The sequence below is a fragment of the Leptinotarsa decemlineata genome, unplaced genomic scaffold (assembly GCF_025532065.1).
Source record: "Leptinotarsa decemlineata unplaced genomic scaffold, Ldec_3_MD MMD2_tig00001064_RagTag_RagTag, whole genome shotgun sequence".
NCBI lineage: Eukaryota > Metazoa > Arthropoda > Insecta > Coleoptera > Chrysomelidae > Leptinotarsa > Leptinotarsa decemlineata.
This window is the reverse complement of record NW_027412558.1, coordinates 14,102,685-14,224,580: the sequence shown is the minus strand read 5'-3', so window position 1 is coordinate 14,224,580 and position 121,896 is coordinate 14,102,685. Positions and strand designations below refer to the sequence as shown.

General features: G+C 35.5%; 5 protein-coding genes across 10 annotated transcripts; 1 reads left to right on the top strand and 4 right to left on the bottom strand.

Moving 5' to 3' along the window:
• Positions 1–244: 244 nt before the first annotated feature.
• On the bottom strand, positions 245–24,070 carry yellow-c. Its single transcript, XM_074175723.1, has 6 exons — positions 23,787–24,070; positions 15,837–16,176; positions 11,173–11,399; positions 4,235–4,349; positions 555–746; positions 245–499 (listed from the first exon to the last, which is right to left on the bottom strand). Exons 1-6 carry the CDS (start codon positions 23,996–23,998, stop codon positions 356–358), a joined length of 1,230 nt encoding a protein of 409 aa, XP_074031824.1. The 5' UTR covers positions 23,999–24,070; the 3' UTR covers positions 245–355.
• On the top strand, positions 20,728–77,083 carry LOC111510234 (ionotropic receptor 75a). 2 transcript variants are annotated; one of them, XM_023166135.2, is made up of 7 exons: positions 48,238–48,496; positions 48,553–48,707; positions 66,122–66,459; positions 68,680–68,858; positions 69,179–69,717; positions 74,007–74,281; positions 76,656–77,083. In XM_023166135.2, the coding sequence occupies exons 1-7, from the start codon at positions 48,343–48,345 to the stop codon at positions 77,017–77,019; spliced, it is 2,004 nt and encodes a 667-aa protein (XP_023021903.2). In that variant the 5' UTR covers positions 48,238–48,342; the 3' UTR covers positions 77,020–77,083. The 2 variants fall into 2 exon arrangements, with proteins under 2 accessions (XP_074031823.1, XP_023021903.2); XM_074175722.1 differs by lacking the exons at positions 48,238–48,496; positions 48,553–48,707 and adding an exon at positions 20,728–20,886.
• A 4,597-nt stretch (positions 77,084–81,680) lies between these two features.
• Positions 81,681–91,672, bottom strand: LOC111510233 (protein yellow). Of its 4 annotated transcripts, XM_023166132.2 has the most exons (7): positions 91,370–91,669; positions 85,700–86,039; positions 85,069–85,295; positions 83,943–84,002; positions 83,774–83,888; positions 83,148–83,339; positions 81,681–81,959 (listed from the first exon to the last, which is right to left on the bottom strand). In XM_023166132.2, the coding sequence occupies exons 1-7, from the start codon at positions 91,630–91,632 to the stop codon at positions 81,819–81,821; spliced, it is 1,338 nt and encodes a 445-aa protein (XP_023021900.2). In that variant the 5' UTR covers positions 91,633–91,669; the 3' UTR covers positions 81,681–81,818. The 4 variants fall into 4 exon arrangements, with proteins under 4 accessions (XP_023021900.2, XP_023021902.2, XP_023021901.2 ...); XM_023166134.2 differs by lacking the exon at positions 83,148–83,339 and having other exon boundaries at positions 91,370–91,672; XM_023166133.2 differs by lacking the exon at positions 83,943–84,002 and having other exon boundaries at positions 91,370–91,668.
• Positions 91,673–108,519: 16,847 nt separating this feature from the next.
• Positions 108,520–111,679, bottom strand: LOC111505778 (uncharacterized). Of its 2 annotated transcripts, none has more exons than XM_074175719.1 (5): positions 111,338–111,679; positions 110,741–110,812; positions 110,176–110,247; positions 109,211–109,796; positions 108,520–109,150 (listed from the first exon to the last, which is right to left on the bottom strand). In XM_074175719.1, the coding sequence occupies exons 4-5, from the start codon at positions 109,790–109,792 to the stop codon at positions 108,815–108,817; spliced, it is 918 nt and encodes a 305-aa protein (XP_074031820.1). In that variant the 5' UTR covers positions 109,793–109,796; positions 110,176–110,247; positions 110,741–110,812; positions 111,338–111,679; the 3' UTR covers positions 108,520–108,814. The 2 variants fall into 2 exon arrangements, with proteins under 2 accessions (XP_074031820.1, XP_074031821.1); XM_074175720.1 differs by having other exon boundaries at positions 110,176–110,230; positions 110,796–110,812.
• A 5-nt stretch (positions 111,680–111,684) lies between these two features.
• On the bottom strand, positions 111,685–116,896 carry LOC141482439 (uncharacterized). The gene is made up of 2 exons (XM_074175718.1): positions 115,871–116,896; positions 111,685–115,813 (listed from the first exon to the last, which is right to left on the bottom strand). Exons 1-2 carry the CDS (start codon positions 116,451–116,453, stop codon positions 112,533–112,535), a joined length of 3,864 nt encoding a protein of 1,287 aa, XP_074031819.1. The 5' UTR covers positions 116,454–116,896; the 3' UTR covers positions 111,685–112,532.
• Between the last annotated feature and the right edge of the window lie 5,000 nt (positions 116,897–121,896).

The window sequence follows — 121,896 nt, the reverse complement described above, 5'->3', positions numbered from 1 at the left end:
TTAACAAATTATTCGTCAGGGCTCTGTAAAAATGAATTTTATGAAATATACCCACCACAAACTTTATTGCTGTTGTCGTTTCTCAATGTTGTAATCGAAGTCGATATTTCGAATTTTAAACTTGGAATTTCAATGAAACAAATAATAAACATATGTGGCCATTCTGCACTTCCCTAGAAGTCTGAACTATTCTCTCCAAACTATTTTTCCTGCCATTTAGGCAGCTGGAGGAAAAACAGACGAATGAAAAACACATTTTATTATTATTCCAATCTTTGTACAGGTCGAGGACTAAAAATTATAAAATATCTCAAATTTTCCTACAAAACTGCAAGTATCACAAATCAATTCAAATTTAGGCAACACATCGAGTTCCATTTATAGCTTCATCTACGCCAATTTTCAAAATTCTGTAGTTAATTTCTAGAGGATCCAGTCCTTTGTAAACGAAAGCAGGCATCTTGTCTGAGAGGATCCACAGATTTCGATCGGAGTCAATCTGGAAGTTATTTAATTTCAATTTCGTTGTTCGTGAATGTTATAAAACAACTTACGGCAATATCATTGGTGAATATGAGGTTTTCTTGGTGGTGAACCGCTATGCCTACATTGGCGGGCTCAAGTTTTCTCCTCGGGTTCCAACATGCTACACCATCTTTCTGAATCTGAGTAAGAAATAGGACGTTTGTTTTCTCATCGAAAACTGAGGCGGTAGACTGTGTATTTTCTCCTTTATTTCCTTCAAGCTAGAAATATTGAAGTTTGATTAAAAAAAATTAATTCGAGAATATGGAAAAACATTTGGACAACTTACGGACCTAAACATAATATTACAAACATCAAATATGGCTCTGCGCTGTTTGTAGAACAGACGGTAATCAGTTGCCCTATCAATGAGTTTTGGAATATTATGAATAAAAATTTGAAAAAACTAGGAAGTTTACAAGGTCATTAGTGTTATCTGTCCTTGTATGAAGAAAAGAAGGAAAAATCTCATTTTCTGAATTTTTGAAGAATCCAGACTGTGGTTAAATTCTTTATCTAATGTTTTATTTCAAAGGATTTCAATAGACAAAACTAAAATTTCTTAGGTTACACGGAGAATTTTCAAGAGACAAATCCATTTAATGACTGATTATGTTCTCAGCAGTTTATAATATCAAATTATAAAAATTAAAATAGATTGTTTTCCAATGAATGTCAGATGCCTAGGAATTCATACAGGGTGAGTTTCAACTCGATTTTATTATGTCATACCTTGACTAGATCCATTTTTCTACATCTACATTTTCTGAGACTTGATAGCTTTCTTTTCTGTCATCAGTCAATAGTGTTTCCGATCTTATCGATTCCATCCTTCCTTCCATATTTATCAATATCAAAGACGTTTTTTATTCTGAAGGTGAATCACTTTGGCATGTCGCAACTAATATTGCTCCTTCTACAGATAAAAAGAAAATACAAAGTGTATGGGACCGACCTCTTCTGAACATTATAACTGATAAACTTCTGGAATCTACAAGTGTATACGATAAGGTTCGTCTGAAAGCAGCAATGATCAAGGAATCGGGTGCTTGGCTGAATGCTTTACCTGTTGCATCTCTTGGAACACTATTAGACGATGAATCTTTCAGAATAGTAGTAGGACTTAACTTAGGATGGGTTCATCTATTTGTGTTTCTGATACTTGTGTTTGCGGTAGTATAGTTGATGAGAAAGGTACACATGGTTTGAGTTGCAGGAGAAGTGCAGGGCGTACATCTCATCACCAAGTGAACGACATATTGAAACGATCTATGTTGTCGGCGGATATTCCTGCAATTCTGGAACCCTTAGGTACCAGTCGAGATGATGGTAAACGACCAGATGGTATGTCTCTCATGCCATGGAAATACGGTAAACCTGTGGTATGGGACTTCACTTGCGTTGACACGGTCGCGGCTTCCCATCCAGCCGAAAGTTCCAAGTCTGCTGGAACTGCAGCATTGTCTGGCGAGAAATTGAAAAGAAAAAAATTCCAAAATCTTGTTTCATCCAGTAGCGGTTGAAACTTTTGGTGTTTATGGCCCGGAGTCTCTGTTATTCGTTCATGAGCTTGGAAGGAGAATAGGCCAAGCAACGAAAAATCACCGTTCTACCTCTTTTTTGATAGAAAGAATTAGTATTGCTATTCAACATGGCAATGCTGCTTCAGTACTTGGAACTATTCCTCCTTCACATAATTTTGATGAGATCATGCATTGCACTAATTTCAGTACGGAACTGAAACCTCTTCGAAACAAGCCGAGATGTGTAGATATTCATCAGTCTCCTATCAAGGTTAATTCACAAGTGATTGATCCACCTTCTTCTTTTTCAGTGCGGTCAGCGGACTCATTCATTCTTGCCCCCCAAATATGAGTTGCAGTCCTCTTAGAACTAGTTCCCTTTTGGTGGAAGAGCTTCATGAAGCAAGAGCCGAACCGATCCCTCTACGAAACCCTTCTTCACTTGGAAGGATCGATCGCAGCTTGGGAAATTGTTCTTATGGAGATTCTGTGAAACATGTTCTTCCTTACTAATCAGTAGATAGTTGTCCTGAAAATCTAGAGAAGAAAATTGGATTGGATTCTTTAGGAAACACTTGCTACATGAATAGCATTTCACAAGTTTTGTTCATGACAAAGAATTTCGAGAACGAAGTTTTAATGATGAACGAGAACGGGAATGTTTCCTACTTATTCATCAAACTCAAACACCTGTTCATGCAGCTGCAGTTTCGTAAAAAGGTATCATCTTTCCCTCCAACCGATTTCCTGGAGTCTTTGAAGTCCACTAGATATTCGTTAGGACAAAAAAGGATTGTTCCGGATTCTTGGGGTTCTTGTTGAATACTGTTCCTGAGCAAAACAATAGCAAAATCAATACTCCTGACCGCTCTGGACTGAATGATTCCGTACAGCCCATCTCGTCTTGTGTTTGTAAATCGTTTGCCTTAAAAATCCTCACTTGTTTACTTTGTGGTAAATGTTCAAGAAGTACCGAAAACTTATGTGAATTTCTGGAACTTCATCTAGCTTTTCCAAAAATGACTAATAACCAGTCCGTGCAAAGCTTATTGTTAAATCATCTGAAAATGGAATTTTTAACATGTGATGATCGACTGTATTGTCAAACATGCGCCAAACTAACTGACTGTTATAAGAAAACAAGTATAGCTGAGGCATCAGTCAATCTAGTAATAACACTGATGATTTTCAAACAAGACTCAACCTCTAACGGAAGCAAGAAACTCTTTGGAATAGATGAACGTTTCAACCTAGCAGACCATTATTATAATATTCATGCATTCATTGTTCAGTGTGGTTCTGACGTTGAATTTGGTCATTATTACGCCTTGGTCAAAGACGAAACGGATTGGTTAAAGTTTGACGATAGTCGTATCACGAAGTGTTCTGGCGATGCATTGAATTTATTGGAGCCTCTGGAGATACCCTACATTTTGTTTTATAAGAGAGACGACATTGTTGGATTAAGATCTTCAGATGATGTGGTGCTGCAGATTTTTCCGGGTTTTCCTGCAGCTGAAAAAGCAAATGAAGTCGCCCGGAGCGCCAATTAATTTTTATTGTTGTTTTTATTTAATTTTTATCGTTGTTATAATGAAATTTTTGAATATAGTATACGAAAAAAAACTATTATTCATTTTCCACTTTTCAGTTTGGCTTGTTATTCCAAGCCCATTTGTTTTAATATAAAATATATACGCATCCTAATATGAGCCTGTTAAAAAAAACAAAGAAAGGTACTCAAAATTCCACTCCAAATATACCATTCCATCTAAAGGTGAATTATTTAGTGTTTTTATGAATTCTTGCAAGTGTCTGTTCCATTTATCATTGTAGATGATTCGAAAGTTTTCAATTTATTGTGAAATTTTCACTAGACATTTTTAGTTAAAATATTTCAATAAGGTATTATTTGAACACATTATGGATTTTTAACAAGTATTGGCCAATTCCATCACGATTTGAAAGTTATCTCTCAAAAAATTGCACATTTATATTGATCTTGTGATATAGACAGAAAGTAAATTTGCGGCCTTGGCAGATGTCACTACTCTAATTTGGAAAATTAATATTAATTACTCTGAATATAGATCTTTTATGGTACAATCCTTTTGAAATTATTCTCGACATCGCATGGTTTCTCAATTTATATCGTTTATTCCATAGATATAGGTACTGAAAATTACCTTGAAAAGTTCGTATGAGTGTGGATCTGTAGCTAAACTTTCGTTCCTCAACACTTGTGTGTTTACTGAAAATTCGTTAGTGCTAGCCAGTGCGTGGAAATATACTGTGCGGAACCTGAAAAAAAAATTAATAAATTTTTGTTTATTTGTTTGACGAAAGTCTACAGTATGCTGTGTAATGTCCTCGTAAGAGCAAGAGCAAAGCAAACATATTTTTATTGAAATAAACTATTTACATGTCTAAATTTCATGAGTACCTCTACCTTAAGAGTAGAGTAGCAAAGTGGCTTCCCCTTCAGACAGGCGCGCCCTCGCGTTCCTGCCGAGAAGAGGCAGTGAGGAACGCCCCCGCGATGTTAGCGGGTTGACCCTCACCCAGAAAATCTCAGAACGGATCGAAGGTCGCCGAGGAATGACCACTAAAATGTTTATACATGACTAATTATGCAGCAGATAACACAGCCCCTTGCCATTATAATCCATATGCACTGTAGAATCATGAAGGAACCTCTCTCTCTAGGTTTTTTTTAGCTTTTGCTTTCGTACGGCGCATTTAGGCATCCAGAGGAACTTCACAGCGGACATTACACAGCTTACTGCAAACATTGATACACTGGTAAGTGGCACGAATATTTCACCAGAATATCTTGTAAGTAGAGAGGTGTATGTCCTCTTCTATACACAGGAAGGAAACAAAATCAGACTTTCATTTGTAATTTGAATTTCTATGTTTGTATATTGTTATGAATGCTCTTCCTCGGCTGAATTCCCGATGTAGGTACGTTAAATTATATAATGTTTCAAGGCATGGTAACAAAAATTATTGATGAAAAGGTATTTTCAGGAGGCTCTTGTTATAAAAACGAAAGTGTGTGATATTTAAATCTATTTTCAGCATGGAGTTTTCGAAATAAGTTGCTTAAAAAGAGTCCGATTCAAATATTCAGTCAGTCATTTGATTTATTATTTTACTTGTCTTAGGTATTATGAAAAAACTAGAAGGTTTTTTATCCTAATTATTTTCGAAACAAACGAAACTGAAGTAGGGAAAGAAGAAAAAATCAACCCAAAAGGTGGATTTTACATCAAAATTGCTTTTCTTCTTTCACAAGCGTTATATTCTAATGAATCTGAAGCCGCCCCTGACCGATATCTCAACGAGCAAACGAATGACTCATCGGGAATGCACTCGATAAGCCACCGCGAATAAGCCAGGTCAGTGCCGAAATCCCTAGAGAGATCCGGAGCGTTCGTTGACGATATAAAAAGGCGCCACTTCTAGTCGGCCAGGCAGTCTGTACTTAGAAAGTGAATCGTGCGTTTGAAGAAAGAAATCTTACTGTGAAGATAAATTAAGCGTTAGTTACTAAGTGTTGTATATAAATTAGTTGTGATAGTGAAATATTGTTAAAAATAAATTTGAATTAGACAGTTAACTCTTTAATTCGTTACAATTGGTGATCAGAAGTGGATTTTTAAAATAAATTTGTGAGCGCTGGACACTCTTTGTATTACGGTGAAATTGACTTATTTGTTCGCGTAGAGACTGGTGATTCATTGTGTTTCGCGAAGCGGACAGTACCGAACTACGGAAACATAAACTGATAGACCTTTCTCGCGAAAAATAGACTTGTGAAAATAAATAAATGTTTCGGATTCGATTAAAATAAGAGGCCTATTCAGTTTTGTGGAAAATAGACAGTAAGAGACAAAATGTGTTCTAGGAAAGTGCGTCTAGTGGACTTGAAAGTCGCCGAATTGAAGCAAGAATTAGAGGAGAGAGAGCTATATTCTTCCGGAAAGAAATCTGTACTCCAGAAGAGACTATGGGATAACATGATTGAATCAGTGGAAGATCCGGAAACATATTTATTCGAAGTTTCTGGGGGTGATTTGAGTTTAATAATGAGCAAACTCGAGGAGAACACCAAATCACTGAAAGATGAACTTCAACAAAATTCGGTAAGTCTGGAGGAGAAGCTTCTGGAAAATTCGAAGAGTTTAAAAGATGAACTTCAACAAAACTCGAAGAGTTTGGAAGATAAATTTCTAGAGAATTCGAATAGCTTGAAGGAAGAACTTCTAGAAAATGCAGAAGGCTTAAAGAAAGAGCTTTGTAGTGTGGCAAGCCTACTCGAAGAAAGGATAGGAACCATCGAGACAGAGATAGACAAAATCAGAGCGGACATCAAAAGGGAGATCAAATATGAAATCGGAGCAGAAATGAAGAAAATGGAAAAAAAGTTAGGCAATGAAATCAAAGGCGGATTCGAGGCAGAAATCAGCAAGATGAAGAAAACAATTAACAAGTTGCAAAACCAAATCATTAATTCTGCCCACACCACAGAAAATGTTTCCGAAAACTCCATTCCGGAACTGGAAGAATTCAAAGCCAGTTCTGAACCAGGAAAGCTCTCCATGAAGCCGCCCCAGTTCGACGGAAAAACTGTTTGGGCAAATTACCGCCGACAATTTGAAGCTGCGGCCAGAGCGAATGGATGGAATGCAGGAGAAAAGGCGGTAGCATCAACATTGGCGTTGCGTGGAGAAGCAACGAATATTTTGCAAACCCTCACGGCCCAGGAACAGGAAGACTATGACCAACTTGTAAAGCATCTTGAGCTGAAGAACCGCTGTCAGAAATCAGGAGAATCCCTACAGGAATTTGAAGCCGACATTGCTCGATTGGTTCGTCTGGCATATCCTGCTACACCGGAAAATGTAATGGAGCGGTTAGCAGTTCAGGCATTCTTGGATTGACTTTGCGACAAAGAAACGAGGCAGGCCTTGACGCTAGCTCGTCCCAAACATCTCGTGGATGCACTGGCAAGAGCTCTGGAGTTTGAGACTGTAAAACAATCCTGCAAGGGCCAGAGCAAAGTTCAAACTATGGAGGAAGATGAACACGGTTTTGTTGATATTGAGGCCACCATTAGAAAGGTGATAAAAGGAGTTTTGTCTGAAAGAAAACAAATAAGATACTGGAACCGTGTGAAAACTGGACATGTACGTAGCAAATGTCCAAGCATTCAAAGAACCAACACCAAATCAAGAAAACTAGAGAGGTTCCATGAGAAGGTGCAATCGTCAGCCTGTATCCAGCAAGCCCCCGTAAAAAACGCAGATGCCTGTCGCGGAGACCATGCCCCGATGACTGCTCACATTGCCGACGAGCTGAGGTGAAGGAAGCAGTCATTTGTAGAACTAGAGCTCTAGACAACAACTGGGAGGATAATAAGATCAAGGAAGATCAAGAGGAAGACCCAGATCTTGGTTTAGTCATCGGATGGAAGAAAAGTAACTAAAGACCATCGTGGCAGGAGGTAGCAGGTTATTCACCAGCGGTTAACTCCTACTGGGCACAATGGAACTCCCTCACCTTGGAAAACGGGGTTCTGAAGCGGGTGTTGGAGTCTGAAGACGGTGCAGAAGAAAGGCGCCAGACAGTGGTACCCAGGAGCAGACGACGGGAGGTGCTCAGAGAAATTCATGACGGAGTCACTGGAGGACATCTGGGAGTAACGAAGACCCTCCAGAAAGTAAGACAACGGTTTTACTGGGTTAATTATCAAGCCGATGTCAAGGACTGTTGCAGAAAATGTGCTGTATGTGCTGCCAGTAACGGACCTCGGTTACGACCAAAAGCTCCAATGCGCCAGTATAACGTGGGTAGTCCTTTTGAGAGAATCGCCATCGACATCGCCGGCCCGTTCCCAGAGTCCGACCATGGGAATGAATACATCCTAGTAGCCATGGAATACTTCAGCAAGTGGGCAGAAGTCTATGCAATGCCCAACCAGGAAGCCTTTACCGTCGCTGACATCATGGTAAAGGAATGGATATGTCGATTCGGTGTCCCATTGGAGCTGCATTCGGACTAGGGCAGACATTTTTCGTCCTACCTGTTCCAAGAAATATGTAAACTGTTGGACATTCGAAAGACTAGAACCACAGCCTTAGATCCACAGTACGATGGAATGATGGAACGAATGAATAAGAACATAAACCGCCACTTGTCCAAGGTAGTCTCTGACCATCAAAGAGACTGGGACCAATACCTCCACCTGATCCTGCTGGCTTATCGTTCGGCAGTGCACGAGGCAACCGGTCAAACCCCTGCCAGTATTATAATGGGACGAGAGTTGCGGCTTCCTTGCGACCTGAAATTTGGGACGCCGCCAGAACAAGACACTGCGGGAGAAGACTATGTCAGTAAGCTTCGGCAGAGAATGGACGACATCCATGAACGGGTCCGTCTGAACATCCGGAGTGCCAGCGATAGGATGAAGACGTCCTATGACATCAAGGCGAATGCTGGATAATTCGAAACTGGTGACCTAGTTTGGCTGTACAACCCTAAGGGACGCTGTGGTTTATCACCGAAGTTGCGGAACTCGTGGGAAGGTCCGTACAAAATCATGAAAAAGATTAATGACCTCGTTTACCGAATCCATAAGACACCTCGAGGAAAGTCTGAGGTCGTTCATTTTAATAGATTGGCTCCTTATGCTGGAAATCACTACCAAGTTCGCGCCCTCAGACCACCAGAGGATGGAATGACGTTCCAGCAATTCATGTCCTTATACTCGAACGGACAGAAGGTCGTACATGGGGTAACTCGAGAAGAGCCACGAGACTTTTTCAAGGTTCCAGTTGATTACGCACTAGCTCACTGCATGGCAGAGGATCTCCAATTGTCCAAGGGTATCGCTGTGGCGACGATGCTCGACCAGAATCTCGTGGACTTGGCAATCCCGACATTGGCCTTTGGGCTCGACAGGCTGGACTAGAGAATTGTGAGAAGCATTTTGGAAACGATCTTCAGATCTAGCGGCATCCAGATTTTAGTGTGCGGTAACCATCTTCCACGACCGAGCATGAAGACTGTGGAGTGTTACTTCCATCGAACTTCACAGTGCAGATATGGGGAATCCTGCAGTATCAACACACGCCAAGGATGACATTTCGGGGCGAAACGTCTTTAAGAAGGGGCAATGTAATGAATCTGAAGCTGGCCCTGACCGATATCTCAGCAAGCAAATGTATGACTCATGGGGAATGCACTCGATAAGCCACCTTGAATAATCCAGGCCAGTGCCGAAATCCCTAGAGAGATCCGGAGCGTTTGTTGACGATATAAAAAGGCGTCACTTCTAGTCGGCCAGGCAGTCGGCCAGAAAGTGAATCGTGCATTTAAAGAAAGAAATCTAACTGTGAAGATAAATTAAGCGTTAGTTACTAGGTGTTGTATATAAATTATTTGTGATAGTGAAATATTGTTGAAAATAAATTTGATTAAGACAGTTAACTCTTTAATTCGTTGCAATATATATTTTTTTCGATGTCCTAATTAGTAATAAAAATATGGAAAAGCTTGAGAAAGCTAATGTGTTGCGATTGTTTGCGGTTTTGTAAACTGTGAAATTCTCATAATAAAGTGTTAACTTGATTATAGTTCGAAAACCTAAAATGAATCCACATTTTCTTTAATAACTACAGTAAACCAGAACGAGGATTTGAGAACCCTGGTGGAGACTGATCCATCACAAACGGTGCATATGGAATGGCGCCAGTTCCCATGTGGTTTTTGATAGTTTAAAACGTATTGGAAAGGTGAAAAAGCTCGTAAAGTGGGTGCCCTACAATTTAGTGATCGACAGAAATTGTCACGCTTCGAGGTCTGTTCTTCTTTGCATTTGCGCAACCGAAACGATCCTTTTTTGGATCCGATCGTCACGTGATGAAAAGTGGATTCTCTATGACAACAAGAGACGTTCAGTGCAGTGGTTGGACATCGATGAGTCACCCAGGTACTTCTCAAAGGCGAAAAACCCACCAAAAGAGACCATAATTACTACATGGTGGTCAGCGACTGGTGTGATTCACTATAATTTTCTGCAACAGTGCTAAACCATCACTGAGAGAAAATTGGTGAAATGTACCGAAAATTGCGTCAGTTGAAGCAGGCAGTGGTCAACAGGAGAGGTCCAATCCAGCTCAACGACAACGCTCGTCCACAAGTTTCACAAATCACCGTGCGGAATTTTAAGGGAATTCAGCGTCGAAGATCTACCCACCCACCATACCCCCCGAGACCTCTCGACAACTGACTATAACTAGTAACTGACAAATAACTAGTAATTAAAACTATACCTGGTTCATGCACATGTTAACATAACCATAATTATTCTTTTTTTGATATATTTACTATACTACCGACAATAATATCATATAAACAAAAAAATGTTGAACACTTTTTCATTCATTTTTGAAATTATTCAAATAAATACAAATTTGAAACTTTTTCTCTGGTCAATAACAGCTGTAAATATTTCAATTTGGCCCAAGCTCACTTTTGTTTCTACTTAAACTCTCAGTCATCAATTAAATGTTGGCCAACTTTATAGACATAGTTCTTAGTCGAGTTTCCATTAACGCTTTCGTTCATTTGTTATGGCCGAACTCTTGGTTCATATAGTGTAGCATAAATCCGGTATTAGTCATTTGATGATTATTATAAAAAGTAAACCGAGTCATCCGTAGATTTAAACTCTCAAACAGTAGATCAAAAGCCAAAATAGGAGATCTAATGCAAAACAGTGAATGTGGTAACACTGAACATGGCGATCCTCTAGTGCGACTTTTTCTTCATCAGCAGTGGGTTCCCAATATTCCTCAGTCTTATTGCATTACGGCTTCGTTGTGCAAGATTCGATCTTGTCGCTCACGGAATTGTGAGTAATACTGTGATGGACATTGCTGACTTTGCTTCTATTATGACAAAATATTCATTCATACGCGCATAATCACAAAAATGTCATGACAACTATCATAACCTAACAAATCGAATGTCTTCAATTTGTTCAATCTTTTCTCACCCAACACGATTTTGCGACTTTGTTTAATATATTAGATTATGGATTAGATATTTTTCTCACCCATTTTCGTTAGGTGGTCCCAGAGCTAAGCCGAATACTCCATCGGTCCATTGGAAGTTGACTCCTCCAACAGTCAAGTCTCCATGAAGGGGATCGAAATAGAAATAGTTGTGTTTGATTCTCCATGAATTATTGTCGGCGAAAGAATAAACAACTAATCCATATCCGCCCAAATCAGGAACGTAGGCGAACGCTTTGTCGCATGTGTCCTTGGTAACATCAACAACCTTCAAAATAATTTTTATCAATATTTTAAATTATCGGATTTCTAAAACACTTCGGTCAATTTTGATGAGAGATATTGAAATTTGTAATTATTATTTTTTCATATCATCATATACCTATTAATCAAAATCAACAACTCTATAATTGAGACACATATGAATTATACAACATTATACATATCTCTTCAGTAACAATTCTATAATTGGTATGGTATATTTCCCCATCTAAATCTTCACCAACTTTATACCAACAAAATATATTTGAATTTCAACTCCATTAAATCAAAATAAAAAACTTTCAAAGAAATAGTGGCATTGAAGAAACAAATTCGAAAGGAAGAGAAAGGAGAAATTGAAAGTTATTATTCAAAATATTAATCTCTTTATATTAATAATAATAATAATATTTATTGATTTCTTTAGGACATCCTAATATACATACATTATTTTAAAAATATATAAATCAATGACATAAATAACAAAAATGATGATATGTTAAAAGAAAAAAAACAATAAAAACCATTTTTCAATGATTCCAAATTTCATACACAAACGTGAATTGAAGTATTTTCATAACAATCGAGTTATTCGTTTTGTAGAAGGATACACATTCCTACATACATACATACACAAATATAATATGTAGATACCATAAAAGTAATCTAGAGTAATAAATTTTTCATAACTCCACCAAAACGTTGGGGGTTAGTAAACTTCATAGAAACATTTTTTTGATAAAAATAATCATTTGTTAAAAAATACATTAATCCTGTTAGGAAATTTATTAAAAAAATGTTATACATTCATATATAATGCATGAGATTCTGAATGTATGAGAAAGAGGTTATGAATAGAAAGGCATGAGAGACAGATGGGAAATGAAAATTTATTCCAGAAAATTGTTCAAGAATTGATTAAAAAAGGGGCGATATGTACGAAAGATCGAAATTAAGTTAAATATACACAAGCTGAAGTGACATTTTGGAAAAAAATTGAAGTAGTTTTGACATCTCAAGGCAAAGCTAGGACGGTCAACGTTTATGCGGTATGCACTCCCTTATGCAGCTTCAAACTACCTTGCTTCAAATGCCTACGCGGGACCTGGTCATTCGATTTTAACAAAGCCCTGCGACAGAAGAATATCTCTAGCTACCAAGCACTCGGTAACAAGTGATCGTTTAGCGTCGGTCTTAAAACGCTCATGAAATTATTATGCTTATACCAAATTAACATTGTCGAGTGGGTGGTGTACTAATAGCTATCAAAAAATCATTTCCTGTCTATCTAATTCAGTCTGATCTTTCGATCGAACAATTGTTTGTTCTCTATTCTATAATTGGTATGGTATATTTCCCATCTAAATCTTCACCAACTTTATACCAATCTTATTTTGATCCGCTAATTACCTTGAACGAGCAATATAGTCGATTTATTGTCGATTTTAATTTTCCATCAGCATTATGGGATGTGGAGGATTATTGCTCTGTTGCTTCTCCTCTGCTTCTACTGAATCTGAGATAGATTCTATTGAAACGATATCCAACATGTGTGCTTTTCTCAATCTTTTTCAGTCCAATGAAATAATTAACGATAGAGAAGTTACTCTTGATCTCATCTTATCACCAGTAGATATTACGGTACTGAAGGCTGTCAATATCTTAATTCCTGAAGGCTCCTATCATCCTCCGCTTGAATATAATTTGCCACTCAGGATTTCAAACGGTTATTCATCTGGTGAGAAGTATTACTATGACTTCCTTCTCGCTGACAATGCATCGATAAACTCGTCCCTTGAAGAAATCGATTGGGATGGTGCATTACATGGAAAGAAGCTTTCTGATATGATTTCAACATTTTACGACATTCTTTATTCTATCATTGGTCAATTCGTTCCTCAAAAAAAATCTGTGAATTGAGATTTCCATGAGCTCCCCCGAGCTGAAGAAACTAATTAATGAGGAGAAATCAGCTCACAAGGTTTTCAAGAGCGCAAGGTGTTCAAAAAGCTACGCAGCATTTAGCAATTTAAGACTTAGATGTAAATCTTTAGCAAGATAATGTTATACAGATTACATTCAACGCAGTGAACATTCTATTATTAATAATGTTAAATGCTTTTGGAAATTTGTAGCAGCAAGAGGGAAAATAACACTATACCTAATACAATGACTTTTGATAATCGTACTGCTACCAATGGGATCGATATTGCCAACCTTTTTGCTAATCAATTTTCTTTCGTCTATACAAGTAAATCTTTACATCCTCATGATACCAATATTACATCCATGCTTAATGTGTCCAATTATCACATTGAAATCTCTAAAATCTACGAAAAACTGTTCAAACTGGTCCTGATGGAATTCCTCCAACTTTTTTTAAATCATTTAGCTTCATTTTAGCTCGACCACTTTTCTATATATTTAATAATTCCCTATCATCTGTCAAATTCCCGGACTATTGGAAAACTTCATATGTCATCCCAATATATAAATCAGGCCGAAAATCCGACGTGTGTAATTATCGTCCCATTTCTATTCTTAGCCCAATCCCTACAGCTTTTGAGAGCATAATTTTTTATTTACTTACTTATGACTGCTCCCGAATTATAGGGACCCAACAATTCGGATTTACAACCAAAAAGTCACCTGAACTGGGTATAATTACCTGCGTTGATTTTTTGTCTGATGATCTGTCTAAGGGTTTGCAAGTTGACTCTGTGTACACTGATTTCTTCAAAGTTTTTGACAAAGTTAATCATGAGCTATTGGCCCATAAACTCTGTTTATATGGTGTTGATGGGAAAATATTGCAGTGGCTCAAGAGGTACCTTACAAAAAGAACGCAAATTGTTACAATTATTCATTACTATTCTCATACCATCGCAGTTACATCGAGTATTCCACAATGTTCACATTTGGGACCACTATTGTTTAACCTTTTTATCAACGATCTAATCAGCTGTTTCCATGAAACCGAAGCTTTACTATTTGCCGACGATTTAAAATGTTTTGAAATAATTAAAAGTGAAGCTGATACATTGTGTCTACAAAACTATATAGATTGCCTATCTAACTGGTGTTCGCAAAACGGTATGTGTTTAAATGCCAAATTCTTCGCTTTCATCGAACACATCACCCAATCACCTTCGAATATAGTATAAATAATTGAATCTTACATTCTGCTATTGAAACCAAAGATCTAGGTGAGATACTAGACTCCACACTTAGCTATAAATCACACTTTTCCTGTAATTCAAAAATCTGTGAAGATGCTGAGCTTCATAAAGAGAACCACCTGTAATTTCACCAACATCACTGTTATTAAATCTCTTTATTTTCCCCTGGTTAGATCTGATCTCGATTATTGTTCCACAGTTTGGTCCCCTCATTACGTTACACAGAAAGATGAACTCGAGGCCATACAGCCCAATTTACTGCGATATATTGCCTTCAAGATGCGTGTATACTATGATTATACTGCATTGGAGTGCATTTTGAACATACCTTTTCTTGAGGCTCGCAGAAAACATAGAGATTTAATACTTCTATTCAAAATTATCAACGGACTGAGTATCAGCTCGGAGCTTCTCCAAAATATCTTTACATGTCCCCAGGCGTTCAACTAGACAGATGCAAACGTTTTATTTTTCTTTTCACAGATTCAATTATTCATACAACAGCTTTATGCCCAGAACTCTTCGATTGGCTAACTCTTTAAATCTCTAATAGGTATATCAGTTTCCGCTTTAAAAACCATATTCTTCACCTAGCCATCTGATACTCTCTTAATTCACTGTATTGCATCATGTACTACATAGCACTGTACTACTTATATCTGAATTGGGCTTGCCCGTGAATATATGTATATATGTAAATAAATAAATAGATATCGGTTTATTACTCGCTCTAGGATTTGAAGCACATCTGCCGATTTTCGACAGTAGCGCGTAACAGCAGCTGCACCAAACTATGAGCTGCTATGTTGTATACAGTGTTAAAATTTCGCCATTATGAATGGACTATTACAATTTGGAAGAATGGAAGAATTCGTAATTATTGGTATTGAATAATTCTGGAGTTTAATCCCAACACCAAACCGTTATTTTCAACACCTCGACAGGTGTTTCAATCACCAAGTGATCATCTTCAAGGAGATGATTAATCACTTGGTGATTGAAACACCTGTCGAGATGTTAAAAATAACGGTTTGGTGTTAGGTTTGAACTCCAGTAATATTTATTAGTACACCAAAGGTTCCAAACAGTGCATCACAAGTATTGGTATCGAAACTTGAATGAATGTTGAGACATAAATAAAAACAGGGAAGTAATCGAGATTATTTTAACTACCGCTACAGGGTTAATACAGTATCATTTCTGCAACTGGGTGGAAACAAGGTTAGGGTTGCGAAGTGAAACAATGTTCAAGTTTTTGTACTCACAATATTGGCGAAAAAGGAATCATCTCCCTTGATGTCAGTTCCTTTCAAATTGTAGCGTCGTATAACTTTATCAGTTTTTAGATCGAAAATAACTATAGCAGGAGGCGAAATCTGAGAAGGTTCTCCAAGGATGTCGGCCAAGCCGGTTTCCATAACCCACAGTCTGTCGCAAGAATCCACTTTCAACCTAAATGTCGAAACAATGTGGTTTTCTTCAGGAGTCTCCCCCTTCTTTGGTAAGATGTTGGCTTTCCAGTCTGGATACGGTACAAGCTTTGGTGATTTGTCAGTTGAGTTGAGTGGAATGTAGTTTAGGGAAGCTGCAACCCCGCTTTTCCATCTGTAAAGACATAATTATATTGGCGATTTTTTTGTATTACAAAGTATATGCTATCAGAACCATTATGAATCAAGTAAACCTCTGAAATTTTTTCGAATTTGTTATTCATTGGCAATCATGTTTTCACCATTCGCGAAGCGGAATCAATTTGTATTTCCAAAAATAATCGAGATACAATTATGAAATAAGATATAGAACAGACATCCATAATTTGAATCTGAAATTCAGATATCAACTAACTACACCCCGCCATAGAACTACTTTATTTCGTGGATCCTTTTCTTATAAAATCACTTTCCGCGCTAGATTATAGAAATAAACTGAATATTTACTTACTGGAACACAAATTGCCTCAACTCTTCTGTCAATGAAATAATTTTGATGTAAATGAACATTTCTATCAGTTTGATTTTCGTTAGTTTTTTTATAATGTTGGTAGTACTAACGGAAATGATTCTGGTGCATTTGGCACTAAATATATCTAGGATTTACATATGTTGTGCATGTACAATATTTTTTATTTATTTTTTTCTCTCGAGGTTGAATGGAAGAGCAACTTCAGATTGAGTCATCTGTGACAAGAAAAGAAATTGAATTCTGCCTTTTGATAGGTACGTGGGTGGATTGTATATATTGTATTCTTTCTTGTCTCTATGAAGAAATAAGACATTGGAAGATGATCATGGACCAATCTTTGCCAAGATTGAAAGCACGTGCTTGAAGATCCGCCAAGACATGGAGACTACCCACAACAGAAAGTGGGGGAAGTTAGTGAGGAAACAATGCCCAAATACAGACCGAAAACAGGACAACTATGAAGTCGTCAACGTCATCAACATGAGTTCCCGCCCGCTCACGGGAATAGAGGAATCCTTGTTGTGGAAAGGCCTAAATTTCGCCATTGCGCCAATATCTGTGACCACTTTGGAGATAATTACTGCAGTGGAATCCACCAGTTCCCTTATTGACCAGACCGAAGCAGAATAATTCAGATGGAAAATCAGAGAACAGCTGGATCGAGAACCAGTTCCAACATCTAACATTAGCAATGAAGAACGTAGAGCTCTGAACGGCCTACGTAGAGACAACACCATCAAGATCCTACCTGCAGATGAAGGAAACGCTACTGTGGTGATGGATACTGTTCTCTACGAACAGAAGATCGAAGAGATTCTTCAGAAGGGACGATGCACAAAGATCTTACGGGAACCTACTGCATCAATTGGAGGGAAGTTGTACCAGATTTTGAAAAAACACCAAGTCTATTTTTCGGACATGGAAAGATCATGGCTAACACCGCACCACAGTAAGCCTCCTCACTTGTATGGACTATCCAAAATCCACAAGAAAGACGTTCCACTTAGACCGATCATCAGCTCCAGAGATTCGGCTACTCAAAACTTATCTAGATTTTTACTTCCCATAATACAACCATTACAAGGAAAAACATCGTCTTTTGTGAAGAATTCAAGGCATTTTGTAGAACTACTATGGTCAATTGAAGTCACATAGGAAAATCAATTAATTACTTTCGACTTAGAAACCCTTTACACCAACGTTCCGGTCGAAGAAGCACTCTAAATCATACAGAGAAAGCTATCCGAAGACGGGAACCTGAAAGAGAGAACGAATCTACCTAAGGAAGTAATTATGGAATTACTAGGATGCTGTGTACGAAACTGTTATTTCCAACTGAAGGACGAATTCTTTACACAAGATGAGGGACTGCCAATGGGATCGCCACTTTCACCAGTCATAGCCAATATATATATGGAGTGGTTTGAAACTTTGGCCATTGAAGAAGCCCACAAGAAACCTCGAGTCTGGTTGAGATTTGCTGACGACACCTTCATAATATGGAACCATGTGAATACTGAACTAGACGCCTTCCTGAAACACATTAACAGCGTGAGACCTTCCATCACTTCCATAATGGAGAAGGAAATCCACAACGAATTGCCATTCTTAGACGTTTTGGTGAAGAAGACCGACACTAGGTGGGAAACATCTGTATACCAAAAACCCACTCACACGGGACAGTATCTGAACCACGAATCCAACCACCATCAATCAACTAAAAGAAGAATCATCAAGACTCTATTAGACCGTGCTTTCGGGCTCTGTAACACGAAGGAAGGTTTCGAAAAGGAACTAGACATCATCAAAAATGATCTTCAACGGAATGGCTACTCCAGAGCGATGGTAGAAAAGATTTTGGCTAAAAGACAGTAGGAGCCTAGCAAGGAAGAGAAGCCGTCACAACCAGTGTTTGCACTTCCCTACATCAGAGGATTATCGGAGAGGTTAAACAGAATTTGTTCCAAGTACAACATCAGAACCTGCTTCAGATCCGGTAACACCATCCGTAGCAGCCTCACGAAAACCAAGCCACCAAACGCGGACTGCGATTCCAAGAATTGCATTTACCGGATACCTTGTGAGTACGGAAAATCCTATATTGGTGAAATTAAGAGGCCATTGAATGTTCGCATTGTCAAGCACAAAAAACACACACAGCGAGAGGAAACCAGCAAATCAGGAATAGCAGACCCATCAACACAACATCGAGTGGTCCCAAGCTGAGATCTTACACAGAGAGAAACATTTCAAGGAAGCCGCATACATGTTGTCCAACAACGTATTCAGCCAAGCCAGCGTAGAAATACGCAACATATGAAAACCCATCATCAAGCGAAAAATGGCCAACTCCCGCCAAACGGTCATCTCCCACGGAATCAACGAAGCGGAAAAAATGGAAAGCGGGGATAAGTGAAAGTACTCGAACGACCCATAAATAGTCATCTCTCGGAGGAATCAGTCCAGTCATCACCCGAAGACGATTGTGGATACTAACAATCGAAACGTCGTGAACTAACTTGGCTTGAAATCTCTTAATTCTATTATTTTTATCTTTATTTTCATTTTGTATTTCTTTATTTTTAATTTTTGTTCAATTGTTTTATTTTCACTTGTATTTTATTACACTATTACTTCATTTCAGGTCTTTTTGGCTTAATATAATTGTTATTTACAGCTATTTATTTTTAATTCTTCTCTTTTTTTTAGTTGTCTCGAGGATTTCAAATCATTTTATATATTAGACACTGGTCCGAACTAGTGAAATACATCAGGCTTATTTGCTTGTATGAGCCTGAGGGTGGGGAACGAATAGTTCCAGTGAATTTAGCACTTCTCATTCCCCTCTTTCGTATTATTATTTTATTTTACCGAAGTATGCGCTGGTCAGGCCCTATCCCCCGAAGCCCAGATACATTCGGGAGACTTGGCCAGCATTATCAACCAACGACCACTCCCCACACCGTGGGGTAAGTGATCATTGGGTCCGAGAATATGTGCCTTGAGCAAGCCCAGTGAGCCAAGAATGACAGCCTTCTGCATCTGTCTGGCTAAGATTTTTTCCTTAGTGCGGCAGGCCGGTATGATTTTAAGATTCGAGAGTAGAGAGGGCATCATTCCACCAAGGACTCCAATAATCAGAACAACCATCTTGACAGAGTCATCTGGATAGAGTCTGCGGAGTTCGAAGAGAAAATCTCTATTTTTTATCCGTTGCTCCTCCTATTTTCGGACGATACTCGTCTCGCCAGGAGCTGAAAACTCCACGACAAATATCGTCTTGCTCTGGTGGTATTATTATAGTAATATGTATATATATATATATATATATATATATATATATATATATATATATATATATATATATATATAAATTTACTTCTGAAATATCGAATTTGTCAATTTGACAGTTGTCCAGGATATGCTTTCAAGAGTGTGCTGCATTGGAATCCTAATTCTCGCTTCACTATTGGTCAAATTTGGAGAAAGTCAAAGATGGAGACACATATCCATCGTTGCAAATTCTATGAATATTCTGTAGTTTTGAATCCGTATTTCTCCCGACCCGACGTGGGACGACCATCGGACGCCCCGCGATCCGATGCAGTCCGTTGTAACTGCCTTCACTGGACTCAGTTCGACCCGATAGGTTAACAGTTAAAATTGTGTTTTGGGGGTAATTATGAGTGACTCTGAAGATGATTTTTTGTAGTGGCTTATACAAGAAAAAATGTTCTCCTTAATAGGAGACGTAGGAAAAGGTATGGGTGCATCAGTTCAATGAAGATAAATCTGAAGGGGAATTTTTCAAAACTACCCTACTTATAAGAAACTCCCCGGATAAATTTAAGGCCTACCATCGTATGACTATGGAAACGTTTAACTATATTCTTGACATAACTGGCCAGTCTAACTTCAGAGCATGCATCAGCCCTTTTACCAGTAAAATTGGTCCCCAATAACCTTCCATATTTTAGGCCTAATATCACTATTATGATAATCCTTGTTTCGCTGGTCCCACAAGCGAGGCTCATCTCCCACAAGAATTATCAAAAACTCTTTATCAATTTTATTATTCATTATTATACCACTCCGTCGAAATGAAAGATCGGACTAAAAACAAATACTTTTGATTTGGATACTCGTCGGTCCGTAATCGGCAGTGATCGTTTATTGTCGTATCGGACTACCCTTTCCAATGAAGGCACCTACTTTAAAACTTAAGTGACTTAAGTGTTTGTTTTTCTTCCGATGTCGTCCGATGGTCGTCCCACATCGGGTCGGGAGAAATACGGATTCAATATTAGGAGCAGCCTTAAGTGAACTCTCACTATGGATCACAAAAATAGTTTGGTAGGTATTATATACGTTTTAAATTCTGGAGCAAATCCCATTACGAGTCAATGGTGCAGTTAAACTGAATGAAGTATAAATACAAAGTAGGTATAACGCTTGTTTTCCAATTGATTGGCAGAAGAGAAAGTGCGTTAATCATATATTTTTTGCGACAGACAACCTTGAGATTTCAGAGCATCATTGTACAGAGAATGTTTATGAACTCAATTATGAAATCCTAATAACTATTATACTTTTTATCACCTTTTATTGGATTGTTGAAGGAAACATGATCTCTTATTCGAAAAGCCCCTTTGTTTATTCACAATTCATACTAATCAAACGTAAAATTATCTGAAATGAGATTGAAATTTTTGAAAAATTCAATAATTTTGGTAAGTTTAGCTAAGTAATTATTTTTTGTTTGATAGGTTATATGTAATATTTTATTTTCTTCTATCAATACGTGGCTTCTTCTCGTGAATTTCATTCCATTTTTCTAGAGAAAAGCCTGTATAAATTGTGGCACCGGAAATTATTATCGAGCCTTCTATTAAAATTTATGGACAGGTGAATATGTTCTAAGTTTTCCAAATAGTTTTTCATGATTCCTAACGTTTTTCCTTTCTTTTTGAATTTATCATATATATATATATATATATATATATATATATAATAAATAGACCAACCAACCACCAACACTGACATAAAAACTTGGCAAGTTGACTTGGGTGTCACACCAATAGGTGGTTCCACTTATGTTTCGCTTGCGTTTACGCAGCTATTTTTATCAAGTACTTTTTTGATTTTTCTCATTTTGTCTTCAATCGAGGACCGCCTGCCCGGTACTGACGATGCTCAATAGGCTGAAACAGCTGTCTACCGGTGGCTCTTAAATTGAAATCAACATGGGAATCATCAAGAAGTACTTATCTATCGATTCTAGTGGCGCATTTGCCTTTTCAGCTGCAGGAAAACCCGGAAAAACCTGCAGCACCCCATCATCTGAAGATCTTGATCTACCAATGTCCTCTCTTTCTCATAAAACAAAATGTATATATATATATATATATATATATATATATATATATATATATTTTTTTTTTCTTATAAATAATATTCAATGAGTTGAAATAATTTTCATTGTTCAAAGGTCCGTATCGGTCAGCGCGTGCGGGACGCGCATCGCCCGCTTTTAGCGCTATTTTCGCCTCTAAATTAAAATTATAAATATTGGTGATAGAGTTCCGGGAGGTGAGAATCTTTTTTTTCAGGAGTTTTCCTCCTCTTTGAAGATCTTTTTTCGAACCAAACCTTTTTTTTTACTAAATTGTTTACAACTGTTGCAATTATTTTGACCCCCTTTTGTAATTTTTCAAAAAGTTGCTAGAGTTAATTCCGAATAGAATGAGCCCTGGATCATAAATTTCGGTGCCCTTGGACAGAAGTTAAAAAAAAAAGGATCTTGTGACCCAGACTAATGAACCAAGATATACTAACGGATTCTAAATACAACATGTTGGAAAAAGAGAAGTCGTGAATATATGAGATGAATATATGACATTAACGAAATCATTGATCTGTATCGAAAACTGGAAATATACCTTGTTAGATAAAAGCCATAAATAATAATCAAGGGTTGCCTTGGGGAACGATTGCAGCATTTAATAAACAACTTGACAGTTGTTGTCAACTTTATAAGCTGAATTTATAAGCGTTGGTATACAAAACTGCTATTCAAAGTGAAGAGGATTTACGGAATAAAATCATTAATTCATGTGACATATTTTCAGAAGAGTGCGAAATTCAATGATGCGGCGGCTAGACGGTTGTATTGAAGCCGAAGGAGGCCATTTCCAACACTTAATTTAGTGCAATTCATTAGTCTAGATATTAATGTTATTTAATATTTGTTGTTATTGTTACATAATCAGTAATGAAAAATTGTAAAAATAATAATTTCCAAAAGAAACATTTAATTCCCCATATTATTCCTTGTGAGGTCCAGGTATATGCAATAAGGTCGACTTTTTTTTCTTAAAAATTAAGCAAGATACGAAAAAAAATCAAGAGACAAAAAAGTTGTATTGCTAATTGCTTGATCCAAAGAAATGATAAAAATTGCACAAAAGTCAGTGGCGTATATTTTTAAGTCAAAAATATTCGTTCAAATCCCGCTCGTATACTTAATAAATTGAATCACATTCGGGCTAAATTAACTCCTTATTGTTATAAATACCATTGCCAAATTAGGTAAAGGATATTTAAGATATTTACGAATAACTTTTTTTAATTTTTTTAACATAGGTACATGAGAACGAAGGATTTGCAGACCCATGTTTATAAGAACATTTTGTCTCAAAATTACCTAAAGAATCGTCTGTTGAATTTATGGTACATACTTAATTAACACCCTCTATTATAGAAGGTAATCAGTTACTGTAGTATTGGTATTCGGGTAACATTTGATATTACATGTACCTATTACGGGTATCTTGTCTTGACTTGCTGATGTAAATGTTACCTAGGTACTTGAAAATGGTTTTATGAATCGAAATCGGTCGTAACAAATAATAAACTTAGTGGAAATTACATATTTCTTCGATCAAGTTTCTGGTATTGGTATTTTTAATTGACTATCAGAATAAGGGTTTATAATGAGTATAAACATGATTCCAACTACCTATTCTACAATTTTTGATAATTGAAGATAATAGGTTGCTAATTTGATTTTGTAAGAATCTTCTACTTTTTTAGAATTTATTTACACATATTAGTATTTGAAAAAGTCATGTTTCCACAGAACATAGACCAATTCTCAAACTAGTTGACAGATAAATGCTATCGAAGTTTTATTTTCAAACAAGCGAATCTTGCAAAGTGTTCAAGTAAATATTCAAATAATATATGAGTATTACCTGGGAACAGTGACAAATAATTTGTCTTTCCATCTGTCCACACCAAGGGGCAAATTATTTCCTGCAACATATTCACCACTTTTTACCAAATCATTTTTGAATTCATCGTTTGGCCAGTCGAAGTCAAGCTCTTTCCACGCAAAAACTTCTTCAAGAACGGCTGCCGCTTTGCCGATATAAATCAAAGCGGCGAAGAGAGGAAGTTTCATCATCTTTTTTCGATAATAATTCACACAGTTACCACCTGAACATACACTTTCTTTTATTTGAACTGAGTGCGTTAATGGCGAGATTGTTTATTTCAACTTCTCCTCCCACTAATACCGTTCTCTATGCAGGAATGGCAATGGCGGTACAAAACTAGATGATTCCGCAAAAGGTGATAATTGCTATTCAATTTCGGTTCACAAAATATCATCATCATCACAATATCGGTATACATTTTTTGTCGGTAAGTTCCTATCCAACAGTCAAATTACCAAAAATTTACTGAGTTATGAAAATATATTTTTATAGAAACATAAGAGAAACATTTGACTTGTGATTCTTGTCTGAAATTGTATATCGGACACACCGGAAAAACTTTTTCCAAAAGAATGAAAAAGCACAGACGTGTATAAACCCATATATAAAATAACTGGTCAAAGATGGAATGAAATTATTAATAAAATTGAAATAGAGCTGAAAATCAAGAGAGAAAATTATAAAACACATTCACAAGTAGATAAATTCATCTTGAAAGTCGCGGCGTTCGAATACAATTCTGTTAAGACCATTTCTTTTTTGAACCTTTTGGCTTTCAACTTTTCTATTTCAATATACATAAAGACTTGTGATACACTGTTTGGAACCTTTGGTGTAGTAATGAATATTACTGGAGTTTTTTCCCAACACCAAATCGTTATTTTTAACACCTCGACACGTGTTTCGATAACCCAGGAGTAACCCCTTGCCCCCCTACCTGGCAGACCTGTTCATGAGCAGATTCGAAATGGAAACCAAAGAAGAGTCAAAGTATTTTCCTAGGATTTGGCTAAGGTATGTGGATGATATTTTCGCGATATTCGATACCAAAAAATCGAATATTGAGGATCTTGTTTCCTTTTTAAATAATAGATGCCCATCAATAAAATTCATGTGTATGAGTTAGAAAATAAAGGACAACTACCATTCTTGACATTTTGGTAATGAGGAACCAATATGGAGGGTTAGAATACGATATATTTAGAAAAGAAACAAGCACGTAGAGGTATATTCCTGACAGTTCACATCACTGTGGACAGCACAACCGTGCTAGGTTGAATTTTTTAGTGCATCGTCTTTTGACTTTCCCTCTAACACATGAGAGGTTCACAAGATACAAACGTACAACACAGGAAATAGCAGCCACTAACGGTTTCTCGAGGGGTATTGTAGATGACATAATAAGGAAGAAGAAGTTTAGGTTAAGAATGAACGAAATCTCGACTTTCAGAAAGGACCGAAACCAAGATAAATATATCTCAGTTCCATACCACCAATACACGAGGAACATTGGAAAGATTTTCAAGGAACTAGGTATGAAGGTGGTTTTTAAAACAAGTCATACACTACAGAGCCTTTTGGGAAGTCCAAAAGACAAAGTCGAGAATTCGGAATAGTCAGGAATTTACGAAATTGAATGTAAGGACTGCCATGCAAAATATTATGGACAGACAAAAAGATCTATTAAAGTAAGATATTAGGAACACATAGCACACTTAAAATATGGAAGACCTGAAAAATCACATAATATTATTATGAATAACGATGACGGACCAATATCAAATAGCATACTATACAGCGTGACACACGGTCGATGATAGGTTAGACGTTTCTGGAAAACGCAAAGCATGATTTTTCTGAAAATTTCACCTCTCACATTTCCTTAGCACACTTAAAATATGGAAGACCTGAAAAATCAGCAGTCGCCCATCATATTTCACAACAAAACCATTCCATAGACTTCAGTTCATTAAGATTAGTTAGACAAGTTCACAACAGGCAACTAGATGCCTATGAGAGTGTAGAAATAAGTAAACATAATAATATTATGAATAACGATGACGGACCAATACCAAATAGCATACTGTATAGCTTGTTAAAATAATATTATTAGATTTACTGCCTATTACATAAGGACACATTGTAAAAATAAATTTTGGACAAGTGGATAGGCAAATGTGAAATTAATTTTCATATAGCTTGAAAATGGTTTTATATATAGCTATAATATTTAAATATTAGATTAGGTTACACTAGACGTATTGTAAAATTAATAAATAAGGCAAATTGTAAAATTTATTTAAGACACCAAAGGTGTGGTATACCTGTATGGTATACCTGTATAGTATGAATAGGGTTAGCCTTACAAGTTCTTCCAGTTTAATCTTCCTCTTGAAGATGATCACTTGGTAATCGAAACACGTGTCGAGGTGTTAAAAAATAACGATTTGGTGTTGGGAAAAAACTCCAGTAATATTCATACGTAAATACGTTTTTTCCTGCAACAGATCCATTTTTCATAAATTTGCTTGAATAATTTGCGATCCAGTGAATGGCGTTTTTTACAATCTACTACGCCACAGAAAAGATTATCCTTGAACTGAACTGTAATAAAGTTATCAGTTTACAATTTATTTTTTTTGTCAGATTGTATCTCGAATCGATCATGTTAATGAATAATTCATGAAAAGGAACTGAAATGTACCTACTTAGAAGAAATACCAAGCGTGAAATAGCATGATATGCAAAATGTAGGAAATGATAGCTATTAAATATTATTAAGGAAAACTTTCAGTGCAATATTCTTGTTTGAGAACTGAAAACTTGATTTAATTCTGAGTGAAATTTGGATTTGAGTGAAATTTGGATTGAGATTTTGAGATGGCAATGGGAATAACCCGTATCACTTCGGAATTCATCATCAACATTTAAAAAAACTAATTTCTTCAATTAGTTGAACAAATGAAATAATACTTGGGTGCAAAACCTATACTGATCAAAATGAAACACGTATATTTTCAGTATGTTCAAAATATAAGGTGAAAGTATAAATTTTGCGGGCTACGTACATTTCATTACAAATTTTTTAATTTTTTATGTTGGTACACTCGTCTCGAACATATGTTCACAGTTTCAGCTGTTTAGCATGTTCAGTTTGTTGGTGAGAGGTATGAAAGTTTAAGAAATGTTTTGCGTGTTCGGCAATTTTCTGCCATCTTACAAAATGATTCAAAGTATTTGCATCAAATTTCATTTAAAAAATGAAATTAAGTGCTCAAAAACAGTAATTACGTTGACAGTGGCATACGGTGATTGTACTCTGAGTCAGAAAAATGTTTACAAATGGTACAAGCTTTTCACAGCAGATCGAGAAGATGTGAATGACGATGCTGACCTTGGAAGCCCCAGCACATCAATAACCGATATAAATGTTGAGGAAGCCAAGAAAATTGTTATGGAGAATCGTCGAATCACTATTAGAGAAGTTGCAGGAGATCTCGGCATATCTGTTGGCTCATGCCATGCAATTTTTTCGTAAATTTCGGGCTTGAAGCGTGTGTCAGCTAAGTTCCTTCCGAAATTGCTGAATTTTGACCGAAAAAAACTGTCACATGAGCATCGCTCAGGAATTGTTGGATTCAGATTTCCTGAAAAGGGTCATAACTGGTGACAAATTATGGGTATATTGTTATGACATGGAAACCAGAGTCCAATCGTCCCAATGGAAGAGCCCAGGAGAGCCAAGACGTGTTTTTTTGGTCTTGGTTCGATCAAATGTCTAGGTTTTGCTAATTTTTTTCTTCGATTACCGTGGCGTCGTAGTGCAACAAACGTTCTTGCCACATGGTCGTGCGGTCAATAAGGTATAATATCTTGAAATTATGCGGTGTTTGCGGGAAGAAATACGAAGAAAACGTCCGGTATTGTGTGAAAATAATTCATGGCTTTTGCCTCATGATAATGTACCTGCTCACTCGTTATTGCTCACTCGTAATTTATAGGTCACTAACAACACCGTAATCATGCCTCAGCCACCGTATTTACCAGATTTGGTCCCGTGGGACTTTTTCCTGATAACATGATTGAAGGTACCCCAGAAAGAAAGGCGTTTTGCGACGATCGAGGAGATAAAAACCTTAAGTTCTGAAATATATATATATATATATATATATATATATATATATATTCAGTTTTATTAGAATGAAACAGTTTTATGTACATGATACATTGAAAATATTGATAACTATCACAGAAATATTTATGAGAACTAAGTAAATATGGTTGTGTTCTGAAAAAGTTTTTATAGTAGTACTTAATATTCATGATATACTGAAACATGATTTTTGAAGTTTGAAATTGATAAGTAAAAAAATAGGAGTAGTTTCTGGATTGTGAAGACCAATTTCACATTTGCAAACCATTGTTGACAGAGGGACATGAGTTCAATCACGACTATGACGAGCAAGTTTCTGAATTCAATCTTTGGTATGCTTGAAAATTAATAGATCGAAGAATTCTGACAATTTACTGAAAAACCAAATGGTATTGAATTATTTTTTATAATGGAAATTGCTGATGACGAAACGATTGAGATAATTTAATTATTTGATTTTCATCCTCGTTTCAAGTAATACATTTAGGTGAGCCACAATAAATCCTTGCGGGTTGCGGTGGAGGGTCGATTTTAACCCAGTCACTTTTGACCTAATCTAACCTAATACATTTAGGTATTCTCACTTTTCATACATACAAATATCAGAAATGGTATCAAAGATTACAGCATATCCCGACAATCTATGAAATGGTTTATATGCGTTTTATTGTGAAAATAACGATAAATAAAAAATATCGGATAATAACTCTTGGTCTAGGGTAGTTTGTCGACACTATTCGTAAAAATAATGAAATAATACTACATAAGAAAGGTTTCTGAATATTTTAAATCATTTGGCACGTGATATGTTTGAAGATTGATCAATAAATTAGTTGGACACAGCTTCTTATAGTATTTTCGTTTATATTTACCATAAATAAATGTAATGAGGTAAATAACCCAGAAAACAAGCAATATCGTTTGTATCTCTACGAAATACCCAAATATTTCAAAGAATTACAATTCTTGGCACACTAGAACGTGCTGGTATAGATTGTAGTACATGTTCGAACAAAGCTTCTGGTCCTACAAAAAATGACTTTTTTGTCCTGTTGGTACACTCATTTAACCCATACCCAAAAAGAGAAATAATTAATTAAATAATTGTAAATCAGTTGCTTCAGGACTAGTATATCGAAAATCACAGAGGAAACTGCAATATTTGTAATTTCTTAAGCGCCCATTTATGCTCCTTCTGCGAAGGTCAACTGTCAGGGCATTTGATCCTCTCTTAAAGAAGCCAAGAAAGTAAACTGTGATTTGATAACTTGCCTGTCGGATTTTATTCATTGATTTCACTATCATTGCTGGATTAGGCTTCTACATTGGCTTCAACTCCTTTAATTTTTTTAAGGACTTGGAAAAACGTTCTCAGAAAGTATAATCTACATACACGCAGTTCTCCAAATGGAAGAGTTCTTAGGAAGTGAAGTTCGAGGTTACTGAGTTGAACCTTAGAACGATGAGCAGCCACAGTCCGTCGCGTATTTCTGATATGTACCGCTCTTGGTGGAATCAAATGTGTCTAGTCAATTAAACACCTCCCGTGAAGGTATCTATAAAAGGTTCCCAACCTTTCTTCGATGTTTTAGACTATCGAGGTTGCAAGTGATGTTCGAGTCTCCAATCAGGAGGATGTCATCAAAAGTTGCTGAGGTGTGTACAGTTTTCTCGTACGGTACAGTTTTCCAAGCTTTTGAGAAGCAGCCTTTGCAATTCCAGCGACATGATTGTGCCAAGACATATTGTTGTCAATTTTAACCCCCCCAACAAACTTATCGAAGCAGTAAGAGGAATTGTCTGTCCTGACATTATTGTATCTGGTTCGGAAACATTTATCTTTTTGGAAAAAACCGATGCCTGGGTTTTTGTGGCATTGAATTGAACCTGGGTACTTTCACCCCAATTCGAAATCACCTCTAGATCCTCATTTGGATATGCAAATCCTCCTGCTGCTGGTGAAAGATATGCATCTGCAGCCGATGTCCTGGAATCCAAATGAAATGACGAGACAAGTGTGTCGTCATCAACAAAGCAGTATTCTTGGATTCTTGTTTTTTTCCAATAAGTCGTTGATATACAATAAAAAAAATGGAAATCCCTGGGATCCACATTGTCTCCAAGAAAGTGGAGAGCTATACACAAAAATTATCCGACAAGCCACAGCATCGAAGTTTGGTCAGTAAACCCTCATGCCACACACGGTCAAAGACCTTAGAAATATCAAGCGCAATAGCTCTAGATTCTCCATGTTTCTCGATTGCGTTATTCCAAATATGGGTGGCATACGATAGAAGGTCGCCTGTTGAACTTTGTTTCCGAAAGCTATAATGATGATTACTCAAGATGTTGAAACCTTCCAAATATTTGAGGGTATGTTGGTCTACGGCTGAACGCGAGCAATATTCCAACAAGAAGGAAAAACCCTTTTCTTGTAAGACGGGTTGGAAAGTCTGCGAAATACTGGTGCGAGTTCATTGGCGCAATTTTGCCTGACTAGACTTTGTCGAAAAGTAATTTCTCGGCATTGTGGATTGTAGTATGAGAATAGTACCTTTCCCAGAAAATCGACTGTGGAATAGGACGCAAATTGCCCAGCTAGTAGATTTGCTTTTCCTATGGCTGTTGTTGCAATTGAACCATCCGCTTGTGTTAGTGGTGTAATAGTGGATTTGATTAACAGCTTTAGTTACAGACCAGAAGGATCTAGACATATTAGAAAAGATAAATTTGAATTAGGATGCCAACCTTCGCACATTTTCGATAATAACGAAAGAATAGGGAGATCTCTACGAGTAACTCATCTGTGAATAAGATCTTGATGGACTTAAGAAAGTTATGGGGAAGTTTCAACTTTTAGGTTAGAAGGGTAAGTCATAGGATTGGGATATATACGGAAGGAAATTATTTATAACAGAACTTCAGAGCCCCCAAAATATGTTCAATTATCCGAAAAAGATTGGATATGCTACAGTTCAGAAACGTTTGTATCAGGAACTCGACATCGATCAATCTAAAGACAATCAGTGAGGGAGGACTAAATTAACATATCTCCAGGCAGTACCTGAGGAAACCGTCATTTGATCAAAATACCTTCCTCACGACATTGTGCAACAATAACCTAAATCACTGACAAGAGGTGTGGAAGACTAAGCTGTTGCTTGTTGAGTAGACATATCATTATTGGTTGTGACGCCAATGCTCATCAATACACACGAATAAATAACGAGGTAAGTCTTTACTATGCTTTACTGTGGTAAACAATCTACATTTAAGTAATAGATACATCATTATCATTAACAACTATTTTTTTCGGAAATGAAATTGGTCTGATGGGGAAATTTGTTCGTATCTTTGGCACTCATAGTAAAAATCATTATTTCAGATCGAATATTGTACCTTCATGAAATTAGATGAGAGATAGATCAGATATAATATCAAATAACATTATTTTAAAACAAACTGAAGCATTGAAAGAGGAAGTTGAAGCCACTGATGTCGAAACCATATTAATGGTGAAAGCTAATTCGAGATCGGACATTTTATTTCGATTCACAATGAGAATAACCTTGTGACTATCTATCTCCTGACCCCAAATGAAGTATTAAATAATCGAAATGCGGTTCAACGCTTCCGTATGTGTATACAATAAATCAGTATAATTGCGTTTCCTCTCAATTCTCATCATCGACTATACCAATTCAATTATAAATCAGAATATCCGTATGAAGTTGGTTTTTGGAAATAAGGAAGGATTGTTCAATTTGAACTTTACTATATTTGTACTCAGTTTGAAATGGGTACTTACGATTACCCACAGGATGATGAAAGGATACACATGCTTCATGCATTTGTGCCTCCGATATGAGTTCATAATTTTGAATATACTGACTTGTTACTTCGTGAAAATCGATAACACAATACGACTTTCACTGCATAGTAGTTTCTTCAGTTGGACTGGTACACTCAGTAGTTTCCTTAGCTGGACTGGTGTCCTCAGTCCAACTGAGGCTAGGGTCGACTCTCGATAATTCGGAATCCAAGAGACTACAAGAAAAATTCGAATCTTCGAGACTCGAATTATCAAGAAGTTTGAATCATCAAGAGAAAAAAAAAACGAATTTTTAGGAGTTTTTATTATATTTTTGAAAATACAATGTATGAGCTTACCTAAATTTTATAAATATACAGGGTGTAACATAAGTACGTTAAAATATTCAAGTGACGTATTCCTGGGACAATTTTAAGAAAGTCTACATAAACTTGTGTCCGGAAATGCTTCGAGCAATTTGAAATAAATAACGACAGCGTACGCAGCGCCCTCTAGATGTATGGGAGAGTATGTATGAAAGAGCCAGTTTTGGAAAACATCACAAAAAATTAACTTCAGGTGATGATTATTGAATAAAATTGCTTTTTGTAAATAATTAGTTTAATAGTCGTGGTTATTCAATGAAAATAAAATGAGATCCCATGACAGAAATTAGTAATATGGCAACTTAAAGAAAAAAGGGAAATCGACTCTTTCAAAGCAACATGTGTATGAAAGAGCTGGGCATGTGCTATGAAAGAGCCGGGTTCCTCTTTGCAAAAAAAAATAGTCTTTCAGCAAATAAAAATCACTTAAACTATTTATCTGTTATATAAATCTTATCAAACTGTGAAATTGCTCATTTCTGTGAAAATCAGTTATTTATCAGTCTTAAATCACAATCCACTCGTTCATAACTATTCAATATCTTGTTTTGGAAGGCCCGTAAACCGTTATTATCGTAAAATAATACTAAATATATGCCTAACAATACAACATATCAGTTTTATCAACTCATGCTACATGCTTTTCTTTGTAAAACAAATTGAGTGAAATTTTTGATGTGGTTTACCGACGCCATTCGTTTTCGCAGAATTGTTAAATGTTTGTGATGACATCTATTCAGTGTTACCATGCAAATATTAAAATCAAATTATGGTAAGATTTTGGTAAGTGGTAGAAAATGACATCGGATCTTTCAAAGCCTGGCTCTTGCATACACACTCTCCTCTGTACCCTGACCCGGGTACCAAATAACTTATTTTTTGCAAAAGTTATTTTTGAAAAACGAACAAAAAATTAAATTTCAACACCCTGTATCTCCAAAACAGCAATAGATGATGACATACCCAATAAAAAAATAAGTTTTTTTTTTGTTTCAATTGGACTAATAATGTGGCATCATCCGAACAAGTTGCCCCACTTTCTTTCTCTATTTCTGGTTTGTCTTTTTTTTTCACTTAGAAAAGAAAAGGATGATATATAAAAATATCACGCATGTGCATTCTTTAGTCGCACCAACAATATAAATGTTCTATTCAGTGGTATCTCATTGAGTTTCTTGCATGGAATATAAATTCAGTATGAAACTTTCGAATTATGACAACGATTAAGATTCAAAGAATTTCGCAGAGTTAGTTTTTTACAGTCATTAGAACGTATGAGCCAAATTGCGTTTTAATTGATGGTGATGTACCACTTTACATAACAGAGTTCAGTGATTCATGTTGCAAAATGTATTATCGATTTATTTCACACAAAATGGATTTGTTTGTAGGTATATTCGTGTGGCAAAATTTTTATCCAAAAAACTATGTTTACTTGTAGTAGTACTATGAAACTAGAGATATGAAATTGAATGGAACTGGGCGATACTTGATTGAAATCAATATCAATACTAATGAGATTTATTTTTATTTTAACTTAAAAAGGTTTAAAAAATCGCGTCACGTATTCCGCTATACAACAGCTTCTTCAAGTAGAATTCAAATCAATTTTATAGTGGAAATATAAATAAATCTAATTAGTACGTTATATATGACATGTCTAAACTAGATTTTAGATATAACTAGTTGTTGCCTGCGGCTTGGCCCGCGTAGAATTTGGTTTCAAATCAAATCAAGTCAAAATATACTTTATTGTCCGAAGATTTGCATCTTATTGACAAAGTTCAAGAAATACAATGTTAATATAGAAAAAGTACTAAAAAAATATAAATGTACATATGAAAAAGTTCCAAAAATGTATAAAAGTAAATATAAAAAAGTTCTAAAAATGTATAGATAAAATACCACCATGTATAAAGTGATAGTACAAAGAAAAATTGCTAATATATTGTCAAAAGGATTCGCTGAAATACTTTTCCAAACTATAATAGGGTCTATCAACAAGTAAGTTCTTCACCGCCTTTTTGAAATGAATGTTGCTTAGATTTGCAGATCTCATTTCTAGTGGTAAATGATTGAACAAGGTATAATTGATATTACGAGTAGCATAAGAAGTAGAAGCAAAGTTGAACTTCGATTTTTGTTTATAAGTTCTGAAGAGTTGTCGTTCGTATGGGGGCGACAGCTGATCAACGGAAAAACAGATTTTAAACAGAAATAAGGCAAACCCCATCTAAGATGGAAAGTGCGATGATATCTTAGTGCCTTCTTTTGTAATATCAATACAGAAGAGAGAAGGGACGAGTTGCAGGCTCCCCAAAAAGGTATTCCATAGCGTATTCGAAATTCAATAAGTGCATGGTAAATGGTCTTTACGATATGGAAACCCAACTCATTCATAAATCAAGAGAAATTCAACTAGAAAAATATTAGGATAAACAGGTCTACCGCAAACATGAATGTTAATGTCCAATCCTTTAAAAAAATATTAACACAAAAAACTTTCTTTTTTCGGTGCCAAATTTTTCAATGCCTTACCAATTGACTTAAAACAGATTTCAAAAATTAAGAAATATAATATTCAAACAAAAAAATATGTTATGAATTATTCTAAGAAATTTTATGATATACTGAATACAAAATCAACCTAAAAAAAAAGAGAAAATACCAAGTGTTCACACCCTCTCCCCTGTGTTGATCACATCCGGAAGTAAAATATTCAATATCAGAAATATAGTTGATTTTGCTTACTCACCATGTCAAACAATGTACATTTAACTCTAAATTTCTCTGATCGAGCACATGGCACATATAGACAGGCAATTTTTCCTAGGCTAATGCGGTCGATCTCGAAATTTATTCTAAAGAGCTATACGTTAAAATTCGATACTTTGTACTCTAATTTTAAGGAAATAAAAGTTGTTGAAGTTATTATTATTATTTATAATGGAATATCTCCAACATTATAAGTTTTGGGTATAGGGAAGTGTATCATAACTAGGGCTTATTTTCATAATAGAACTGAACCTTAAGGAAAAAACGGGCTTTCCATTTGAAAAAGTTGAGATTTTTAATTTTTTTCATTCACTTATTGGACCCTAGTTTTTGCGCATCCTGTGGATTATTCAGTGGACGTGGAAATGATACGTGATCCGTTCAACCCTCAATTATCACGATTCACTAGCTGCAAATTTTTATAAATGTTAATTTACATAAACTCGAATAACTTGAAAACGGTTTATTTTGGATGTGAGGTATGATACATGAGTTTGAATCTAAATCATGGGATGAATTAAAAAATGAGGTGAAATACAGGGTGTGCCATTAAAAATAACAAAGATGACGTCACTTCCGGTGAAACCCGAAATGTCACCTCAAAGATAATATTTCAGTTGAATTCGTCATTAGTTCTTCATCTATCATACCAATTTTCAGAATCGTCCTACTCTCAGTTTTCTATATATAGATTGAGTTAATTTGCAAGATATACCTTGTATAGGAAGCGCACGAGGGGATAGCTCTCAGGGAGCAAGTTTTTCGACTTACTTATTGCTTATCGTTATATTATGACAATCATTATCGTAATGATGGTCATTACGATAATGATGATCGTAATGTATTATTGTAATGATTTGAAAATATTTTGAAAGTAGGTAATTGAAATTTCTTGGACTGTTCGGATCAGTTTTGAATTCACTAAAGTTTGACCACTTTCTAATATTCATTATTATTGTAAATGAATCATTTTGTTTTTATCGACTTCAAATTATTAAATGTCATAGACAATGTTGTAAGTTTATGTTTAGTTTTACAGTACTGAATAAAGTGATAACCCGAATCAAACCAAGTTATCTTTCACTCAATTTCATAATTAACTCATTCACTGACTTCCGACAGAGCCCGTAATATACAGAGTGTTTCCTTAGTACGGTACGAAACTTTAGAGGTTGATTCATTAGGTCGTTTCAAGAAAAAAAGTTCCTATGAACATATGTCCGGAGTTGCTTCTGAGATACAGGGCGTTAAAGTTTTAAAAAAACGGTATTCATAAATTTTTATTAATATCCGTAACCCAATTTGGTTAAAATTGGATACAGTTATTCAAAATAATGAGACGCTTATTTAGCCCGTACTAGATTGAAATCTTTAGGTCTAGTGGCGTCTCAGTGGCATCACAGCCAATAATATTGAGAAAAAAAAAACGCCACTGACTTATTTTGTAGTTTTTCATTTTTTTAGATCAGGCAACTGAAAATACAATCTTTTCATCGCAGGTGTCTTCTTCATATCAAGCTTTGGGTTCGAGAAATAAAATCACTTCTAGAAACTATCCATGGACAATATAAAATAAAAATCAAAAGTAAATAATAAACAATTCCGACCACAAAGTAAATGAGCAAAATGTCTACCTTCTGATAAAATACACGACTACAATCGATTAGTCACCGATTGTCTGATACGTTCAAAAATACCTGGGATTACTCCTTATGACATTGCAATTGTCAATTATTCGATTCCCCAAGTCATTCAAATCTAGTATAGAAGTTTTACAAAAAGGAACTTTCAGATGACTCCATGAATAGGAATCTAGAGGATTCATATCAGTACTGCGAACTGGCCAATTTTGAGGTTCTGCACGTCCAATCCAGTGATTAGGGTAGGTGATGTCGAGATGCTGACGAGTAAGAAAACTGAAATGAGCTGGAGCCCAAAAGTGCATAAACCACATGGTGCCTCTTACAAGTACCGACACTTCTAACAAAATGGGTGAACAACCTCGCAAAAAGTCCGTGTAGGATACACCTGTTATTCTTGCTGGTAGAAAAATGGGCCAATTAGGTAGTCTCACCAATCATTCCTACGCAAACGTTCAGCGAAAGTTGTTGCTGAAAATTATTTTCTTTAATAACATGGGGATTTTCGTCGGCCCGAAAATGGTCATTGTGAAAGTTCATATAAGTATCTTGTGAAAAATTTACTTGGTCCGTAAATGAAATATTTGGTAAAACATAACTATTGTGTGCTATTGTATGAATCATCCATTTGCAAAACATTGATCTTGGATGAAAATCACGTAGCAGTAAAGCTTGGAGCTTGTTACAGTTTTTGGTCTTCCACCACCTGCATTTTTATCAAAATACCCAGTTTCAAATAATCTTGCATGTAGCGTTCTGAATGTCTTAGTACATGGAATTACTCTGTTAGGATATATGTCTTGGTTAATTCTCCAAGGAACGTATACTACGGAATAAAAATGTGATACTTCTTTGTTTTGTTACATAAAAACCTACTCAAATGATTCCGGATCTGTCATTAAAGAAATGAGGAATACATAAAGACACATCTCTTTGTTCAAATACTCAGAAGATAGTTTGCATAATAAAATAATCAGAGGAATTTCTACTTCTCCAAATTGATTAATATGATCGTGACAAAATTCATAATTATTACATATCTGATGAATAAACTACGCTGTGATTGGAATACGGAACCTTCAATATTCTTGAAGGAAACAAAGGAAAGGAGAAATACATGAAAAATATTCGGAAATATTTAAACCATGAATTTTCATATTATAAAAATACTTGTGTAAGGCGTTCTAGAAACTTGAGTTACTACAGTAGTTGACTTTTATTTCATATCAAATTGAAATCATTATCAGCAAGGTGACGGTTCTACTGTTAGTGTTGGCGGTACTTGAAGTGACAGCTTTTACTGTCGCCGGCATCAAAAGAAATCATTACCAATTTTGGTAGATCTGCCTCAAGAAGACTTTCTAATGGAAATTTCCACTTTTGAAAAAAAAATAGTGAATTTTATTCGATAGAAGGAGTTTTGTCTAGCTCGCATGGTTGACAGGTCGTCCTTCAATTTCCACGCAAGGCACTCGGAATATTATTTTTTATACTAAAAAAAACAGGGTGTTGAAATATTTTTGTTGTCATTGAAAAGACAAATTTCACCTCACGATGAAAGCTCAGAATAGAATAATAGACACTATTTTGGTAATAGAGATACAAAGTCATCTCAAACCATCAAGAGGTTCGTCACTGGTTCCAGAAACATGAAATAGGTGTAACTGAAATCTGTTAATAGCCAAAGAAAGACGTAAGGTCAAAATGAGGTCCAAGATATTTGAATTTGCAGATACATCATTTTCATTCTGGTTCTTGGTAGGAGCAATGAGTAATATGAGCTTTCCATCTGCAAAACTGGTAAAAAGGTTTCTGGCTTTCTGTTTCTCCATATTTATAAATGAAAAATGTTTCCCACATTTTTTTGAATAGAGAAGTAGAAAGCCAAACATTTTTTTCTCAATTTGAATAATAAAACTATTTCTCGAAAAATTCCTATAATTTCTACAGAAATGTGTTCCACTAGCTCAACCTTCAATTAAACCGTAAGCTCTATATAATATAACATAATGCCGGTCATTAATACTAACAGTACAAGTGAACTTAAAATAACTTTTTTTACAACTTGGGTGTATACGCTTCAAACCAATTCCAAAACAAATAAAAGTTTTATCTTTTTTGCACTGAAAGAAATAATCATCGGAAAATATCGAAAAATGAATTTTCAACTGTTTGTTAACCATTGTTTCTTTTTTCCATGTCTTCAAGAAGCATTATAGCCCCATGGGCTATTTGTGATTATTCATTCCATATTTTTATGATGCCCATTCTAAATTTTTCCCCTTTACCATTTTATATAGGTTTTTCATGTCGTGTCAAATGTGTACTATGGTGTCATGTACTAGATTTGAGATATGCAGGGAAGTGCATCCGGAGAAGCTCTCTCTCCTTTTAATTTTGTGTACTCATTGGTTGCTGTTCTTAGATTATTTATAGGTCTGTTCAATCTCTGTCGACTTTATTTGTTTATTTGTTGTATCGTCCGTGCTGGATGTAACATCCTTCTTTGATCTCTCACTTTCTATGATACAATGTTCGTAATCGATATGCTAGCTGGATTTCAGAAACTCCGAGGCAAATACACCACCAGAACAATCAGAAGTAGCAACACCACCACAATTGAGACTCTGGCCACCTCCTGGACGCCCCGCGAGAGCCCAAGGAGGATTTCCAGGAAAAAGTTCCCATGTGACCCATGGTAGCCTGCTAGGAGCCCTGGAGGATATCCCGGAGCGGTTCCAGGACATCCTCGAAGAGTTCCCGCTGGCGATCAGGTGAAAGATAGCTCACTACCAAAAGAGGAGACCAGGAATAAATAGTTCTACCTATACCCCAAGACTTATCAGATCCCGAACCAACCAACAAACCACCTGCAGCTACAGAGAGAAGACCCACTAACCCGACCAATACAGAACATGCACTATAACCATACACAAACACCCAACAGCAAGGACTAGATTAAGCTACACATAAAAACAATCAATGTATTTTTTTTGCTAACACGGCCCCTGAAGAGGCACCAGCCTACAGCAGGGCACCACTTAAAACACATGTAATATTAACCTACCAACATTAAGAGAAAATAAACGTATTCAATCGATTTGCTAGCTGATGATACCAATTTTATACAAAACTTCATTCCAAAAGCTGAGCAGATTCCAAGGTCTGCATTTCAGGCTGCACAATTTATTTTTCTGGGGCTTCGATAATACATCGAATGAGGCATGATACTCCTGGATTTTGAAGTTTATGTTAACGTTTTTGTTGTTTATATTGATTCTCCTTATCATGTTCATTCCATTATCGAACATAAAAGGATCCGCGCGTCTCGTTTTTACGAAAGTAGGTTATTTTTTCGATATGAAATACAAAAAGAGCTCAACTAGCTAATAAATTGTAATTTTGCTGATTCCTTTAGATCTTCGTTATCAATGCTGGGAGTTATTATTAGCTATACTACATGGATCAATAAGTCCCGAGACTAACCCAGAGATGGCGCTCTTAGTAAACCAGTAACCACGTCTTTCTAGAGTACTAACCTTTGCTTGAAACGTGTCGAAATTTTAAGTCGATCGGACCAGAAACAGCTGAGTTATCGAGGTTAGAGTAAAGTCGTTTTGTAGTTTGTTTAAAAAATGGAAAAAACCGAGTTTCGTGTTCTGATAAAACATTGTTTTTTAATGGGTAAAAACACCGTGCAAGCGAAAGAATGGATTGAAAAATGTTACCCGGACTCTTGTCCATCAAAAGCAACGATATGTCGGTGGTTTGCCGAGTTTAAACGTGGTCGTACCGACACAAATGACGCAGAACGCTCGGGTAGACCTGTGGAAACTGTTACACCGGAAAATGTGAGTGAAGTGACAAAAATTGTAATGAAAGATCGTAAAGTGAACCTCCGTGAGATTGCTGAGATGACACAGATATCATATGGAAGTGTATTTACTATCTTTCATGAAAAATTGAGCATGAAAAAGGTTTTTTCTAAGTGGGTGCCGCGATTGCTTTCGATGGAACAAAAACAGCAACGAGTCGATGATTCAGAAAGCTGTTTATCGCTATTTACTCGCAACAAAAAAGATTTCTTGCGTCGTTACGTGACCATGGACGAAACATGGATACATCACTACACTCCAGAGTCAAAGCGGCAGTCATCTGAGTGGCGCACAGCTGGCGAAAGCCGTCCGAAACGTCCGAAAACGCAGCAGTCAGCTGGCAAAGTGATGGCGTCAGTTTTTTGGGATGCGCATGGCGTGATTTTCATTGACTACCTCGAAAAAGGTAAATCGATCAACAGTGATTATTATATTGACTTACTGGTACGTTTGAAGGAGGAAATCGCAAAAAAACGACCGCACATGCAGAGAAAAAAAATCCTTTTTCACCAAGACAATGCACCTTGCCACAGGTCGATGAAAACAATGGCAAAATTAAACGAATTGGGCTTTGATCTGCTTTCCCACCCCCCATACTCACCAGATTTAGCCCCCAGTGACTACTGGCTCTTTGCTGATCTTAAAAAAATGCTCCAGGGAAAAAGATTTGGCTCAAATGAGGAGGTCATCGCTGAAACTGAAACTTATTTTGAAGCGAAAGATACATTTTTTTATAAACATGGTATTGAAAAATTGGAAAAGCGTTGGAACCATTGTATCACCCTAAAAGGAGATTATGTTGATGAATAAAAAAAAAATTTGTAAAAAAAATGTTGTTTTCATTGTTAGTCTCGGGACTTATTGATCCATGTGTTATTAACGAATTATACCAAGGATACAGTAGAAAAACTTAAATTGCTTTTCTGTAAATTAATTTACTAGCAGTTTTTGCCGATCTGGCAGGCAAAGATTCGATTTATTCTGAAAAGAAAGCATCCCACCGAAAGCATTTTGTATATGAATCAGCTATCCTTACATTTTTTACAGTTAATCTGTTAGTCCTACATTAAGAGTAACTTCGATGACCTTATAGCATCGCAGACGAGTTGTAAATTATTCTTTTGGATCACTCTGTATATTTTCCCTTGCATCTCGTGCTGATTTCTGATAATTTTTAGGTTGACTGCTAGTGAAACACATTGAGTCAATGCTTATGACCTACATAAAAACATAATGTTCGCAAATACCACACGCCTCTAGTTTATTCATATTCAAGGAAGGTGTTTAAGTGAATTAACCTTCGAAAACAAATCTAGTTTGATTCACACGTTGTGTGTCGGTCAGTTCAGTTGTGCGTGACGAATAGATTTATACTAGATGGTTATTTCCACATGAAAACTGAAAAATTGATTTCAGAAACCTATACTTCGAAAACAAAATTTATAATATAAATGAAAAATTAAATGGTAAAGGTAGGTTTTGGCTTTCTACATCTTCATTCAAAAAATTTTTTTGAGAATCTTTTGAAGAAAGAAAGGAAGCAATCAATTTCAGAAAATTTACTCTATATGAAGATGTGTAGATCATGCAAAAAAACATTGAATTACCTGGAAGGAAAATACTTTCCAAACAAATATTTTTATATGAACACTGAACTATACAAAAAACACGTTTTTTTATTGGAATAATCCTCATGGAATTGAATCACATTCTCTGATGACTTGAGATATTTTCAAATATTCGTGATCCCGAAGAAATTTACAAAACTCGATCTATACTTATAAATACTAAAGTTAGTTAACACTCCTTCATCTCTGTTTCTCCATACTGGTAAGTCCTAGGAAGCTAAAATTTGGTAAATATTTGGTAAATAGGTGCTTCTTAGGTCTTAGGCTAAATATTCCAAATGGGGCGCCCTCCGTGGGGGTTGAACGGGAGCGTTTACATATGAACATTACGTTTTCATCAGTTCTCACTCATAGTCAGTGGGCATACTTGAAGACTGGCTATAAATCAAATCATCTAAAAGAACAATTCGTTCGTTGAAGAATCCTGCACTGACACCTGTTGCATATAATCCAACGTCCTTCGTGGTATTAGCCAGGGGGGTAGTTGTTTTCTGATAGGTGTCAGTCCATTTACCTACAGTGTAAGGAGTTGAGACTGGCCTGAACGAATTGTTTTTTTGGATGATTTGATTTATAGCCAGTCTTCAAGTATGCCCACTGACTATGTGTGAGAAGTTTTCTTTTCTTATACGAGGAATTGGGCAAACTTCGGACATGCAGTTGGTTACCTCGTTGACAGGTAGATGGGACGATGACAAACCTGTTGTTGTCTGCTTCTGCTCACTTCCAGGAATAATACTCTGAAGAAATTCGATTCTCAATTATCGGAAATCATCGACTTTATCTTGATGATATTCACTACCTTGCACTGACGAGTGGCTAAACAGCCCGAAATCGGTCAGCAAGTGTGTTCCAATAATTGAAAATCTATTGCGGTATTTGTATGGCCAACAGCTTATGCAGGAGTAACTTCAGTGAAGAATCCTGCACTGACACCTGTCGGATATAATCCAACGCCCTTCGTGGTATCAGCCAGGGGAGTAGTTGTTTTCTGATAGGTGTCAGTCCATTAAACTACGGTGTAGGGAGTTGAGACTGGCCTGAACAAATTGTTCTTTTGGATGTTTTTTTTTAAATCAGTGTTTCTTATTATTTTCGGAGGGTGAATTTTTGTATGTAGATTCGTTTTATGTTGTAGATGTGCAATAAGAAAGGATTTTCAAATATTCCAACGGGGGCGGCAGCCGCAAGGGAAACATGTGCGTCGATAAAACAAAATTATCTTTTCATCACTGTTTTTCCACGCCCTTGAATTTCCGGTGGAAAAGTTTATGTTTAGTATCAGCATTGCACTCGTGCGGAGCCGGGGCGGGTCAATAGTCAGGTATAAATGAAATTTCATTCTGACCTATAATTATCGGCACCTTTTTTATGTGATTTCAATTTAATTTTTGAGGAACCAGCTTCTCAAATTATGAAAAAATTAAAGTGATTGTTTATAATTTATTTAGTGCTACAAGGTCGTTTATGGTTACAATAATCAGAAAGAAACCAATCAATTCATAAAAAAAATCCATTCGGTGGCACATTTGATACTTGGGATTGAATTTGACCATAAATTGAGTTACTTTGCGGTTACGTTTGATTACGAGTAGTGTAAAATATACTCGAGATACGATTCATAGGTAGTAAACAAACATGCTGATGCCTAATTTGATATATGAATGAATAGAAACATATATTCTATAAATTAAATCATCTGAAGGAGCAATTCGTTCAGGCCAGTTTCAACTCCCTGCACTGTAGGTGAGTGGACTCTGACACCTATCAGAAAACAACTACTCCCCTGGCTAATATCACGAAGGGCGTTGGATTATATCCGACAGGTGTCAGTGCAGGATTCTTCACTGAAGTTATCCTGCATATGCTGTTGGCGATACATCTGCCGCAATAGATTTTCAATTAGTGGAACACACTTGCAGACCGGTTTCGGGCTGTTTGACCACTCGTCAGTGCAAGATAGTGTCTATCATCAACATCAAGTTGATGATTTCTTTCAATTGAAAATCGAATTCCTTCAGAGTATCATTCCTCAAACTACGTTAAAGCGGACAAAAAACAACAGGTTTGTCATCGCTCCATCTGCCTGTGTACGAGGTAACCAACTGCATATTAGACATTTGCCCAATTCCACGTATAAGGAAAGAAAAATTCTCACATATAGCCAGCGGGCATAATTGAAGACTATAAATCAAATCATCTGAAGGAACAATTCGTTCAGGCCAGTTTCAACTCCATACACTGTAAAATAATGCACTGACGCCTATTAGAAAACAACTACTCCCCTGGCTAATACCATGAAGGCCGTTGGATTATATCCGACAGGTGTAACAGGAGTAACTTCAGGATTCTTCACTGAAGTTACTCCTGCATAAGCTGTTGGCCATACAAATACCGCAACACACTTGCAGACCGATTTCGGGCTGTTTGGCCACTCGTCAGTGCAAGGTAGTGTATATCATCAAGATAAAGTCGATGAATTATATTCCACAGGTGTCAGTGAGTGCAGGATTCTTGCATATACTGTTGGCGATACAACTGCCGCAATAGATGTTCAATTATTGGAACACAATTGCAGACCGGTTTGTATTCCATTAACCTACAGTGTAGAGAGTTGAGACTGACCTGAACGAATTGTTCCTTTAGATGATTTAATTTATAGCCAGTCTTCAAGTATGCTCACCGACATATTATTATATTTGGAGTGCTTCAGGGATCTATACTTGGACCCTTATTATTTTGCGTATACACTTGTGATCTAGTTTCTGTTTCAAGACATTGTAATTCACATATATGTATGCGGATGACACAACTATACCTATCTATCATTCAACCCTAATGACGGTGCTACTGCTAATTGAAAATTGAATCTGAAGCTCATATCCTCAAAATCAATTCAAACAAAACTAATCTGTTTGTTTTTGGTATTAATCATAGCTTGGTGGAAAGATATATTAATATTGTTATTGGTGACATAGTAATATGCCCCAGGAACGGTGCCAAAAATTTAGGTATCGAAATGGACGTAAATTTAAGGTTTACAAAACATGTGACAAAATGTTTGCAGAGAAGTTACATGAGTTTCAAAATGCTTTATCCTCATCATCGTTTGTTATCAGTAAGTTTGAAAATAAAATTAACAAATGCGCTTGTGTTCATGTCTGAATAAAAAAGACATTTGGTATTTGAAAATATGACAGAATTTCATATAAACTTAAGGCAACCAAATAGTTAACTATGAAAAATAGACGTGTTTTACACTCGGCTACCCACTTTCATAAAATATTAATCAACATATGTCCATCATATTTGTATAACAAAATAAAATTTCGTAGCGATGTACATATTTTAAAGGGTTACTTTTCCCTCCGCCCCATCGAACCACTCTATACCGACGATATAACAAATACAGTTTGTATAATAATATTCCACAAAAATATGAAGTTAGTAAAGTTTCCTTCATTGCTTTCATAAATTGTATACTTCTGAAAAATATTCAGAATGAACCTTTAACATGTTTTCTCTCCCTCTTCCCTCTCTCCTTCCCCTTTTTTCTCTTCTTTTTTTTTCGTTTTTTCTCTAGTTTACTTTTCTTTTCTTCAAAGCTAGAACTAATATTAACAGTACCCTTCCGGTACATGTTGTTTCTAGATTCATTTGTAGTTTTTTTTTTAGTTTTATAGATTGAATAATTATTGTATTTATATGTAATAAGGAACTACAAATAAATATTTTAACCGAAGTATGCGCTGGTCAGGCCCTATGTAGGTATGCGCTGATCAGGCCCTATCCCCCTATTATTATTATGTTTTAGATTATTATTGCAGAAATACTTCGATGAATATTTTAGAATAGAAAAAAAATGAAAATATTTTTAGTACAAAATAGAAAAAATCAAAATGATTGAAACAAAATCTTCTGATAATCAGAAAAAACTGATATAAAGGAGATAGTTTTGTTGATCGCTATTACAGAAGTTGATGAGCATGTCGGCATATCGGTTGGCTCATGCCATGCAATTTTTCCGAAAGTTTTGGGAATGAAGCGTGTGATAGCGAAATTTGTTCCAAAATTTTTGAATTTTCACCAAAAAAACCGTCGCATGAGCATCGCTCAGGAATTGTTGAATGACGTGAACGGCGATCTAGATTTGCTAAAGAGGGTCATAACTGGTGAAGAATCATGGTTGTACAATTATGACATTGAAGCTAAAATCCAATCGTTCCAAAGGAAGAGCCTAGGAAAGCCAAGACCAAAGAAGCACGCTGAGTTCGATCCAATGTCAAGGTTTTGCTCACTGTTTTCTTTGATTACCTAATCAAAATCAAAAATACTTTATTATATATTTCTCTTTAACAAATCTAATGTCTACTGTAGAGAGTATTTACAATATTTACATCTCTCCCACAAAGGAAAAGGAAAAGGGGAATTAGCAGAATGATACTTCAATATTGAGCCCCAGGACGTCCGCAAGGTAAAGCGCCGCCTCATAGACCCACGATAGGCCGATGGGAGGCGCTTCCGTTGGTGTTAACGGGTAGCTCTCTGCCCAACAGGGCCTCAATTCAGCATTCAGTCTGAATGCTGAAGACTTCCGCTTCCTGCCGAGGCTTACCCGAGATTTCTCGTGATGTTGCGATTTCGGTACCTCATATCTGAATATAGTAGATGGGTGCTGCAAGTTTATCATTAGCCCCCTGGGAAAAGTTCATGGAAGATATTAAGCATTTCATAAATCAGCCCGTGTTTTCGGAGTTGATTATGATAACTCCTAAGCGCCGTGACGTCCCTCTTCAGCGGGCTTTTCGGTAGAAAGAACTTGAAGAATTTATAAGATAGCCTCCTGATGTGTTCAGGATAACTCCCAGATATCGCGCGCTCCTCTGCTCGTCAACGCAGTTACCCTTGACTACGGCACGACCAACCTGTTGAGGTGGTTTTGAAGCTGTTGCTTCGCCACTTCGCTCGAAAACGAATGCGCGTATAGCAGTGTCATCCGCGTATATACCGACATTCGTTTTCGAGAACATAGGAATGTCGTGCGTGTACAGAGAGTACAAATGCGGTGACAGGCAGGACCCCTGCAGGACACCTGCTTCAATTGGATAATTCGTAGATGTGTTTTGGTCCACTCTCACACGAAAATTTCGGTTGCTGAGGTAGGATTGAAGAATCCTAATCACAAATAAGGGCATGCCAGCCGACCACAAGTTGGCGACAAATCCCTCTATCCAAACTCTATCGAAGGTTTTTTGGATATCCAACAGGGCCATAACTGTATTCTTCCCCTGGTTGAAGGCTTCCTTCGATTACCATGGCGTAGTGCATCAAGAGTTTTTGCCACATAGTCGTTCGGTCAAAGAAGTTATGCCTTCTGCTAGAAGCAATACGAAGAAAAGGTCCGGTGTTGTGGAAAAACAATTCAAGGCTTTTGCATCACGACACCTGCTCAATTTTTTGGCAAAAAACAATACCGTAATCATGCCTCAGCCACCGTATTTCTGTTCCTAAGGTTGAAGATTGGAGAGACCAATGGAAGTATGGCGTTTTGCGACGATTGAGGAGATAAAAACTGAAACACTGAGAGAGTTCAAGGACATACCAAAGAGGACATATTAGAACTCCTTTGATAAGAAAAAAAACGCCAGCACAAGTGTATTCCATCTGAGGGGGACTACTTTGAAGGGGATAAAAAGTAAACTGATGAATAAATGAAAATAAATTGATGGATATAGCCGTTACTATGTGATAGGAGATCATCATGAAAGATAAAACTGAACTTTATATTTTTTCATACCACTTGTATACAAGTAGTATAAAAAGATAGGTTTATTTCTCATTTTTCAAAAACCAAAATTCACCTTAGTTTTCGAACAGACCCCGTATAATATGTAGTGATTTTAAGTATGTCAGTGTTATTTTTTCATATGGTTTACTAATTATTGTTATTCCTATTAGTTGAATGCTGTACAATTGACTGTTATTATAAAAATATCAACAACAACAAAACTCACTCGAACATATTTCGGTAGTTGAATAAAATAACACATAATGAGAATTCATGGAAGAAAAGGATTTGTTCTCTAGCCTAATGATATGTTATTAAATCGTCTCTACAGTTGCTCATCTGAATATGTAATTACCAGATTAGGAACTCGATGATTATATGGCATTGTACCTTCAACGGTATCATCTCATAGATAATTCATTTCAGCAGTTCATAAGAATGAAGGTTGAAACTAGAATTAGGCAAAACAAGAGAGAATGCAGTTGAAAACACTGGGGATTTTCATCCTGGTGTTACATAATGTTCATTCAGGATTGAAGAATCAAACTGAAGTTATGAGTTTAGTACACGATCTTATAGAAAAACAAAATGTTCCAAGTATAGTCACGGCTTACCTGTGTTGGACCGGAGGTGATAGTTGTTGTCAAGTTTTTCATTTACACAAAAGCAATGCTCTTCTTTTGTAGAAAGCAAGATGGATTTTTTGAGACATCTCTCTACCAGAAATATACCAACAAAGATTAGCGGATTTAATAACACGATCACTATCTTCAGTCCAAGTGAATATCAGATTTTCTTGTTGGATTTAGATTGTTTAGGGTCTGACAATATTTTGAAACAGGTAAATATTTGTACTCACCCCTATTCACACTGAATGTTTTGTCTAACCTCTTAAGTCTTATAGACATCGTTAGTTTTCTGTAAAAATATGACAATTGTAACTTTGCCTGGTTCAACTTTTTTTTTGTGGAACTACATTGAAATATCACTAGTTTAAATGATATTTTCTATAAATTTGAGTTTGCTGTTTGGAAAAATTTTCTTGATCGTCTATAATATTCCTGTTTCAATATGAAACCAGAAAAGTGTCAAATAAAAAAAACGCGAAGAAATTTTTTCATTCACTACTTGAAACTCCTTTTCAATTTCTTAACGCGTTCCAAGCATATATCATTTTTCTTTAAATTGAAAGGATATATTTTTAGGAGAGATTAATTTTTGGGACAGACAGTTTTTGGCCTTCTACTTCTCCATCTTGATACAAAAAATGTGATAATCTTCCAAAGAAAGGAAGAAAGCAATCAATTTCAAAAGATAACTCTATACAAAGATGTTCAGATCATGCAAAGAAGTAACTTTCAGACACAAACTGGAAGAAAAAGCCCCCTGAAACAGCTATTTTCATATAAACATTGAATAATACGAGAGAAATAATTTCGAAACGAATACTTTTCTATGAACCCTGAATTATACGAAAAACACTTTTTTCTAGGTCGGTCGGTAGCTGGGCGGTTCGACGTGGGTGCTTTGTTCACTCAGTCAATCGGCCGATGTGTGAGTCGATGGTTCAAGCCACAGGCTGAACGCTCGATTTTCACTTGCTATCGTCCAACCCGTGTTAGGAATCACACGTTAAAAGGTAAGACCTCGTTAGTCCTCAGCTCGCATAAGTTTCGACTTTCGAGAGTTATCGTTCGTAGGGGTGCGATAGCTGGTTAACGGAAAAAAACATATTTCAAACAAACAAACAAACATATTCCGTTTGTATTCCAAACATTCGTATGGAATCGAATCAGATATCATTCACAGGATTCCTACACAATATAATTGATGGAAGAAGTAAAATTTCATTTACATGGGACACTGCATGGACTACTGCAAGACCACAGTAGAATAAATATAATCAGTAGACTCACTTACCACGTAATCCGCCCGTGATGCCGGGGACCTTCAACCGCTCTCAGGATAAGATTCTCATCCAACGCGTTCAGTGATGTAGCATCGAAGGATTCGACGGTACCACAGGCATCGGATTAGTTATAATAAAGGGTCTGGAATTGATATTGTGTTTAGTTTATTCGCTGTTGTTATTATTGTTTTCAGTTTTCGTAGTTGGTTATTATTGTTAGGTGATTAGAAAATGGGAGATGTAGAAAAGATATTATCATATGAACGCACTACTATGGTAAAATAACGAAATTGGCTCCGCACTTCGTTTCGAGGTCACCGAGAACTTTGTGAATTTATGAATGAAAGTAGTGGGAGTGGACTTACTGGTTGATTTTTATTGTGGCTAGACATCCGATGTTTCGCCGGAAGACACTTGCCTTATCGACTCTTCAGTAGCAAATACTAATTCGATTCCATACGAATGTTTGGAATACAAACGGAATAGAGAAAAGTGTTTTTCGTATAGTTCAGCGTTCATATTAAAGTATTTGTTTCTGAAGTATTTTGCTTTCGTGTAATTCAATGTTTATATGAAAATAACTGTTTCGGGAGAGCTTTTTCTTCCAGTTTGTGTCTGAAAGTTACTTCTTTGTACGATCTACATATATTTGTATAGAGTTAATTTTTGAAATGTATTGCTTCTTTTTTTTCTTTGGAAGATTCCCACATTTTTTGTATCAATATGGAGGAGAGAAGAAGAACTTTCTTTCTCAATCATTTTTCTATACCACATAATGAAAGAAAGATCATCTGTTGATAATAAAACTCAAAATATGAACCCAGATACACCGGTTTCTTATGATATCCCACTCTATCATCCATTTGCACCTCAGGAATTCTTGTGAGCATTCCCATAGATGTTCACAGAATATCATAAAAGAGTCTTGTAGCTCCCCACAGGACATCCTGGATTACTGATGCCCATCTCATCTCGAGGAAGATTTCAGCCTCTCCCCGGGATGTTTTGCTAATGTCCAGAAAGATTCGAAGGATATCCTAATTCTATCAGTATAGTGGGACGTCCCAAGTAATATTAGGTCATTGTTTCCTCATGATTTCTCATTTCCCCTTGTATTCCCCAGGATAATACACGACACGGTGATATCATTGTGTGGTACAGAAAATCACTAAAACAAGATAAATAAGTTATATTACAGCCCAAAGTATATCTGCGGGTTATTCCTTTCGGAATTGCTTTTTGTCTGATGAGTTTTGAGTCATTTCTCTCGCCTAATATGAAAAAAAAGTATCATATACAGGGCCTTCCAACAGGGACTTCTGAACTTTGACAATTTTCTAACGGCCATCTCGTTGAAGCTATATCTTACAAATTAGTTATAATTTATCCAGTCTGTTTTGCCAAATCACCATGGACGGATATAGCATTCAACAACACGTGCAAATAATAACTTTTTTTATCACGATGGGTGTTCTGCTCGGGCAACGTACCGCGCTCTTCGCCCATTTTACGGTTACCATAATCGTCCTACCGAGAGGATTATTCCCAATGTGGTGGATGAATTTGAGTTCACTGGTTCAGTAAACAATCGTAAACTGCCGAAAACATCGCCGCTGTCTGTGAGAGTGTGCAGGAGAATCCGAGGCAGTCAAATTCGCGTCGCTCACAAGAACTTGGCCTTTCGAAAATCACAACTTGGCGAATTTTGCGTCGTGACTTGGGCCTGCTTTCGTACAAAATTCAACTGACCCAGGAACTGGAGATAAACGACCATAGACAACGACGTGTGTTCGCTGAATGGGCTTTGGAGCCGTTGGCAACTGACGCTTCACCAAGATTTGAATCCAGATGAGTTGGTTTGAGCCGGACTGTAATACCACGTAGCAAATTAATATCTTACTTTCAATTTCAACGATTTCGTGCAATATTGCGATGATTTCTTGAACAATTTTCTTCCGAGCAATGGAAATTTCGTTAAGAACGAGCGAATAAATATGAGGACGAATTCATGTCAAATGAACCCATAACAGACATCATCGACATGGTCTGATTATTGATTTAGATGGTGAGAATAGCGACACAGGAATATTGGAACGACGTTTCAGAGATGACGAATTTATTTAGGCCAAAACTCTTTATCAGTAAAAAATACTGACACAGGTGAAAATCATTCCTATGAGAGAGCAAATATAAACGGTTTACTGGTCTATAATAATCTAAAATCTATGAAAGCTATAAAATAACAGGTAATTGTCAATTCAACAATTTTAATTTGTAATATATCCTTGCTGTTGAAGCCGACTGTTGAGAAATAAATTGTTAATTCTGACGCCTAAATAGGTGAGAGATCGCATCCATGCATACCGTTGACATTTAGATACTGACTTATGACTCTCTATGAGTCTACACTCTAATTATCCAAATTGAGGCGATTCTAAACTCTAGGTCATATTGTTCAGAAAGCTCTGACAAACAGACAAGCAGATTTGTTTTTGGGAAAAGTGAATTTTTCAAAAACTCACCTCTGCATGACACATAACCAATATTTGTTAGATTTGCATAACCACCATACAAGCTGCCGGACTGAGTCATGACCGGCGAGTTTGGCTTTACTATGTCTACAAGAACCCAAATGGCATTTTGATATCCATTTATTGTTTACCTCTCAATCCACAAGGGAAGACCGGGTGATATGAATCAGCGGGCAATGGTAGTCACCAACATGTCGCCAAAACTATAACTGCTAGAAACGCGTTTACTGTCGTCCCCACCCCGCTCTGATCCGCTGCTAGCGCTGCGATCGTGCCGCCCCAGTATTGCGACGGCCTAGGGCAGGGGTCTCCAAACTACGGCCCGCAGGCCAAATCCGGCCCGCCTGTGTCATCAATCCGGCCCGCGACAGCCAATGATTTACTGTCATCAATCAGGCCCGCGACAGCCAATGATTACCTAATTGTTGTTACTATTGCTGTGATAAGTTGAAGAAGAAAACACAGAATGATAATTACTCGGTTTTATTTACTTGCAAGGTAAAACTTAACGACATAAATGATGACAAAGAAAACTTAACTTAAGTATCTAAGTTTAAGCATATTAATAACTAACAAATAAATCACAGTAAAACAAAAACACTAATGAGATTTATGTAATTGTGATTTTCCACCGACAATACTTTGTAGTTGTGGATCAATTTTACTTGTACCAATTATCAAAAGAGATTTAAGATGCTCATCGGTTAATTGAGATCTGTAAACATTCTTTGTGTACTTCATCTCATGTGTACGTTTTCCCACACAAGTAAGTAGTACCAAAAACAGAAAACAACCCACGAGCAAATTTATGCAAATTATCAAATTGTTCCAGTGGAAGACTCTCATGAAATTCCAACAAAGATGAATTTTGATATTTGTTCTTAAGCATATCACTGCACCGTGAATCAATAATTTCCATTTGGACTTCCGGAGCCAGGGTTTAAATGTCAGAATCAAAAGGATTTTGAAAAAGCTTAATTTCATTCGCAATGACATCAAAATCTGAAAAACGAGTATTGAAATTTATCTTCAAAGCACTCAAAGTTTCGATTGCAAAATTGACGGGAAATTCAGTCTCTGTAGTGTGGCTGAATATTTCACATGTTTCAAAATGTGTGAAACATTTTTTACGTAATTGCGATTGAAATAGTATTATTTTCTGCCTGAAGGATTTGATATTGGTGTATAAATCAGGGAGAAGCTGATTTTCTCCATGCAATCTCAAATTCAGTTCGTTCATATGATTTGTCCAATCGACATAAGGGCGCTGCTTCTCATTTGAAAAAATTTCGATCTCTGCCCGAATTTCAAAAAAGCGCTAAAGGACTTTTCCGCAACTAAGCCAGCGTACGGCAGTATGATATGGTAAATCATTTTCTCCAATCTGTTGAATAAACTCGCGGAATTGTGGGTGATTCAGCCCAGTGGATCTGATGAAGTTTACAACTTATATGACTGGTTTTAGAACTTCAGATATATCCAAACAGTTTCCGCACAAGGACTGTTGATGAATGATACAATGTAAGACTAATGGTTTTGAATCACCATCATTTTCTACAGTCTTTGACACAAGTGCAACCACTCCTTTATTTTTACCATACATATTTTTGCCTCCATCAGTTGTTATAGATTTAAAATTTCTCCATTGAAAGTTCTTTTTATTAATGGCATTTTCAACTCCCTTAAAAATATCTGCCCCAGTTGTCCTGCCGTGAATACTATCAATATCAAGAAGTTCTTCATACACTTCATAGCTTTTATCTACTCCGCGAATAAAAATCAACACCTGAGCAGTATCTGACACATCCGTTGACTCATCCAATGCCAGAGAAAACCACTCATGATGTCCATTTTTGCCAGACAGTTGAGATGATATATTTTCTGCGATGTCTTGCACCCTCCGAGCCACGGTGTTTGCTGACATACTGACACTTTTAAATAAATTTACCTTTTCAGGGCATATTTCTTCGGCTACTGCAATCAAGCATTCTTTTATCATTTCTCTATCGGTGAATGGTTTGCCACGTTTTTCGATTTCAGGAGCCACACGAATGCTGGCGCGAGTTGCAGACTCTTGTTCAATATTCGCTTTGGTGAACAATGATTGCTGCGATTTGAGTCCGCGTTTCAAAGCTTCAAATTTTTCCTTCCGCAAACTTCCTGTATACTTGGAGTAACTTTGAAGATGTTTCAATTCATAGCGTCGTTTAATGTTGTAGTCTTCGAGAAGAGCTATGGTTCCATTACAAATTAAACATAGCGTTTATTACTGGACTCAATCACAAAATACTGAAAGTTCTATTTTTCTTGGAACGTTCTGCATTCACTGTCGATTTTTTGCTTCTTTTCCATACTAACAAATCACACATAAAAACAATAAGTCAAATCAAAATACTTTTATTGACGGGTGTTAATTTATTTCACAATAGGTAGTTTCGCTTCCTTCGCCTTTCCTACGCAGACTAACTCGCAGTTGCGCCGCTAGCCTTTTTATATGCAATTATTACTGCCATTTCGAGGTGATTGGAATACACTAGCTAGAACCAGAACTTTCTCGAACCAACGCGGTAATTACAAATATTTAATTACGCCTACCTAGCGGGTAGCTGAAAAAGATGGTACATAGTACCACTACTCGCCACTAGATGTAAGTGTCACAATACACAATAATTATTGAAATGCAAAAAAAGTTCGCTTAAGTCACGCACTTTGCGACTATCCTAGTCTAGAAATATAGTAAAGGGCAGAAATTGGACCTTGGCCCGAAGGCTTTAAAGTTTGGAGACCACTGGCCTAGGGTATGAGAGGTGTATTTTGTTTTTACTGCTCGGCGATGCAAATTTTCATGGACGCAAAATAAACGGTAAGTATTCTAATTATTGATCTACTAGTTTGTGACTTTTTTACGCCTTTACTCGTACATTCAGTGAAACGATTTCATACTCAAATCTCATGTATTGCATTATTAAGACGATAATGCTTCGCTTCGAGAGGTGTAACTCTCGAAGCGAAGCAGTAACTCGTCTTGATAATGCCATCTGAGATGATGGCGAAACGTCGACTATCGAATAGTACCACAACGGATGAACACCCGGAAAAACAACACATATATATATATATATATATATATATATATATATATATATATATATATATATATATATATATACATATATATATGCTATCGAATAGTACACAACGGATGAACACCCGGAAAAACAACACATTATATATATATATATATATATATATATATATATATATATATATATATATATATATATATATATTGAAAATTTAATGGAGGGCATATTCGGACATTCTCTAGCCAACTAAAATATTTTCGACAATGCGGTGTTGCCGCTTCTATTAGAAAGCAGTAGCCACTTTGATTTTTCAAATGGAACACTCTGTATATAATATTATTTTTGGAATCTCCAACAATTGCCCGACAACTTTTCTTGATATTTCCCTATACCTATCTGTTACCGAAATAACTTCAGTTAAAAATTGTAGATCATAAAATTCTCTACAAAAAATGTATCAATCTTTTTTTTTCTTAGAGCCACCGTTTCTGAGATACGACGAGTCAAAAAGTTGAAAAAGTTGTAATCGTCATTATATGTACACGTTTCCACGCCACCTATGAGGTAGTGTACTCAGCGCGTTTTTTTTAACGTGGTTTCCCCAGTAGGCCTATTCCACATGTCTGATGATGATGTATCTGGAGCTTTATTTAATAAATTTAATGAAAAGCTCAAAGAATATGAGGAGCAAGGACCAACTGCAAAATTTTGAATTCAATATTTTAAAATTGTTTCAGTCGCTAAAGAATTTTTGAGAGCTGAGCGTATGGGGAATTGGAAAGCTCATTTAAAGTGAGTTGAAGAAATGCTTCCTTATTTTCACGCGTCTGGAGATTTTCCATATGCTAAGTCTGCACACCTTTACTTGCAGGATATGCAACAATTACAAAATTTAATAGATCCCGAAGTGTATGAAATATTCAGTGAAGGTTTTTTTACTGTCAGACGGTCAGACAAATTAAGTTGTGCAACTTCAACGGACATGGTTATCGAGAAGTCTATGATGAAAGCTATGAAGACCGAGGAACTCGAGGGAGAAGTACGAAAGAGATTGTTATAAGTGAATGGGTTTATAGTATGCATGCAATGAATACAGTGTGTGAAAAATTAGAAGATCTCGCTAATGTTAGAATCAATACGACCTGTTTCCAACAGGTCAATATTGAAATTGACAATACTAATACGACATACATCATTGACGGTGGATACTTACTACATCGTGTTGCGTGGCATAGTGAAGAAACATTAACATTATTTTAGATAAATACGTTCAGTATGTACGTAGACATTTTGGTGCCAGAATTACGGTCGTATTTGATGGCTGTGATGATTGCACGAGAAATATTAAAGTTGCAGAACAACGTCGTCGAACTTTAGCAACATCTTCATCATCCGATATTCTATTTGATGATGATATTATGACAGTTCTTACCAGTCAACAGAAATTTCTTGCAAATACTCACAACAAATCTCGGTTCATTTCAATGTTGAAGGATAAGTTTATTGGCGAAAATATATTGGTTAAACAGGCTAATAACGATGCCGATGTACTGATTATTGAAACAGCTATAGAGCAATTTAATTTGACAAATACAACTATTGTTGTTGGTGAAGATGTAGACTTACTATTTTCTTTCCAAAGCCAGAAAAGCTCAAAGTCAAACCGAAATATATCCGTCAAAAAGTTTATCTACTTTTGTAAAGAGTCAAAATCATGTACTATTCTACACGCAATAACTGGTTGTGATACGACGTCTGCATTTTACAGGAGGGGTAAAGCAACAGTCTTTAAAATGTTTGAAAAACAAGATTCAGTTCGATATGCTGAATTTTCCAAAGAAATGATTCGACTCAACAAGAAATTATCACCAACGGGATTCAGTTTCTTCTTTCTATGTACAAAGCTCCGAAAAAAACCACCTCCTTAGATAAGTATCGATATGTTTCGTAAAAAAACACTAAAAATAAGAAGCAGGTGCAATTAGCTTGTCTTCCTCCAACCTCAGTTGCTGCTCATCAACATTTTTTCCGGGTATATTACCAAGTTCAAGTGTGGCTTGGTTATCTAGAAGATCTAGAAGAAGAAGACAAGATGAAGAACGACAAGAAGAAGTATTTGAAGGTTATGACTCAGATGGATAAATTTTTATATTTTTTAAATTTCAATCGCTTTTATAATTTCCAACCCTCCCTAATATATTTTATTATGCAAGTTTTCAATTTGACAGAATCACAACAGATATGTGGAATAGGCCTACTGGGGAAACCACGTTAAAAAACGCGCTAAGTACACTACCTCATAGATGGTGTGGAAACGTGTGCATATAATGACGATTACAACTTTTACAACTTTTTGACTCGTCGTATCTCAGAAACGGTGGCTCTAAGAAAAAAAAGTATTGATACGTTTTTTGTAGAGAATTTTATGATCTACAATTTTTATCCGAAATTATTTTATGATAAAACTTACCGTTTTCCTGAAAATCGCGAAAAACCAATTTTTTTCGAGTTTTTTGACCTTTGACCTCGAATAATTTTTTTTCCAGGTATCGCAATCATTCGGAATTTCAAAATCTTATTTTTAACTATGTTAAAAATAAGACGATTACACGCGTTTGCAGCTTGTTGTTGATTGTCTTGTTTTTAATCCGGTCAATGTCTAGATTGACCGGATTAAACTTAAACACAATTTTCAACAGTCCTCGAAAACGGCTGGTCGAGACAGGTTGGTATTATTTATGGTCAGAAATGATATATCTGTCAGAAAACCAGAAGCTACCAGCATAAATCTGATCACGGCATTCAATAAAACAGAAGTGCAGCTATTTTATCAGCTGCTGGGTGAACTGATGACAAAACATAAATTTGTTCCAAAAAACATACATAACTGATGAAGATTTTCTACCAGCCGAATTGCTCCGATCAGAAATTACTGCCATTCAAAACTTTGATCAATCACTTACAATTAATAGCCCAGCGCCAGGCCAAGAAAGCTCTTCAGTACCTGGCATATCAATGCAAGTTAATTCTTCGCTACCACCGATGCCACCGAGAACTTCTAGCGCCGTTGATTGTCTAGCCCTTGGCCCATCAGTGGAAAGTGTTTCAATAGCACCTGGTACAGTATATTCACCAGTCCCTGGCACATCAAAATAAGTTGCTCCATAAGGAGTCTCCATTCTTGATATTGTATCGAAATTAATTAAGTTACCAGAGAAAAGCAATACTCACAATACTAGACAAAGTCGTCAAAAGCAGCATGCCAAAATTTCAACATTCACGCCAATAAAAACTTGATAGAAAAAAAAACAAAAAAGTAAAATCGTCTGACCAGCCAAGGATAAGAGAAAAGGAAAAAATTTAACTAAGGGTAAGGGTCACGGGTCAAGAAAAGCAGACTAAAGTGCCGAAGAAGGGAACTGAAAGAGAAAAGAGGAAGGTTCTCCAGGAATCAAATGATACCTATGTTTTAGACGTGGCTACTGATGATTTATGCCAAGACGACGAGCTAGATGATGCTGACGACGCAGGGAATACGTGCTTACTTATTCTGCAACGAATTCGGCCGAAATAATGAGGTTTGGTACAGATGTACCTCATGTGGTTTGTCGGCTCATGCAGATTGTACGGGGCGGGAGTCGACCAAGGGTTATGTTTGCGATTCTTGTTAGGTATTTGTATGATCCTCGTTGTCCACAAGGTGACCACAATAACCCGTACCTCAGTGCAATGGAAATCAAAATAGTTTATTTTTTTACTTTTATATTTCCCAAAGATGATTGTAAAAGTGATGATCACTGATCTCTAATGATAGTCAATTAAGTAAATTTTGTTATGAGGCGGTTGCAATAAAAATTTAGTTTGATTTCATTTATTTATTTCAATTATTGCTTAAGTGATCCCCATTACCCCTTCCTACCCTACCGCGTAAAATTGTAAACCAAAAATTCTATTCCTTTTTTCCTAATACTTTCTTCGTCTTACACCGACCCAAACTTTAGGCAGATACGATTTCTCCTACCAGCCATGACTCAGTCCGGTAGCTGTAATTTTAGGTCACTTGTGAATCGATTAACTCATCAATAATGGATTGGTGTTACTTTGGTTATATCATTTTATATTTGTGCCAAAGTCAGTTTTGCAGTTTGAATGGCAACGCGAACAATTACAAGAGTAGTATTTGTTTATAAAAAAATTAAAAATTTCAATCGAAATTCTCAGATAAAATTTTCCACAACTCTGGAATTTTCTAGAGTGGATTACTATTGTTTTTGTAATGGTTTCGGATTCTTTCAAATATCAAGTCATCCACAGAAGTGAATTCGAGTATTCATTTCTATGCAGTTATTTGAAAGTTCTTTAAGTTGAATTTTTTCATAATCCAAAACTAAATTCTGAACACGACACGTAATTTAAATCATAATAGGCTAGGAGTCTAGTCGAAATGTTTAGGGAATATATAGAGAACATGTGACCCAACGCTACCTTAAAGTAAAAAATTAAAAAATATTCTGGTGTAATTCAAAATGCCATAGAAAAGCAGCCAGATTCCATGACTGAAAATTACAAATCAAACTCAATTCAAACTCAAAATATTGACGAAACAGGTATATGTAAGAATTTAACAAAAAATAAATAATAATTGCACAAAGAAGCTTTCCCTCAGTTATCTACTCCACTCACAAGCGATTTTGGTGAAATTGGTGACACGTGTGAATCGTTGTATTTGTGCCACGCGCCAGTATACGAGTGTATTCAGTATACTGTATAAAGTCCCACTGTGATTTGAAAGTGCATATAGATTATAACAGCAAATAGCCAAATTTTCTGCTGCAAAATTGTTCATATCCAATCCTTCTAGAGGAAATTCGATGGCATCATTCAATTTGCCTCTAAATCTTTCCATTGGAGATTATCTCCAACTACTGTATTACTAAAATATGGGGAAACTTGTGGATTGATAGGGATTTTGTGCATTTTCTCCTTTCCTTGCATTTCGAACACGTCGGTTTTTCATCTCCATCCAAAGTTTCTTCTCTCGTAAACGAATCCAAGCATTGACACAAACTCAATTGGTCGGTTCTTTGTGGTACGGAGAGAGACGAATCCCAGAAAGGATCAAAGGACTGATGAGTGTCCACAGTTAAGTATCTAGATTCTTATAGTTATGCATCCTCAAATATGTGAGCCATGACTCTTGTGCATTTTCGCTGTCGCTCAATTTTTCGTCTTCATGTATATCTTCTAAAAGATAACGTCTATCAAATGAATCTTCTGACCACAACTCCTTGAAGACTTCTGCAAACACTTTGATTAAAGCACTCTCCATACTAGAAATACTAGTATTGATATCTTTCATTCATGAATTCATCCTTTTTCAAATATTCCAATAACCATCTCGTATTTGATAAACATTGGATTACGCTGTTCATGAAAGAATTTATCACTGAACAATTCGAAATATCTTTGAAACTCATTTCAAAATTTTGCTGAAAAAAGTTTCAGTACAAGTTATATGATTTTTTGAAGTTACAGCTTTTTGAAATGTGAGGGTACGTTGGAATTGAGGTTGGAAGTGGATTTTCACGAAGTTCTGATGAAAACCTTCCAAACAATTCAAAAAAATGTTCCCCCCCTATATCATTTCGAAAATTAAAAGAAATACAGAGTGGTATATCATCATCTAGACCGACCACAATAGTTATAGTTTGTACATGGATGTAGTCCCACTTCACGCTGACAATAACAGAGAAACCATGATTGTATTATGAAATACATTAATTGAACACGTGTAAAAAATCAGTATACTTGACATTTGCGGACAATCATTATTTGATTTTTATCTAGTTATTCTTCGCATTCACTTTCACCTACCAATAGAACGGAAGAAGGTTCATCACGATCACATAGACGTTTGTAGATAGTTAATCGCATAAAAACTATGTCAGCCTCTTCATGCACGGTGGAATAAAAATACGATGGGTTCCATTCAATTGTCAGAATATGAAATTGATGGTTGTTTTATATCCTTTAGTTCTACTAGAGGAAAGTTAACGACCTTACCTTGAATAATTCCGGTTGAATTATCGCCATACAATCTTGCTCCAAATTTTAATTGCAATTTCCTTAGTATCTTGTAACTTTGTTTAATTTATTTTTGTTCATTTTGACGGGCAGGCCCAATCATGGTATAAAGAATTTTGGTCAATCTTCATGAAATCTGTAGGAAGTTTTAATTTAATTAATTGGACATGATTTTCACTACATGCAACTCGAGTGAAAAAAATTAATGAAAAATCATCTCTTTTCAACCATAAAGTTCTGTATGAGAACTGGAGAGCGTTATTACGAAAGTACAATTATAATGATTCACCATAGATATTTTAGAATATTTATATGACTTCTCAAATGTATATTCGAAGAGTATGGCAAAAATTAATGTGCTCTGAATCCGTTCCTGAATTGAAGGAAGGGAAATGATAACAGCAAAGTTTTGGGAGATAAAACAATTTCTGAAATTATTGAGAAACCAAACGTGTTCTTTTACCTAATTATCTTATTGGTTACTTTAACATCTAATTATGTTAATATTGCTTTCAATAAGAAATTAATGAGAACACGATATTTTCGTCACATATTTTAGGAGCGGCACGAATTTTTGCGTGACACTAACTGTAGGTATCAAAGAAAAAGTATTTATTCCATATCTATCTCGACTATGTACTTATCTTCCAATCACTTGCGAATTATACTTTAACTATATACCATGTTCAGTTTTTCGCGTTTATAATTTATTGTATTGGTTTTATAAATACAGCTTTAAATACGAAGGCCACATGAAATCATGTCAAAATGTTTTTGAAGTCATGTATAATGCAGGAAACATTTCATATAAAACATTTTTGGCGAATGAAATTTTAACGTGATTTCGTTTAACCTGGGTTTTTATTATTCAGGTGGCAAAGCTATCATCAGATACATCATGATAGATGGAAATCGAATTCATACACTTAATCCATGATAATAATTAAACAATTTTCACAAACATTATTATCATGGATAGTTTTGCACCTCCGCATGCAGATTCAGTCTCATTCAATTGAAAAGTCTTGAGTAAATTCAAATTGATAACATAGTGAGTCGTTAATTTCATATCAGAAATATCTAGAAAATTTGAATATTTCTAGCTTCCTTTGTTCAATTCAACTAGCTTCAAACCTGTCGGAATTGAAGTAGTTCTATTACACAATAATATTTATTAAGCACTTGGTAACACACGGAGGAGGGTTCATTTAGCACCAGGTCCGCCTAGCTCATGAAATGATAGAACCAAATTGTCACTGTCGAATTAATATTGGTTTTCCAGGTATTTGTAATGTAAAAACAGGTCGACCCATGGTTTGGATGTTAGTAAAAATGATACGTTAACAATAATATGAACTGGCAGTAACCATATATATATATATATATATATATATATATATATATATATATATATATATATATATATATATATATATACAGTACGAGTCTCTAACATGGAAGAAATTCACTAAATCAAAGGTGTTGTTTCTTTCGGAAATATGCTCGGACATGTCGATTAGTACTTTGAATTGCCTTTATTTTAATGCAAAAAAAATTATACAGTGTGTCTCAAATATGAGATATGACGTCATCGATAATTTTTTTAAATGACAACCCTGTTTTTTTAATGACTTTTATTGAAGGGTTCAACAAGTTGCACATGCCTGTCAAATTTCAATTCTTTACTCATTGTCCTTTAAAATATATTTAACAAACATTATCTAATTCAAAAAATGAATTCAATTTAATGGTCTTTCTTTAACAAGTGTTCAAAATGTTGTCCATTTACTAACTGACAATACCCTAAACGTACCTGAAACTCGTTTTGAACATTTCTGATCACTTCGCCGGAAATAAGCCTACACTCCTGTCTTATTCGTTCTTTTAAATCCTCAATATTTGCCGATTTGGTCTTAAAAACTTTGCTTTTCAAGTAACCCAATAAGAAAAAGTCCAAAGGTGTTAAATCCGGAGACCTAGCTGGCCATTCACAGGGTCCTCTTCTGCCAATCCATCTGCCTGGAAATACACCATTCAGGTACTCACGGACAGGTCTTGCAAAATGAGGAGGCGCGCCGTCCTGTTGAAACCAGATATTTCTATTGGGGACGTCAGCTTCTATAGGACAAAGGAACAAATTCCAAACTAGGTTCTCCTGCAAAAATTCTCAATATCTTGCTCCAGTAAGATTTTCTTGGAAGCAAATCGGTCCTATAACTCGATCACCAACAATCCCTGCCCAAACATTGACTTTTTCTGGATGTTGAGTGTGGCCTTCGCTCATCCAGTGTGGGTTTCTGTTTGCCCAATAACGACAATTTTGACGATTTACCACACCAGTCAACATAAACGTTGATTTGTCAGAAAATAGAACGTTTTCTTTAAGTAGATCCATCATTTGTTCGCAAAACTGGAGTCTTCTATCTGGATCATCTTCGGTGAGTTCCTGGAGGATTGTTATTTTATATGAATGAAATTTTTCAGCTTTAAGAACTCTTGCCACTGAAGACTGGCTAATTACGAGTTCCCTAGCTATCTGCCTCTTCACTGAACGCACTCCGACGATGATTATTTGTTTTTCTTGAATGCCTATTTTCCCGGAACTGTTTTTCGATCTTGCTTACGGAACTTCGCGATATGGGTGGTAAATCAGGATACTTCTCTCTGAAAAAATGGGTAACTTCATTTTGTGTTCTTGTCCTATCTCCGTAGCCAATCATCATTAGAATTTCGATCTTATGTGTTTCAGTTAAGTACGGCCTTTTACTAATGGCGAACAACAAACTGTGAAACGACTAACAGTCGTTTGATAACTTTCAGGTATCCCTGACATTCCAAGCATTTATTGAAGGAAGACTATTGAATTAAATTCATTTTTTGAATTAGATAATGTTTGTAAAATATCTTTTAAAGGACAATGAGTAAAAAATTGAAATTTGACAGGCATGTGCAACTTGTTGAACCCTTTAATAAAAGTTATTAAAAAATCAGGGTTGTCGTTCAAAAAAATTATCGATGAAGTCATATCTCATATTTGAGACACACTGTATATTTTTTTTTGCATGAAAATAAAGGCACTTTAAAATACTAATCGACGTGTCCGAGCATATTTCCGAAAGAAACAACACCTCCGATTTAGGAGGTGTATATATATATATATATATATATATATATATATATATATATATATATATATAACTATATATATATATTGTTATATATATATATATATATATATATATATATATATATATATATATATATATATATATATATATATATATATATATATATATATATATATTACAATGTAGATTTTCACGGATGGTAGAATATGATGTGTTGTTTTTCCGGGTGTTCATCCGTTGTGTACTATTCGATACTCCATCGTGTACATCGAGTCCATTGTGTACTATTCGATAGTCGATAGACTATCGAATTTTTGGAGTGATTTGGCGACATTCATTTGTGATTCGATGCCGTAAATCTTCGAGTGATGCAAGAGGAGTACAGTAAATTCTGCTTTCCAGTGATCTGGAAAAGTCTGATCTAAATTCTACCTAACAGGCAGAGCATAGTGCGGAGGAGCCCCATTTTGTTGAAATATTAACAGATCCGATAATTGTGGTCATTTTCAATATTATCAGTGAGAAGGGGATTAATAGTATCTTCCAGAAGCCGTAGATACTTTTGTCCGGTTAAATGGCCTTCTAAAAACAATGGGCCAACAATACGGTCACCAAAAATTTCAGCCCATACATTTAATTTTTGTGGACGTTGAGTATACCTTTATGAAAAATGTGAGAATTTGAATCAGCCTAATAGTGACAATTATGGCGATTAACTGTGCCATTCAGAAAAAAAGAACATTCATCACTGAAGCAAATGTTGAAAACAAAATATGGATTTTCCACCGCTCGTTCACTAACCAATTCGCAAAATTTCAAGCATCGATCGAAATCATCTTCATTCAGTTCTTGCGATAATTTAATCTTGTATGGATGCATTTTGTGGGTTTTTAAAATACGCCGAATGCTAGTTCGTGACACCCCGGAAACAGATGCTAACTTTCTTGTGCTCAAAGTATAAGCTCAACATGGCCCAGAATTGCCACCTGTGTCGCCTCATTTATTACTTGTGGTTCGATTTGCCGTTTTTTATTTGCTACAGATCCAGTTGCGCAAAATTTTGCAATTGAATCGAAAACATACTGTCGACACATTCTTCCCATGTTGTTGATTGAACAGTTCAGCGGCAGTTGTGTAAACCATTGTTTTTTAGCAACACTTTACGGCAAAATTTATAAAAATGCACACCATTGTTTAGAGAATTCCAGGATCTTTCAAACGATGTGCGACTCGCCCCCTATTTCCTATTAAAATTCCAAGGGTTGTTCACCCCTCTGCTCCGGGGTTGAAGTGACGACGCTGTAAATGGGGAAAAACTGTCACTCTCCCAATAAAAATCGACCTGTCACCTGGGTCACACTGTATAAAATTGAAAATTTTTATTAGTACCAAATTGTATTGCAGCAAATATTTTGTTATACACCCATGATTTTTGGCAAATATGCTTCAACACAAAACTAAATGCACAACAGTGTAGCGATGCATTTTCTCGTCATTCAACGAAAACATATTTGCAGGCCCAGGATCAAAATTTGTTTGGTGACCCATTCAGATGGATACTTTGGGGTAAAACGAATCATTCGTTATTTCAAGACTTGTTTTTTGGAATCGATAGCAGAGTATACTTAATCGATGAGATTGACAATGGTTACCACATTGAATTGTTATACAAACGAGAAGAGAATTGTAAAATATTCAGCGAGAATGACATAGCAAAGTGGAATCCATTTCAAGGTTTTATACGCTATGATGAATTTTCTATAGCAAAAACCAGAACCGACTTAGCTGGAATGAATATGAACATATCTTTTGTGATTACTGATCCGGATACGCTGAACCACCTAGAAGATTACAGGTAAATATTGAAAAAATGAATTTTACAGGAGAGGAAGTGAGAGTTGCATTTTATGTAGGGACACTTTTTAATGGTATAGTAAAAGCAGTATTTGTTGAGATATTTCATAGATTAGAAAAAAAAATTTAGAAGACTGAAAAGTTTTATGATAAAGAAAACGAAAACATACCGTGCATTTCTTTAATCCCCCCCCCTTTTATTTTCTGAACTGGTCAACTCAAGAAATTAAAATTTAGGATAATGAAATTAATGCATGAATACTTTATTTTGAAGTGAAATTGATAGATGGAACTTTCAAGATGGGAAAAAAAGGAAACATAATTACTAGTGTGGGTGTTATATAAGTCGTTGGAAATCTAAATTTTCCATTGGGAATTTTGAAATGCAGATTATTTCTATGGATCTGTCGGGTTTTCTCAATAATTCGTAAGACGTCTTTCTATAAGGTGTTTCATTAAACGCTTGAAAATGTCCTTAAACAAAGAAACTGCAGTAACGTTAGTTACAAATAAAAGTGGTAAAAAACATAGAAAGTTTCATTTCTCTTTTCTTCATTATGATTTCCTACCATGTAGTAACGGCTACATCCATCAATTAATTGATTAATCAATCATCATCTTCATCTTCATCTTCATCACGAAGTCTCTGTGATCAGCTGTGATGGCGTCATGGCAACAGAATTCAGAGTGGGGACGGAGTGAGAGAGTAATAGATAAAGAAAAAGTAAAAAAGGAATAGAAACGCGGAGAGGAAAATATAGGCATCACGCAGCTGCAATGCATTAAACTTTCTCGACGAATTTTTGCTATTTCGGCTTGCAGAAATCGTCAAAGTATATATTTTTCGATATCCTTGAATCATTTTCTTCAAAATAAAAAAAAAATTAGCTACGCTATTATTATTATTATTATGGTGATTGTAAAAAGGGCGAGGCGGTGGTATATTGCCTGAACAGAATATCCATTTCAATAAAACAATTTCAATATTTGCACAGAATGAATCAATGACATCGAATTTGATAGATATAGTTTCGCTATTTTTTTGACAGGTTTTTGAAAATGCTCTACTTCTGAGGTATCCCGCCAGTGTAGATGACTTTCCTAAATTCAGATCCCAATTGAAATGAACAATAAAACTCACTAACCTAAATTTTTTAGAATTGGAAACCTTGAAAAAGAACATATTTTACGTGAAGGATTTATTTTTTGAGGTAATCTACTGACGCTGTCACCAGTTTTATCAGGTCTATGGTAGTCCTGCAAATGTATCACAGAGATGTGTAGGAATATTCAGAATTTAATTTTGTGCAAAACTGGAATGTAAATGAAAGATCACACATATTCCCTACGGTGATTGGAGTATTCCTCGGTATCTTTTCTATATTTTAGAAGAAGTTCTTAAAATATCAAATTAGGAAATTCTGGGTTTTGTCTGAATTGATCTACCGTGATAAATTTCAGTCAAGGCAACCAGATTTCACTTGATACAAAAATTTGCTGGGAAATAGAGTATCTTCAAAGACAGCATCGAAAATTAAAAAAAAAACTAAAGTCTCATAACCCATCCAAAAATTTTGTCGACGATCTAAGCTTGGTGTAGAAGTTGCGAGAAATTTTAAGAAATTATAAAAATACATCGTTTCAATCTATTTTTCATCGGGAGTTCAGTTTTTTTCAAAATTATTTCTTTATGAAAATTGAATAGAACTGGCCAATACTTGATGAAAATCCATATTAAAACTGATTAATACAGTTTATTGTGTCATTTTCACTATAAATGGTTTTACAAAAACCGCCACACGTGTTTCGCTATACAATAGCTTCCTCAAGCTTAAACTAATAGTTACTTCTAAATTACAACCATTTGTATAGTATAAAATGGTTTTGATTTAGAAGTGACTTTTAATTTACGCTTGAGAAATCTATTGTGTAGCGAAACACGTATCGTGGTTTTTGTAAAACCCTTTAAAGTGAAAATCACACAATAAACTGTATTAATTTGGTTTCCTTATCAAAATGCAAATGAAAAGGGAAACTTTAATTTGGTGAATAAACATATTCATTTTGAGCAAACATTCGTGAGAGTCAAATAATCAAACAAAATGATCAGAGAAATACAATCAAAACTTACCTTATTAATCGGAAGTATATGATGATGGTAGCTTGAGAACAAGTTTTTTCGCTTTACATCTGTTTCGTGAACATGAACATTTTTTTTTAGGAACAAGCATGTAGACCCTTTAACAAAGTTGAGTTGGATATTGGTTCGTCATTTGATGTCCTTTTTAAACGCTACTTCCACAAACATTTTCCAGCCAACATGGGGGTATAAAAACCCCAACACATCTTTGTTTTCAGGAATGATGGGTGATCTACAGTCAGGAAGAGCTGAATTGGGAGGTACAGTAGACATGTTTGGACGTTAGTTTATTAGGGCACTGGATAAAAAGGTGTATACATAACACATAACAGTGAGTTGATATCAGTCATCGACAGATGGCTCATATCAACTGGAAAAAATATATAAAAGAGATATTTCACTTAGTGACATACAGTAAACTCTCGCGAGATTGAAGTCTATGAATCATTCGAGCGGGTATTATCATACTATTATACTAGCGAGTATTATTATACTTTTTCTATGACCTATAACAGAAATGTCAGTTTTGTTTCACTCCTTCACCTGATAGCAGTCCTTGACTCTAAATCATTGATTTTAGGTACAGCATGTTTCTTAACAATGGACCGAATAGACGTGGTAGAATTTTTTGCAACAAGCGTCCCTACATATATGAAATTCATCTTCAAGGCTCCACCATTATCCTACGTAACCAATGTTTTCACTCTTCCTTTCGACACTCATGTTTGGTATAGTTGTTTCCTGCTGTGTATTCTGACGTTTTTCGTAGTTTTTGTTATTGTGAAATGGGAATGGAAAGACATGATATTCAGACAAAAATTGGAACAACCTAATGCAACTTCCACGATACCATTGCGACCTTCATTTTTCAGTGTTATGTTGATGGAAATTGGAGCCATTACACAGCAAGGTACCAATACAGAACCAAAGAGTAATGCTGGGAGGATTGCTACGATTTTCACTTTCATCGCTTTCATGTTTTTGTATACTTCTTATTCTGCCAACATTGTGGCACTGTTGCAGTCAACGACCGAGAGTATCCGGACTCTAGAGGATCTGCTCAATTATAGAATATCTCTTGGAGTTCACGATATAGTTTATGGACATTACTATTTTGAGGTGAGTAACAAATTTTAATAGTTCAAATTATGTCTTTCCTTTTTCTGGTTTTCGAATTTATATTCAAACAATTGTTGTGCAGAAGAAAATTATTTTTGCATTTTATCGGTTGACCAATATTAGTTAAACATTTTCTCCTACACTTGTGATGCACTGTTTGGAACCTTTGTTATAGTAATGAATATAACTGGAGATATTACTGGCGATCAAGTTTAATCTTTCTCTTGAAGATGATCACTTGATGGTGATTGAAACACATGTCGAAGTGATAAAAATAATGGTTTGGTGTTGAGATAGAAATCTAGTGATATTCATTTTCTTCTATGTCAATAAACCTACTTATGATGCACTGGCTATACCCCAATCCTTTTGCACAAGTTTTGAGAGGGTGAAATTAGGGTCACCTGAAGTAAAACTAAGCAAATAGAAATAACGAGTGATCTGTACGCCAGAGAACTCTAATTGAGCATACATTTTTGGCGGAACTCTAGCTAGCTATTTCGATAACTGATTTGTTTAGATAGTAGTTTAAATATTTTCCTGTAAGGAAAAAATATATGAATGAAAAATAATCACGAAATGAAACAACTATTTAAGGTGAAGTATGACATTGTGAAATTGGCCGCGGTGGTAGTGCGCCCGACTCAAGATCGGAAGACCGTGGGTTCGATTCCTGCCTCGACCAGATATTTTTCTCGAGAGAATTTATCTGGTTGAAGCTGGGATGATTCTGCAACCGTGTTAGGAATCACACGTTAAAAGGTAACACCTCGTTAGTCCTTAGCTCGCACAAGTTTCTCAACTTCTGAGTGTGTCGTTCGTATGGGGGCGACAGCTGATTAACGGAAAAACATATTTTTCTTTTAAACATTTTTTAATATAATTTTTTATAATAGTACTAAAATTAGGCTTTATGTCCGACAGTTGGATGCGTAGATCTGAAACAGCATCCAGTCTGTTTCTGTATTTATTTTTTGTATAAGCTTAAGCTGGAAATTCAGACTCACATCGATGAGTCGTCACATGTGTGAAACAGAACTGAGATGGCCTTTTCAATAGTTGGAGGGTATCTGTATCTGTAGAGTAGGGAGGGTGAGGGTAGGCTCACAGCACTTGCGCCACATGTGACCCATTGTACATCCTACCGAGAAGTTGTCCTCCTAGGTCATCGTCCATCCTGTCCTTTCCAGGAAGGTGTAAAGGTGGACAGGTCACTAGGAGACATCTCCTTTATATTGGTCGGTGTTAGCCAAGACTTGCCGAACACACACTCTCTTTGACAACCTTGAGGTGTCTCACGGTTGACTCCGCGAAGGTTTTGGAAGGTGCAGCGACATTACTGTTATTGCGCGGTTTCTTATACCTTCTTGAGGTTGCCTCTATGGAGGTGCACAAGTGAGGGAGCCGGTTCCTTGCTTTTATTTAAGGCGGAGCTCTTGGCGCCCGCCACACGAAGTGCCCTTGCTGTTGGAGGTGAAGTGGGGGAGGAGGAGGGTGCACTTATAGTCGCTGCCACTATTGCCTCTTTCGCTCTCTTTCTCCTTTTAGCCTTGGCGCCGCAAATGCGCTTACGCATTGGCCTTTGTATTACATCACGAGGTGATCTGCTATGTCCAGCCTCATTCCAAGCGGTAGATTGGGGAGGACATTTCTGTTCATCCCCAGCCACCGCCTTAGATTGAGGTAAGCACTTCTGTCCAGCCTCGGGATTGGTTTTTGTTGTTTCTGTTTTTGTGTTTGTTTCATTCATGTGTGTTCCAACGAGTAGCAAGGTAAGAGATAATCACCTCTGGCAGAGCCCCGCATTACCAGAGGTAGGCTGATTACAATGAAGTTTCGCCCAGTTTCCCAAGGGGATCGTTCATAACTGCATGTCACCCTGCGGTCATTCACCTGTCGGCACGATTCCTTACACCTTAGCTTGGGTAGGCTGGTCCACTATGGCATGTTTCGTAAAGGCTTTTGGGGAGTTTTGGTTCTCCTCACCCTACTTATTTCTGCCACTGACTAGGAGTCTTACGACCCCGTCCGTAAGGCCACATTGGCTTCCCGAACAAGGCCTCTAGCTCCCTGGCCGTTCCCCTATCCGCCACCTGGGGACGCGCCCGATAGGTAGCCCAACCCACAGTTAGTTGAGGGGTATTCAGATCTCTGACAGAGCGCGAGACACCCCTCTGACCCTTCTACGGAACCCCAGGGTTCCGCGAACCACCATTTAGGAATCTGGTTATACTACACCAGAGACAGTCAGTTATCAAATTCTCGTGGGCCCGTTCTCATGTTAGTATCAATGGTAATGAAAATGCGAGAGAAGCCATCATTCATCCACTCAGTGCTGACGAGTCGAGAATTGCTCACAGTGATATGAAGGCTGTTTTAGAAATTCATCCTCCCAAACAACTGGCAGTTGCTTCGTGAAAAAGGCTCCATATAGTCATCCTCTAACGCCTAGGTATTGGCCATACCACCATGAATACCTCGTTACCGGTGACGGAATATCCAGACGTGAAGTGTGTGAAAGTACCCTTAGTATCAACCACATTTTGACCCAATGTGTGCTACACCATAATGGAAGGGCATGTTTTCAGATACCAAAATTATTGGGAGAAATTTTTGGTTTATTTGTTTTCAAATATCAGATAATCGATCAATCTAATGTCGGTATTTACATAAATGATATAGACATGAAATAAACATCTATTTAGACAAATTGAAAACTCTTCAACAAATTCACATGGATCTGTTGAAGACTTCGTATTGTAAACTTACTGTATAAGCAAGATAATATGATCACATGAGATTTCGCATTACGAATGAACCGATAATGTTAACGTTTCAAACCAAAGAATTTTTAATTTTTCATGCTTCGACTCTTTAATTTCTGCCTAATACCAAATTACTGACTCCACAAAAAGGTAGAGTATCTTTTGTCATTGCGAAATCACATTTGCAAAATCTCTAGGGCCTTCAGATTGTAAGAAAAAGGTTGTACATTTTTTCCTTTCATCAGTAGAGGCTGTACTTGCAAATAAAACCTGTCAGTTGAATTACCTGGTGAAAAATTTTGACTCACTTGACTAGTCGGTTGCCAAAAATGCAAGCTCATACACTTTTATGCGGGTGATGTGTATACACATGGTGGAAAATTCTCAGGTTTGAATAGGTCAAACAACGGCATTTGTTCTCATTGATCATTTCATGATTCACACAACGGTGCTCATCTGTCAACCTTTTCCACGACACTGGATTTGAATAAGAAGCAGTACTGAATTGCCTCCACGGTAACCAGGTATGTCAGTTCTTGATTTTCTTTTTTGTGGATACCTTAAGAGAAAATTCATAAACTCAACCTGTCACTCTCATGTCTGTTTCATGTCTGTCTCATGTCTAATTCAACTTATTTAATCAACACTTTCAGACTGATGTGCAAACATTTTTAAGGATTTGAAATGACCATAATGCTAATAAAATATTTTGAGTTAGTTCATAGGCTTATTTGGGGGTGAAATCACATTAATTTTCTTCTGAGAACCTTGTATAGTAGACAGTCTGACTCCCAACAAGAAATACGTGTAAGCAACTTAGATAATTGTGCCAAAAAAAGATGAATGCCTTAGGAAAATCAATATTCGGAAGATAAAAATGTTATCGATGCCCAATTTTTTGAGTAAGACTTTACAGGTGGAAACTTGAACAAAAGTTGTAGAGGGTATAACCGAATATCTATCGTGGTATTATGCAGCTATTTGTAAGGTTCTTCCGTTGAAATTTTCCGTTGAAATTACATTTGAATATTGATTTTGATGAAATTGTGGAAAATGAAAAGTGGAGAGATGTTAGCTATAGAATCAACGGAAAAGACTGGTGGTAATATCTGTAGAAATTGTTATTGTTATTCTGTTGCCACCTCAACAAAGCTCCACCAATGGCATGTATTTTGACGACACATCGTCACAATGAAAACGTCTATCAGGCTTCTTCAGTGGACGACAAGAATTATACAATTTACAACGGCATTGGATTGAGGTGTTCCAAGTTGCAGATTAGCTCGAAATTCAGACCAGCGACGTGCTTAGAAGAGACAGAGAACTGATGTAACTGATGGGGTGTTGTGTTGCATTTTGAATAAGTGAATAAATTGTTGAGTTTGATAAAGAATACAACTTTCATATGAGTGAACGCACATAGACACTATCATGAGAGTCTTTCTAGTGAAAAAAGTATATTTTGTATCTTCATTTGTTATTTATGTTTACATTTAAGTTGATCCAAAATCTTTTTTTTTCTAGACTGCAGAAGATCCTACCAGGAAAGCGATCTATCAGCAGAAGATAGCTCCAAAAGGACAGAAACCTAATTTTATGTCTCTTGAGAAAGGTATCAGTCGAGTACAAAAGGATTTTTTTGGTTTTCACGTGGAGACCTCTATAGGTTACAAAGTAATTGGTGATACCTTCCAAGAAAGTGAAAAGTGCGGCTTGAGGGAGGTTACATTTTTCAAATTGAATGAGCCTTTTTTCGCAATGAGAAAAAATACAACTTTCAAGGAAATATTCAAAGTTGGGTGCGTATTAAAAGAGTTGGAGTAAATCGATCACGTTTTGAACAATATTTTACAACCATTTCTAAAAATTATCATACGATAACTTTCGAAACAATTAGTCTAAAATACCGACCTGAGTTGATCTCACCTCTTCAGGTTTTCTAATGAAATGTATATTTTATATAGTATATAAAAAAACTGATACCATAAAGATGAAAATTAAATTTGTTGTGTTCGTGATGCATATATTCAAAACTACTCAACCGTTTAAAAAAATCCTTCCACCCATAGAAAGTACATTATTAACGGTCGACTAGAAATGTATGAATTGAAAACATGATTGCCGCCTTATACGTTCCTAACTTTAATAAATGGAATAAATTAATATTGAAGTTCAGCATGATCCTGATATGATGGTAATGATTATATCTTACAGTTGCTAGTATGGTGAAGGCTATTTTACGGGTTTTGTTGTCCGTGGTCTGCAGGTTTTTATGCCAGACGTTTCATCTACTATTGCGGTAGACATGTGGTAACGGTTGTAGTGCCAGAGTTGGTGCTCGATGTGTTGTTTCCGTTCTGAACGCTGTAGCTAGGATGCTGGTTTCATGTTAGTATTAGTTGACGTGCATTGTTTCTCTTGATTGGATTGCCTGACCTTGATTGGATTGCCTGACCTTGTTTGCATTTCTATTGCCTCTCTATATACTTTTATCGAGTATTACTGTATCTTCGGATGATATAATGTGAGTGCCTTCTTTGTGTAGAGCATTTTCGGGTACAGATGATTTGTCGGTTTGTTCGGGTCTATAATTTCTCTTGTGTTCAAAGTGGCGGGTATAGTTCAAGTAAGCGATATAGTGCAACCTACCTTCCAAGAGCTCCCCTAAATAATTTCGTTATTCAATAATCATTTCTGATTATATAAGAATCACAATAACTATGTTCCATGTTCTTATGATAGTCAACATTGGAATCCTCAAGTTTATTTCCACATAATTTCAAAGAATTAGGATCCCATCCTTTACTTCCTCCGCAATGCACAATGATTATTTGCGATCCTATGTTTGCAAGCATGTTAGGCGTTAACATTCTCGAACCATCAGTCCACCCTTTCGTAACTGTACTTTTGTAACAGTCGTGCATTGTTTTTTTCAATGATTTTGTTAGATGCACATCTAAAGGTTTTGGTAATCCTGTATCACATCGTGTCTTGCGTTCATAAGGTTTGTTTTTGACTATTTTACATACAGTTGAGAAAGGAATCTCGGTCAAATTTGATGTTGATATTGATGTTCGTATATCCATTGAAACATACTCTCTGTGTTTTAATATTCAAATTTATCCGAATCTTATTCACTGGTATCTCATTTTCGCATTGTACACCATCGCTAATGACATCACTACACTGAAAGGAGTCTGCGTTGTTATCACACTCGTTGTTACTCTTAGTAATTGTCCTACTTATCCAAGGACCCCACATTTTGACCGATAACAAAAATTTTATGTAATTATAACTGCACCAATATCGAATTTCAACACTCAAATCGCGATCAGTTCCTAAACTGAACACGACGGCAATAGCCATCCCCGCATGTCCCGATTTCTATTTGTCACCGTAACATAGCTTCAAATTCAACTTCATTACTCCTTAGCCAATCATAAAACTTGTTTAGTACAAATTATCCAATACGAACCGCCAATTCTACAGTCCACGTGGACTAGTTCACAGCCGGTTCATTTCTATGTATTGGTTTTTTTGGCCTTTGAGAATGCCGATAACTTTAGATATGCACAATATCGTTTATTTCGACTATACCTACACTCCTTTTTGTGGTTTCAATATAGATCAACGCGCAGTTACAAGGAATCTAGTGTATCTTGGGTGTTGCTAAAGGTACTCTAGCTGACCCTAGACTTTGTCTAATAGTTTTTGTTGGCCTAAATATTTTGGTTTCACGTTGTGTTTGTCTAAGATTATCCCAATCCGGTCTGTAACATAGAGAAGGAAAGCTCTTCCCTTGACCAGCCTGCTAGTGTTACTTTGGCGATGGAGTTCCCCAGGAAGACTTTCAGGTCCACAGATACGTCATGCTCCCTCAACTAACGTTTCATTTAATAAATAAAATGTTAATTTTGTTCTGAGATTTCAAATTTGAAGTAAAAGCGGTAATTAAATCTGTTCCAAGGGCATGTGAAATTTCAAGTGAAAATTTCACATTAAAATGTGAGTTTGAATACGTTCGCATTTATTCTTTGCTATTCGAGCGAAACCGGAACGGATAGCTAGTATTGCTTAAAATATACATTTTCATTAGAAAACTCGATGATTTTTTAGAAATTTCCGATAGTTTTAGTGGTTAATGAAAACGAAATTCTACGAGTAACATTTCAGAATGCGCAAAATATTGGAATCTGGTCTTCAAAGAAGAGAATCCGATAGAATCTACGTGAAAAAACCCGTATGCCACAGCAAAGGTAGCAATTTTGGGAGTGCTGGACTATTAGACTGTTATGCAGCTTTTCTGCTCTTTGGCATTGGCTTGGGCTGCAGTATGATTTTTTTCATATTTGAACTCGTTTTGAATAAATATAATGCGAAACGGAATAATAGGGTAGAACACGTTTGGAAGGAAGACTGTTGCGATACCTCTTTGAACAAACACTTATCAGGAGATCCTTCAGAAGGTCACAAGTTTCAAGAAGTTTTTAGGAGTGACTTGAACGCTTTGGAAGATCGTCATATCATTTGTGAATAGATGTTTGAATGTGTGGCTGAAATAGATGATAACTTATTGAATATACATGTGCTAGAAATAATAATTGGCTTTCTTTTAATGATGACCGATACATGACATTCTCAGCAAAAATTATCGATTGATTAAAATAATAAAGATCAATTGTTTTGAAGTGAAACTTTCTATGTTTCTTACTAGTTTTATTTGTAACTAACGTTACTGCAGTTTCATCCTATAAGGACATTTTCAGACTCATACATTATGTATAATGGACGAAACTGCAGTAACGTCAGTTAAAAATGAAAGTGGTAAAAAACATTGAAAGTTTAAATTTTCTCTTCTTCATTATGATCTCCTACCATGTTAACGGCACCGTCCATTGATTTAGCTTGTTTTGTTTCCAGAAGAGGAAATATGTAAAGAATGAACATACCTCTTTAGTAACTTTAGTAAACCATATATGGAGTAATTAAATGTTGACTTTTTGAACGTTTATGTTAATTGATCATATGTACCTACTTTTCTACAAGCTTAATCTAGAGAATTGGATGCATCTGTTCAGATTTATTCTATATTTTTTTATGAATAGATGATGACGTAGCTTCTGGCGTTGGAATTTATTAATACCTGAAGATGTATTTTTTCTTGTTTAAAATCATTGTACTATTAAGGCTCCCTATGATTGCAAAGATGAAGACCCCATTTCGACTTTGCATTTTGAACCATGATTGAAAACAAAGCGTTCTCATTAGCTTTCGTGAGTAGGATTGTTTTTATCCCCATTTGAATTTTTTTTTAATTCAGTACAGTATTTTACAAGTTGCCCAAATCACTGAGTAGAAAAAACTGTATATAAATATATACGTGAATGAATTGAAAGGGGTATATTTCTGGGTAAAAAGCTTTTTGGCATTGTATAGAGTTCGAACTTTGTTAATTGATCTCGGTCGTTTTGTTGAAGCTACATCTTTGAACTCAGTTGTCATTTATTAAGTCTGTTTTTCCAAATCACCATGGATGGATATGATATTCAACAGCACGTGCAAATAACATTGTTTTATCGAAATAGTTGTTCTGTTGAGGCAACATACCGAGCACTTCGCCCATTTTACGGTCGCCATAATTGTCCTACTGAGACGACTATTCGCTATGTTTTGAATATTTGAGTCCGCTGGTTCAGTAAACGATCTTCAAACTAAATGTAAGATCTGCCGAAAACATCACCTTTCGCAAACCATAACTTGGCAAATTTTGCGTCGTGACTTGGGCCTGCACTCCTACAAAATTCAACTGACACAGGAACTGAAGGTAAACGACCATAGACGACGTGTGTTCGCTGAATGAGCTCTGGAGCAGTTGGTAACTGACCTTAATTTTCAATGAAAACTCATTTTCAGCGATGAGGCTCATTTCTGAATGAATGGGTACGTGAACAAACAAAATTTGGGGATACCAATACACATGAGATCCAGAAAAAGTCACTGTTTGGTGAAGATTTCGGGCTAGCGGCGTCATTAGTCCGTATTTATTTGGGAACAGGATGGCTTTACGTGCCATATTGGATATTCTGCACGAGTCATTTGGGGACATGGTCATCTCACTTGTAGCTGATGTAATCTGACCACCGGGATCTTGCGATTTCACCCCTTTAGACTTTTTTTGTGGGGTTTCCTCAAGTTTCAGGTGTATGCGATTCATGCACTAGAGTCATGTAAAATTGAACGTTTCGGATGCGTTCTAACCAGAAAAGTCGTTGCGGACATTTGAAGGAGGTAATATTCCACAATAATGGCATCCAAAAATGATATCCCACACACACTCGGTTTTATTTAAAGATAGAAAAAAAAGACCCTATATTTCTCTATCTCCATACAAAAAATGTAGAAAGGAATAAAGCAATCAAGTCAAAATGAACTCATTTCAGATATGTGTAGATCATTTAGAGCAGTTACTTTCAGGTAGAAATAGGATGAAAACGTGTTAACGAAACAACTAGCTTCACATGAATACACATGATGAATACAATATAATATATGATATAAAATTTCACTCACATAGAACACTATCATCCTTAATGGTGTACTTCGAAGCTATAGAATGAGACACCTGCCTTATTACCTCATCAGAACCTCTTTGGATGAAATTACAAGACGTAGCACTCATTTCATTCATAACATAACGACTTTATGTCACCGAAAGAAACAAGTCTAAATGTCATGATGACAATGATATAGAAATTCTTACGCTATACAGACCTTACCATCTCAAGCGATTTTTTCTAGACAGTCATAAATTAGCAGCCTACAATTCAATGTTGCACAGAGCATTCTCACTGCCGTTGTCTGCTAACAATATAACTATGGAAATTGATGTAATTACACAGATAGGTCAAAATAATGCTTTCAACGCAGAAACTTTCCTGAAGTTAGTCAGAAAACAAAGCCGTAAATTCACTTACAGATCAATATACCCTCAGGTCAGACAACCAGAAATCAAGAAATGGGTAACTATAACATATTTTGGTAAAAGAAGGGTTTCTTCAGAAAATAACAATATGGAAGTGGCATTCAGACCACATGCCAGGTTATCTGATTTCCTTTTCAATGCCAAAGATAAGGTGGATAAGTTGGGGAAATCTGGAGTTTATAAGCTCAAGTGTCAGGAGTGTAATAGTGTTTATGTGGGATAATGTGGTCGAAATTTCCAAAAACGGTATGCTGAACATGAAAGGTCCTTCAGACTGAGAAAAAATGAATCGACGTTTTCAAACCATTCTTTGGCATGCAACCACAAGTTCCCGAATCTAAACGATACGAAAATTTTGCACTATGCAAGGAAGGGTTGCAAACTCAATTATTTAGAATTCTTGGAAATTCACAAGCATAAACATTGCAGGTGCAACCTGTAAAATGATCAAATCGGTTTAAATTTCACTAGTTCGGACTTCCATTGTCTACTATATAAAATGATTTGAAATCCCTGAAACAAGTAAAAAAGAATAATTAAAAAAGGATAGCTGAAAATAACAATTATATTAAGCAACAATAAACCTGAAATGAAATGATAGTGAAATAACCTACAAGTAAAAATATAATAATTGAATAAATAAAAATTAAAGGAATGAAAAAAGAAAATAATAAAAAAGTGTAGAGATTCCAAGTCACGTTAGTTCACGACGTTTCGATTGTTGGTATCTACAATCGTCTTCGGGTGATGACTGGACTGATTCCTCCGAGAGATGACTATTTATAGGTCGTTGAAATACTTTCACTTTCTCTGCTTTCCATTTTCCGCTTCACTGATTCCGTGAGAGATGATCGTTTTGGCGGGAGTTGGCCATTTTTCGTTTGATGATGGGTTTCCATATGTTTCGTATTTCTACGCTGGCCTGGCTGAATACGTTTTCGGACAACATGTATGCGGCTTCCTTAAATTTTCTCCTAAACAAATGTTCCTCTCTGTGCAAAATCTCAGCTTGGGACCACTCGATGTTGTGTTGATGGGTCCAAACATGGTCTGCTATTTCTGATTTGCTGGTTTCTCCTCGCTGTGTGTGGTTCTTGTGCTCGGCAATGCGAACATTCAATGGCCTCTTAGTTTCACCAATATAGGATTTTCCGCACTCACAGGGTATCCGGTAAATACAAAATTCACAGGGGTGCTATATGGGCTAATGTAATCAAAGATTGTTAGTTTAATGTATAAGTTTGAAAATGTCCTTATAAGATGAAACTGCAGTAACGTTAATTACAAATAAAAGTGGTACAAACAGAAAGTTTCAATTCTCTTTTCTTCATTATGATCTCCTACTACGTAGTTACGGCTACATCCATAAATACATTTTTATGCTTATTTAATTTGATTCAAATCATAGGAATTTTGTATATTTTTTGGGAATGACATATTGAAATTATATTATGAAAAATCTTTGACAACCATTCGGCTTACTGTAAGAAGTAACTTACAATATTTGTAAGTTACTTCTTGAACACTACTATTTTGACACTTATCTATTCATACGGCAATGATATTTGATTTGATATCGTTCACAATTGTAATGGAAAACTAATTACACATGTACAAAGGACAAACTTTTCAGTTACTGGGTTACTTACTATTCATCATTAACTTGTCGTCTTTGATAACTAAACATTTCAAAAAAGAGCCGTTTTCAGCGGCGATAAAATCAAATAATACTTGCAGTTGTTCTTGTTTGATTCGTTTTACTTTGAAACTTTTTCGACAGGTGTCAAACGAGTTTTGAAATATGAAATATGTTTTTGGGGAAGAAAGGTTTTGGCTTTCGACTTTTCTGGAATTTGATGTTGATTCCACTTAAAATGTGGGTGGGTTATTTTAATTATGACTAGTATGTAATTTACAATCATGAAGTATCATTTTATTTATACGAGGGACCTAAATGCGGTCCATTGCAGGTTACATAGTAATGAATTATAGATGAATCGCTTTCATTCTCTGATAGTGCAATGGAAACTATAGAAAGGAACAGTAAACCTCATGCGATGTCAAAGCTATAGCCGTTGGGATCCCTTAATTCGCTCATATTCTTGGTTTGAATTTTCATCATCATCACTTACTCAAGGCTGTTCTAAGAACAGAATGAGTGGAAAATCTTTCCATTTATGGTCCGACTATTACCACTAATGAAACCGAAACAGTGCTGATTGGTATGCCAGAGTCTATGTATGAAGATACAAAAAATATTACATTCTACTAATGGAATTTATGAATATTGTAAATATTTCAGTTGATGCTAGAGTCAGTTTTGATCATATAAATCTATAAGCTGCTTGTTTTCGTCATGTAGCACATCGTGTTCCTTTTATAGATTCTTCCACGGATACTTTGAATATCCTATAGTTAACCTCGTTGAAATTCAGCAATTTATAAAGAAAAGAAGGCATTCTGTCTGAGAGAATCCATAATTGATCGTCATCAATCTGAAAAAAATATATTAATCATATGCTCCATTCTGGAAGAATCAATAAACATATAAACGTGATTTTTTGGAGGAGCTGCTCCAAATATTTACATGATAGAATTGTACTGTATGAACTATCTGAAGTGAATCTCAAGTTAAGATGGTGTACGTCAGTTCTGAAGGATATTTTTTCGAAAATATTGGAGGGTTTTTGTTTTAAGGAGTTTTTGAAAAAATGTTGCAGAATGAAATGTTCGTCTAGATTCCATATTCAGCCAACCCACATCCCCGAACAAATGGAAAATGTGTTCTCTCAACGGCGAGAAATTGCCGTTGTTCTACCAAAGAGCATGACATTAGATTTAGATGCATTACCAGATAGGCAATATTTTGTTGACAAGGATAATAATATATTGAGATCGGTATCAATTTGCCATAGGGCATCGTTAATTGATTTCTCGTCGAATTCCATATACAGCTGAGTACCGTCAGCATAACAATGCATTGTTGCAAATTGTAGTGACCTATGAAATCGAGAAGTGTGTGAAACGAACAAGAGAAGGTCCAATATTGAACCTTGAGGAACACCGTTTTCAATTTGTATTAAATCACATCTTTCGTTATTATGATGTGTATGAAGGTTTCTGATATTAGTTGCAGTATATGTTGTCTCAGCTTACATTCTTCAGAGTAATATGAATTTGCAAGTACTTTATTCTCATCATCGGCACTTACTGTCGATGTACCAGTGTTATCGCTCCAGGAGACATTAAATTCGTCAAAGTAAATGGAAACTAATCATTTCCTATCCTCTTGTAAAAATAATTAGCAAGCCGAATGTATTCATCTTCGAACAAGACAATATGGAGTCTGATTAGAATGAAATGGAGACTGTAATTGAAACATGATCTATTGACAATATCAAACGCATGATAACATCTGCTTAGAAAAATGGGATTTCCAGAGTAGCAGAAAAATACTAGAGCATTTTGCGTCAGATGATCATATTTGAGATGTGTTCATTAACCTAGCCCAGAATATTCATTTGGAGCTACTTCTGCTTGTTCAGAAAGTGAACTCGGTATTACAATGATAATAATCATGCAACAAAAATGTCACCACGAACGCAAGCAGAGAAAACCTATTAATTTTGTACTGAATATTCACTGCATGTCATTCCTGAAGTTTCGATTAGTAAGTATATTACCGTTATGTCATTGATGAAAATGAGCTTTTCGTGATCTACTGCTACGACGTCCACATTTTGGGGTGTGAGTTTGGTACTCGGATTCCAGCATGCTAGAAGGTCTTCTTGAATTTGACCAAGGAACAAGACGTTACGTTTCTCGTCGAAAACCGATGCAGAACTTTGTGCACGTTCTCCTTTATTTCCTTCAAACTGAAAAAAAGGGTCCAGTTTGACCTCAACGTGTCTGTGTTTATCAAATGTTTATTATAATTACAGTATAAATGATTCAATATTGATTTTAAATCGGTAGCTTTGTCAAGTAAAAGTCCCTATAAACCTTTCAGACCCCCATGTGTATATTATATATTTCTTAGCAATTCGAATTTTGTTGTTTTATGAAATTACTTTAGTGAATAAGAATTCATTTCTTTCTGTTGTCCACACACAGATGATAATTTTTCGGGATGAAGATATCTCTTCGAAAACATTCCGATATGATTTTCTCATCTTTTGTACCAAGAGGTATCTATATTGTTTTTGGTACTGCGACTATGATTAGAGTTAAAAAATCTCTTTAGAAGTGATCATTACAGAACCCATAGATTTTCCGATTGCTTACCTTCAGCTAAGTATCCATTACTCACCTTAAAAAGAACATAAGACCGTGGGTCTGTAGCTAACGTCTGATTCCTCAACACTTCAGTACTAACTGAGAATTCACTGGTGCTCGCCAAGGAGTGAAAATATGCTGTTCGGAATCTACAAAAACAAGCATTAAGAATGAACAGATTCTTTGCTGACAAAAACGATCACCTTTGGAAATACATTTCCTTGTCACTAATCATTATAGGTAACTGTGCCAGCAATTTTTTTCTGCAAATACTCATACGGAGAAAATATAGATGTTATTCAAGATATATAATCTTAGTTTATTTTAGCAAAAATATCTCATTAGGCAGTTGTATATTATTTTTATCGTAAAATATAGTGATAATATGTCTTCACCAATGCTCCAGTCGATATTTTGATAAAATAGTATTTTTTTGTAAAATTAGAAAAAAGTTTTTTTCACTTCAAGCTACTTTTTTTTAGAATTGGGCATTTTGACAAGTCATACTTCTAGAGAATATTTCAAGAACTTAAATGAAGTGAATTGGTAAGTGGTAGCGACTATTTTCATTTGGAGTGATAATTGGGAGATTTTTTAATTTTTTTGAGACAGAAAATAGGGACCATGAGTTTGACCAAAACGTGCACTGTTTTTTGAGTTTGACCAAAACATGCACTGTTTTTTGGTTACTTCTCGTAGAGACTTCCAACTTTGGTGTTTGACGTATAAGAGCCAAACTTCAACAAGTTACTACTTCGTTAGTGTTAGGTTTGACAAACCTGATAGTCCCACCCTTTTTCTTGTGTTTTCATAAACTACATTTTTACTGACAATAATTTTTTTCAATGAAATACTTTTTCGCACAAAACCATCTAGAAACATTGGTTTATTGGTCGAAAAATTTATATATTTTTTTAGAATTAGAGCAAAGTTGTTCAGAATCAGTCAATCAATCTATTATCTGACATATTTTCAATTAAATATTTTTCATTTACGAGAAAAAGTGGCATCCACCTCAGGGTCAACTATGAAGTGGGGGGTAAGTAAAATTTTAAACCAAATTTTCATGAAGTTAGATGCCAGGAATTGCACGTCAAAAGATGAGACTACGTTAACCATCAGTTCGCACAAGTTTTGGTTTCTGAGGGTCATCGTAATTTAACAGATTTTTCAGCCGTGCAAAATTTTAAGAAAAAATATTATTGACTGGACTACTGATAGATACTTATAACTTGGAGAAAAATGAAGCTGGTGAAATTAACTTATCTGATATCAGTGTAGTAGCTTCTGACTGTTCATCTTTTTCTACGATAACATAATAGAACTCACCCATTTTTTTTTACTGGTCCCAGAGCGACACTGATTATGCCAAAAGGTGATTGAGCACTAACTCCTCCAATCGTGAGATCTCCCTTCAAGGGGTCAATATTAAAATAATTGTGTCTGACTCTCCAAGAATTGTTATCAGCGAAAGAATACACCACCAGACCGTAACCTTGCATATCAGGAATATAAGCGAATGCCATATCGCAAGTGTCTTTCGTAACATCGACAATCTGTAATATGTAGGTGTGGAAATAATCATTGGAGAAAAGTCAATTGACATTTATGAAAGTTCATAGTAGAAAACCATATTTTTTGGGGGACCTGATACAAGGGAATATTTTTCCACTAGGAAGGGATGTCATGCATGTGTTGATCCAGGATGCATATATACCAGGATCTGCACCTAGTGGATGTGCTTTGTTTGAACCGATTCGATTTTGTTGTTTGTGAATGTAATCTTTGCAAGTGTTGTAGGTCGAAAGTCTTTGACAAAATATATTTTACGAGGATGTGGTCCTAGTGTTAACACCAGGGATATCCTATGCATCTTGTGTTGATCATTGGGAATAGTTCTATATCAAAAAGGTTTCTGTGACTCGAGAATTTGGCCCCTGGTCGAATATAATATACTTACGATGTTAGAAAAAAGCGAACTCCACCCGTTGATGTCACTTCTCTTCAGATTATAGCGCCTAATCAACTTGTCGGTCTTCAAATCAAAAATGACTACTGCTGAGGGAAATATCCGTTTATGGTTATCAGTGATACCAGCCAATCCTGTGTCCATAACCCAAAGTCTGTCGCATGGATCTACTTTGATCCTGAATGGTGACACGATGTGGTTTTCAGTCGGGGTCTCATTTTCTCTTGGTAATGCATTGGCTTTCCAGTCTGGATAAGGGTTCAGAGGTGATGTCGCATTTGCAGTGTCGAGAGATATGTAGTTGAGAGCAGCTGGAACTCCACTTCTCCATCTTGAAAAATAAATATATTCAAGTTTTTGTTATGTTTGGGTCAATGATAGGTATGTTTCGCCGTAAGACACTTGCCTTATTAGCTCTTAAGAACCAAATCTGGATAATATCATAAGAAAATACACACAATTCATTCGTAAAATTACGACTTTATGTCACGGAATAAGTTTGATCTACTTATGTCATCGATGACATCGTAATGGCATTCATTCGCTTATTTGATTAAATCCTAGCCAAAGGAATCTTATTTGAATTGAAAGGGTATTTTTTTAGAAAAGGTTAATTTTTGGGAAAGATTTTGTAGATCATACAAAGAAGTAACTTTCAGACACAAACTGGAAGAGAAAGCCTTCGCGTAACAGCTACTTTCATTATACGAAAGAAAAATATTTCCAAAACAAATACTTCTATATGAACAATGAATTGTACAAAAATACTTTTCTCTATTCAGTTTGTATTTCAAACATTCCTTATGGAATTGAATCAGATATCATTCACAGGATTTCTACACAATATAGTAAATGAAAGAGATGAAATTTCACTTACACGGAACTCTGTCATCCCCACTGGTACACTGGTTTCGCCGTAAGACAAGTAAGGGAATGAATGTCATTATGATGTTATCGATGACATGAGTAGATCGAACTCATTTCGTGACATGAAGACGTATAGAGTTACTTATTTTCAAATTGATTACTTCCTTCCTTTCTTCGGAAGATTTCCTCATCCCTTTTTTTGTATCAAGATGGAGTAGTAGAAAGCCAAAAACTTTCTTTCCCAAAAATTAATCACTCCTAAAAATATAACCCCTTCAATTCAAGTCGTAATATTATGAATAATTGTGTGTTTTTCTTATAATGTTAAAACTAGATTTGGTACTGAAGAACTGATAAGGCAAGTGTCTTACAGCGAAATATCGAATGTCTACCAGTGAGAATGACAGTGTTTCATGCTACAGTCAGTTTTCTGAGTATAATTATTTCTCAGAAGTTCCGGTCGTGTCGATGCATTTTCAATATAAGATGACAAAATATGGACATTTGGGGAAACATAAGGTTCTTCATGAACCAAGGGAGGCACAGTAGTTCTCTTTTGGTGGTTTTTTAGACCTTGTTATATTTTGAGCGTATAACTTCAACATCGTCTTCATTCAGAATTTTCTAATAAAGCATTTCCACTGTTAATATTCTGTAATATAATTTCTTTTTTTTGCAAAAGACTATACTTTTTAGTACTTTCTGATAAGAGAGACAATTTGTGTTGCATCTCTTGCCGTCGAGAGGAGAGATATTGCAATTTTCTAGCCAAAACTTTTTATTTTTGGTAATCAGATAGCCATTCGCGAGTGATTATCAGTTTCATATTCATTTAAAGAATCTGCAAATAGACGATAAATATCATAATTAAAAAAAATATTTCAAACTCACTGCAGATCGTTCCACTCTAGATGTTATGTATCTCAAAAATATCTCGATGCGTCATATCAGGTGATATAGTGGGCTCTTCTAAGGGCCACGTATGCTTGTCTATCGATTTGGATAAGTCACAAGCCAAATGAGTTTCCAACTGTTGTTAAGTTTTAACATGATGAGCCTGGTTTGAAAGTGATTGAATCCAAACCGATGGATAAGCAAATGTACTTATTTAGAATGACCCGCCGCAGTCTATTCTAAAGTAATGGTTGGAGTAGGAGGCGCTATTAACGGAATTTATTACAAACTTCATTATTGTCAAGAAGTGAACGAAAAACGTTTTGGAAATATTTACTGGAATGAAATGGAGTGAGTTCACAATTCATTTTTCTAATAATTATATTGATCGTTAGTATGCAGGTCCTCAAAACATATATGAAACTGATAATTACTCAGGATCAGCTGATCCGATTTCCAAAAAAAAAGTATTGGATGAAAAATTGAAATAACTATTGAACGAGCTATCACGGGCCCCTCATTCTATTCAGAAAAGAGTTGATAGCGCCCTCTCAATGACAATCAAAAAGTACTGAAATTAATACCTTTTTAGGTGAATTTTTCCGACCTTGATACCTTGTCCCGTTCAAAGGTTGAGAGGGAGGAGTCTATTTACGACCATACTGTATATTATGCATCCAATAGTATTTATTTCGATGTGAAAATCCGTTTTTAGACTGAAACCTAAGTTTGTTTTCCCCATATAATTTGTATGAATCGGGCCTCATTAGAAAATCTGTTTGATGTGAATCAATCTGGGATAAGTTTTTCAATATTTATGATAAGTATCAAAATCGGACTAAAAATAAAAAGGTTATTCAATATCATAATTTGGTAACAATTCAAAATGGCCGCTTTGTATGCACCTGAGTGTAGTATAGTCGAAGTAACCGATATAGTAATTCTTAAATCTATCGGCGAGGTCAAAGGCCAAAAAACCAATACAAAGAAATAATGCCGCTACGAATTAGTCCACGTGGATTGAAGAATTGACGGTTCGTATTCGATAATTTTTACTAACCGAGTTTTATGATTGGCTGAAGAGTCATAAAATTAAATTTGTTACGGTTACCAATAGAATGTGAGGATTGTTAGAAGAGTCGTGTTGTCAATGTTCAGTTCAGGAACTCATCGCGATTTGAGTGTTGAAATTCGATATTGGTGAAGTTATAATTACTTGAAATTTTTGTTATTTGTTTAAAATATGGCGTCCTTAAACAAGTACTGATAGTAATAACGAGTGTGATAACAACGCAGACTTTTTTCTTGCGTAGTGATTTCAACAGCGCTGGTGAACAATGTAAAAAAGAGATACCAGTGAATAAGATTAGGATGCATTTGAATATTTAAACACAGAGAGTATGTTTCAATGTATATAAGAATCTACATATCAAGTTTGGTTTCGAGGGAAAAAACTATTACAAGAAACATCAGATTTGACCGAAATTACTTTCTCAACTGTCCGTAAAATAGTCAAAAACAAACCTTATGAACGCAAGACGCGATTCGATGTGGGATTACCAAAACCTTTAAATGTTCATCTAATAAAATCATTAAAAAAACAATATGCGACTGTTACAAAAGCAATGAGATTCCTACAATTGGAATCATAAGGAAGAAATGGAATGAATTTCACTAGTTCGGACTTCCATTGTCTACTATATAAAATGATTTGAAATCCCTGAAACAACTAAAAAAAGAAGAATTAAAAATGAATAGCTGAAAATAAGAATTATATTAACCAAAGTAAACCTGAAATGAAATAATAGTGAAATAAAATACAAGTGAAAATAGAAAGATAATAAAAATAAAAAGTCATCACCCGAAGACGATTGTAGATACTAACAATCGAAACGACGTGAACTAACGTGACTTGGAATCGCTCCACTTTTTATTTTTATTTTCTTTCTATTTTTACTTGTATTTTATTTCACTATTATTTCATTTCAGGTTTATTTTGGTTAATATAATTCTTATTTTCAGCTATTCATTTTTAATTCTTCTTTTTTAGTTGTTTCAGGGATTTCAAATCATTTTATATAGTAGACAATGGAAGTCCGAACTAGTGAAATTCATCATGAAACATTGTCAATCACCTTCAAACAAACAAAGAAATGGAATACTTCCGGCCATAACGTGAGCTGCTGTGACAAAAATCTTCAGAATTGCATAAAGAAACTAGGATTTAGATTTGAAATAATGAACAAACGTCAAGCACTTATGGAAAGCAGAAGAATAGTGGAATTGCGTAACAAATACTTAGAACAAATAACTAAATATAGACAAGAACAACGGCAAATTTTCTATTTGGAAGAAACTTGGTATGACACTCACGACACAGTTACGAAAGGGTGGACTGATGGTTCGAGAATGTGTACGCCTACCATGTCTGCAAACAAAGGATCGCGACTTTTTATTGTGCATTGCGGAGGAAGTGAAGGATGGGTTCCGTCTTTGAAATTATGTGGAAAAAAACTTGAGGACTGCAATGTTGACTATCGTAAGAACATGGAAGCTAATATTTTTGAGGAATGGTTTTAAAACACATTGAACCCAAATTTGGATGCGAATAGTGTAACAGTTCTTGACAACGCTTCCTATCATTCGCGACAGCTCATCAAAGTACCGAATAAAAATTCGAGGAAAGATGAAATACAAAGTTTTTTAAAGAATAACAATTTGTATTTTGAAGATAACTATACCAAAAACCAACTACTTGAAGTTTTACAGACAAACACATTTGAAAAAGTGTAAGCCCCTGAGAGTATTGCTAAAAAGTATGGACACAGCATATTGAGACGTTCCCCCTATTTTTGTGTTTTCAATCCCATCGAGTTGATTTGGGGAAAATTGATACAAAGCATCAGGCGTAAAAATAATTTTCTAAAATTTGATAAGAATGTGAAAGAGCTAGTTAAAGAAGAAGTATCTAATATTACCGAAGAAGACTGGCAGAAGAGGATTGAAAAAGTAATTTTAGTTGAAAAAGATTATATGGAGATTGGACACTTCCATATTAATGGTGAAAATAATTTCATTATTGATTTAAATGACGACAGTGATAGTGAAACGGATAATATGGAAGAGGAATTATCAGAAGCTTCAGAAGAAAGTTAGTGAAGTGTTTTTGAAGCGATCGTAAGTAAGTAGTTAGGTTAGATTACAACGAATTATTTCATTCTTGATTTGTATCATACACACTCGATGAAATCTCTATCTGTATTTATATCCTGGACCCGGATGTCAGCTACCTACGTGGTCATGTTAGATGTAGCCTAGGAATTCTAGGTCTTCTAACTGGAACCACAAATGTGCGGTTGGCTTCTGTTGTTGACTCCGTGCGTATGTGTTGTTTTCTGTTTTCGGCAAACAAGTGTTGCCCATCTTTACACTTGGCAGCACCGCGCTGATGATGCCAATAGCCAGAAACACGTGTTCACGGTTTGCCCCTATTTTTTGAGTTTGTGTCCACGAATTATTTCATTCTTGATTTATATATATATATATATATATATATATATATATATATATATATATATATATATATATATATATATATATATATATATATATATATATATATATATATCAGACTTACCCTTTTTGAGAATTAACAAATCTTGGCACTATTACATAAAATGTTTCGACAAAATCAGATTTGCAGTTGAAGAAAATAACAATAAACAGAATGATAGATACTTACGTTTGATAAAGAAATCAATTGAATGATTGTTTCAAGCTATATTGCTTGATCGTTGCTTCTCTTCAGAAAGTTTCAAAAATGTTCTCAATAAATAAACCATTCGCAATGAATATTGGTTTGTTTCTATTCAGCTAGAAATAAATCATTAGGTACATTACCTGGGCACAGTAACAAACAATTTATTTTTCCATTTAGCCACACCAAGTGGCAGATTATTTTCAGCTACATAAACTCCATTTCGCATCGCCTCATCCCTAGCTTCCATGTTGGGCCAATTGTAATCAATTTTGCTCCAAGCAAAAACTTCTTGTAACTTTATACCGCTATTATCTCTTCTAAATCCATCGGAGGGTAAGCCTGCACCATAACGTCCACTTTCCCCTACACTAATAAAAGCAGTAAATATAGCGAGTTTTAACATTTCAGAGGATTTATCACACAGTGACTAGTTGCTTATATCTTGTTGTCTTGCTTATAAAGTTGTTGTTTTGATCAGATTGTTTATTTTGATTCGTGCATTCGAATATTTCGTACTACAGAGGTGTAGTTACGGAGGTTCAAATTGCTGACGGTGCGACAAAATATGTGTTCTAATCATTTATCCTAGGATCATACGAGGCATACAGATGGTCGAGAAGATATTAATGGCGATGCTCGCCCTAGACGCCCCAACACAAAAACAACCGATGAAAACGTTGGGAAAGTAAAGGAAATTGTTATGGAGAATTGTCAAATTACCATTAGAGGGGCAATGAAACACTGATTGTAATTGCACCCCTATATTACACACTATACTATATTCAGACCGACTTCCATCATGGAATGAAAAATTCTCTGGTAGTAAAGTAAAACATAAAATGTATCGAAAATAGGCGTAGATAGGTAATTTTCAACAGGCAATGAATGGTTTTAATACATTAAACACTCCCCCTCTTATCAGATACATAATACTTAAATCTATCTGGTGCAGTTCTAATTCTTTTGATTTCGAATTATCCATTGAATAGTTAACCGTTTCCATTTCATTGGAGTCATCGGTTATGTGCACGGTGCTATGTAAGTCTGCGTCTATATTTTCATTAGAAAAATAATCAGTATTCAACGTAGTCATCATCACTACACCAGTTTTGTATTCGGTCACCAAACAAACGTGTTTACCTAAAATTTTTCAATTACAACCTTGCACCAAGAAGGTTTAGGGCCTCTGTAATCCGTAGCATAAATAATTTGTCCAATTAAAAAATTATCGTTACGCCTCCCTCTGAAAAATCATCAGTTGAATTCTTGCACTTTCATCATATTGTTTCTGACCTCTATATTACTCTTGAAAATTTGCTTATCTTGCTTTGGCACGATAAGATCCAAACGAGTTCTCACAGGTCTTCTCAAAAATACTTTTACTGGTGTTTCACCAGATGAACAGTGAGGAGTGTTTCGATAAGTTAACAGAAATTTACACAACAGTAAATCGATATTTTTTAGCTGATTATCAGAATTAATTGTCTTCACTGAGTTCTCCGCAGCAACATTAGAAGCAGGATTATACGCTGGGATAGTAACATGATTTGGTCCATTACTTTTCATAAACAGTTGAAATTCTTCTGAAATTAGCTGAGGGCCATTATCATACACTAACATAGAAGGTAAACTAAATTGACTAAACGATTCTCTTAACTTTACAATTGTAGATGTCATAGTGACTGAATTCATGGGAAACAGTTCCAGCCACTTCTAAAATGCGTCAGTTAATACTAAAAACATTTTTTGTTTCAATAAACCAATAAAATCTATGTGAATGCATTGCCATACCCCGCTGGGGATTGGCCATGGTTTCAAAGGTGTTTTTTCCGGAGTAGCGGGTAATTTCTGTCACTCAAAACATTTCCTAACCACTTCCTTCACTTCTCGATCAAAGTGAGTCACCAGACATATGATCTTGCAAGTGATTTCATTTTAACAATTCCTAGATGACTGTTGTGTAGTTCACCTAAAATGATACCACGTAAAGAGGAAGGGACAATCACCCTGTGACCCCAAAGTAACACATTTCCATCTGAATTAATTTCATACCTTCGTCTGAAGTATGGTTCTATTGTCTCATTAGAATTCACCGGCCAACCATTTTTTTACATAATCTAAAATTTTGCTCAGTAAAGGATCAGCATGTGTTTCACGTTGCATTGCACTGATATCAATCGCTGGCGTCGCAGAACTCGATAAATAACTCAAATTGATATGAGAACCCTCGACTTCTTGAAGATTGTCTTCAAAATCGGAAGTCGAACCTTTCTCTTTGTTTCGGTAAACGCGACAAAAAATCAGCTATATTCCCGGAAGTATTAACAAACTTTATCGTAAAATCAAAACCGCTCAAAAAATAAGCGTACCTTTGTAGACGATTTGCTGCTATTACTGGGACACCGTTTTTGGGTCCAAAATTACTGACCAACGGTTTATTATCACTACCATATACCATACATTATACATTATCTACCATATACATTATCTACCATATAAAAACTGATACAATTTTTTAACTCCAAACACTATTGCCAAAGCTTCTTTGTTCAACTGTGAGTATCGTTTTTTAGATTATGTTAATGTACGAGACAAAGCAAACGGGTCTCACAAGCCCCTAAACCATATTCACTACTATCAACAGATAATATTGATTCACAAGTTGGATCGAATATTACCAAAAATGTATCAGATAGTAAAACGTTCTTTATTTTTTCGAAGGCTTCCTGACAATAGCTACTCCAATTCCGACTTTCATCATTTTTCAATAAACGATGTAACCATCCCTAAAAAAGATTTCAACTGGGAATCTGTTTTTGGCACCGGCATCTTTTTTATTGCTTCCAATTTTTCCGGTGATTTGTGTATACCAGCTTTATCTAATACTAACCCTAAATATGAAATACTATCCTCAAAAAAGACACATTCATTTTTCTTAATTGTCAAACCTGCATCTAATAATATTTGAAAAACTTCTTCTAAGTTGGCTATAAGTGATTCATCATCACGCTCGGTTATTATTATATCGTCAAGAAAACACCCAACGCCCTGTATATCTAAGAAAAGCTATTCGATTAAACGCTGAAACTGCTCAGGTGCTGATGCCAATCCGTATCTCAAGCAATTATATGCAAAAAGACCCTTATGCGTAGATATAGTGGTCAGAATATGCGAATCTTTATGCAAAGGTATTTGTTGATAAGCATGGGTGAGGTCAATTTTCGATGTTGGCATATCAGTTAGCTCATGCTGTGCAATTTTTTCGTGAATTTTGGACGTAAAGGGTGTGGCAGCGAAGTTCGATCCAATATTGCTGACCAATCGCATCGCTCAGGATCCAGATTTGCTTAAAAGGGTAGTAACTGGTGACGAACCATTGGCATATGGTTATAACATCAAAACTAAAGTCCTATCGTCCCAATGGAAGAGCCCAGAAGATCTAAGACCAAAAAAGCACGCCAAGTTGGATCAAATGTCAAGGTTTTTGTTCACTGTTTTCTTCGATTACCGTGGCGTACATGGTCGTACGGTCAATGAGGAGTATTGTCTTGAAGTTATGCGGCGCATACCAGAAGCAATACGAAGAAAACGCCCTGTATCGTGGAAAAATAATTCATGACTTTTGCATCACGATAATGCACCTACTCACTTGTCATTGCTCGGTCGTAATTTTTTGGACAAAAACAACACTATTATCGTGCTTCAGCCACCGTACTCACCATAATTAGTCCCTGCGACTTTTTCCTGTTTCCGAAACAGAAACAACGGCGTTTTGTGACGATTGAGGAGATAAAAACCGAATCGTTGAGAGAGCTCAAGGACATACCAAAAAATGAAAATCAGATCTGCTTCGAGGATTGGGAAAAACGCTGTCACAAATGTATTATATCTGGAATACTTTGAAGGGGACAGAATAGAATTAAATGAAACAAACAAATAATTTTTGAGGAAAATAAAAATTAATTTTTTGAACAGACCTCATACAATCTCAAAGATTACATGTGTTTGAAATGGAAAAATATATAATTTTGGAAGGATTTGGAAAAGCTGAATACACTTATTTGAATTAATGAATCGAAGAGGTTTTGTATTAAAGTGTATAATATTTTAAAATTCTTGCAAAGCGCTTTCGACTTTCGTCATCATCAGTGCTCACCTGAAAGTAAGTGATCTAGTTGAAAAGGGAATTTAGTGAAATTGAAGTTGTAAAATTTTTTTAAGGTTAAGAAATTTGGAAAAATTGTTTGAGATTAATTACTTGTCAGGCAACAGGAAGTATCAAGATAAGTGAATTGTACATTGTAATATTTAAATATTACATTGTACATTGTAATACTTAAATATTACAATGTACAATTCACTTATCTTGATACTTCCTATTGCCTGACAAGTAAGTAATCTCAAACAATTTTTCCAAATTTCTTAACTTTAAAAAAAATGTTACAACTTCAATTTCACTAAATTCCCTTTTCAACTAGATCACTTACTTTCAGGTGAGCACTGATGATGACGAAAGTCGAAAGCGCTTTGCAAGAATTTTAAAATATTATACACTTTGATACAAAACCTCTTCGATTCATTAATATAATTTTGGGTTGAATACAAAAATTATAATACTGTCTTATTGGGCTCGTTTTATTAACCAAGTTAGCATCATCAGGAGTGATCTGTGAGTGGCCGGTTAGGCAAAGTAGGTCATTGCTACTGTAGTAGAGGGGGAAAGACGGGTCTGGACCTCCTCCCAAGGGTATGCCCCCCCAGATACACACCACTGACTGTGACCTTGATTCGTTTTTTCATTCTCTGCCTATGAGTTGACCTTGAGTTGTGTGTAACATGATGAGGTGAAACCCCTTTTTTACTCTCCGCCCATGAGTGGCATTGAGATGTGTGTGATGTCATGACCGTGAACCGCTTTTTACTGTACAGCTATGATTTGGCCTTGCATGGTCACATGACCTTGGAAATTTCCTAAGCGATTTCGAGCTACGAACACGTCATATGACCTTGGGAGAAAATTCTGATCGATATTGACCTCGGAACACGTCATATGACCTTAAACACAAAGTGTGGATAGACAACCGGCTTTGCCCTTGATACATGAGCTCAAATATAAAGAAGATGTAACCTTGAACCCCTTCCCTCCTGATAATTTTTTTCTATAAGTATGGAGTTTCATACTTTCACATTCAGTTCATATAATCTCAAGTGTTCGAATAGGTGATTAGTATTTGTTGAGTTTCAAGGTGATAACGAGAAGTAACTAGCAATCCAAGTAGTGAGTGTTGACATCGTCATAGAGGTGAACATATTTTTTATATTCTTAAACTGTAATTTTCACTATTTTTTTTGAAATGGATAATTTGAAATTTGACATTGAAAAGATTAATTTTGCAATTAATCAACAAAATGAAGTTTTAGAGCAGAGATCCATAACATCATTGATTGTCGATAAGGGTTATAAAATTGAAAAAATGACTATGCTTTCTACACGATATGGTAAATCCATCCAAGTAGTTTTATTGGATGAGGAAAGTAATACTTCCTTCAAATCGTGGCTACCAAAACGTGTCACAGAGCAATTCACAGAGGACATTATTCGTGAAGTGAATTCAACCAAATCTAAATTCATTTTTACATATATGGGTCAAAGTTCTCAGGATTATCCTGGTGCCAAGACCCGCTCATTGGTAAAATTTGATATTTTAGATTGATGGTGTTGATTGTGTCTTTATTCTCTTTGTAAATAGTGAAAATATGGTTTATTTATATGAAATATGTATCAACTCTCTCGCTTCAGTCATGGTCAAATTTCAAGTGAGTGTTTTTTTTCCATTCACAATATATCTCCCAAACTAATGAATGTGATTTGTATTTTTTCAGAGCTGTTCATTCTGCAAATATGTGGATGCAATATTCAGCACAAGAGTGGCCGGAAGCTGTGGATTTGGATTCTGCCATAAGAAAAATGGCTTGGGAAATGGCTGATCTGAGTTTTGACGCTCTACATTCATCAAATTATGATTTAAGTGTATGTTATGATGCTGAGGAGGTGCGAAAACTTTTGGAGCTTAGTGAAAAGTATGAACTTGGTGTGGCATTGTGTCATAAATATTCGTATGGAAGCAGGAATTTGGATGACTTCTGTAAGCTAATAATTGAAGCAGACTTGAAACATTTTCTTTACGATATATGCACATACCTGCCGCAGAATATTATAGAGAAATATCAATTGGAACCGCGAAGTCCTAACCCACAACTGGAAGAATCATTAACTGATGGTGATGTAAATAATTGAAATCTGTTGTATATGGTATGAATAAAATAATATTGCATATTTGCCTATATCTAGTGAATAAAAGACAAAAAATAATTATTGATTGTTTTATTATTTATCGAATATTTCATGATGAATTACATGTCAATCTTATTATAATCCAGTCTGAACAGAGCCGTTAAGAGCATTATATGATAAAACAGCATCGTGGAGGATGAGTGCATATACTTTGGTGTTTGCTGGAAACTTCACCTTGCGTGTTTCAAATTCTATTTTGATGTCGACAGTGGATGACTTCATAGCATCGGGTTGATGGGAGCAGTCGATGATGAATAGTGGATTGTTGCGAAAGCTGCCAATATCCATCATCGGCTCACTCATAATTTTATCGTAGTAGCTGCGTTGGAAGTTTTCATATGCATAGTAGGCTGATGAGTCTAACTTCTTATCGAAATCCAGATTCCAACGCTCATATGGATATACTTCAGAGTTCAGAGATAGTCGAATATTATTAATATTCACATGTGAGAATTTAGTTACATCTTTTGATATATTTTCGGATTGATTAGTATTTTGAAAGCCGATAATGATATATCGTGGTCTTTCGAGACTGTTGGTTGTCTTCACAGCCCATATATCTGAGGATGTATCACGAAGTGTGGGTAATTCATAAAGGTCCCACATACGATAAGCCACCTTCACTTTAGCATTATTAGAATTTTTATTGATGCGATTCAATAGTTTCAATTTTTGGCGATCTTCCGGCACAATGTGTCTGATTCTCCATTCTATTTTATTGATTTCTAAATCTGCATCAACTTCTCCTATGAATGAATTTTTGAAAGAGCGTGCTATAATCAAAATGAGCTCCTGCTTCACATTCAATATCCCTTTATTGTAATCTTCAGCAAAACCCATGAGATACTTCAAGGGTAATTTGCCGCTGAATACATTGCTGACGGAATCCAATATATCTTGTTTATTCACATCAAGACCCCATCCTATCGGTAGTAGTGAATTTGCTTGTGTTTGTCCGAATGATATCATCGTTTTCATTGTTGTAGTTATACCAGGTTTTCGAACAACGACCACTTGTTCACCCCCCATTTCATAGCGAATTTCATCGAAGAGAAAAGCGAGGGCGTTATTGGATAGGTAGCACTGCTTCGTGGTATCAGATGGTGTGAACTTCCCCTCGATATAAATGTAACTGTCTGCTATATCCAGTATAAGATCTTGAAAATTGATTGGAATTCTTATTTCATCTGAATTTTTGTAATATGGTGAACCATACGGCTTATATGTATGCTCATGATGGCTAATGAGGGAATGGTCGAACATTGGCTCTTCGAATACCTCCAATTTATCACTTGTGGTGATGGTAGCCATGTTATTACTATTTTTTATATCGCACCTTCAAACCAATGGATTTGAGAAAGTTCACGCTACTAGCACTTATTCTATATCTTGACCGTTTGGCTAACATATGTGGAATGAATCGACTTTTAGATTTCCCCTCCTTTAAATGCACATGACTATACTCTCCACCAAATGCATTACGTTGATTCATCAGCTGCCGCTGCTGCAATCGATGACTATTAAAGCACAATCCCATTTTTTTTACAATACTTGTAGAGTTTATATCTTCATCAAATATTATCATCTGCACAGCGCTGGGAAGTAATAAATACTGAGTTACTATTTTATCAGTTTCAGCTTTATATTGATTTTTTCACAGATGATCATCGCTCACCATCGTTTTTGGTCAATTGTTTGGATACTTATCGAGGGTTGTTTTTTCAAATCAGATTGCATCGATTTGATATCCTTTTCCATATGCTCACAATTTCTCACAGTTTCTACTAACTTCAGTCCAAGCGCAATGAGATCTTTTCTAACAGATGAGGAATGTGTTTCTACTCTATCTAATCTCAAATTAATTTTATCAATGTCAGAATCTATTTCTCCTCTAATCTTTGAGATGTAAAAACCAACATAATCACGATTAACACAATCCGTACTCTCTTCAGGTTGTGCTATATTTTTCAAACGTTTATTTTCCATATCGAAGTTTCCATCGGAAGTCAATTTGAAACCGGCTCCAGGTGGTCCTCGCAAAACAGTATTTGAAACAGCCTTACTTCTGCGACCAAACTTATCGATGCTTCCTCCACTCATTTTTGTGATACACTTATGACGGTCGTTGATGTTGTGATTCAACATATGAGAAATGATGATTGTTATAGCTTTATCAATTCCAATTTAACTATTATTTTTTCACCATTGAAATTGATCAGCTTACCATTATCATCCAATATGCGTAGAGTGATATTGTCGAGATACTGACGACCCCCAGGTTGGATTGGCATATATATAATATTTTGTGGCTCTTTGGTGAGTTTGTAACCGGGCTCTACATCAATATCAAATTCAAAGATGCTATGGATTTCATCACCATTTGAATATGCTCCAGCTGTAACATTACAATCCACACGAATTATTCTTACCTTATTGATATTCACAGGCAATGTTGATTCGTGTGTTTCACCACAACCGAACACATTATTATCAAACCCCAGAAGTTCAGCAATGGTGTTTTCATGTTTGAGATTGATGAAATATTTGGAGCGCATTTCGCATTTCAGAGTGTTGTTGTTTGCATGTAGGAGAAATACTTCGTTGATATTTTCTTCATCCCCATTTTCTAGTTTCACTTCTTTGGATTTGATGAATCTTTGAATCACCTTATTGATTTCATCAATTTCATAAGCCCCAGGTGGAATTTTTATAATAGTGGGGGGTGAGTTTATTGTCTGCGAATAGCCGATAACATTATTCTTAGCATCTACATTAAATATGGAGTTGTAAGAGTAGAAACCATGTAATCCCAGACCATAATTACTGGTGGCATCCAATTCGATGGGAGGGTAGAAGTTGGCGCTCAACTCGCTAGAGTATCCCGACAATGAAAACGTACGTGACATGACTGATGAATTTTCACTGATTCAAGTCTTTTTATTGCTGACAGCAGAAATTGTGGAGTAATCGTTGCTTTTTCGGCGATCTATCCATATCACTATGTGTGACTACATTCACATCATTCACTTTACAATAACAACAGAAAATTTTTCTTGTAGGTGGACCATCATTCACATCAGAAATACAGCTGCTGCCGCCGCTGGAATCATTGTAATGCTCTTGGCAGTACTGATACTTCATCACATCAATATCATTTTGTAGGTTTTGTGGTAACTTATCCCATACAGATGCAATTTCATGTGATGCACACCCAATCAACACCTCTTTCGGCATATCAGCGAGTTGTTCTTTACTCATTTTTCGTAAAGTGCGTGCTCTGGAATATGCGATCAATGAATGACTCATCCTCTTGATACTCTTTCTGTCCTGTGCTGGTGTTATTTCCATGATTTGTTCTGGAGAAACTTCAAACACAAATGACCACACCATACTGTGTTGAATTGTTGTTTACGCTCATAGTTATAAGTAATAGTATTGATAGAATTTGATCCCTTATAGAAATAGTAAATCAATTCTTTGGGAGGGGGTAAATCACCAAAACTATCAAAATATTTCACAGAAGTGCCGCTTTTTCTGTATGCTACCCAATGTGTTCCTCGGCCATGACGACTATCCAGATTTACTATAGCAGATTCATATCGGCGTGGTCCTGATTTTGGTAAATCATCACGCATATATACCCCCCGAAAATATGGAATCATCATTTTCTTAGCGTGATAGATGAGGTCGATGTTGGAGAGAGCTCTTTGAGGTAGCAAATCTATGAGTTTTTTGGATTTTGAGGTTTCAGATATAGTCCTAATCCTTTACGGTAAGGTTTCAAGTAGATACCACTCCCTTGTTTACCTAAAGCAATTGCCTCCATGTGTTTATTATGTCGATTTGTTTCACTCAACTGCTCCCTACTCGCTCTGGCTGCTTGAACTGCTTTCGTTATGCCAGCTGTAGCACCAGCTAAACTTCCTAACGCTGATAAACCAGCAAAAATTGGAATGAGTGGTAGTATTCCACCAATTTTAGGAATTGGTATGATTCGAGGTGTGCGAATTCTCTTTTTGCCACCTGCATCTCGCGTATATTTGCGTGCAGCTTTTAATGCAATTTCAGTTGCTTTTTTAGAATTTTTGACAATAAATTCACTTCCTCCCGCTTTGTGTAAAACATCGCGCACTTTCTTAACGATTCCAGATCCAAAAGCTATTAACTTAGAATCTTTTAATTTTTTTGTAGCTTTTTTTTTCTTGATAGGACGTTTTTTTTGTATGCGCGACGGCTTGGATGGTGACTTGCAACCCATACCAAATCGACGTTTTCCCTTCATTATATTTGTAATTAGCCAAGCGGCTCCTTTCTCTCCAATAGAAGCGTCTTTTGCCTTGAATCGATTCCAAGAACTTTCAGCAAGTTCCTGATCCGCTATGTGTCTAGCTACAAGATTGTTGGGATTATGTGAATATGCAATATCGTGTTTTTTGCATGCAACATCCAGTTGATTGACACCTGGATCACCTCTCACCAATCTTTTCTGCAATTTGGTGCCGGGACCGCAATACTGATAGCCAGGTAAGTGTAATTCGAATGGTAGATTATTAATGAGTGAATTTACCAATCCTCTACCAACTTTATTCGAATGCAATTTAGTAGATCTGCATCGGTTCATAACCCCCATTTAAATAAAGAAATCGATATGGAACCCTGCTTATATAGTCTCCAACTGTCATACAATGCGCATACTACAGCAAAAGCAACAATTTTCCATCGATAATTTCGATGAAAAAGTGGGTTGTGGATCGGGAAGTGGTGTCAAACAGCGTCATGGATCTTTACTTCCACTATCCATTCGCGGACTGATTATTGGACCTTCTAATTGTGGCAAAACAAATGTTATGATTTCTCTGCTGACTCATCCTCTAGGATTACGATTTGCAAATGTTTATCTGTATTCAAAATCTCTTTATCAACCTAAATATGAGTATTTACGTGAAGTGCTAACTCCAATTAGAGGATTGGGATTTTACACCTTTGCCAATAACGCAGGTGAAATAGTAGAACCGTCAGATGCCAAAGCGGATTCGATATTCATTTTTGATGATGTTATGTGTGAGAAACAGGATGTTATACGATCATATTTCAGTATGGGTCGTCATAAAAATGTGGATTGTTTCTATCTAGCCCAAACATATTCACGAGTCCCAAAACAATTGATTCGAGATAATGCAAATTTTATTGTGCTGTTCAAACAAGATGATATGAATCTCAATCATATTTTTTCCGACCATGTGTCACCAGATGTTACATTCAAGCAATTTCAAGATATGTGTGCGAGATGTTGGAAAGATAAATATGGATTTTTAGTAATTGATAAGGATCGAGAAGTGCTAGATGGACGTTATCGAAAAGGATTTGACGCTTTCATATATCCTTGACGTTCTTGAAATAATTGATTCATTCAAGTGCTGGATAGTGTAGACAACACTTCATTGTACTCATTTTCGGAGTGAAAACAATATGGAGGGGAAAAATGATGACGAAATATGTTTAAAAAGAAAATTAATTGAAGCAACGGATGCCGTTCGAAAGAAATTCAATTATATCAAGAATAGTCGCCAAGGTGATCAATCAACACTCGAGAGAATCTACGAGCCAATAATAACACCATTGAAAGCAATATCTGCCAATACTGGAGGATTATCTCAAATGAATGGAGTTATACAGAAAACAGATAGTGGTACACCATTCACCGCTAAAACTATAATTAAAAGTGAGTTGAAACCAAAATTTGAAGGTGCTTTTTCGAAGGCTCATCAATCTTCTCAATTGTCAACTTCAAATTCAGAATCACCAAATGCACTTGATAATGGTGATGAAGTACAAATGCATATACAAAAGTTACTATCAGGAAATCCCTCATACGATACAGTCTTTGGAGTACACATGAACACTGATACGGGAAATTTACAAATGGGTGTAGCTGATGTGGAATTTATCGATGAGAAAATTGTGTTCAAGAAAAATGGTAAAACTATTGCCACATATCAGGGCACACCAAAATTATATAAATTGATATTCATGAAAGTACCATCGGGAAATATTCCCTCTTCCGATATGAGCACTTATGGTGATATACTCAAATTAACAAAGGCGGCATATAAATATAATGAAAGAAAACAGGGTCTACTATCGAATAATTGGAAGAAATATCGTGAAATAATTCTACCACTATTATCCAATGGAAACCCTCTGCCAAACTCTAGTAGAGAAGGTGCTGGCATGATCAAACCGCCAACCCAAAAAAAATATATCAGAAATAAGCATATAGATTATGTATATTGGAATAAACTCGAAGAATTGATTGATCGCCTTCGATTACTTTGGAGTTCACGAATGGCTGGTCATACCGGCCACGATAATGAAATATTGTCCATAATTGAGGAATTACGTGAAGAAGGATTAGTCTATTAATCACAAAGTCATAAACACAGAATCAGTTTGTGAAACTGACTCATCACTAAATGATTTGAGGAATGTGGAAATGTGAATTAGCGTTATAACTGAATTGATTGGTACTTTTACTGAGCGAGTTGATGAATTTGATCAGTCAGTAATTAAACCTGCACTTGAACAGTAGAGAAGTGAATCCTTAACATAATAATCTTGAGTAATATGAGTGATGCAAAATGGGAGATTGTGAAAGAAATACATAAGCCAGCGCGTCGAAATTTTCCCCGTCGAAAGACAATAATAAAGGGATTTTCGGACTTGTGGCAGATGGATTTGATGGAAATGCAATCATATGCTAAAGAAAATAACGGGAATAGATACATACTCATAGTAATCAATTGTTATTCAAAATATGTATGGTCAAAACCGTTGAAAAATAAATCTGCTGATTCAGTTACTGCAGCTATGGCAAGTGTGTTGGAAGATGCAAAGCATGTGCCGAGAAACTTACAATCTGATCACGGTAGTGAGTTCTATAATTCAAAATTTTCATCGTTAATGAGAAAACACCATATCAATCATTACTCAACATTCAGCACAAAAAAAGCTTCAATTGCCGAACGAGTTATCAGAACTTTGAAAAGTTGGCTTTATAAACAATTTTCACTTCAAGGCCATTACAAGTGGTTGAAAGTTCTTCCTAAAATTACCAATCAATATAACAACAAAGTTCATCGCACCATTGGCATGAAGCCTGCAGAGGTAAAACCATCTACAAAATTGTTCGTTTATACAAAATCTGAGAAGCCAAGTGGTAAACGTGAAAAAAGTCAATTCAAAATTGGAGATATGGTACGAATTAGTAAATTTAAAAACATATTCGCCAAAGGCTATACTGCAAACTTCACCACTGAACTTTTTAAAGTTATGAAAATTAATAGTACAGACCCTATAACTTATGAGCTAGAAGATGTGAATGGACATCCAATCAAAGGTTGCTTTTATAAAATGGAGTTGAATAAAGCGAAAGATCCCAATACATATTTGGTTGAACGAGTTTTGAAAAAGAAAGGACGTCGCCTATTTGTGAAATGGTTGGGATTTTCTGGAGATCATAACTCTTGGATTGATGAAAATTCATTAATGTAATTGCAGTATTATTGTTTTTGATGAAAAATAAAGATATATAAATGAAATTGATTTTTTTTTTGAATTTTGATTTTAAATAGTAAAAAAAACAAACAATATTCAAACTGATTTTATTCATCACATTTATATCTATTAATGCATTTGTTTAATTATTAGCGTTCGTTGTGATAGGTGGCACCATAACCAATGGAATGTAAGATCGAATAACGTTGCCATAGATTTCTAGTCTCCTCATCTGATCTTCACTCTCCAAACACCAACAATCCCGGAAGTGAAAGTTCTCATCGGGATGGAAATCACCAACATTTTCACATAATATCCATCCATTTCTACACATACTACATAAATTGTTCCAACAATCTACTTTGTAGTTATCACAACGCATACAACGTTGAATTAGTAACTCGCGATTTGATGCACAATTCACACACATACTTCTACAAATTCCTATATTGTTATACACGATTTTGGTAAAACATTTGTAGCACTGATGATGGACGCATACTTCAGGAGATGAATCATTTGACGTCTTCGGAATTGTGAATGGACTCGGAACTGGAACTGGATTCTCCAACACACATCTACGACACAAACCAGTACATGGATTAATATACGTCTCAGGCCAATAACCTTGACAATTATTACAAAATATAGTTTTATCAATTTTAATTGGATCGCCACACACTTTCGGTTTTGAATTCCATTCTTTCGGAAAAGGCATATTAGTATTCACTATTAGATGGTGCAATATTCAACTGACAAATTCAACTGCACTCTCATGAACCTATTTTTCCTATCATAAACTCATAGAGAGAATAGAGGGAGAAGAGTGGTGGGGCTACCACCTCCACAATCGAACAAATCATAAAAATCGAATGCTGATTCTGAAACTTCACTTCACTAGTACTATTAGTAACTTCAAGCTTTTCACTCAGAAATAAAGAAAAATGAATTCTGCAAAAATTAATGAAGTTTTGACAAGGTTGACACTTGAAGATGAAAATAATTGGTTTTCGGATGAAGAAGACGAACTTCCCAACATCATTATCGAAGGAGAAGATAACATCGGAGGAGAAATCGATATATTCGATGTAGCACAAGAAGATGGTGGAGCCATAGCTGCTGCTGATAATTTGCAGGATAATGAAGGTGTAATGGATCCAGAACTTGAAGATGAAGGCATTGATGATGATCCAGCGACAGACAATGGCAACATTATAATAGGGAGCCGGTGGATGAACATTAGTGAGACAGTGGAAAATAATTTAGATCTGTACTGTGTGACGGACTCTCATGTGCGTATACGAACCATTAATGATAGCATCCACACATTATGTTGGTGTTGTTTTAGATTTTATTCCCATCGAAATAGAAATAATGGTGGCGAATATGAACATATGGATTTACATTACACTATATCGATGATGGAAATAACACAAACTTGGTGTGAATCTTGTGACAGACCTCTGACGAATTTTCGCCGTTTAGATGCATGCATTATTTGTAACAATGTCCCTGCACAATGAAATGTTATAATAAATATCATTGATTTCACTATTGTTGATGTTATTTTAATAATGAACCTTTTGATGGAGAAGAAAAGTCCTTCTCAAAAAATATGATTGACACAATATACATGATAAACTAAAGTATATTGTTGAGGCATCCAAGTTTTTTTCTTAAAAAATAATTGTATTCTAGTCGACGATTTGAATTCAATTGAATTCTTCTTCAGAGCTCAAAAAGTCGTTTTTTCGTGTTGATGATATTAATAATTTAAAACCTATCAGAGATAGTAGATATTTGAAAAATAAAAATCATTGCAACAACAAATTTTCGAGACAACATCAACACAAAACGAGATGAAACAAACAAATGGCTTTATCTTTATATTCATCATTCATTTTTCACATTGAATTTTGTATTGAACTTACCTAATTTTTTTCTAACATCTATAAGTGATAGATATGAGTAATCAGTTTTCAATAAAATAATGTCTTAGGTTGAACACTGCCCCAAATCACGCAGTATTCCGTGTGCACCAACCAAATTATGTACACTCCGAGTACACTAGCGTAACCTAACCATTCTGATCATCATCGATAACGACTATTTCAGGATCTGGAGAATCAGCTATCATAATGATTTCTGGGGGGTCGGCGAATTGATTTTGTACAATTTCTTCATCCAAATACGGTTCCATAAGGTCAGGGCTGGGTGAATCCCGAAAGATTGGAAAAAATTCATTCATCACACCAAAGTCGCCGTCGCTATCATTTGGGTCGTCAAATAGACCGTATTCGTCAGCGTCGAATTCGAAACCACGGTCCTCATCCAAATCAATTGTGGTGTCTGAATATCCATCGAAGTTGTTGTCCACACCCGTTGAATTGATAATTTCCACTTGAATGTCTCCATAAGCTGAATCCTCAGAAGGAACGAAATATGGTTCACTCGTTGAATCGGCTTCTTGCACAACCGGTGTTACTTGATTCATGATGAGGGAACAAGTGGTCTGTTACTTGCAGTGTGAAGCTGAAAATCTCCAATCTTTCGACATTGACAATGAATGACATCACAAATCCTTGGGATATTTCCCAAGGATTTGTCACATGACCTCGATATATGAACACAACTTATTTATATCTCATATGACCTTGTGTTATGAAATGTCATATACCCGCCGACATGGAGTTTTGGCCTTGGTTTTACTTGATTCATTATGAGGGAACAAGTGGTCAGTTACTTGCAATGTAAAGCTGAAAACTACCAATCTTTCGACATTGACAATGAATAACATCACAAATCCTTGGGATATGTGTGTCATATGACCTTGATTATATTTTGTGTCACATGACCTCGATATATGAACACAACTTATTTATATCTCATATGACCTTGTGTTATGAAATGTCATATACCCTCCGACATGGAGTTTTGGCCTTGGTTTTACTATCTCATACGACCTTGTGTTATGAAATGTCATATACCCTCTGACATGGAGTTTTAACCCTAACGATTGACTTTGTTTTCGACAGATAACTTTTGAATGTAATGAATGATAATCTCATTCTGTTTTCTGAAAAATAACCATTGATTTGTCTTCATCTGAGTCATCCATCTCAATATAGGATGTAGAATTTTTTTTTGATCTGTGGCATTGACGACATTTAATAATCAATGCTACAATCATTTTAATTTTTTCAGAGATTGAAAATAACTTTCTAATTGTTACTTTTATATATTTTTTAAATAATCAGATTTGCACTTTTAGTTATGAGTAGAAAGTAAGATACATAAATATTATTTGTTTTTTAGAAATAAAAATGACTAATCATTATTTTCCTTATTTATTTTTCAAAATATAAAATATACTTTTTTACATATAAATAGAAATTGCATAACATAACTTTATTTTGTTTTTTTTAAACTAAATGATTAACTGATACATTCATTATTCATTTTTTCAAATATGAATAATCAATTTTACACTTTTAAATATGACTAGAAAGTGACACTCACATATAACTTTATTAGCAACATACAAAAAAAAATATTTACAAAATATTTATTGGGGGAGATTTCTCGACACGATTGCTCTGAATAATACAGATATGAAAATAATATAGAAAATATTATGATACATGAATTGCAAATGTATAGGGAAAGATAAAAATTTTTACAAGAGATGTAAGATGGAATTTTCATGTATCTCCTTACTGAAGATTTCCAATTGTCGAATTTTGGGAGAAAGTTTTTTCATGTGAGCAGATCTCTCTCGTTGAGCTGCTCTCATTTGTTCACATTCCACTTTGAGGAGAGAAACTTGCTCTTCCAGTTCAACAAGTTTTTCCTTCTTCGCTCTATATTCCGTTTCGAAGCCATTGTAAGCGTGATACATCTCTAGAAATTTATCTCTCCTGGATCTCATAAATGAAAACCAATCGTCTGAGTTTTCGAGGTCAATCGTTGGGGGAGGCGTGCTTCCAGCACTAACATTATCGTATTCAGGAACCTGTGGAATGAAAGGATATGATGAACTAACATCTTGTCGCGTTTGAGTAATGATAATTACCTGATGGAGTGATGTAGAAGGTCCTGCTATGGCTTCCATCTCTCTCACTTTTATCGACTTGACTTTATCCCTTTTTTCGTGTTTCGCCTTGTGTCTCCTTCTAGATGGCGACTTCGAGGTAGACTTTTTAGACTTCTTCGCCTTCTTCATTATTTTTTCATCACTCTCCATTTTTTTTCTTTTTCGTCTCTCAAGGTCATCATCCGAACTGTTCTGAATGATTGAACTATGTGGAGATCCCATATTCTTCGAATATGTTTCCTCCATCTCTAATATGTTACTCACAACAGTTTGTGATAAGTTCGGAAGTGACTCATCAAGATTCTGGGTGTGAGTCGCCATCACATTATCAATGTTTGAGGGATTGTCATTCATCTCCACATGGTTTGGATTGAATCCATTTAAAAATGATTTAGCATTGTGCATCTGCTGAATGGAAGTCATCACCGGTTGTGGTATCTCCCCGCCTTCCTGAATGATCACGTTCTGGTGGACAATTACATCCCTGCGATCCATTTCACACATTTCTGATCGGTTCACAGAGCTTGATGGTTTTAATAAAGCTTCTTTCAACAAAGACATGGTTCTGAAATCAAAAAATAATAGACAATATAATATGATTAAATTTAATTAGCTAACAAAAAAGTTTTCATCTTTTCTTTTCATCACCTTGATACAAAACAGTGGAAATCTTTCAGAAAAAGCAATTTCAAAAGAGGTAACTATATACGAAGAAGTAACTTTTAATCACAATGTACCCTTTCTAAAACAACTACTTTCAAAAAAAACATTGAATTACATGAAACAAAAATTACATTCAAATCAATTACTTTCATATGAACACTGAATCATACAAAAAAAAAAAACTTTATAGAAAAACAAAAACCGTTCTTTACCAAAATTATTCTCATCTTAAAATATAACCTTTTCAGTTTGATATGAATAATATAGTAGGTTGTACTTACATCGAGATGAATTTTCAGCTGCTAAGATTTGAAGGCTTTGATGGAGTTGCTTCACCTGCCTGCTTTATTGAACTGAAAGGAAGGAATCAATTTCAAAAAAGAATTCCATATAACATCATCAAAATCTCAATGACCTTTTAGAAACCTTCAAACTTGTTTCACACTTTTCAAGGTTGTATTACGTTCACATAAAAACCAATGACCTTTTAGAAACCTTCAAACTTGTTTCACACTTTTCAAGGTTGTATTACGTTCACATAAAAAACAACTACTTTCATAGAAAACAATGAATTATATGAAAAAAAACTCTGAACTGATAATTTGATATGAACACTGAATTATACAAAAAAAAAATTTTGAAACTGAAAAGAAGGAAGCAATTTCAGACAAGAATTTCATATATCATTGTCACATCTCAACTTCCTTTCAGAAACATTCAAATTTTGTTCAGAATATTCAAGGTTATAGGTATTAAGTATAAATAACCGTTCTTTACCAAAATTATTCTCATCTTAAAATATAACCTTTTCAGTTTGATATGAATAATATAGTAGGTTGTACTTACATCGAGATGAATTTTCAGCTGCTGAGATTTGAAGGCTTTGGTGGAGTTGCTTCACCTGGCTGCTTTATTGAACTGAAAGGAAGGAATCAATTTCAAAAAAGAATTCCATATAACATCATCAAAATCTCAATGTCCTTTTAGAAACCTTCAAACTTGTTTCACACTTTTCAAGGTTGTATTACGTTTACATAAAAACAACTACTTTCATAGAAAACAATGAATTATATGAAAAAAAAACTCTGAACTAATAATTTCACATGAACACTGAATTATACAAAAAAAAAATTTGAAACTGAAAAGAAGGAAGCAATTTCAGAAAAGAATTTCATATATCATCGTCACATCTCAACTTCCTTTCAGAAACATTCAAATTTTGTTCAGAATATTCAAGGTTATATTAAGTATAAATAAAAACTCTCTTTCGAAAACATCTACTTTCATCAAAATCAGTTGATTTACACAAAAAAAAATACTTTTGGAATAGATAATTTTATATGAACACTGAATTGAATACAAATTAGAAATTCAAAAAACTAAACACTCCTAAAATTATAACCCTTTCAATTCGAAATGAATAATATAGTACACTGTACTTACATTGAGATAACTTCAACTGCTAAGAATCGTTGATGATTATTGGGTTGCTTGAGTCAACTATATCACTTGACTTGAGTGTGTCACTGCAAGTTAGTTCGATGGGTAAGAGATACTAAAACAGAATGATGTGTCGTCCCTTCTGATTCTGTTCTGCTGTTCGGAAAGGTCAGCCCTTTCTGGTGGGGATTGAATTCGAGTCTTATGATTTGTCCCAACGATACAAAATTGAAAATGGAAGAAAAGGGTAGTAACAGTTTATTGTTGGTAGAAACTAATTTGAGATTTTACAATTGTTCAGAGTGCAGGGTCATATAATCACAAAATTGTTAGAATTCCACCTTTATCACCCTATAAAAACTCCCCGAATATCCTAATGGACATTTCGACGGTTTCTACCTCAATTATGTCAATGCACCTCTGAACGTGCTAATGAATTTTACGATCAGGGTTTCCTACCCGAATTTTTTTTCAAATAAACCATTCAACCTCTTGCATCCCTTCAATAAAATAATATTGTCTAGACACGCTATAAAAGTTCCTGAATGGACACTTCGAGGGTTTCTATCTCAAATATGCCAATGCACTTCTGAACGTGCTAATGGATTTTACGGTCAGGGTTTCCTACCCGAATTTTTTCTTCAAATAAACCAATCATCCTTTGGCATACCTTCAATGAAATAATGAGATTGAGTAGAATACTGCACCATATAATCATAAAATATTTTCTCTCCAAAAATAAACCAAACAACCTTTTGCATCCCTTCAATAAAAGAATGAAAATTGTCTCGACATCAACAGCATATAATGATAAAATATTTTTTCTCCAAATAACCAAACATCTTCTCGCTTCCCTTCAATAAAATAATGAAATTGTCTAGACTTCAGAGACATATAATCATAAATTTTTGTTTGAATATCGATATTTTCTACCCACAAAGTTACAAAACTTAGATACTAAACATCCTTTTTTCCCAAAAATGGCGAATACGCGCAATTGTCAGTTTTTGGAATAAAATATAATAACTGAATATTTTTTCTAAATCATATACTCGCGCTAAACTAATTGTGACTCAATCACTTATGAACATGAAATCTTAATTCTAATTTATAGTGACACCACAAACGATTTGAACGATTCTTTTCGTCAAATATGAATTTTCCAAAATGTTAAAAGCAAAAATTAGATTTGTAAAATTCAATTACTCGATTGCTCTTCCAATAATGCAATAAGGAGATCTAGGTTTTCATCGATGGTATTGTTGGAATCTTTCATTACTTCCAAAAGAATTCTCAGATTCTGTTGGGAGCTTGTTTGATAAAATTCAATATCGGAATGACCCCAAGGTAATGTTTTGGTAGTATTCGGAATTATGAATCTTTTATCATCGTTATGCGACAGAGCGACTTTATTACACATCAAAGTATAAATATCATGTAAATCACTTCTGAATACATTCATCTTTCGCAATATTGTTCCACCTGTTTCAACAATCCTAATGTAATCGTCAATTGAAATCCGATTTTTAATCACGGATTTTTTGACACCCTTAGCCCTTTTAATTTCATTTGACACACTTTGGATGTGATATGCTTTTGCTCCAGTCCCATGAAAACTAATAATAGTATCGTTTGGAAGTTCGTCTTTCATATTTCCAATTACCGACTTCGTAACTGGCACATGGAACTTATTTTCCAACGGATAGTTGGAAGTGTCAAATTTATCAACATTCTCAATGATAAATTCATAAAAATTATCTGTCATTATTTTCAAAATCAAAGAGTCTGTGTCGGTGTAGAGAAGAGAAGAACGTGATCCGAAATGTTTTTTAATAACATCATAGAAAAAGTCGTAAATGACAGTTTTCGACATATCCAATATACTAAACCCCAGATACAATGGTTTGTTGTAACAAACCTTAACTTTATCCATATGTATGACTACAAAGTCTTCTGCAATTATGGATAATGTTTTGAAATTAGGGCGAGCTATCAAAGCGTTAGCACCCATTCCTCCCCGTATAGATTCCCAATGTGTAACAATTCGAATGTCTCTCCTGTTGTAAACATTTTCCAAAGTTTTCCCATAAATAGAGTTCACATTTAATTTGAAGTAATTCTTCTCAAACTTATTGGTGGCTTCATTTCTCAGTTTAGTATTTAAATCGATATATTTTTTCAACCATTGTGACTGATCGAATCTGAGAACTCTATGGGTTCTAATCAGCTTTAAACCATTACGAAGCGCCTGTTTCAAATTTCTATAATGAACGATATATTTATTTTTATCATTCAAATTAGGTATAAGTTTGGCTATTTTAGACTTTGACCCAGGCGGTATGATACTTTCAACCAAAAATGGTAAGTCTGAATGTAAATCGTGCATTTCAACGGGGTAGTGAATATCAACTTCAAGAATGTATCCTTGAGAATTTTCATCTGGAATACTGACGATATCTAGTTTACTTATTTCATCGGAGGTCAACCATGTGAACCCTCCAAAAGGTAGTGATTGAGACATGCTATGACCATACAGATTTGTTGCATCCAAATACATGATAAATGATGAAGCTTCATTAGGATTATAATTTGGAAGGAATTGATTATTTGCAATGTGCTGTCTCTCCGAACATTGACTAACACCGCCACGAATACCTTTTTGAAAAAAATGCACCATGTCTATATCAGTTAATAATTCCAACTTGATGCCTGTATATTTCAACATAGCGTCCCAAGAAAGTCCTGGAGATGTGAAATAATGTGCAGGATCCAATTTATATGTACTCAAACTCATGTTTCTGAAATTTTCGAAAATATCACACAGTAATAGAACATCTGATTTTAAGTAAATATCAGAATATTCACCCAAATCACAACAATTGAATGTTTTCCATACCTGCTTCACTCTATCATATTCATTATCAGAAATATGTCTTTCATTCAGTTTGTCAAAAAAGTCCGCCTTTGATGGTATAGATGAATAATTCAATTTATCTAAAGAATCGATGAAACTGTATGGAAAAACACCTTTCTGTCTCATAAGTTTAAATTTATCATTTTCTGGAAAATGTTTTCTCATTTCCACAAAATGTTTCTCATCTAAATTATCGCCCAACTCTTGAAGAGATGCACTCATAAATTTGAAACTATCAATGAACCTTAATTTCAAAAATACTTTTTTCAATTGCCCATTTCGATTTAATTTGTTTTCCATAAATAAATGTTTCGTGAAAGAAATATATTTCTCTTTAGTTTGAGCGAGGACGTCAACTTTACTTTTATTGGTGCATAAATCTTTTATGAACAAGTGACAGTCATACCCACTGAGATTATGGAAAATGATCGGAATGAAATTGGGCAATTTGAAATTGAGATTACATATGGAATGTGTTGCCCCAATATTTTTTTTTCCTGTCAGGTGACAATGATCACGGATTTTAATGTCATTCTCTTCGAATGTCTTTCCACATATAGCACATGTAGTGGCATTATTGAAATCATTTTCTTCCTCAACAGTCAAAGGGTTCATTGGAACGATATTTTTCAAATATTTGTGATATATATTGGTGACGTCAGCCTCCAACTTTGAAATGAAAACTTTAGATGCATCAGCCCCTCTATACAATACGAATTTTGAAATTGAATCATCAAAAGAGCACTTTATGAAATATGAGAAAGCGTATGGTTCATGAAGATAGGTTCGATTTGTGAAAGACTTAGCAGGATTTGGCTCATTTGTGTGCAGTGGTTTAAGGATTGATTCAAAATCTCCATACACCGTGAATGGAACCCTCAACTGTTTCTCAATATTTTCAAATTTCAAAATATTCTCAGGTACGCATTCACCGAATTTATCAACTCTGAATTTAGGGGTTGGTGTTGTTGTCGATATGTGATTACAATCATTCAATTGATGTCGCAATAAACCCCGCTCATTACTAAAGTATAATAAACAACCATCACAGAAATATTTTCTATGTTCATGTGCTGATATTTGAGATGATACTAATCTCGATAAATCTTTAATCCAACAATAATGACTGTTACCAGAATCATCCATTATATTAAGCAGATTCACATGACTATTAAGTCTACGTTTCGAATAATGTAACGGGCCTACAACATCATATGAATCTTTACCGTTTTTGAAACATTTTTCTAAACCATAAACATTGATAGAGCAATCATTCATAATCTCAAATTTAGGAATATCTTTCAACTTTACTGGAAAATCCATACCTGCTACATTCAACACGGTAGAGAAGTGAGGATAAGATGAAATTTCACACACTCTCACACTGGCAGGATACAAAGCTGAAGTTACAGCCCATGCAAAACAGTATTGATCTTGATTAATAACATTCACAACACTTTTCTTCAACTCAATGAATTTGGGTAACTTGATATAAGAAGAGCCTCCAAGGGGACTATACTTGTTAACATTTACTTCCATAAACAGAATTTCCTCGATAGTCCAACCTGAAAATTTATTTTCTCTTCACATCTAATAACCAATTTTGTGAATACATCACTTACCTGAATCTCGATGTTGAAATTCCATTGCTTGAGCAGTTAAAGCATCAATAAAAATGTTATAAATCACATTCAAATCCATCGATTGATCGACAACTTGATTGGGACTATTGAATGATTTTACTTCTAAATTCTCCTTAGTTTGAAGATAGTAACGTCCAAACACCTCCATATTGACTTTCACACTTTTATGGATAACTAACACTTCTTCGAGTAGTTTAAAAACTTTTTGCTTCAATTCATTGAAAAATGTTGGGTAATCAATGTGACGGTTTTGACTATCCACTCTATAGCTCACAATTCTACACTTGAATGCTGTGCGTATGATTTTAACACCGTCCCCATATTGAATACATGCATTTGTTCTATGTTGCAAAGTCCTCCGATGAATATTCATCTGATCACTTGCAATATTCAAATTGCAACACAAACAGGTTTGCATTTCTGGAGATAATGGAGCGTTTAACCTAGGCCTCTTCGACATTGATGGTCCTTCATTATTTGCAAGAATACATGATTCTCGCTGATGACGACGCAAGTTATCACTCCGAGTGAAACTATTTCCACATTCACTACACGTATACATCTTTTATATAATACCACACGATTATGATGAGAATACGGACAAAAAAGAAACATTCACAACACACATGTTATATGTGCATAACCCCCCACTCCAATGCAAGGTAAATCTACGTCATTTTATCAAATATCACTCAAACTCAAGGTAATACATCAGTAATATCGTTCAAAATTTTTCCCAAGGTCATATGACGTGTTCGAAGCTCGAAATCGCTTAGGAAATTTCCAAGGTCATGTGACCATGCAAGGCCAAATCATAGCTGTACAGTAAAAAGCGGTTCACGGTCATGACATCACACAAATCTCAATGCCAGTCATGGGCGGGGAGTAAAAAAGGGGTTTCACCTCATTACACATCTCAATGCCAGTCATGGGCGGAGAGTAAAAAAGGGGTTTCACCTCATCATGTTACACACAACTCAAGGTCAACTCATAGGCAGAGAATGAAAAAACGAATCAAGGTCACAGTCAGTGGTGTGTATCTGGGGGGGCATACCCTTGGGAGGAGGTCCAGACCCGTCTTTTCCCCTCTACTTACTGTGATTTGAAAACTATTATTTGGTAACACACTTCCAAAGATGTAATGCTTGAAATAGGCCATTCCTGATAGATTTTGGCAGAAGTCATTCAATGACGACAGATTAATCGTATCGGAAGGGGTATATTTTAAAAAAAAAATCACTTTTTTGGAAAAAAAGTTTTCGACTTTCTATTTCTCCATTTTTATACAAAAAATGTGGGAAACTTCCAGAGGAAAGAAGAGAGCAGTTGAGTTGAAAATAAACTCTTCACAAGGATGCATACATCATGCATATTTATTGTGAATGGACTGACCCGTTACTCAATGAAAATATTAACACTCAGTAAAAAAACAGCTCTTATATTCTAGGGTTATTTGAAATGATTTGTTTCGAAATGAGTTCGTTGCTTTAACTTCGTAAAACGAATAAAGATAGATTTAAAATACGTGAAATGAATTTCAAATGCCAAATACAAGGTAGATTCATTAGTTGGTCAAATGGAGATGTATATGTTTTGAAGAGCTATTGGTCTGTTGAAATATTCAGAATCGAGAGAAGTAGAATCCAGAAAATGCATTTTTCAATTATGCGAACTTATAATAAATATACAATCGTTTTTTTTTTGTGGCAGTGGCATTCAGACCACATGCTAGGTTATATTATTTCCTTTTCAATGCCAAAGATAAGGTGGACAAGTTGGAGAAATCTGGAGTTTATAATTAAGTGTCCGGAGTGTAATAGTGTTTATGTGGGACAATGTGGTCGAAATTTTCAAAAACGGTATGTTGAACATGAAAGGTCCTTCAGACTAGGAAAAAATGATTCGACGTTTTCAAACCATTCCTTGGCATGCAACCACAAGTTTCCGAATCTGAACGATACGGAAATTTTGCACTATGCAAGGAAGGGTTACAAACTCAATTATTTAGAATCCTTGGAAATTCACAAGCATAATAAACATTGCGGGTGCAACTTGTTAAATGATCAAATCGATTTAGTTTACTCACCGGTTTTTAAATTGGCACATCCGCACTGTAAACTGTAAATTCAAGTACTCAATCAAGCCAAGTACCTCTATTAGTACCTACAAGGGTGGTATATAAGGGCTAATGTAATGAACCATTGTTAGTTTATTGTATACGTTTGAAAATGTCCGACGAAACTGCAGTAACGTTAGTTATAAATAAAAGTGGTAGAAAATATAGAAAGTTTCATTTCTCTTTTCTTCATTATGATTTCCCACCACGTAGTAACGGCTATATCCATCAATTTATTAAATGAGTTTGTTTTTCAGCAGTCTGCATTGCCTTTAATTTCGGGTTTATTGAGGAAGGGTACAAGTACTTATTCTGAAAATGTAATTTATTTGGGTTGAAGTTAAATTTCGAAATGTCAATTTTTTGGGAAATATTATATTTATTAAGATGAATGAAATCAAACAAAAATATAATTAAAGTTATGATCAAGAATCGCTTGTAGAGTTATTATTATCCTCACTGGTACTATCGTTGTCACTATCGCCTTGAACATTTATAATAATTTTGTCTATTGCGAAATCAAGAGCAAGTTCCTTTGCAGCATGAAATTATTCGAAACGTTTAGCGCGTTCGCAACGTTTTTTCCACTGCTCTTGAGAAAACGAAGTGACGAATTAGTTACATAAACTTTCAACGGATTCGAAACTGAAGTTCACATTTTTTGCAGCCACATATTGTTTCAGTGATGCCCAAACTAATTCTACTGGGTTCAAATCTTGATGATAAGAAGACAATCTTCGTACAGCATTACATGATTTTCCATAATTCTATCAATTTCATACAACATCGTGGTTTATGGATTTTAATGATTGAATAGAGATCAATCTTCAGCATATCATCCGTGAAATGAATGCTCCATCGCCTAAACCATTCTCTCATCTCATCTTTCCTCGAGGACATGTTATACTGAACATTATGGTATGGGGCATTGTCTATAACCAAAACGCTTTTTCTGAAGGATTGTGAATTAACATTCCTTGCAACCACTTTTTGTAATTGTCGTAATTCATTTCGCTATAATAGTCGCCCGATTTTGTGTTGGCTATGAATTTTAGATATGAATATTTAACAAATCCATTTTCTCCTCCTGCATTCACAATTATAAGTCTTTGTCAATTGGAAATTGCTGCAAACAACCCTTGATTCAAATCATCATTCCAACTCTCCTCATGTGTATGTGAAGCATGAATATATGTTTCATCCATATAAATTATTATTCGACTTTCTTCACGATATTTCTTCATGTCTCTGAAAAACTTCCTTCGCAACTGCTGAATCGCCGATTTTTCTATTAGCAATTTTCTGTTTTTTTCGTTTTCCTCCATCTGAACCCTATTTCTTTCATCACTTTTCTAAGATGAGAATTTATTTCTCAGTAATGTAATAACTGATTATATATCGACGAAGAAGGCCCTTGGCGGAATCATCAAAATCTGATTTTGATGCTTTTTGATGTCTGTTTTCATTAAGCGTTGGGAAAGAGGATGACTCGCCATTTTCAATTGTTTTTATTTCATGAGCTATTCCTATACTGTTACCCAAAGTTACACCCGCAGCTTTTGCACAAAGCTCTTGAACTTTTTTCAGGTCCATGCTTATGCCATTATCAGCTTCTTGTTGCATGAAAAAAAAAAGTACATTAGCAATTAGCACTTCTCTCGTTTGACCACTATACTTCACTGAAGTGTCGTTAAGACTGAGCTCAGATGGTCCTTAAGGGTTTTCTATCACGCGCATCTTAGGGGAGGTCCTAAGCCGAGACTTTGAAGTCGCTTCCTAGATTTGACAAGCTGTACAGTTTTCTATTATTGAGCAGAGATTTTATGTCAGTATACTTGTTGAATTATAATAAATTATTGGACACACACATACTACTTCAGTATATAAAACTGTATTTTCTTCAACCGCCAACACTGTATCTACTCTTAGAGATTGGATTTTCCCCTAAATATCTTATAGGCGAGGAATGTTCGACCGGGAAATACTTAAACTTTTTAAGACAACGAGTACGTCACTGCTAAAACTATTTGACCTTGAACTCAGTTGATTCGAAGGAAAATACATCGATAATATAAAAATTCCAGAATAAGCTTTACGTGGTGAATTCGAAGAAAATCTAATCTCTTAATTTTTTATCCTCATCTCTTTATGAACAATGACATCATTTGAGAATATTGAGACTTGATATCAAAACAAAATATTTTGCGGACAACAATTTGTGTTTACTAATTGGTACATAGAAATAAATGAAACATTACAAATTTTGTGTCGTTACAGTAATTATTCTACTAACGACACTTCCAAAATATAAATCATAAAATTATAAAACAACAAAAAAATTAATTGGCGCTCCGGGGCGACTTCATTGATTTCAGTGACGCATTTGATGTTTTAGCTGCAGGAAAACCCGGAAAAACCTGCAGTAAACCTGCAGATCTTGATCTGCCAATGTCCTCTCTCTTATAAAACAAAATGTCTCCATAAGCTCCAATAAATTCAATACATCGCCAGAACTTAGTGAACAGTCCGTTTCGTCTTTGACCAAGGCCAATGGCCAGATTTAACGCCAGAACCACAGTGAACAATGACTGCATGAAAATTATAATAGTGGTCTGCTAGATTGAAGTATTCATCAATTTCGAACCTTCATAAGAGTTTGGTGCTTCCGTCAGAGGTTGAGCCATGTTTGAAGTTCATTAGTGTTATTATTAAATTGATTGGTACCTCAGCTATACTTGTTTTCTTATGACAATCAGCTAAAGTTGTTCTTCTTATTTGTATTCACCAGATTATTCTGCAGAACACAACTTTAGACATTATATACGAAAAACTCGGGGATACATGTAACTTATAAATACTAATCGACCTCTATCAATTCCATAAAATAAATAATTTAAAAGTTTAAATGTTGTGGCATAATAATTTTTCATTCACATAGGGCCATGTTTAAAATATGTTTACAATAATTGAATCATCGAAGTTATTTCTGTTATTTTTTTGGAATGATTTATCAAATGGATGTATCAATGTAAATTTGGTTCAGTTGTAGTAGATTCAACTTGAATACAGATTTGTAGGGAAAAAGTTCCCTCTCTCTGTCTCTAAAGTTGAATTGTTATAGTTTGAACTTACTTTCCATCAATAATGTTTTTTCTATCAAATTCCTGTTTCGTTGCTCTCGTAGGTTTTCATTAGATTGATAATTTGGCAGTAGGTTTAGTAACGTGGAGGATTTTACAAAGTTGCTGTCTTGAAATCCTTTATAATCTTATGCTGTTGAAAAAACATAAAGCTCGACTGTATGAGTAATTCCTTCTGACAAACAAGTTATTTCGTTTTCTGATTTACAAAAATACAATACATTGATCACAATACATCTCATATTGAACATAAAATTCTCATACATATTTATGATAATAAAATTCAACAGATAAGCTATCAAGATATTCGAGAAACATTCAGTAATTTCGTCATGAAGGTTGCAAAAAGTCTACTGTTTGTTGATTCTCAAATTTTTTATTTTTAAATGTAACCTCAGGTTTTGGACTTTCTTTTTGAATCTAAAATAAACAAAACCAAAAGAAAAAAGTCGAGATATAACAGAAGGTGGTTTATTCTACATTTTGATGATAATTACACATTCAAATAATTATTTTTTACACAATTGATTCCTATCTACTACTTTGATAGCAAAATTAGTGCAACACAATCACTCTCATCACTCTTAATACAAAAAGTTTCAAAAAATTCGAATGAAAAATATACACTATGCAAGGTCAATTCCAATCAAAACATTAATTCGATGTCACTGTATGTCAAAATTACATTGGAATGATCCAAAAATTCATTCACTAGACTACGTTCTAATACATTTTTTAACGGTTTGTTG

What these genes read in the sequence shown, in the direction of transcription:
- LOC111510234 (XM_023166135.2), top strand. Translation starts at nt 48,343, where the DNA reads ATGCAGTTGAAAACACTGGGGATTTTCATCCTGGTGTTACATAATGTT. An exon ending in TTACCTGTGTTGGACCGGAG is followed by an intron (nt 48,497 to 48,552) that starts GTGATAGTTGTT and finishes CTTCTTTTGTAG; the next exon opens with AAAGCAAGATGGATTTTTTG. An exon ending in AAGGAAATATTCAAAGTTGG is followed by an intron (nt 74,282 to 76,655) that starts GTGCGTATTAAA and finishes GTAACATTTCAG; the next exon opens with AATGCGCAAAATATTGGAAT.
- yellow-c (XM_074175723.1), bottom strand. Translation starts at nt 23,998, where the DNA reads ATGATGAAACTTCCTCTCTTCGCCGCTTTGATTTATATCGGCAAAGCG. An exon ending in TTATTTGTCACTGTTCCCAG is followed by an intron (nt 16,177 to 23,786) that starts GTAATACTCATA and finishes ATGTCTTTACAG; the next exon opens with ATGGAAAAGCGGGGTTGCAG. An exon ending in GGACCACCTAACGAAAATGG is followed by an intron (nt 4,350 to 11,172) that starts GTGAGAAAAATA and finishes TTTTTTTTTCAG; the next exon opens with GTTCCGCACAGTATATTTCC.
- LOC141482439 (XM_074175718.1), bottom strand. Translation starts at nt 116,453, where the DNA reads ATGTATACGTGTAGTGAATGTGGAAATAGTTTCACTCGGAGTGATAAC. An exon ending in ATTTCAACATCGAGATTCAG is followed by an intron (nt 115,814 to 115,870) that starts GTAAGTGATGTA and finishes ATAAATTTTCAG; the next exon opens with GTTGGACTATCGAGGAAATT.
- LOC111505778 (XM_074175719.1), bottom strand. Translation starts at nt 109,792, where the DNA reads ATGTCTTTGTTGAAAGAAGCTTTATTAAAACCATCAAGCTCTGTGAAC. An exon ending in CTTCTACATCACTCCATCAG is followed by an intron (nt 109,151 to 109,210) that starts GTAATTATCATT and finishes TTCATTCCACAG; the next exon opens with GTTCCTGAATACGATAATGT.
- LOC111510233 (XM_023166132.2), bottom strand. Translation starts at nt 91,632, where the DNA reads ATGTTAAAACTCGCTATATTTACTGCTTTTATTAGTGTAGGGGAAAGT. An exon ending in GGACCAGTAAAAAAAAATGG is followed by an intron (nt 84,003 to 85,068) that starts GTGAGTTCTATT and finishes GAGTATTTGCAG; the next exon opens with AAAAAAATTGCTGGCACAGT. An exon ending in AAGGAAATGTATTTCCAAAG is followed by an intron (nt 83,889 to 83,942) that starts GTGATCGTTTTT and finishes TTGTTTTTGTAG; the next exon opens with ATTCCGAACAGCATATTTTC.